Raw genomic sequence first — 128,160 nt, 5'->3', positions numbered from 1 at the left:
AGGGCCGTTTCTACCATTAGGCAAGACTAGGCGGCCGCCTAGGGCGGAAAAAGGGCTAGGGCGGAAAAAGGGGGAAACATTTTATAGCACCTTTTACAAATCAACATCACGTGAGGCCACATTTGGTGCCTTGTTTTACTCATATCTGATGTCTCAACCGACAGGCAAATGCGCAGGTTTTATTGCAAGAAAGATGTACTCTATAAAACGTTTTCTTTCAGCGAAATTATTTTCTGTGGCTGAGTTTCAGCCTCCTGAAATAACTGTAAAATGACACAAAGTGTGTTAGAAACTCGCGAGTAAACACATAGCAGGTATACATATATCATTAAGATGGTAACTATGCCACATACATAACTCAGTGGCTATGATATTTGTAAATATATTAAATATAGAAAGAACCTACACTGGCCCAATTACTGTGACAGTGCCCACCAATAAGGGCAGAGTGTAGATGTATGATTGCTCGTGCTGTAAGAAAAGGCAGGCACCTACTCTATCTAAGCAAATGAGGACGACTGTACTGCATTTTCAATTTTATGGGCAGAGTGCAATTGCCGTTCATTTTCTTCCAGTGTCTAATATTATCAGGATGAGGAAATGCTACTAGTCTGATTTAGTCTAACATGAGATGCGTGGCTGTTTTTTCTGTGTACGCGAGGTGTGTGTAGCGCCTCGCGTGCATCAGCTACATCAAGTAGAAACAAAACTTTTGTACAGGTGAACTGGAATTTACGCAGGTTGCAAATCTGTGTGCGCAACGCTAACCTTCATCTTGTGTGGCAGGTGCTTCCGAATTTGCGAGTCTTACTTCGGTATGTATATGTTATGATCCTATCTGGACATTGTGTGATGAGAAGGGAGGTGGGGGTACCAAAGGGGGGGAGATGGGAAGTATTTGTGTTTGCACCCCTTATGCCGTTGAAACCTCCTTTCTCAAACCTGGCTTAGCAAAGTTGTCATGGACTCTAATGCAAGCAAAGATACTCGTCCTCATTCCGTTGTTAAAAAAAAATCACAGCTATTTTTGGGGTGTATTGGGCTCGTCTCGGTGCTGACCCTGCACCTGCCATACTACAGATTGCTACGTCGCCTGCTCTCACAGGCGTATGCAGTCTAGAGTCTAGACCATTTAGAACCTTGGCCCTTATTTATGAGGCCTTGCGTCAGTTTTGCGCCGCCGGTGCGTCACTTTTTGTGACGCACCAGCGGCGTACAAAAGGCGCCTCGTTGCGCCATATTTAAAAAGTGACGCATCTAGGTAGATGCGTCACTTTTTAAACCCCTGCGCCACATTATACCTGCGTCAGGTATAATGTATGCAAAGGGGGTGTTCCCCCGCAAAAAGCCTCGTAATAGTGACGCAGTGAAATCTATGAGATTTCACTGCGTCACTTTTAGGCTGCTGTTGCGTCAAAATCTTACGCCTGCCTCACAGCAGGCGTAAGACTGACGCAAGCCCTTTCACATGGGGCTTTCCCCATGTGAAAGGACGCATTGCTGGAGTTGCGTCACAAAGCAATGCGTCACTTTTGCGCTTACAGATACGTCAGAAATACTGAGGTATCTGTAAGTCCTTGCGACATGATGCGTCATACTTTAAATATGACGCATCATTGGTGTCGCAAGGAGTGCGCAGTGAAAAGTGACGCATCGCTGTTTTCACGCAGCGATGCGTCACTTTTCATAAATGAGGCCCCTTGCTTTTAATGCTGCTGGCAAGTCCAGGGTCTTATTTTGCCTCCCAGAGCACTGAAACTTCTCCTCCTCTGTGTGTATCACACGAGGGACAGGAGGGGCGGCTGACACAGACCCCTAGCTCTCTGCCAAGCATGTTCACCCAACTCTTCATCCTCCCTGCCAGTCCTGTGCACCCCCGTGGAGCGGAGTCCAGCATGGGCTGATAACACGCACCTTGTAGATCGTTCACTTGGCACTCTCCTGGGCAGTTTCCCTTCTCTGTCATTGGTTTTTCAAAGCGCTTGTCCTGCGGGTGGTGGGTGCCTGGGACGCTGTTGTTGGAAAAGGCCCTTCATAAAACTTCAGAAATCGACCCCTAAAGAAAAGGGCCTGGGTTTGTGTAACGTGCATATGGAATGTGTGTCCATCTTGTACATGCACTCTCGAGCTGTCACATCCCCTAGTGTTACTAAATGTACATGCGTCCCGCGTGTCCACTCTGAAGAGGAAAAGGTCAAGAGGGTCCTCCGGGGATGCACAGCTGTGATTCGCAAGCCAAGCCTCTCAGAATCTATCTGGGGCTGAACAGGTACCCTGTCTTGCAGGGTAGCCAAGATCTTACTGTAGGTGGGGAGATGTGACCTGCAGATTTCATCTCAGGAATTTGCAATACCCTTAAAATGTTTTTTCTTGGAGTTGAATATGTCACCAAGTCTCTGCAGCACGTGCATGCTCCCTTGTACCGATCTCACTGGCACAGATCTCTGCAGCAGGTACAATAACCCGACGCACTATACAACTCCAGATTATGCATGTCTGCAGCTGGTGCATTGGCCAGACAAGCAATATAACTGATCTTGAAACATATGAAGGGCTAATTAAGATTTCCTCAGCGGAGACCCAGCCCTATGTGGTATCCCCGTGAGACCTTTAAGTGGCTTTGAAACTTATAACCTGCATTTTATCGCCTTTAAACTACTTTTTAACCTTCATTTCTTAAACTTACAGGAAAAATGAGTTAAGACTCAATGTGTGCAGCCCATTGAAAGCAGATTACATTGGTGCAGTTATTAGCATTTTGTTTAGCCTATTACTCTGTTGAAAAAAGCTAATGTTGTTGATTGGAAGGATACAAAAACCTAGTTGGGGCCCCGGAGATTGGAAACTGAGTGTGCAGGTTCAGCCCTCGGACGTGTTAACTGGACTAACTATGCGACCACAAAGAGGGGCTCCCCTGTGCAATCTGTGCGGGAGGGTATTACGCGAATCGGGGTTAAGTGGCTCTGTGGATGGCTCAGTGCCGTTGTAGAGACTCCTCCTTGAGCCGGAGTTGAGGCGCTTTCCAACAGCGCCGGGTGCTTTGGTTCTTGTAGAGTTGGGTGAAATAATTAGCATCAGTGGTGGATCCCTGTCCCAGGCACATGTGACGCGCCCAGTCTCTGTGGTCACTGGTACCTTGATGACTACACCCTTTTAATAGATTTGCTTTGTACCTATAGGACAGTACCAAAGAACTAGTGCATACACACAGCTAAGAGAATACTGAAATATAATACATATGAAACTGTATAACAATACTAATTAGCTATATGTCACATCATTGTGTATCATCACCTACAGAACTGTATGAGTGAGTAGCTATGGTAACTATGGATCTTTGCTGTGTAACAATACTGTCTATGTACATTATAATTAACTGTATATTGATACAAACTATGCCACTACACTCATCATACTCTATGTAACTGTGTGACAACACAAACGATGTAACTATATTAGCTGTGTAACAACACTAAAAAAAAGATCTTGACATTGCTAGAGTAACTGTGTAAGGTAAATTACAAAGGGCAAGCTGGCTTCAGTTATGGCAGTTGATGACCACTATCATGACTGAAGTGTACTGGAATATTGCTTGGGACTGCTGATGTGGTTTTTTGGGGTTTTCTTTAATTCTCGCCTAGGGCGGCAAAACACCTAGAAACGGCCCTGGCCTTACGCCAGCTTCCAGCAGGCGCAGGGTTTTGACGCAGCATCTGCTCAAAAGTGACTGAGTGAAATCTTGTAGATTTCACTCAGCCACGTTTGGGAGGCGTTCCTGCACAGGAACGCCCCCCTTGCGATGGAACGCCTCCTTCTGGTGCAGGGCTTTACAACGTGACGCATCTGGGAGATCTAGGTAATGCACCTAAAAGTTGTGAGTGAGTATGAGAGAATGAGTGTGAGTGAGAAACAGTGAGTGTGAGAGAATGAGTGTGAGTGAGAAACAGTGATGATGAGAGAATGAGTGTGAGCGAGAAGCAGTGAGGTTGAGAGAATGAGTGTGAGTGAGTGAAAGTGAGGATGAGAGAATGAGTGTGAGTGAGAAACAGTGAGGTTGAGAGAATGAGTGTGAGTGAGAAGCAGTGATGATGAGAGAATGAGTGTGAGTGAGAAACAGTGAGGTTTAGAGAATGAGTGTGAGTGAAAGTGAGGATGAGAGAATGAGTGTGAGTGAGAAGCAGTGAGTATGAGAGAATGAGTGTGAGTGAGAAGCAGTGAGTGTGAGAGAATGAGTGTGAGTGAGAAGCAGTATGAGAGAATGAGTGTGAGTGAGAAGCAGTGAGTATGAGAGAATGAGTGTGAGTGAGAAGCAGTGAGTGTGAGAGAATGAGTGTGAGTGAGAAGCAGTATGAGAGAATGAGTGTGAGTGAGAAACAGTGAGTGTGAGAGAATGAGTATGAGTGAGAAGCAGTGAGTATTAGAGAATGAGTGTGAGTGAGTGAAAGTGAGTAAGAGAGAATGAGTGTGAGTGAGAAGCAGTGAGTATGAGAGAATGAGTGTGAGTGAGAAACAGTGAGTGTGAGAGAATGAGTGTGAGTGAGAAGCAGTATGAGAGAATGAGTGTGAGTGAGAAGCAGTGAGTGTGAGAGAATGAGTGTGAGAGAATGAGTATGAGTGAGAAGCAGTGAGTATTAGAGAATGAGTGTGAGTGAGTGAAAGTGAGTATGAGAGAATGAGTGTGAGTGAGAAGCAGTGAGTATGAGAGAATGAGTGTGAGTGAGTGAAAGTGAGTATGAGAGAATGAGTGTGAGTGAGAAGCAGTGAGTATGAGAGAATGAGTGTGAGTGAGAAACAGTGAGTGTGCGAGAATGAGTGTGAGTGAGAAACAGTGAGTGTGAGAGAATGAGTGTGAGTGAGAAGCAGTATGAGAGAATGAGTGTGAGTGAGAAGCAGTGAGTGTGAGAGAATGAGTGTGAGTGAGAAGCAGTGAGTGTGAGAGAATGAGTGTGAGTGAGAAACAGTGAGTGTGAGAGAATGAGTGTGAGTGAGAAGCAGTATGAGAGAATGAGTGTGAGTGAGAAGCAGTGAGTGTGAGAGAATGAGTGTGAGTGCGAAGCAGTGAGTGTGAGAGAATGAGTGTGAGCTTGTCCAAGCAGTGCATTCACATTTCAGTCCCTATTTAAGTATGAATCCTCCGCAGTGTCATCATTAGTGGGCGTGGTTACGGAAATGACCAGAATCGTGGTCTGACCACAAATGGCCTAAAAATCTTTTGAAAAAGTCTGATGAGCCTTTCTGTGTATCTGTGCTCTGTTATCACAGAACAGACATGAGCTCGAGAAGGATGCACGCTGGCTCAAAATTAAAGATGGACAACGTTGAACAAATTGAGAGACGTGTGAAAGTTGTTTAACTTCCAGTCAAAAGAAACTGCACAACAATGTCAAGCAGCCCCCGCCGGCCACCAGAGAGGTGCAAGGTGCACCCCAGAGGCGGTTTGTCTGTGGAGTCAGCTGAAATTATTCAGTGGCGTTCTCATATGTGAATGCGAAAAATGCAATGGATCCTGAAAACAAGTGCCAAATTCACTATAAGCCGAAATAAACAAGCATTGGCAAAGGCAAGACCTATTGGCTGTGCCAATGCTTGTTTTTCATTGCTGGAAGGCGTGTTTGCAACTGTGCAGCCTCGCCCTCTCAGCATTGTGTTGTCAGTCTGTCCCTGATGCTCAGACGCACTTTATGACACACAGTAGCAAACGGAGGCTCGAGGGTGTCAACGCAGACAGCAGAGGGCGGCTGTGAAACCCCTGCAGAGCTGAAAGGCTGCATCATATGTGCACGGGTCCACAGACCCAGTGAGACCGGATATGACACATACATGGAGCTGTGCTACACTCTCCTGAGCTACCTGTTGTCCTCACAAAAGAATCTGTTGGAAGGATATGAAGGCATTCCTCAGGCCAGAGAGAAGGAGGGGGGGGGGGGCACAGAATGAGGGGTGCACTAAAAAGAGATTAAGAGGGTTCGATCGATCGCTGCAAAGTTGTAATAAGCATCGCCCGAATTTGAAATGCTGGTCCACCGGAAACACATTCCTGCCAGGCACTGCCAGCCTCACAGCAGGGCAGCAGGGGCCACAGTGCAAGCATGAAAGAGGCCTCCGGCCCCAGCTGCTGCTCCGGGAGCAAAATATGGCAAGAACCTCGGTTCGGTGCAACTGCACCTGCTGCACATTGATAGCAACGCTCCTGAGGCCTGGCCTTGGCGAATATTCTGGGGAGAGAGGAGAAGCATGCGAATGATTTGACAACATTAATTACGATAGAATGGTGAGGGGGGGAGCCCAGTGTGGTGGGGGCCCGTGGAGGAGAGCGTGGAGATATTCATACTAGGATTTGGGGGGCTTGAAAGAGGGGGGGGGGCCTCGAAGCACAACTGGAGATGAAGGTAGGTGGTGTACCCGGAAACCATGGTGGCTGACCTCAAGGCAGGCTGCAGCGATAAAGTGACACGCATAACACATGATAATAATACTCGTCTTCACACTTCAAACCATGAAATGTCCCACAAGCAGCATGAAAACCTTGCAGCCCTGAAAGGGGCGTGGTGCCGGGAGGAGGGGGGGGGGGCAGATGTGGTCCTGGAGCAGAGACGCTGCTTCAGAGCTCAGACCTTCTGAGCCTCTCTGCAGCGCCTGTCTCTGGCACTTAATAGTCAACACTAGCACTTATGAGAGTCTGCCACACGGCGGCGCTGTTTCTCTAACTGAGAGATGAACCCAGGGGTTGTTAATGCAATATGCATTAAAATTACTAAAGCCATTCTTGCAGATCTGGGGCCTCGAACTGTCTGAAGTGTCACACCTGTAGGGTGTGAGGGTTTGCAGTGGTGTTGGTGCTGTCATTGCAGCGATGGCAGGGGCAAGGGGCGGTGCCAGCTGCAGTGACCGCCTGGCGAGACCCTGGCACTTTATCATTTCTACAAATAAAGCACGGGGTTATCTCGCCATTCACCACTGTTGACCAATGTCCTGCTCTGCTTGTGTTTACAGGGGGAGCTGCTCTGGACACAGGAGATCACAGGGACACCACACTGAGCCAGAGACTGAAGACATGGTGAGTGGATTCCAGCCATGAGACCCTCATGCCAGACAGGCCCAGGGGGTCTTCATGATCCGCTGTCAATGGCACTGTCTACAGATCCCTCAAACTGTGACTGAACCCCTCTTTTATGAGTGTGGTCCCTCCCTCTTGGCCCCTCCCTCTGACTCTGTGTCACCCTCCCAGTCATAGTTCAACCCTCCTGTGTGTCCCTCCCTCTTGGCCCCTCCCTCTGACACTGTGTCACCTGCCTGTCATAGTCCAACCCTCCTGTGTGTCCCTCCCTCTGGGCCCCTCCCTCTGACACTGGGTCACCTCCTGTCATAGTTCAAACCTCCTGTGTGTCCCTCCCTCCTCATGACTGCATCAAAGTCCATCCCTGTGTCACTCTCTCTGAGCCCCTGCTCGTCTATTGATTGGGAATCAGTCTCCATCAGCGTGATTGGTTCTCCCTGACTGAGTCCCTCCTCCTGACTGGTCCTCACTCCCCTGCCTGCCTCGTGTGGGGGCCGCTTTAAACCGCTTTTAAAAAGTCCCTCCTACTGGTAACAGTAGGCAGGAGTTGTGCAGGTTAGGCACCTGTTAAAGGCACTCAGAGGTACAATAACGGGCATTTATTCTTGGCCCATGGCTCATGTTAAACATGCAGGCCTCCGAGCCAAGGGGAATAATGTCTACTAGAATGTTGGAACACACTCAATAAATGACTGACACTTTCCAATCTATACTGGGTTCAAAAAAACCTTTATCTATACAAATTCTGCCTGAGTAAGAAAGGTAAATCATTATCCAAACTTTGAGTAATGTGATTTTGACCTACGTGGCCACCGCATATAGTCTGCGCGCTTCTCTACAACAGGGGTGCTCGACAGCACCACATATCATGGTACGTGACTATGTGACCCTGCTACTCCACTGGCCTCTCTATGACAAAGGAGCTTGACGGCGCCACGCACATCATGGTTTGTGCCCACAAAGATTCGCAATGTAACCCTCAATGCCGCTTGACTCCCTACAACAAAGGCACTTGACAGCCCCACACACCATGGTTTATGAAGGCTCATAATGTAACAGTAATACTCTGCGCCACTCTGCATGACGGATGTGCTTGACAGCCGCCCCCACACTTTATGGTATGTGCCCACCAAGGTCGCAGTTTGACCCTCTACTCCACTGACTCTCTACAACATGGGCCCTGGGCAGCATCACACGCCATGGTTTATGTGCCTATGAAGGCATATAGTTAGGCTATCTGGTTTTAGGTTTACACCTATAATAACTGATTAAACCCCACCGAAAGGAAAATAGCCATCACCTGTGTAAACATATAAACACTGAAAAAACACATTTGCAACCACAAGCCAATTGCCATTCAAAGAAAGGAAAAGATGAGTGAAAGAGTCGTTTTTATTTCTTCCTGTAAGGGCCAATGCAATGTAACTTTTTTTTACAAGGTAGCATCAAGAAAGACTAGGCTAACATTATTCTGCTTGAGTTTTGTTGTTTAGGGATGTCACTAAAACATTGTCTCTTCTTCCTTCTGCTTTTTTCAGTTTTGTGGTGTTTGGTCTAAAGATGCAGTGTTTAGAAGCATGTTTTGGTTCTTATTTAGTTATTTTATAAACTCTAGAGAATCGGGAAATATCAAAATTCTATTTGATATTTTAGCTACGTTTGATTTCACTGATAGGTAAAATTGCTGGTTTCATAAGAATCTTTCCTAATTTGTACCATCACATTTACCCACATCAGCCCCCTTTTCTAGCGAGTCAGTATTGATAGTAGGCGAATTGCCAAACACCCCAGGCTTTAAACAATCAATGCAAGATGAAGTGACAAGTATATGTGAAAAGAGTGCAGTCTCCAAGCAGCTGAGATAGTGATGAAAACATGACACCAGACGTTTGGTAAACATGGAACGCAGTGTCACTTGGAATGCTGCTGAAAAAAGTTCCACCCAAGTTCAATAAACATTGGAGTGATATTGCTTGTAGTTGCAGTAAATCAGCTACGTTTGTGAAAAAGTTTTATGATGATCTGTCATAATCGATACCTGAGCTGACATGCTTCCCTGTAAGAGATCCTTGTCACTTGCTAGATGGTATGCTGAAAGCATCTTTACAATCTTCAGAGTTAATGAAAAATGCTATTGACTTTGTAGTCCATTCTGGTACAGTAAAATGTATTTGGACCTCTTATACCCTGTGAACACGCTATCTAGTCACATGCACTATCAGTGCAGAAAGCAAGCAATAATTAAAATTAAATTAAAATTCCATAAACACCGGAAAAACAATGTTTCTGTTGTTTTTAATGGCGCGAAAATGTGTAACCACTGAAAACCACTGTTTTTTTAAGGTATTGAAAAAACTGAAAAAAACACCAGAATTTACCAAAAATAGAAATTGAAAACAAGAATGCCTACATATAGTGTAACACTGCTACTCCCGCCACTCTCTACGACAAAGGTGCTTGACAGCAGCCCTCATACATCATGGTATGTGGTTACGAAGATTTACAGTGTGACCGCCTATTCTGTGTGACTCTCTACAACAAAGGCACTTGACAGCGCAACACACCATGGTTTATGTATCTGTGAAGGCTCACAGTGTAACACTAACACTCTGCGTCACTCTCTATGACAAAGGAGCTTGAGAGCTGTCTAGATCCCACGGGGATCCATGCGTTCTGTCTGCTCGACAGGATCAAGAACAGAAGGTTGTTGACAGTGTGTCGAAGGCAGAAAGATGCTGTCAGGGTGTAAAAGGCACGGGGTTGCTATCAGGGTGTGGAAGGAAAAAGGTTGCCACTGTCAGGGTGCTGGAGGCAGACGGTTGTTGTTAGAGTGTTGAAGGCAGAAGGTTGTTGATAGGGTGTTGAAGGGGGAAGGTTGTTGTCATGGTGTTGAAGGCGGAAGGCTTTTGTCAGGGTGTTGAAGGCAGAAGGCTGGTGTCAGGGTGCTGAAGGGAGAAGGTTGTTGAAGGGGGAAGGTTGTTGTCAGGGTGTTGAAGGCAGAAGGCTGGTGTCAGGGTGCTGAAGGGAGAAGGTTGTTGAAGGGGAAAGGTTGTTGTCATGGTTTTGAAGGCAGAAGGCTATAGTCAGGGTGTTGAAGGCAGAAGGCTGGTGTCAAGGTGCTGAAGGGAGAAGGTTGTTGATAGGGTGTTGAAGGGGGAGGTTGTTGTCATGGTGTTGAAGGCTGAAAGCTATTGTCAGGGTGCTGATGGCAAAAGGCTGTTGTCATGGTGTTGAAGGTAGAAGGCACTTGTCACAGTGTTGAAGGCAGAAATCTTTTATTCGGGTGCTGAAGGCAGAAGGCTGTTGTCACGGTGTTGAAGGCAGAAGGCTGTTGTCATGGTGATGAAGGAAGAAGGGTGTTGATAGGGTGTTGAAGGGGGAAGGTTGTTGTCAGGGTGTTGAAGGCAGAAGGCTGGTGTCATGGTGATGAAGGAAGAAGGCTGTTATCATGGTGTTGAAGGCATAAAAGGCTGTTGTCAGAGTGTTGAAGGCAGAAGGCACTTGTCACAGTATTGAAGGCAGAAATCTTTTATCTGGGTGTTGAAGGCAGAAGGCTGTTGTCAGGGTATTGAAGGCAGAAGGCTGTTATCAAGGTGCTGATGGCAAAAGGCTGTTGTCCTGGTGTTGAAGGCAGAAGGCACTTTTCACAGTGTTGAAGGCAGAAATCCTTTATGCGGGGGCTGAAGGCAGAAGGCTATTGTCAGGGTGATCTAGGAGGAAGGCTGTTATCAGGGTATTGAAGGCATAAAAGGCTGTTGTCACAGTGTTGAAGGCACTTGTCACGGTGTTGAAGGCAGAAGTCTGTTGTCACAGTGTTGAAGGCAGAAGGCACTTGTCACAGTGTTGAAGGCAGAAATCTTTTATCTGGGTGCTGAAGGCAGAAGGCTGTTGTCACAGTGTTGAAGGAGGAAGGCTGTTATCAGGGTGCTGAAGGCCGAAGGCTGTTGTCACGGTGTTGAAGGAGGAAGGCTGTTATCAGGGTATTGAAGGCAGAAGGCTGTTGTCACAGTGTTGAAGGGAGAAGGCTGTTATCAGGGTGCTGACGGTAAAAGGCTGTTGTCCTGGTGTTGAAGGCAGAAGGCACTTGTCACAGTATTGATGGCAGAAGGCTGTTATCAGGGTTCTGATGGCAAAATTCTGTTGTCCTGGTGTTGAAGGCAGAAGGCTGTTGTTACAGTGTTGAAGGCAGAAGGCTATTATCAGGGTGCTGATGGCAAAAGGATGTTGTCCTGGTGTTGAAGGCAGAAGGCACTTGTCACTGTGTTGAAGGCAGAAGGCTGTTATCAGGGTGCTGATGGCAAAAGGCTGTTGTCCTGGTGTTGAAAGCAGAAGGCACTTGTCACGGTGTTGAAGGCAGAAGGCTGTTATCAGGGTGTTGAAGGCAGAAGGCACTTGTCACGGTGTTGAAGGCGGAAGGCTGTTATCAGGGTGCTGATGGCAAAAGGCTGTTGTCCTGGTGTTGAAAGCAGAAGGCACTTGTCACGGTGTTGAAGGCAGAAGGCTGTTATCAGGGTGTTGAAGGCAGAAGGCACTTGTCACGGTGTTGAAGGCAGAAGGCTGTTATCAGGGTGCTGATGGCAAAAGGCTGTTGTGCTGGTGTTGAAGGCAGAAGGCACTTGTCACAGTTTTGAAGGCAGAAGGCTATTATCAGGGTATTGCAGGCAGAAAGGTGTGTCAGGGCGTAGAAGGCAAAATGTTGCTGTCAGGGTGTTGAAGGAGGAAGGTTGCTGCTGTCAGGGTGCTGAAAACAGAAGGTTGATGCCAGTGTGTTAAAGACCGAAGGCTATTGTCACTGTGGTCTCTCTCCCTCTCCCTCTCTCTGTCTCTGTCTCTGTCTCCCTCTCCCTCTCCCTGTCTCTGTCTCTGTCTCTGCCTTTATCTCTCTCTTTCTCTCTATCTGTTTCTCTCTCTCTCCCTGTCTCTCTCTCATTCTCTCTCTCCCCCTCCCCGCCTCTCTCTCTCTCTCTCTCTCTCCCTCTCTCGCTCTCTCATGTGCCATCTCTATGTTGTGTGACCTTTCTTTTGTGCCTGCTCGCTCAAATTCTTTCACTCTACTTTGGCGGCACCTCTTTATTTTTTGACCTTTGTTCTGTGCCTTCTCACTCCCACTTGTGTTCACTTGTACCATCCTTTGTTTTTTTACCTTTGCTTTCTGACTCTTTGCCCCATACTTCTCTGTGTTTTGTACCATTCTCTATAGTGGCCTTTGCTTTCTGCTTAGGTCCCAATGTTTCACACTGTTTTGTGTCGTTCTCTCTGACCTTTACCTTCTGCCTCTTTGCTCTGTATGTCGGTCTGCCTAGTGCCATTCTCTCTGTTTTGTTACATTTCTCCTCTTCTGTACCCACCTTCTCTTGAGCTCCCCCGCCCTCTCCAGACCTTATAAATGCCCGCCTATCATTGACGCGCAGCGGGTGCTTCACTGGACCGTGCCCAGTACCAGGAACCTGGTCCTAATCCCATCCTCCACTACTCGCCCACTACCCTCCTCGCTCTCAACTCCGGCAATCACTCATCCTTCTTCAAATACTCAAGAAAACTCCCACACCAACCCCAGTCCTTCCTGCACTAACAGAATCTCCCTTGGCACCCTCGCAGAGACCAGACACCACCCACACAGCACCCCACTCTCTCGCGCATGCTCCTCAACAACCGCTTGCTCAATAGATACACCACAGGGATCTGGGATCTGCTGCATGTTCACCTGTAAATCCTTCTGTTGCTCATGGACACATACCAACTGGAAACAAGATTGCGAGGTAGGACCAGCATCACAAGCCAGGAGGTGGAGCCGCACTCATATTCAAAGACACCAGGAGCTGCACCGCAACCAGAGACACACTCAGCTGCTAGATGGAACACCGCATGCTAAAAATACACATCACAGCAGACGTCAGCCTGCACGCAACCCTGACTACAGGTCACCGGGACCTCGCACCAAATCACCAGCAGCATCACAGATTTCTTCTAGACCTATTCAATGACTACATCCTCCTTGGAACCTGAACTTTCACCTGGAAGACCAAACCCACCTGAACTCGATCACCTTTCTAGAAGACTTAAGAAACCTCTGTGTCACCCAGCTAGTGACTAGACCCAACGATGCCACCATACACATCCTGGATAAAATTTCCACCTCTTTCAGCAACATCGCCATTGACAAGTCTTCATTAATCACCTGGACGGATCATGTTTCTGCATATCCGTCCCGGGCACCAGAGACCACCACAACTAGACCTGCATGGCAGATATGTAAAAACATACCAGTTAAGGTCTGGATTTCTGCTCTCTCTGTCCACCAGCTCAACCATACCACCAACCTGCTGCAAGACATCAAGAACTTTGACAGCTGAATCACAGCATGTGCCAATGCCCTGACTCACCTCAAATGCAACACGAAGCCTATAGTCGGACCTTGAGCAAGCTGGTAGAGAGAGAAACCTTGGCTGATGAAAAGGCACTGCAAGCAACTGGAGCTCAAGTGGAGAGTGACTTAAGACGCCACAGACAAAGATATCTTTAAATCAGCCCTAAAATTCTACCACCAACAGATCAAGAACACCAGGCGCAGCACACTCAGACCACATAGACACCAGCACCAACATCAGCAAAGAAATACTCACCATTGTTAAAGACTTTACCTGGCACACACAGCCTCCTACAGCAATATCACAGCCTCACAAGACGTATGCAACAATCTCTCAGAATTCGTCTGAGACAAGATCACCTATTTATACTGCAATTTTGACCCTCAACCAGATCTCATCTCCCTCGCAACTCGCCTTCCCATCACCCCCAAAGAATGGACCCTGATCTCGTGGCTCACATCAAGACAAATGAAACCACCACCGCCATTAATTCCATTTTTGGGAGCCCCACTGGACTCATGGCCCCGCCACGGCATCATCAAGTGACTCCTACCAATCAGCACTGCTCTAACACACATTCTCAACACCTCCATCAACTCACCTACTTTCCCAAATGCTTGAAAATACACCACGGTCATGCCCCTGTTCAAGAAGTCCTCTGTGGACCCTGTCATGCTTGCCAACTCCTGACCAATTTTCCTTCTACCTTACCCGGCCAAGTCCTAGAGAACATCATCAACAAACACCTCAGCAATAACCTCATCAACCACAATCTCCTCTATGCCATGTGGTCTGGCTTCATAGCCGACCACAGTACGGAAACAGCACTCAGTATCACCGCAGGCTACATCTACATGATCCTGGACATAGGAGATACTGGGACCCTCATCCTCCCAGACCTCACAGCAGTATTGGACATGGTTTCATACCCTGTTCTTAACAGTCTCTCCCCAAGATTGGAATCTAAGGGCCCACTTTTTTCTGGGTCCGCTCCTTCTTGATGGACAGAACTCAAACTGTCAGCCTGGCACCCTTCTCTCAGATGAGAGTGCTTCAGGATGTATCCCTTAGGCCAACCTTCTTCAACACATATATGACCCCTCTAGCAAATGTCAACCATTCACAGATCATCAACATCCTCTTCTACGCAGACTGCACTCAACTCATGCTCTCCCTCTCGGGCATGACCTCCAACACAATAAGCAAGCTTGATAGAGCGCGCGGGTCACCCGACTCTGAGTTTACCAGATTTATCACGCACTCGGGCCCATGACGTGATTGAAATTCAATTTTGTGAGTCGAGTGAGTTTACGCACCACTATCAGTACTTTATATGTGTTTCCTGTAATACTATTTCCATGGTACCTGACTTACCACAGGTACTTACTCTTCCTGATGGATCAGGAGCTATCAGTGGGTAGGTGACAAGATAATTCTCAACATTTGCTCTGTTCATTTATTAACATCTCAAAGTCTTCAATGACCACAGACACCTGAGGCGGTTTAAGGATTTTTATGTAAGAATGTAAAAATTCAAAGTGACAAAAGTATAAGGCATATGCTGATCAGAACATTGATAAACAGAATTACAAAAATGATGTAACTATGAATAAGGGTAAACACCATTGGGGGCAAATTAGGACTCTATTGGGTAAGGGTAACAGGGAGCACGCTATTCAGTTTCAGGCTTAAACTAGGGACGGGAAGTTTAAAACACATTAGTCAGTGAATTTCTAAAGCCTATAAGTGATTCAAACCCTAATCTTAGTCTATCTAGCTTAAATCCTACACATCAATAATATTCATCACACTTTATTTAAGCACAACCAGTTTCAATATGCCCTACAGGAAAGGGAAAAAATGGAACATACTAATAAACAATTTGCATATGCATCAATAGAGAGAACAGAGAGAATATCATGGGCATAGAGGCTTTATTGAAGAGCAGGAAGGAAAGGATAGTAGACGGACACCCACAGGTATATTTACCTAGAACAGGAATGAGGTCTAACCCAGGCCACGGGTCAGCTTCGGGAAAAGACGAGGACAAGGAGCCTCAAGGATTTGGGATGCCAGTAGATGAGCAGGTACAGCTCACCGGAAAACCAGGACAGGATACCCCTCAGGATTTGGGTCAGGACTTGGCTCACCAAAGGGCACGACCAACACCTGCAGCTTCGGATGCAACGCCTGCGCTACCCCCTCACTGCACGAAATCCGCCAGTAACCCCGATTGGGTTCTCGAATTCCCCCAGCAAAGTGCTCCGCCAGCACTTAAGACTATTTCCACCTCTTGGAGTTTGTGGAAATTCGGACAGAGCGCTCCGCAGCTCTCTGTATCAATCACCTATAGAGTCGTGGGGTCGGTGACAGGTCAGCTATTCAGACAAGTCGGACAATTTTCCCTAACTAAACTAGGCTAGTTATACTCCTTTTTGGGTCTCCAGACCACCCACAAATGTTGCAAGGGACAGGGTCCCAACTTACGATTGGTCAGGAGAGGTGGTTAGGTCATAGTCACCACCTAAAATTCTGGGTTCCCATGATTAATATGTATTTTCAAGTACCCACCCCTTACTTTCCTGTTCCCAGGCATACGTGTAGAAGAAGACAATGGCGCACACAGTATTGTATCAATATTGTTTCAAATTCAGGTACAGCTCGGCTCCCCTGGTCAGGTCACAGTTCATTTCTCATGAGCATCCCAGTCTTGGCAGCCAGCTGGCGGGGTATTGCTTCTGCGCAGTTTGACTTCTCCCTCATCACATGACGGGGTTGTGATTGGTTTCAAAGATGGCGCCGCTCCCCACTCCCAGGCCCCAGATACACGGTACATGAAAAGTAAGCGAAAACAAATTAATAACACAGAAAAATAGAATACACTGTACACCATGATAATCTACACTGCACCCCTTACTTCAGAATAACTGCAGCGGTTAGAGGTTAAGCGGAAATAGATAGAAATGCAAAGCAGCATGGGCAAGCAGAATGCATGGTTACGGATAAGCGGCCATATTAGCTACAATGCGCATGAGCGAACTCTCCCTCCAAATCTGCAAGTGCGTCACATCACATGGGTATGACCGACGCATGCGCAGACTGAATTTCTGCGAAGTGGCCATTCTGTAGTATGCAAGCGGAGTTAGGATTAATAGATACATAGGCAAGCGTCGCTTGGACACCCGCGTGTACTGTAAAAGTGTAATATCAATAACAAACAGGGTTGGTTAATACTATTACAAGTTAACGAGGTTCATGAATGTGAGCAAGTCGTTTTACGTGCGAATCCTTACTCCATCAATCCCCTCTTTGATGATATTTACTATCATCACTATTAATGGAAACAGATGCCAACTTCATTTTTCTCACATCTCACTTATTTCTATTTCAACAAATTTGTTGTTAAGCCTCTTTTCAGCATCCTTATTAGGATGGAAACTCTTGGCTTTCTTATATATCTGGTTTCTTAACTCTTCTAACTCAAGTTCGTCAATATTTCTCTTGACTCCTTTCTTATTTACCGTATACTTCTTTCTACACTTTTGACATTTACAGCAGATTGTTATTATTAACACAATCAGACTTATTCCAGCTATTGGCATCAGTATTTTCCCTACAAGGCTGCGACCTATGTTAGTAAACCAAGTACCTACAGAAGAGAGACCATCAGTTAGTCTCTTCCAGGCACTATGAACCTCCAGTGGTTTGAGTTCTTTTTCCAAATTAGTTATGTTTTGTACATATTTCTTAATTTCTACACTCTTATCAGGAATGTAAGTGCAACAATGTTGCGCCTTCAGCATTCTGCAGACTCCGCCCTCTTTTGCCAATAAGGTATCAAGAGCAAGGTGATTCTGTAAAACCATTGATCTGATCGCAACCATTTCAGTATTGACCAGCAGGAATCCAGCAGCAGTGTCAGTTGACAACCGATCCACTACCGTAGATAATTTGCAGATACGGTGAGTATTCAGAACCACTCCCACTCCAGGTATCAGTGCACTAAAAATATCACCTATAATTTCTCCTACACTTTCACGTCTACTACGCACTAGACCATTAGTATTTTCATTGCTTCCAGCAGCGTTGTTCACATGGTATATTTTCGGGAAGACAATGCCAAAATAGCAGCTTCCATACCAGTGATCCAGCAATTTGAAATAAGCCTTGTTTCCATATATAATAAATTCCAGGAAACACAGGTTCTGACCCATTTTTGAAACCCCAACCTCCAATTACCTTGTAATTATGTTCACATTCACTGGAACTGATGAATACATTGTTATAATAAGTAGTCTTTTCTCTTTGAAGACAGAGTTTCCCTTTTCGTTCAAAATCCAACAACAGTGCAGGATTTGCTTCGCCATTTGAGGTGCCCTCCATGTTTTCAGCCCATTTAGGAGTTTTCTGTCTCTTATCATTGGCCTTTCTTTGGAAACTCTCCCTTCTCTTTTCTGCCATTTTCAAAAACATTTTCTCTTGCTCATGTAATGAACAAGTCAAATTATCTCTTCGAGCTTCATTTAAATCCATGTCAACTATAGTCAGAAAGTATTCTCCCATGTAACGAGTCACTTCGCTTCTGACATGCACAATATTCAGGTGTCCCCGAATAGGCAGTTCAGAAAAAATCACGTCAGTGTTTGAATAGTAGTACTGCAAAGTACTTCTATACATTAAGCTTGCTAATATACTACAGGAAATTCCATAGGTCAGGGGTAAATGATGATAGGTCACACCTTCAGCTACTGAAGTAGGTAGCCTTATACAAACATAACAATCTTCTATTTCCATCGCTTCTACGTAATGCACTAAAAGATTTGCAAAGACATTTAAATGTGATCTGTTTCTCATTTTGTGAAAATGTAGTCCTTCCTCATCTGGTGCTTCTACGTCAGGTCGTGTTTTTCTCAGGCTGACTGAATTGTCACGTCTTTCTACACTTCGTGGTGTTTCTTCAGTATGTACAACTTCTAAGTCTGGGGTCATCGGTTTAGTAGGGTACAGGTTAGTACCTTTACTTATCATGAAAGGTATAAAGACTGTTAGTCCTATCCATACTACTATAACTATGGCTACGCTGCATAAGCATATTTTACAGCAAGTTTTACAACAATTCCCTCTAGGTCCTCCATTTACATTTGAATCAGACATATTAGCTTACAGGTGGCTTTCCAACCCCTCTTTGTTTCTTAACACAAGAGGCTTACACAGTTTCACTTTCAAGGTGGATCTTCTACCTCAGAACTCTGATCCTCGATTGAACCTTGATCGCTTCTGTCGCTCTCTTCAGGGTCATGAATCTCTTCCAACACCAAATAGGTCCATTCAGGACTCCGATAGTTTTTAATAAGTCTTTTCACTCTGGTACTGCGTCTATTTTGCTGAGCTCCTGCTCTCTGTCTTTCACTAGCAGCTCTTTTTCGATCTTCTATTTTCTCCTCTACTGTTTTCAATCTTAGTTTCAGTCTCTTTATATATCGGGGTTCATTTTTCTTCTTGAGCCTCTTAGTGGTCGAGGAAACTTGACCCTCTTCGTGAACTCTTTTATTTTCGTTCTGTTGTGGCACTATTGTTTTGACAGTGTCCTTTTCCCTTCCTGTCTGACTAGTTCCAGGTCTTTCATCAGCTTCTTCTGCCTGGTTTCTAAGCTGGCCTTGTTCAGGTATATTTTGTTTTTGGTTTTCAACTGGTTTGGACTCTGCTTCCTGAACACGTTCGTCTATTTCTATCTGTTTCTGTTCATGCACTTCGAACCCTTGATTTTCTTCCGCATGAACTTCAGCTTTAATTACTATCTGTCCCTTTTCAGTCTCCGGAGTCTCTGGAGGAGTGTCGATGACTTGGTCTGTCCCTACTTGACCTATTCCCTGATCAGGTCTGACGTGAATCTCGATAACCTGACCTTCTTCTTCTAGCCCTGTCTCGTCCTCACTATCCAACTCTCTATCTAGGTAGGAATATTTTCTGGTTCTTATTGGATCAAGAATCAGGTCATCTGCTGGGAACCACTCGTCTTGACTGGTGCTCGGTAGTATTACATCAGCTAGATCCGGACCCTCGTCTGGAGTCTCCTCAGCTGCACCACCTTCAGCCTCAGCCGCCTCTTCTTCGGTTACCTTCTTGGTATGGCTGGCATGAATCCACTTCGTTACGCCAGCACACTTTACAGCAGTGGTAGTTACAAGGATCACTTGCCTCGGTTTTCCCCACTTTGGTCCAAGGCAACTCTTCCGGGTAGGCTTCTTCAACACCACCCAATCCCCAGGTTTCAGTTTATGGGCTGGAGTGGTTGGCCATTCGACAGCAGTCTCTCCAATCTGGTGAGAGATAGAACGCACTTGGTCACCCAGCTGCCTGCAGTATTCTAGCACCAAATCATCAGAAATACTCAGCAGTTTGTGTCCAGGTACCCATGCCTGTCGCATCACTCTTCCCATTAGTACTTCATGGGGGCTCAGGCCTGTCTTTCGGTTTGGAATACTTCTCAATCCCATCAAGACAAGGGGTAAAGCTTCTATCCAATTTAATTTTGTAGAATTGCACATCTTGGCCAATCTTGATTTTATAGTGCCATTCACTTGTTCGACTATTCCAGAAGCCTCTGGACGATATGCACAGTGTAACTTAGGCTCAATCTTGAATGCTGTATAGAGCTCCTTTAAGATTTCGTTGGCAAAGTGCCCACCTCTGTCTGTTTCAATTGTCTCTGGAAATCCATACCTAGGTATTAGCTCCCTGAGTAACAACTTGGCTACAGTAATGGCATCATTTTTCTTTGCTGGGTAGGCTTCCACCCACCTTGAGAATAGGCAAACTATTACCAGGACATATCTGTATCCATTACACATAGGCAACTGTATAAAATCTGCCTGTAGTCTGACAAAAGGACCTTCTGCCTTTCCAATTGTACTTTGCTCTACCACAGTCCTCTTTCCTGCGTTGAACTGCTGACACACCAGGCACCTCTGGCAAAGCCCATCCGCAATGTTCCTGAACTTTGAGTTGTAGAACACTTGGTGAAACATTCGGCACATTGCATCCCTCCCAATATGGGTATCTCCATGAATCATCCTGGCCATTGGGGCAGCCATACTATCTGGTAACACAGGCACACCCGTCTTATCAACCACAACACCATCTCTTTCCCTGAGCTGACATTCCTCAGTCTCCCATCTTTGTTTTTCCTCCTCCTCTGCTGCTTGCTGCAACTCCTTTAGTTCCCTCCAGGTAGATACATTCTCAAACACCATAAGTTGGCAGCTGTTTCCGCCCCCCCATAATTTGATTTTTAGGGACATTTTGTATCGGGCACAATACTGGGCAATTTGGTCAGCATATCTATTTCCGGCTGTCACATCGTCATTACCAGACTTGTGAGCAGCACATTTGACTACTGCCAATTCTTTGGGCAACTGGATTGCTTCCAGCAGGGTTTGCACCACTTTTCCATTTCTGATAGGGGTACCTGAGGAAGTCATGAATTCTCTTTGCAACTATAACTGGCCGAAGTCATGAACAACCCCGTAACCATATTGACTGTTAGTGTATACGGTTACTCGTTTATTTTTCCCTTGCTTGCAAGCTCTGGCCAATGCGATTAGCTCGGCCACTTGGGCAGATTTTATTTCACTTAAATAGGATGCTTCTAGGGTCGTTTCCAGTGTGACTACAGCATAGGCAGCACTCAACCCGCCATCCTCATGTCTCAAACAGGAGCCATCCACAAACATCACAAGATCCTCTATGGGAAGGGCCGTTTCTTTTATATCAGGCCGTGGCTTGGTGCTGAACTCAGTCAGGTCAATGCAATTATGCTCAATTTCGCCCTCCACTTCTGCATTTTGGGTGAGAGGCAACAAGGTTGCAGGGTTTAAAATATTGCATCGGGAAATTATCACATTTTCTGCACCAATAAGAATTCTCTCATACTTAGTCAGTCGACTAGGAGTGAGATACTGGGTCTTGGTTCGGGTTAATAGAATCACAACTGAATGTGGAACATAAACCGTTACAGGATGTCCCATGACAATGTTCTCACTCTGTTCCAGACTCGTGCAAGTAGCAGCTACTGCCTTCAGACACCCGGGAAGCCCAGCAGCCACTGGGTCCAGAGTGGCTGAAAAGTAGGCCACTGGACGTCTAGTCAGACCATGTTCTTGTGTTAGGACTGAGAGTGCACAATTGTCTCGTGTGTCACAGAATAATTCAAAGTTCTTGGAGTAATCAGGCATTCCTAGTGCAGGAGCAGAGCACAGACAGTTTCGTAATTTTATCCAGGCTGTCATGCTTTCATCATCCCAACTAACTGGATCATCTGCCCCTTTCTTGGTCATCTTTATCAGTGGTTTGGCTAGAACAGCAAATCCCACAATCCACTGTCTGCAGTAGCCCACAACTCCCAAGAACATCCTGACTTCCTTCTGGGTTCTGGGCAATTCCATATCTCGAATTATTCTAATTCTTTCTGAAGTGACCCTCCTGATACCTTTTTTTCTATCTGGTGTCCCAGATACTTCACTGAATTTTTACAAAACTGCAATTTGTCCGGGGACACTTTATGTCCTCCTTTGCCCAAATGATTCAGCAGAGCAATGGTATCAGTAACACAGTCGCTTTGGCTTTTAGACGCTACTATAAGGTCGTCTATGTACTGAACCAAGACAGACTCTTTTGGTAGAACTAGAGATTCAAGGCATCTTTTTAGGATCTGATTAAATATTGAGGGGCTTTTTGTGTACCCCTAAGGGACACGATTCCAGACGTAGACATGACTGTCAAATTCAAACGAGAAAATAAATTTGCTGTCTGGATGCAATGGGATGGAAAAAAACGCATGGCACAAATCTATGACAGTGAACCATTCTGCATTCCAAGGGATCTGATATAGGATTACTGCAGGGTTTGGCACAATGGGACAACAAGGTACAACAATCTGGTTTACCTTTCGCAGGTCCTGCACTACCCTGTACTTTCCACTAGGCTTCTTGATTCCAATTATGGGTGAGTTACAAGGACTGCTCATTACTTCCTGTATTATGTTTGCCTCCATTAATCTGTTTATTTCGAGTGCGACTCCAGCTTTCACTTCTGCACTCATTTTATACTGTCTAGTTTTCGGGTAGGTAGCATTTGGTTTAATGGCTATTTTAACTGGGTCCACATTTGCCATTAATCCCACATCTCTCCCGGTGAAATCCCACACCTCTGGTATCACCCTTTGTTGGAGTTCTTCAGGCAAGTCATAGATGGTCAGAGCCTTAACTGCTGCATCGGGCCTTAGCAACATTAGTTTGTACAGGCCATCTTATTTATTTATTTATTTATTTATTTATTTTTTGCACTTATAATGCGCGCAGATACCCACAAAGGGTTTCCCGGCGCAAAGAGATGAAAGCTGAGAACACTGAAAGCGCAGAAAAACAACCCATTAGAAGCCCGCAATTATTTATCAAAGAGCCAGGTTTTTACGCCTTTCTTAAAACTGGCGAGATTTACCTCCTTACGCAGGGCTAAAGGCAGAGAGTTCCAAAGAACTGGTCCCAAATGGGAAAAAGACTTTCCCCCCATACGGGCCAGTTTAAATCTGGGAACCACAAAGTTAGCTCCATTTGAAGAGCGGAGGTTTCGTTCAGGAACGTAGGGCCTAACCAGATTCTGCAGGTACTTTGGTGCGGTCCCTGCCTTGATCTTAAACATGTAGGTCAATGCTTTGAACCGGACCCGGTTCTCAACTCTAAGCCAGTGCAGGTCCTTTAGGTGCTTTGAGATCCTAGCTGTCCTAGGGATCTTACATAGCAGCCTGGCAGCGGAATTTTGGACCAGTTGGAGCCGCCTAATCACAGCTAAGTTGGAGCCCAGATATAAGATGTTACCGTAGTCAAGCCTAGATGTAATCAGTGCATTGACTACGGTCTTCTGGGTATCCATAGGCAGCATCCAGATGATCTTCCGTAACCATTTAAGGATGGTGAAGCACGTACCAGCTACTTTGTTTACCTGCTGTTTCATCGATAAAGAGTCATCGATGCATACCCCTAAGTTTCTGACTTGAGTGGCCGGGCAGGGGAAAGCACCCAGGGAAGGCGGCCAATGGGTATCCTGCCATAGATCTCTCTTTTTTCCTAGGAGAAGAATCTCCGTCTTCTCCCCGTTGAGCTTCAGCTGATTAGTTGACATCCAGCTGAAGACTTCCTGAAGGCCTGTTTTCAACGCAGAGGGGGATGAAGGCTTTGAGTTGGTGAGAGAAAAAATAATCTGCGAATCATCCGCATATGTCATGAGTTCTAGGCCTACTCGCTCAGCTAAATCGGCGAGAGGGCGGAGATACAGATTAAAAAATAACGGGCTCAAGATTGAGCCCTGAGGCACGCCATGTGGAGACCGAAAGGTGTCTGACTGAGCTTGCGCGGACGAGATCTGAGGTCTGGGGTCTGAATTTCGACACCCTTTGGGGTGCAAAAGATGGTACAGTTCATTTTGCACAACAAATCACGTCCTAGTAGATTTACTGGACTTTAATCGCAGACCACAAATCTGTGCATTTCTTTGAAGTTTCCTATAGAAATCTCCATGGGTTCAGTTACAGGAGTGCTAATTATCTCATTTGATACGCCCACTACTTGGATTGCTTCTCCCGAGAGGGGTAGGTTAGGAACGTCCGCTGTTCTCACAGTCGAACGGGTAGCACCAGTGTCCAACAGAAAGGTGACATCATTTCCTTCAACCTTTCCTTCAATGTATGGCCCTGTCTGGTCTACCGGTAGGGAGGCGCCAAGCACGCACTCCCCTTCCTCCCCCCTCAGGCCCCGTCAGTATGGCTCATCACAGAGGAATGTATCATTTAGCAGGAATTGTGAAGTTGCTGCATTTCTTTCATTCTGTCCTTCCCACACTTCAACCCTCTCATTCTGTTGAGCCTGATTCTTATAATTAGGTCTAGGTGCTCGAGGCAATGGAGGTGGATTTACCTGTTGCTGATTCTTTCGTGGCCCCTCTTTCTGCACCTGCGGATTTAAACCATTTATGGGGGCATTACCAGCCTGCAAATGTGGACACTCGTCTCTCCAGTGCCCTATCTGCCCGCACCCGTGACAGGGGAATTTTTTCTTGGCCTCTTCTTTACTCATTTTTACTCGAGGTTTCCCTCCCCCCCCAGAGTTAGTGTTTGGAGCCTTACTATTTAATTTGCTTAACTGTTTCTCTTGTTGCTCAGCCAATTTTACTTGTGCCCACATGACCTTCTCCTTCAGGGCCTTCTTTTTGTTCTCCATTTCATCCTCGCAGTACTTAGCGTACTTGAGGACATCATCTATGGGCTTTCCCTGCCAACAGATTTTATTATCTCTAATCCACTGGGATATTTCCGGTCTCAAACCCAACACAAATCGATAAATGAAATGAGTCATATCCTTCATTTCAATATTATCGATTCCACTGTAGGTCTTGAATACCTGTAGCAGCCTTTCATAATAGGAGTGCACTGTTTCATCACGATTTTGGGTAGTTCTATCTATTCGAGTCCAATCGGTTTCTTTTGCTGGCACCTTTTCTTTTAGGTATTGTATCACCCTATCATATTTTCTCATTACTTCTGGCGAGGGAGCTCCCGTTTTGGAGTCTCTCTCATATTCGTCACTGGGCCTATCGATGGCAATTTTGCACTCGGTCCATAAGTCTACAGGTACTACAATGTCAAAGAACCCATCCTGGTCCTTCCAGAGACACTTTTGGACCTTCACAAAACGCTCAACCTGTCTGTACCACTCAACTGGTTTCTCTCTTAATTTTGAAAAATCATTGGTAAAAGACACAATGTCTTGTCGGGACCACGGGACATGTACATACTTCCCACCTGGCACTTCACTCATGGGATACAGTTTTTCTGCTTGACCTACTTCTTTTAACACGTATTCAGACGCTTTTGGTTTCACCCTACTATCTTCCTTTTTCTTTGCCCACCTGGCTTTCCATTTATCTAGATCTCCCCATTTCTGCAGTATGTTCAGCAATTCCTTTATCTGAGTTTTCTTTCCTGACACATTCATGTTCTCTAAATCTTTGTCTGAGAATTCTGCTCTATAGGGTTTCTGCAAGACTTTGGATCGACTTACATCAATTCCCATGTCAGCAGCAGTGTCCATTAGTTTCTCGTGGAGCACTCTGGTATTCCGGGTAAGGCTCTTGCTGATAAACAGCAACTCTTCTTCATTAAGAATATTTAATCTGTCTAATCCCACATTTCCGGCCATTAGTTCCTCCATTTCTATCCTTAGCCTGTAAATGTCCAAAGGTTTGGGCGGTGAAGTTCCTTGGTCCATTTCTTTAGTCCATCTATCTAGTTCCTCTGGAGTCACCACTGTGGCACTCCGGATCCCTGATGTTGTTTCGATTAGGACTTCCCTGGCCTTAGCCTGACTCCCTGACCGAGATTCACTGTTCCCAGGCTCTCTTATGGGCAGATCCATTAGGGAGATTACAGACTCACATTCGCTTGCCTGGTCATCAACGACGAGCGGCTCTTTTCTGGGGGGTGCTGGAATGGGAGTAATGACTGGAGTTTTAGGACTAGCCTGCCTATCCCCGTAAAGGGGTATAGCAGGTCCAATAGTTACAGGGATTGTCAGGGCATCAGGACTGGGATGTATCTGAGCTATAGTCTGAATTAGATCATTTCGCTGCTTAATCAGGGCATCTCTTTCTCGTTCTTGTAAAACTCTTTCTGACGAGTTATCATGCATTATTTGGGGCACCAAAGGAGGGTATATATTCGGGGCAGTGGGGATGGCTGACCCTGGTCTATCCTCACCAAAAGGTCGGTAATTTGGGACTGCTGTACTAGGTCTGCAAAAGTCATCACTATTACTGGGCCTGCTACTCGTACCAGTTACATCTGTCTCGCTGGCCCTCCTACTTCTGGGATGGTGGAGAAAAGGATTTTTCGAACTTAGAGTTCCTGAAGCTTCAGCATAAGGAGGTGGATTTTTCATCAACAAATCCTCCAGATATTCATCCTCCGAATCCCCCATGGCCATTAGATGTCGAGTTTTCTCTGTCTTTTTCCCTTCTGCTTGTTCGGTTACCCCAAACATCGGAAACAGTCCCTCAACCATCATATTCTGTCTCCACTGCTTCATCTTCTGCTCTTTTGTTTCTCGCTGTAATTTTGGATACCATTTGCTCACTCCCTTATCCATACGGGGTCTGTCTCGCTCTAGAGCCTCAATCTCTACTATTGGCCTGCGCGCTTTTTGCTGCTGCAATACTTTTAACTGCGCTTATTGTATTTTAAATTACCTGCGCTGCTGGTCATCGCGCCTAGAGCTTCTAGAGCTCGCTTTTATTGCGCTGTCTTCCTGGTGTCGGCTCCGTAGGCCGGGGAATTTCGACAGGCTTACCTGCACTTTAAAAATTGCTTTTCACCCGTATTTGGCGGGATATAGTTAGTTTACTGGGTCCGTCCACCATCTTAGGTGGGGGTGAAGCTTGTGAGCACTCCGGGCGCCATCTTGAGAAGGTCAAGGGACGCAGGAGGCGGACTTCCGCACTTGGTGTGCTTATTTAAGCCACCGAGTGCATTGACAGGTCAGAACTATTGGCCTGCGCGCTTTTTGCTGCTGCAATACTTTTAACTGCGCTTATTGTATTTTAAATTACCTGCGCTGCTGGTCATCGTGCCTAGAGCTTCTAGAGCTCGCTTTTATTGCGTTGTCTTCCTGGTGTCGGCTCCGTAGGCCGGGGAATTTCGACAGGCTTACCTGCACTTTAAAAATTGCTTTTCACCCGTATTTGGCGGGATATAGTTAGTTTACCGGGTCCGTCCGCCATCTTGGGTGGGGGTGAAGCTTGTGAGCACTCCGGGCGCCATCTTGAGAGGGTCAAGGGACACAGGAGGCGGACTTCCGCTCGGTCCAATACCATAAAGGAATGGTGGACCAAGCGCGCAGCGGTCACGCGCAGCGGGCGCGTCGTAGGCGCGCCAGAGGTAAGCCCGTTTGCGCCCGTTCGCGCAACGGGCACGCATAGGGCCGCTTCCTCTGGACTTTTGCAATCTCCCCGCCTAGTTTATTCTCGGGCTGCCCTTCTGGAACTAAGACCGATTCAGGCGTCTCGGACTCAGAAGGCTACTGTTTCTCTCCCGTCTCAATCCCTGTCCTGCGGTCTGCTTAATGTGCGGTCGCTTTGCAAGAACCAAACAGAGATTGCCTTCCTGATTGAATCCTCAGAGTTGGATGTGTTGTTTCTAACCGAAACTTGGACTCAGGAGGACTGCCTAGTTGAATTGGGACTTGCTTGCCCCCCAGGCTTTAAAATCATTCACACCCCTCGGCCGAAGAACAGAGGTGGTGGAATTGGCATCATCTACAGAGAAAAGCTGGGTCTTTTTCAGCTTAAAATTGGTGAGGTTTCGGGTTTTGAACTGATGGGGTTCTCTATTAAAGATCTGGAGAGAACACTGCTTACAGGTGTGCTTTGCTATCGTCCACCGGGCTCGGCACCCTCCCTATCAGATTTCCTTGACCTAATATATGATTTATCCAACACTCACTCTAAGCTGTTGGTCCTGGGGGACTTCAACTTATGGCAGGGGGTCCACTGGATGGGGCGTTTACGACACTTTGCCAAGCCTTTGGGGACATTCAGTTTCAGCAATTGGTCTGTTCAGCGACTCACAGGGGAGGTCATGTCTTGGACTTGATTTTCGCTGACGCTCAATCAGTAGTGGTCAACGATATCTTACGCCAATGCTGGACCGACCATGCACTTGTGGCTTTCTCCCTCTGCATAGGGGATTATTCCTCTGAGGCAGTCGGGGTAGGACTGTCGAAACTGGGCAGACCTTGGTCTCGACTACTCAGTTTATCTCCTTTGCCTTCTTTACTATCAGACAATTTTTGTCTGAGTAATTCAGTGGAGGAAAGCTATTTGACTCTGTGCCGGTCTATTACCGACACGCTAGACAAGGTTGCTCCCCTTCGTAAGTCTCGAGGGAGAGTGAACCGGGCCTCTCCCTGGTACACGGAAGAGCTTCGACAGTTGAAGTTGAGCTGTAAACGTGCTGAGAGAGCTTGGAGGAAGCAGTATTTACCATCAGCAAAGGCCTCGTTCAGGCTCGCACTGCAGGGCTACAAGGTGCAGATTAAGTTGGCTAAGGCGGCTTTTTTGGAATCCACCTTGAATCAGGCGCCTAATAAATCTCAAGCCCTGTTTAAAATTGTCAGGGACATGTCCCACCCTGTGTGTGTGGCTAACAGGGTCCCCGCGTCGCAGGCCCTGTGCGACTCCCTGACGGGTGCTTTTGAAGAGAAGACTGCTAAGATCTTAGAGGGCCTAAAACACCCTCTGCCCGCTGCTCTCGGCTTGGGAGCTCCGGTTAGCCCGCTCAGTCGACCCCGGCCAGTTGGTTTTAACCCTGGCTTGGGAGCTCCGAACGGGTTATCCAGTCGACCCCAGCCGACCGACTCTGCTCTCCTATTAGGAGCCCTCGATTTGGGTGCTCCGGTTGGCCTGCCCAGTCGACCCCAGTCAGGTGCCCCTGGCCCTGGTCTGGGAGCTCCGGACAGTTCACCCAGTCGACCCCAGTCGAGTATCCCAGTTTCTAGCTTGGGAGCTCCGGACATTCTTTCCAGTCGACCCCAACTAAAACTTTTCCCCCGTCCCTCCTTTGAGGAATTCTGCAGTTTGGCAAATACGGTGTCCTCTGGCTCTCCGCTTGACCCACTGCCTCCCAAATTTTGGAAGGCTTTTCAGGTGGAACTTTTCCAACCTTTGTATTCCATCTGCCTCCAGTCTCTGGAGTTGGCATCTGTCCCCGAGTGCTGGAAGCTAGCAGTAGTGTCACCTCTGCTCAAGAAACCAACGCTGGACCCGACCTGTCTTTCCAACTATAGGCCAATTTCCCTGCTCCCTTTTCCTATTAAGATCATGGAAAAATGGGTGACCCGCTCGCTCTCAGGTTTCCTGGAGAACATCGGATGGTTCGATGAGGCACAGTTTGGCTTCCGCCCCGGGCACGGGACAGAGTCCGTGCTGGTAACTGTATTGGACAACCTTTGTTCGCGTGTCGACAGTGGTCGGGCAGCCTTTTTAGTGCTGCTCGACATGTCGGCCGCGTTCGATACGGTCTGCCACCGGACCCTTATCAGGAGACTGGAGGAGTGTGGGGTCACAGAGGATGCAAGAGACTGGCTTATATCCTATCTTGATTCAGAAAAGGGGGTGGTGATGAACAGAGTGTCTGAATTAAGCAGACCACTCTTACCCAGTCCAAAGATCAGGGCTTGATCCATCACCGTTATTTATCTCACTGCCCCATCCCAGCTCAGAAACTGGCTATATGCAAATCAGTCTGTCCCTGGCCCAGTGCATCATGGGAACAGGGCAGACTAAACTACAAAGCCAATTCTTCACCAGAAAGGAGACAGGCTACCGGGGACCGGTTTCTGGCATTTCAGCCGTCTTCGGCCCGGCTTGCTTGAATCCTGATGGAGCAGTGAGAAAGGGACTCATGTCTGAGTATACCCTGCCACACCTATAGTGGCCAAAAACGATTCAGAAAAGGGGGTGGTGATGAACAGAGTGTCTGAATTAAGCAGACCACTCTTACCCAGTCCAAAGATCAGGGCTTGATCCATCACCGTTATTTATCTCACTGCCCCATCCCAGCTCAGAACCTGGCTATATGCAAATCAGTCTGTCCCTGGCCCAGTGCATCATGGGAACAGGGCAGACTAAAGTACAAAGTCAATTCTTCACCAGAAAGGAGACAAGCTACCGGGGACCGGTTTCTGGCATTTCAGCCATCTTCGGCCCGGCTTGCTTGAATCCTGATGGAGCAGTGAGAAAGGGACTTGAGGGCGGTCCTGTTGTCTGTGGTCTGGTCGAGCCACCAGGCTTTCTCGAGGGTGCGGCAGTTCTTCTTGGATTCCTTGAGTTTGTCGGTGAACCAGGGGGTTTTCTTGCTGCCGGGTCTGTTGGGAGGGTTCTTTACTGGTGCGAGGTCATCGGCGCAGGCGGTAAGCCACTATATCCTATCTTGGCAGTCGGCAACAGTTGGTCTCGCTCCCTCCATTTCGCTCTGAGCCAAGGAAAGTAGGGCAGGGGGTACCACAGGGCTCGGCCATCAGCCCAATACTTTTTAATCTGTACCTCCGCCCCTTGGTCAAGCTTATAAAATCTTTTGGTGTCTCGGCTTTTAACTACGCCGATGACACCCAGCTGTTTTTTTCCCTGGAGGGTAATAATGCGGTCTCGCTGGAGACATTCCATCGCTGCATGGCAGCCACAGCGGACTGGCTACGGGCCAACTCCTTACAATTTAACAGCGCAAAGACGGAGGTGCTCTATTGTTCCACAGAGCGGATCTCGCGGGCACTTCCAGAGAATGTCTGGCCTGCCACCTTTCCCGAGCCAGTGTCGGCGGCGGAATCTGCTCGCAACTTGGGGGTGATCTTCGGCCCAAATTTACAGCTTGACATGCACGTCAACAAAACCACTTCTACGTGCATGATGCTGTTACGCATGCTGCGTAAAGTTCTGCCCCTTCTCCCCGCCCAAGCTAGGCCGGATGTAGTTCGCGGTACCATACTAAGTCGTTTAGACTATTGTAATGCGCTACTTCTAGAGGCCCCAAAAAATCTGGTGGGGAAGTTACAATGGGTGCAGAATATGGCCGCCAAGTTGGCTCTCTCACGCCCTAGGTCTAGCTCTTCTACCCTAGCTTTGAGAGAGCTACACTGGCTCCCGGTACATCTGAGAGTGCTGTATAAAGCCGCGTGTTTGGTGTTTAAGGCAGTACATCAACTGGGTCCGATACCTCTGCAGAATATGTTCACCTGGTACTCTGCCCCGCGACTTCTCCGCTCCTCTTCGGCGCATTTGCTGGTAGTCCCGAGGTTTCAGAGAGTCAGGATGGGCGGCCGCTCATTTAGTGTTGCAGCGGCCAAACTTTGGAACTCCCTGCCACTCTCTCTGAGAAGCCACAGGGACTACCTCCCATTCAGGAAAGCGTTAAAAACGCATCTGTTTCCTAAAATTGTTGAGTAAGCGAATTGTGCAACCGCTCAAGTTCAAAGCGCCAGGATGCCCTATGGGTGACAGGACTGCGCTCTACAAGTACACAAAATAAATAAATAAATAAATAAATAAATCTCCCATTCCTCCAAAGCTTCGTACTGCGTTAGTCTGGGTCGGGGGTGTAATTCATTCATTCGGGTTCTCAAGTTAAACAGGATTCTACCATTAAAAGTACCATCAAGGGTAAATGATAGGACTCCGTCATCTTCAGTGCACTTTACCCAATTTTCTAACCACACACAAGTATGGTACCCCTTGTCAAACATCATAAAGGATGCGGGAGTATTAGGAGGTGGAATGATCACACCCTCCCTAGTTCTAATGGGCTTGTCTTTCTTGAAATAATTCTTGATTTTTTCGGCAAGGGTCAATTTTCTCTTGCCTGCGTACATATTGTAAGGTCTACCTCTTAGCATCTGCTCCTTATGAAAACCTAGGTTTTGCGGATTAGGTAAGAATTCGGGATACCACATACACCTCTCCAAACTATCCTCAAGCTCGGATTGATTAATTTTGTTTACTTAATGAACTTCCAATGCTAGCGCGTCTTTTAATTTACAGCAACCAATCAGCACTGAGGTTGCAAAATCTGTCAACCAATGGGTGCGCGGCCCCTTTGTGAGACGCGGTCTCACTCTTCGGCACTCACCCCTCCCTTACAATTCTGGCTTCGCTACACACCCGCTGGCTCAACCAATACCAGCGCGGCACGGAGTGACGTCAGTGCAGCCTTGCGACCGACTCCCTCCTTCACAAGGTAACGGAAACTTTGAATTTTCCTTAAAGTGCAAATGCGAATTTTAGTTAACAACGTATAATGTTCGCCGCTGTGCTTGAGGGTTTTAAAAAGAAAGAGAGTTTTTCTTTTACTGCAAGTAAACCACTTTTATCTACTTTTCATTCACTACGGATAGATCCCTTCCGCCTATCCTTTTCACACAAGCAATAGAGAACCTGCTACTCTTTTGACTAATCCACTTCTTTCCGGGATATATACTAAGTCAATTTTCCCCACTGTCCTCCCTTGCTGTTATTCAAGCTCCAAGAACCTATTACTCCTGCCGTCTGTGACCCTTACTAGGTGATATCACAACGGGAGTTTCACCATGGTATTGGTACCTAACATTTACACCTTAATGAAAAACGTCCTAATTAGCGCTTCCAGTTCTGCCTAACCATGCACTAATCTCCCTCCTAGCCAGTGACCTCGCAGCCAAGTGGATTCTACTCACCACTTGCTATTTCTTTTCCCCGGGGATCCCCACAACATGAAAACAATCACTCACAATTGGTTAGTAATATACTCAATATTTCATGAAATATAATAAACTTATTCTATGACATTTAAATGAAATTTCAATAGCAGCAAAAAATGTATTCAGCAGCACATTTTATTTTTCACGGTTCAATGGTAACTATCTTATCTACCTATCTTAACTAGTCCTAACCATGCCTCTGCTACAGGAAAAATACTGATAGAGCGCGCGGGTCACCCGACTCTGAGTTTACCAGATTTATCACGCACTCGGGCCCATGACGTGATTGAAATTCAATTTTGTGAGTCGAGTGAGTTTACGCACCACTATCAGTACTTTATATGTGTTTCCTGTAATACTATTTCCATGGTACCTGACTTACCACAGGTACTTACTCTTCCTGATGGATCAGGAGCTATCAGTGGGTAGGTGACAAGATAATTCTCAACATTTGCTCTGTTCATTTATTAACATCTCAAAGTCTTCAATGACCACAGACACCTGAGGCGGTTTAAGGATTTTTATGTAAGAATGTAAAAATTCAAAGTGACAAAAGTATAAGGCATATGCTGATCAGAACATCGATAAACAGAATTACAAAAATGATGTAACTATGAATAAGGGTAAACACCATTGGGTGCAAATTAGGACTCTATTGGGTAAGGGTAACAGGGAGCACGCTATTCAGTTTCAGGCTTAAACTAGGGACGGGAAGTTTAAAACACATTAGTCAGTGAATTTCTAAAGCCTATAAGTGATTCAAACCCTAATCTTAGTCTATCTAACTTAGATCCTACACATCAATAATATTCATCAGACTTTATTTAAGCACAACCAGTTTCAATATGCCCTACAGGAAAGGGAAAAAATGGAACATACTAATAAACAATTTGCATATGCATCAATAGAGAGAACAGAGAGAATATCATGGGCATAGAGGCTTTATTAAAGAGCAGGAAGGAAAGGATAGTTGACGGACACCCACAGGTATATTTACCTAGAACAGGAATGAGGTCTAACCCAGGCCACGGGTCAGCTTCGGGAAAAGACGAGGACAAGGACCCTCAAGGATTTGGGATGCCAGTAGATGAGCAGGTACAGCTCACCGGAAAACCAGGACAGGATACCCCTCAGGATTTGGGTCAGAACTGGGCTCACCAAAGGGCACGACCAACACCTGCAGCTTCGGATGCAACGCCTGCGCTACCCCCTCACTGCACGAAATCCGCCAGTGTAGGAGAGTAGGGTCTGCTATCCTATGGTCACCCCAATTTTTGCTTTTTGCTTCACTGGTTTTCGACTTACTGAGGCTGTGGGCCTGCTAATCAGACCCCCAGCCTGCTGTTCTCTCTCTAAATTTATAATACATGTGCTATAGGTACATACCACAATTGGAAATGGACTCCTTGTCAGCCCCTGTACCATGCACTATAGGTGCTCAGGGCATAGGTGCCACCAAGGCCTACCAGGGGCTGAAGCATAGCTTTTGCCACCCCTGGCTGGTTCTTAAATTGACACAACTGGCTGATCACTCAGCTGGGGCAAGTGGGTGTAATCACCCCTTGCTTAGATATAGTATACCTATATCTAAACCTATATCTGGACACATATATAGCCTGTGAGCCACTCCTATGGAAGGCCTCATCAATCCTGGAGGCAGAGTGCGTGGGTTTATGTGAGATGGAGCTCTGGCATGAGCTGAGCCTGTCTGCAGCTGTCGGGAACAACTCCCTAAGCTGATCCGGGATAATTCCATACCATATACTCTTAAGCGCCTTATAATCCTCGCGGTTATATAGCAACTTTGGTTTGGCTTTATCAAAACATGTCGTGTAAGGTGTCATACGAATTGGAATACTACCCCCTCGCCAGTTCTGGCGACGGGGGTAGCATTCCACCCTTCTAGAGGGAGAAGACATGTTACTTTACTGAAACGCGGTTGATTTAAAATGAGCCTCAGATCCACAAAATGGATGCCCCTGCCACAGACACGGGTCTGGCCTCCTGCTGCTGACCGAAACCCGGCAGAGGAGGCCTGGACAAAGAGTTTCCTGTCACAGGGCGGTGTCAAACCACCCCAGACAGGAGATAGTGGATTGGAGTAGGGAGGTTTCAAAGAAACCAGACACTGCCTGGGGAGCACAAGGCTGCCCCTTGCAGGATCCGGCCAAACCGGTTCTGGGGCCTCCCAGCCCCTGTCCCAGCGCGGCCAGGATCAAAGGAGAGGGGTGTAACCACCCCCTTCCTGGGTCCCACCCATAGGAGGGGACCTAGCAGGATGTCCAACCCCCCAGATTCGAATAAGAGGGGGAGCAGTCCCAACGGACCTCAGATCATCCTGAAGAAACATAAGAAACGAAATCTGGACCCTTCGACTTTCTACACGACGTGAGAAGACTGAAGAATCTCCCTTGTGGTCAAGGAGTGACCACCCTGTGCAAACAGGCACCATCCAGCCCTCGACCCTTGCTTTGTTGCAGTTCCCGCCGGAACTCGAGCGACAGAGATCGACGAGATCAAGCTTGCCTGCCTTCTACCTGCCCGATCCACAGTCCCTGCAGAGCTGAGACCCGTGGAGGCGACCGGAAGCGTGGGGCACGCCATCTTGAAAAGGCCACGAGACGCTGACCGTGCAGCCCACGAGTGATCCTCGAAGCTGTACACCGGGGTTTGAGAAGCCCCAGCCCCGAGCTCCACTTGCACCAAAGCTCACCCCTCCACACTCGACGAGTGCTGCGTGGGGCCCTTCTGCCTGTGTGTGCTCGACGCGTTGGCCCGGTCACTTGCCAGCTGGCTTGTGGCCCCTGTGCCGACGAAAACTGAAATACGACTTGCTTTTCTGGTTGCTCCAGATCTGCACCAGCTCCTGTGAAAAGGAGCACCCACTCTGACCCTCCTGGTTCGAGTGATAAGCAATCTCCCGGTTCCGCGTGGATTGCTTTTGCCAAGTGCTGTTTGCTGCAATCTTGAAGCCGACGGTGCTGACGGCGAGAGCCTACGTGGGACAGATCGTGACCTGCTCCTGGACGTCGCAGATGCCCCAGAGCCCACGTGACAGCGGAGAGAAGCCTATCGACAACCGCCTGATTGCGCCCGACATTGCCTGGTTCCGTCCTGGTTCCACCCTGGTCACTGCTGAGTGACCCAGACTCTGTCCCCTCTGCTTTCAGGTACTTTTCTACTTCGATCCACCCTTGGATCGCACCGGACACTTCTGCTTCACAGCGCCTGCAGCTGCAACAGCTTCAAGCACCAAGAACCTGCGTGACAGAACCCGACGCCACTTCGACCCTGTGCACCCACGGCCTGTGGGTGAGGTAACTTTGCAACGCCGGTGTCCTTACACTGGTACACACCTCTAGGGTCTGTGTCTAAAGTTTTGTGTTCCTAGGTTCAGCGGAAGTATCATTTAATTCACTTTATCCAACTTTTACGCACCATTGACTTTGCATTGGTGCGCGCCGCACTTTCCGTGCTGCACCCGTCTCCTGTGGGCTACTCCCGACTTCATCATTGCTAGTCCTGACTGCTCCCAGCGAATCTCTAGGCCCTAGGCCTAACCATTGTTCGATAAGTGTTCCTTATACCACTTTTTTAGTATATGGTCTGAGTGGCCACCCGCCCTCATCCATAATTGTGCAACTTTATATGTTTTACTGTGCTTTTGATTTAACGCTTGTGCCCCTTTCCTCATAAAGAGTACTGGGGAGTAATTTAGAAATAAATACATATATTTTTACAATATATACTTGTGTGGTGTCCTTTCATTTGATTACAGGATTGTATGTGGTAAAACAGCTCGCTTAACACGACCTCTTAAGTTAAGCCTTTAAGGCTGCTTAGTCCATGCTACCACTAGGATAGCTTGTCTAACAAGGTTGACTTACAACCTGACATCTTTGGGGTTTGTTTGGACTGATACCCAGTGGTTCCAGAATTGGAAACACTACATATCAGGCCAACTTCTCACAGCCAGTAACCCCGATTGGGTTTTCGATTTCCCCCAGCAAAGTGCTCCGCCAGCACTTAAGACTATTTCCACCCCTTGGAGTTTGTGGAAATTCGGACAGAGCGCTCCGCAGCTCTCTGTATCAATCACCTATAGAGTCGTGGGGTCGGTGACAGGTCAGCTATTCAGACAAGTCGGACAATTTTCCCTAACTAAACTAGGCTAGTTATACTCCTTTTTGGGTCCCCAGACCACCCACAAATGTTGCAAGTGACAGGGTCCCAACTTACGATTGGTCAGGAGAGGTGGTTAGGTCATAGTCACCACCTATAATTCTGGGTTCCCATGATTAATATGTATTTTCAAGTACCCACCCCTTACTTTCCTGTTCCCAGGCATACGTGTAGAAGAAGACAATGGCGCACACAGTATTGTATCAATATTGTTTCAAATTCAGGTACAGCTCGGCTCCCCTGGTCAGGTCACAGTTCATTTCTCATGAGCATCCCAGTCTTGGCAGCCAGCTGGCGGGGTATTGCTTCTGCGCAGTTTGACTTCTCCCTCATCACATGACGGGGTCGTGATGGGTTTCAAAGATGGCGCCGCTCCCCACTCCCAGGCCCCAGATACACGGTACATGAAAAGTAAGCGAAAACAAATTAATAACACAGAAAAATAGAATACACTGTACACCATGATAATCTACACTGCACCCCTTACTTCAGAATAACTACAGCGGTTAGAGGTTAAGCGGAAATAGATAGAAATGCATAGCAGCATGGGCAAGCAGAACGCATGGTTACGGATAAGCGGCCATATTAGCTACAATGCGCATGAGCGAACTCTCCCTCCAAATCTGCGAGTGCGTCACATCACATGGGTATGACCGACGCATGCGCAGACTGAATTTCTGCGAACCGGCCATTCTGTAGTATGTACTGTAAAAGTGTAATATCAATAACAAACAGGGTTGGTTAATACTATTACAAGTTAACGAGGTTCATGAATGTGAGCAAGTCGCTTTACGTGCGAATCCTTACTCCATCAAGCTGACCTCCTGCATGATTGAAGCCGCTAACTGGATGAAAGCCAGCTGGCTCAAGCTCAACACTGAGAAGACAGAAAAACGGATCTTCGGCAAAAATACCTCACCCCCAAAACAAGAACCTAGCGATCATTGTTTACAGCAAATGGCATATAACGGAATAAGTCAACACCGTCACCACATCCTGCTTCCACACCCTGAAGATGTTGAGGAAGATCTTCAAATGGCTTCCTAATAACACTAGAAAAAAGTCACTTATGCCCTCATCACCCTCAACCTGGACTACGGTAACAGCTTCTTTGCTTGAATTACCAAGCGACTCACCAGAAGACGGAAAGCAATACAGAACTTGGCAGCCAGAATCACCCTCCATCTCCTACGTCAAACACACATTACGTCACACCTCAGCGAGCTCCACTGACCTCTGATACACAAACACGCTCAGTTCAAACTCCTCACACACACACACTCAAGGCAAGATACAACTTAGGTCCTACCTACCTGAACAGTCACATCTCCTTCCACCAACCACAAAGATGCCACTGCTTTGCCCGACTCCTACTCGCACACATCCAACTCATACACAAAACAGATACAGAGGTTCCGCTTTCTTGTACGTGGCTCTTAAAGCATGGAACAACCTTCCACTACACATCAGAGCTTCCTCCTCTCTTGAGGTCCACGCGAGGCTGAAGACTTGGCTATTTGAATAACAACCACTTTGGCTACACACATACTTAGCAACCGAACCTAGGATGCTTGTTTCCACTCCAGGGAGGAACTGGCCTGGCAGTTCGGGCTGGACTGTTCCCATTGGGCGCAGGGTCAAGACTGATTTGCATATGGCTGGGTCTAAATTGAAATGGCTTGGGGAACAAAAACATGATGGATTTAGGCCCAGATCTCTGTACTGAGGTGAATGTATGACATTGTTCTGCATTCTGTCCATTAATTGTTCTTTTTGCATTTGTCACCTTGAGTGGGACGGGTATGCCCAGACGGATGTATGACGTTACAACGCATACTTTTACAACGCCTACCTTTACAACACATTTTTTACACCGCAACATCCATTACAACGCATACCATTACAACGCATGCCATTACAACGAATTCTTTGAAACTACCTTTACAACGCATTCCACTACAACGCATACTACATTTACAACGCTTTACAACGCATAACATTACATTGCATGTAGGGTAAGTATTGGATAGTGTAGGGGTAAAAATTACTATTCTAACTCCAGGGGGTGCAACAGTAGGGTAAGTGTTGGATAGTGTAGGGGTTAAAATTACTATTCTAACTCCAGGGGGTGCAACAGTAGGGTAAGTGTTGGATAGTGTAAGGGTACTATGTGTTGTAATGCTATGCGTTGTAATGGTATGCGTTGTAATGACTGCATTGTAATGACATGCGTTGTAGTGGTGTGCGTTGTAGTGTCATGCGTTGTAATGGTTGTGTTGTAAATGCATGCATTGTAATGGATGTTGCGTTGTAAAAGTTTTGTTGTAATGGTAGTGCGTTGTAAAAGTTGCGTTGTAAAGGTTGTTTCCCTGCCCAGACGTGAGTCCCGTGCTCTCCATGCCACTGGAGTCAAGCTATCCTTGCTGATGAGGGCTGAAAGCCCGAAACCGGTATTAGGATGCTTGTTTCCAGTCAAGGGAGGACCTGGCCTGGCAGTTCGGGCTGGACTGTTCCCATTGGGCGTAGGGTCGAGACTAATTTGCATATGGCTGGGTCCAAACTGGAATGACACGGTGAGCAAACAAACAATTGATTTAGGCCCAGATCTCTGTACTTGGGAGAATGTATGACATTGTTCTGCATTCTGTCCATCAATTGTTTTTTTTGCTTAAAGAAAGGATTGGCACAGCAGTGAGAGCTGCTGACTGGGGAGCTTGGGATCTGTGTTGTGGGAGGGGTGAGGGCGAAGCATGGGCAAGCGGTGTCGTGAGCAAAACAGCAGTGTCCTCGGAGGGGCACTGGGGGCCTGGAGCAGTGTTGTAAGATGGTTGAGAGGGAGGTACTGGGAGATCAAGAGACCAAGGAAATGAAGCGACGGGACCACAAGCAAATGAAGCGTGGTAAGTTTCATTGCACAAGTAAACAGAACACTTAAGGAGCAAAGACACAGCTCAACCAAAAGAAAGAGTTCTCGTTTAGTATAAATAACCTGAATAGTAAGAACACATGTAAGGGGTCAGTCCTCATGGGAGGATACAAAATTCCAAAAGGAGGGACTACTACGTGTATTCACCAATGAAAAGCCAGCATTTCTAAAGGACAACATGGGAGAGGAGTTGGCCTAACGGCTAGAGCACTTGACCTCGGACCTGGGGAACTGGATTTGAGTCTCGGTAATGACTCTGAAACATCCTGTGATTCTGGGCAAATCACTCAATCTCCCCGTGCCTAACAACAATGAATGTGTATCCTCATGTATCGTAACTGGTGCTATGTAAAGCACTCTGATACCTGATTCAGATTTGGGTCAAGTTCGCGCTATATAAAACTCTGCAAAAAAACCCCAGAAAGATAGGCATTTGTTCAAGCTCATATCCTAGATAGCACAAGCGCTACCTAGGCAAAATCTAAAAATGGCTGTACAAGGTGAGTGGGTACCCGAAAAAGGTAAAGAAAGTATGGGAACCTGGTTGCAGAACCACAGTCTGGAACAACTGTCACAGAGGGGCCCTGGCGTGTAAGGGCCCGATTCACAGAACTAACTTAAGACAAAGTCCTAAATTTACTACCCTTTACTCATTTTGGTATTCACAGAAGGTGCTTACTCATCAATGAGTAAGTGCCTTCTGTGAATACCAAAATGAGTAAGTGCCTTCTGTGAATACCAAAATGGTAGTAAGTTTAGAATTTTGTCTAAAGTTAGTTCTGTGAATCGGGCCCTAAGAGTGGAAGGGGTATTCTTGGTGGAAACATGTGTAAGTCATCTAGTAGACAAACCATGGTTCGAAACTATTTATGTCATATTAATATTTCTTTCATTACATCTTTGTTTTCCCACAAAACTCTAATAAAAATATTATAAAAAAAGAATAAAATGTTAAGCTACCTGCAGACATATTTCTAAAGAGGGTTATTAATGTGGCACCACAATCATACATAAAGTGAAAGTTCATTCATCCCCAAAAGGTTTAATAAATAGCTGAGTAATGAATAGAAAAGATTGAAAAAGAGAACTAATGATTCCTCGGAAGATGACTGTTCTTATAATGGTTTTTAGAAATTCAGCTATTCATTCACATAAGATAGGATTAAGCATGGGCTGAAAATTCGTTCCGCTCGCGAAATTTGCGGATTTTCCGCGATTTCGCGATCCACGAATCTTGCGAAGTCGCAGTAAAATCCGCAAATCAGCAGGGACGAATTTTAAGCCAAGCACTTACAGGGTTACCGCAGCAGGTGCAAAAGTTGAAGCTAATTTTTTGTAACCTTTTACAAAAGGGTTACAAAGAAATTAACAGAGATAGTTCGGCACACCACAGAATATTCAATGAACAATATCAAAAGATATCAATAAGCCATTATATGTTCTTTTCTTTCTTTATTTTCAGTCTTCATAAAATAGCCAAAGTAGCCAACGCGTTTCGTCCAGAGGACTTCTTCAGGGCGAATAGATGGAATATGGTGTGATGTACAGGATTTTGTCAATTGGAACAGTTTTCTCCAGTAATGCAAATTAGACCTGTCTCCAGATGCTTTGTTGGCAGCTATCCTTTTATTTTGATGGTTGCAGGTTTTAGAGAGAAGAGTATGTTCCAGCGCGGAGGAATATCAAATGCGCATGCGTACTGGTGATGAAAGTGTTCACCTTCGCCAGGTTGGTCTTTAGTGTTGTCTCCTCGGTGTCGTCTCGTAACCACTTTACGAGACGACACCGAGGAGACAACACTAAAGACCAACCTGGCGAAGGTGAACACTTTCATCACCAGTACGCATGCGCATTTGATATTCCTCCGCGCTGGAACATACTCTTCTCTCTAAAACCTGCAACCATCAAAATAAAAGGATAGCTGCCAACAAAGCATCTGGAGACAGGTCTAATTTGCATTACTGGAGAAAACTGTTCCAATTGACAAAATCCTGTACATCACACCATATTCCATCTATTCGCCCTGAAGAAGTCCTCTGGACGAAACGCGTTGGCTACTTTGGCTATTTTATGAAGACTGAAAATAAAGAAAGAAAAGAACATATAATGGCTTATTGATATCTTTTGATATTGTTCATTGAATATTCTGTGGTGTGCCGAACTATCTCTGTGAATTGTATACAGTGCCTTGGCACTAATTTTGGAGGCCTAGGGGTATATGGCCTCAGGTTCTTGGCACCCCTAGTTATAACGTGACCAAGACTCATTAGACTGAGTGCAGTTAAGTGTCCCACCCTATACCCTGTTCTAGTGCTATAAATTACAAAGAAATTAACTTCAACTTGGGCACCTGCTGCTGTAAGCCTGTAAGTGCTTCCTGGCGCCTCATTGCCTACTGGCAACTATTCTCTGACCCTGCTCTGACCCTTGAAGCAGGGTCAGAGAATAGTTACAAGTAGGCAATGAGGCACCTGTCACGAAAATTAAACCTCAACAGGAAGCACTGACAGATATAAAAACAAGCATTTGCAATGCAATAGGTCTCGCATTAGGAAAGTTTGAGCTATTGGTCTTGTAAATGACAATTTTTTTATTTATGTGTTGGTTTTGAAAATAGCTAAATTAATAGCTTTGTCATTTACTATGCCAATAGTTATAACTTTCGCAAATGTGACACCTATAGCATTTGTAATGCAACATGTTTTGTATTTACGTGACTTAGATGTATTGATATTACAAATTACAATGGCTTTTAATTTTTTTAAATAATTAATACTTAAATAAAAGTGATTTTAATTTAAAATGGCAATAGCTTAAACTTTTGTAAGTAACTTTTGTGAAGATTATGTTCAGTGTATTTTATTGTGACGAAAATCCAAGAATAGAAGTGAAATATTAACATCTTACTCACTAACGTAGTGAGGCACACATTACATTACAGGCACACGTGGTTACTGGAGACACATCTTCTGGCCCTTTACGCAGCTGCAGTGTAGTAAAAGCACTATACATTTACCCAATGAGGGAACACTTACTGGATTAGCCAGTAGAAAGTACTCCAGGGCAAATCGCAAACAAATCTGCATTTTCGCGACAAAATTTGCGAATTCGTGGATTTTTTTTGCGATTTCGCAGGGAAATCCGCGAATTTGCGGAACGCGAATTCGCAATTTTCGCCCATGCTTAGATAGGATCTCACTTGTGATGGCCCATCTGAAAACACAGAGTCTGGGACCAGATTTATAAATTTGTTTTGAGTTTACCACTGTTAAAATGCTTTTTAGAAAGTGCCAAATCCATTTTACGGGTTGTTAAGCTTTTACTGACTCCTAAAATGGCATTGTAAATGGAAAACGATTTGTAATTTGGATGGGGAGTGTTCTATGTGTCCTTTTTAAAATATCAATCTGTATGCGGGTTATCAATATTTTGTGATTGACATCTGGGTGCAAAACATTGAAAAATTACAGAATACAGGGCTGCTGTTGTAACACATTTACTGAAAGAACACCTCCTGTATACGAGTCTTAAAACCAGGTGTTGTGTGTCTAGGTGTTGTGTGCCCAGCTGTTGTGTGTCCAGGTGTTGTGTGCCCAGTTGTTGTGTGCCCAGTTGTTGTGTGCCCAGTTGTTGTGTGTCCAGGTGTTGTGTGTCCTGGTGGTGTGTGTCCGGGTGTTGTGTGTCCAGGTGTTGTGTGTCCAGGTGTTGTGTGTCCAGGTGTTGTGTGTCCAGGTGTTGTGTCTAGGTGTTGTGTGCCCAGGTGTTGTGTGTCCAGGTGTTGTGTGCCAAGGTGTTTTGTGTCCATGTGTTGTGTGTCCTGGTGTTGTGTGTCCAGGTGTTGTGTGCCCAGGTGTTGTGTGTCCAGGTGTTGTGTGTCCAGGTGTTGTGTGTTCTGGTGTTGTGTGTCCTGGTGTTGTGTGTCCAAGTGTTGTGTGTCCAGTTGTTGTGTCTAGGTGTTGTGTGCCCAGGTGTTGTGTGTCCAGGTGTTATGTGCCCAAGTGTTGTGTGTCCAGGTGTTGTGTGTCCAGGTGATGTGTGTCCTGGTGTTGTGTGTCCAGGTGTTGTGTGTCCAGGTGTTGTGTGCCCAGGTGTTGTGTGTCCAGGTGTTCTGTGTCCTGGTGTTGTGTGTCCAGGTGTTGTGTGTCCAGGTGTTGTGTGTCCAGGTGTTGTGTGCCCTGGTGTTGTGTGCCCAGGTGTTGTGTGTCCAGGTGTTGTGTGCCCAGGTGTTGTGTGCCAGGTGATGTGTGTACTGGTGTTGTGTGTCCAGGTGTTGTGTGTCCAGGTGTTGTGTGTCCTGGTGTTATGTGTCCAGGTGTTGTGTATCCAGGTGTTGTGTGTCCAGGTGTTGTGTGTCCAGGTATTGTGTGCCCAGGTGTTGCGTGTCCAGGCGTTGTGTGTCCTTGTGTTGTGTGTAGGCAATAAGACATGGAACCACTGCCAATTAAACCAGCTTTAAAATAATGAACACCATTTTGTAATGCAGTTCTATTTCCTTTAAGTAAAAAAAGGCTGCAATTAAAAAAGTACAAGTATTCTTTAGTAAGAGGCAAGCACAGAAATGATGGTCTGCTATCCCAAGAAGGTCATCATCCCTGTGTAGGCCTCCAATTGTAAAGTAACTTACCTCATAAATATGAATGAGAAAGGGCGGAGTTGGGCCCACTCCGAATCCTTTTTTTGCGAACCAACCTTTTTGTGCATAGGTCAGTTTGTAAAAAAAAAACTTTCTGGTCACAAAACCACTGGTTTGTTGCAAATTGTAACAAGTATTTACCACCACAAATTACAATCATTTGGCCTGCTGGTGCACAAGCAGAGTCCAGTGGGAGATGGTTACTGTGCACATGAGGCATGATGTGCTAATGTCGGAGCAATCGGTGCAGTGAACTTCACAAAATGGAAGACTGGAAACAAAAAGTTGGTGCAATCAATCGATCGATCAATCAATCAATCAATCGATCAATCAATCAATCAATCAATCAATCAATCAATCAGTACTTGTGATCATTAATTGCAAACATAGCTGACTAATCAGTGCAAACAATGATATTGACAGAAACTATTTGTTTATTATATGTAGAACCGATGCAACTTGATAAAATATATGTTACAAGAACATATTAACAGAAAATCCTACATACATAAAAAAAACAATAATTGGCGAGTACTCTCATATGTATTTATTTGAATTACTATTACTACCTCTATCAGCACACCTTTCTGGATTATTGCTTCTGTACTTACACTGAACTTTCTTAAATAATACATTAAAAAGTTAGTGGTGCAGAGTTGGAGTACACAGCAGCTTTCTGGCGAGGGTGCGCAGCCTGGAGTATCACTGCCGTCTGCCAGGGCACCCTTCATGCCCACAGCGCGCTCTCTGTCGGTGCTGCTCCTACCCATGCCACCCCAACGCGGCTGCAAGAACTGATAGAGCGGGCTCTGTCGGTGCTGCTCCTACCCATGCCACCCCAACGCGGCTGCAAGACCTGATAGAGCGGGCTCTGTCGGTGCTGCTCCTACCCATGCCACCCATAGGTGGCTGCAAGACCTGATAGAGCAGGCTCTGTCGCTGCTGCTCCTACCCATGCCACCCAAGGCGGCTGCAAGACCTGATAGAGCGAGCTCTGTCGGTGCTGCTCCTACCCATGCCACCCAAAGGTGGCTGCAAGACCTGATAGAGCGGGCTCTGTCGGTGCTGCTCCTACCCATGCCACCCAAGGCGGCTGCAAGACCTGATAGAGCGGGCTCTGTCGGTGCTGCTCCTACCCATGACACCCAAAGGCGGCTGCAAGACCTGATAGAGCGGGCTCTGTCGGTGCTGCTCCTACCCATGCCACCCAAAGGTGGCTGCAAGACCTTGTGAGAAGGTGGCCTGATATGCAGTGGTCACTATTCTAGTGCCCACTATGTATCAGTCCAGCAACCCTTATTGATGATTGGTTGTAAGTCAACCTTATAGACCAGCTATCCTAGTAGCATGGATACGAGCAGTCTAAGGCTAAAGACTCGAGAGGGCGTGTTAAGCCAGCTGTTTACCACACATATACCCCTTGAATACCCAGTGAAAGGACACCACACAAGTGTTATGAAAATAAACAGTTATTTATTAAAGATCACAACAGCCCTGTACTCTTTATGAGGACAGGGTACTAAGCACAAACCAAAACTCTTACAAAAATACTTAAGTTAGCACAGTATATACAAATGCCCGAGGGGCACGGAAAACCATATACTCTAAAAGTGGAATGTGAAATTCCTAGCAGGTAAGTACAGTACTAATAGCTTTTGGAATCGCTAGGACTTGACTAGGGAATCGTTAGATTACGACTAGGAGGCCTAGGGGACTCGGGTGCAGTGTGTGCACTCTCACGCGAGATGCGGACAAAAGTCTATGGTAGCTAGGAAATAGAAAGTTAGTGTTCTCGGGCGAACCCGACCTGGTAGGGAGAAAACGAAAGTAGATTCTGACCCTTGGATAGTGAGGCTATGCTGGGGCACCGAAATGCCGAAGTTACCTAGCCCAGGGGCTGCAGCTGCATAGGTCTGAAAAGACGTCGGGAATCCTCGTAGACGGACCAGGAGCCGGAAGAAAAGATGCTGGCCGGTGACCAGTGAAGAAAGTTCAGTTGGATCCAAGCCTGGATCTCGAAGATAGATGACACCTGAAAGCAGAGGGGACCAAGTTCGAGACTACTAGCCAGTAGTCAGTGGGCACCAGGAGGGCACCGGATGGTAGCCACCTCGACAAGGTGAGTGGGTGACGCTGGACTCGAAGATCTCACGGACCAGGAGGCGTTGTCGGCGACCAGGATGGAGGATCGAGCTGTCCCACGAAGATAGAAGCTGTCGGCGTCGCTGGACCCAGGATTGGGCAACAAAGCCTTGGCAAATTCAAGCCCACGCGGTGGACCTAAAATGGCGTCTGGAGTGGACCAGGAGGGTCCGGGGTGCCTCTCTTGAAAAAGGAAGCAAGGGCCAGCCTGGAGCAACCAGACCAGCAGAAGAGTTGTCGTTGGGCGTCGTTCGGAAGGCCACAAGCCAGCCGGCTAGTAGCCAAACAACGCGGTGCACAGCAAACAGCAGAAGGGCCCCACGCAGATCGTGAAGATGCAGGGAGGCTGACCTTGGGTGCTGGAGCTGCGCAGGGTCGGGGCTTCTCGGACCCCAAAGCACTCACCAGTGGAGGACACGGTGGGCTTGCAGTAAAGATGTCGTGCAGTCTTGGCGATCGTCGGTCCCTCGAGGTCTCGTCGCACTCACGGTTCTCAGCTTTGCTGTAGAGGTGAGTAGAGGTCAGAGGTGCCAGGGAAGCCGGGTCTCGTCGAGCTGGGTCGTCGGATTCGTGATGAAGGACTTGCAGCAGACCGCAGTGTTCTTTAGGATGGTGCCTGCGGATGCAGGGTGACTACTCCTTAGCCACAAGGGAGAATCTTGAAGAAGAAATCGTGAAGTCCTTTCGAAGAAAGTGGTATCTTGATTCCAAAGATGATCTAATTTGAACAGGGGGCCCGCTCCTATCTTTATACTAAAAAAGGGGGCTGACCCGGTGACTAGGTCCTGCCTATGGGTGGGACCAGGAGGGGGGTGGTTACACCCCTCTCCCCTGCCGGACTTCCCCAGGCCAGGGGCTGGTGTGCCCCTGGAACTGGTTCTGACTGGCCTATGCGTAGTGAGCACCGGGGTGCCACTCAGCAGTCACCTTCCTGAAAAGCCCTGCCTACCCAGGATACACAAAACCATGTCTGGGACGGTGCTAGCACCGCCCCTGACAGGAAACCCTTTGTCCAGGCTCCCCTCACTGGGAGGACTCCCAGCTGCAGGGGGTCAGACTCGTGTCTGTGGTGGCAGCATCCATTTTGTGGAGCTGAGGCTTTGCTTAACTTTAACCGGGGTTCACAGTTACATACATGTCGTGTCCCTCTAGAAGGGTGGAATGCTAACCCCGTCGCCAGAATTGGCGAGGGGTTAGTATTCCAATTCGTATGACACCTTACTCGACATGTTTTGATAAAGCAATACCAAAGATAGCATTTAACCGCGAGGATTATAATGCACTTAAGAGTATATGGTATGCGATATCATGGAACAGCTATTAGGACTTGGTTCCGCAAGCTGCAGACAGGCTCAGCTCATGCCAGAGCACCATCTCACACGATTCCAAGCACTCTGCCTTCAGGATTGTTAAGGCCTGCCATAGGAGTGACTGATAGGAATCTGTGTGTCCATTTTAGGGTTAGATATAGGTATACTATATCTACAGCAAAGGGTGATTACACGACTTTGCCCCAGCTGTCAAGCAGCCAGTTGTGTCAAATTTAGGAGGCCAGCCAGGGGTGGCATAATACATGCTGCAGCCCCTGGCAGCCCTGGGTACACCCATGCCCTGAGTTACAGGGTCTGATAGGGTGGCCCAGTACCAATTGGAAATGTACCTAGGGTACATGGAATCCATTTTAAAGAGAGAGCAGTAGGCCTGGGGTCCTGATTGGCAGGGTCCCAGGTCGACTATGTCCAAAACCAGCTAAAACACAGGGCAAAAAGTTGGGGGCAACCATAGTCAGGATGTACCTTCCTACACAACCCCCCCCCAAACGAAAGGAGATAAGGCTATCCTTGTCCAGGTAAGCCTCTATTACCTAAGTGGCCATATAAGGAAGGACCAGCTCTGGCTTGGTTTCCCCCTGTGTCATGGTCCACTAGGCAACCCCTCACCCTAAGGGTATCTGAGGGTCTCCACCATAGGGAATCTCTGTCTCTGGTGTGTCTTGGGAAAGAAGAAGGCTGATGCTGGGATGGAGTACTGAAGTGAGGCTCCTCTACCTTTGGGCTCAACTTCCTCCAATCACCATTCATCATGTGTGCCTTTCTTTCTCTAGCTGAGATGCACTGAGCTCTCAGGGTCAGCCTCTGGCTACCTAAAGCTGGAGGCTGAGTCCCTCTGCTTGGCTTACTGGAGGGACAGGTCAGGTCTGGGGTTTTTAGGCCCCATGTTTGGCTGTGCCCAACAGTGTCCAGCTGTGGGAGTTCCCTAACTACTTTTAAGGGGGATCCCTCAGGAGTCTGTTCTATTTTCACTTGGCTAGGTTTACCAGCTTCAGTGATCCTAATCTGCTGATTAAGGGGTTCTTTTGGACAGGGGGCCCTCTTGGGTCCACCACTGGCCTCCCTGATCTCTTCAGCCCTGGGCGGACTGAGGCAGGGTAGAGAGGTGCAGGTTACCTGCTCCAGACTGGGTCCCACCTGAGAAGGTTCCACTGCCATCAGGGGCTCTGCCAGGCTAGGCCTGACTACCTCTGGGGCAGTTCCTTCAACAGGGGTAGAGTCAGTTCCCTGAGGAGGCTGGCTCTCACCTAGTGTCTGGGAGGGGGAAGACTCTTCTTCCTCCTCAATGCTCTCTGTTTGAGTGGAGTGATCCATTGTTTCAGGCTTCACAACCTCACTATCTGTTTGAGTAGAGGCTGAGACCATTTCAACCTTGCCAACCTTTTCAGGAGGGCACTCGGTCTGTGTTTGGGCTGTGACTGTCACAGCCCTCCTATCCTGTTCTGGAAAGTCTGTCTGAGCCTGGGCAGTGGCTACCACTGCCCTTCCAACCTTTTCAGGGAGGACTGGTGCTTGGACTGGGGCTGTAGCTATTACTGCCCCACTAACCTGTCTGGATAGGCCTATCATTCTGGAATGAGTTTCTTGTTCCACCTCAGCCCAGGCTGAGAGTTCCAGGTCATTCCCCAGTAAGCAATCTACAGGTAGGTTATCTGTCACTGCCACTCTCATGGGCCCTGTGACATTACCCCAGCTGAGTTTGACTACTGCCATGGGATGCCTTCTCTTCACTCCATGAATGTCTGTCACCTGATAAGTAAAACCAGGGGTCAGTTGAGCAGAGGGGACCAGATGGTCACTCACCATGGTGAGACTGGCCCCTGTGTCTCTGAATGCCTCAACTTTCTGACCATTCACTAAAACTTCTTGTCTATACTTTCCCAAAATGTGGGGTCCAGTAGTGAAGTTGGCAAACCCCATGCCAGTCTCACAGACAAGAGTGTGGTCAGGGAACCTGGCTAGGCCATAGTCCTCCTGATTGCCCAAAGTAATGCCCACCACATTCTTGGGGGCACTCCCACCACCTGGGGGATTACCACTAGTGGTAACAGGAGGTTTAGGAGTATTACCTGGGGGTATGTTTCCCTTATTACCATTTTTAGGGCAACTGACATCACTTTTGTAATGACCCACCTGTTTACAGGTATGGCAATAAGGTTTCTTTTGTTCTGAAGGAGTGTTCTGGGACCCACCACCCTTGTTGGAGTTTTGGGGCCCTTGGGAAGTCTTCTCTGTGGATTTATCCCCCCCCTTCTCTTGAGGCTTGGTTGATTCCTTTTTCTGGTCACCACCCTGGTTTTTAGGCCTAACCCTGGTTCTGACCCATTTGTCTGCCCTCTTACCCAATTCCTGTGGAGAGGTCAACTCAGAGTCTACCAGGTGCTGATGTAATAGCTGGTTCTGACAATTATTTACGATTTGCTCCCTCATAATTAGATTATACAATCCTTTAAAATCAGTAACCTTACTACCCAGTAGCCAGCCTTCAAAAGCCTTAGTGGCACAATCAACAAAGTCAGTCCAATCTTGAGACTGAGTTTTCTGGGTGTCTCTGAACAGCATCCTGTATTGTTCAGTGGTTAAACCAAACCCATCAACCAGTACATTCTTCAAGATTTTGTAATTGTTAGCATCCTCCACCCTTGTGGTGAGGAGCTTATCTCTACCTTTACCATCAAAGGAGAGCCACAAGATAGCTGCCCACTGACTTTGGGGAACACCCTGCACAGTGCAGGCTCTCTCCAAAGCAGTAATCCATTTGTGGATGTCATCCCCTTCTTTAAAGGGGGGCACTATCTTATTCAGGTGCTTTGTATCAAAACTCCTTTCCCTATTGCTAGGTATATTGCTGCCACCAGTGGGCTGTAGCCCACATAACTCTTGCTCTCTAGCAAGGGCAAGTCTCTCTTTGGCCAGGGCAAGTTCTTCCCTTTCAATCCTCAGTTTGATTGCCCTTTCTTCAGCTTCATACACTCTCCTCTTAGGGGAAGACATTCCTCTGTGAGAAGAGTTGAGAGAGCCATTGGTTCGAAAGGATCTGTTAGAGCCTCTTGATAGAGACCTAACTCGTCCATTCCCAATGTTAAGCTGACCTGAGAGTGGGCCCAGGGGTTCCCCAGTACCAATCTCATGTCTGCTTAAGTTGGACCTGGTTAGTCTTCTGACTTCTACCTGTCCCTTATCTGCCTCATCCCCAGACAACTCATCCTCCTCCTCAGCATCATCTGTCTCATGGAGGGGATGGATATCAAAGGGACCCTGTAAGGAGGGCAAACTTCCTTCTGGATTAGAAGGGTCTGGGTTACCAGCCCTACTGGCATCATAAGCCTCTAAGAGACCAATCAGAAAGGAAGTGGTGGGGTTAGACCCCTGTTTTAGTTTCCTGAGAGTACACACTTGTCTCATCTCATGGAAGCTAAGAGCAGCATATTTTGAAGTAAGGACCTGTGGAGGGTCCACTGACACAAGGGGATACTCAGAGTTTCCTCCTTTGTCTGACATGCTGATTCTAGTGTGGTGTAAGTGATGCACCTACCTACACTATGTGTTACCTACTGATCCCTTGCTAGAGTTGCAGCCAAGGTGTGCTAAGCCTTGAGGAGCTACAACAGCTGGTTCAGTAGAACTCAGAGTATTCTAAGCTTTAGTTATATGTACCTAACAGTACTTATGTGATCTTTCAACAAGATATTCTTAGGATACGTGTGGTAAAACAACAGCAAGCTCAAATCCCAACCGCTGCTCACCAATGTGAGAAGGTGGCCTGATATGCAGTGGTCACTATTCTAGTGCCCACTATGTATCAGTCCAGCAACCCTTATTGATGATTGGTTGTAAGTCAACCTTATAGACCAGCTATCCTAGTAGCATGGATACGAGCAGTCTAAGGCTAAAGACTCGAGAGGGCGTGTTAAGCCAGCTGTTTACCACACATATACCCCTTGAATACCCAGTGAAAGGACACCACACAAGTGTTATGAAAATAAACAGTTATTTATTAAAGATCACAACAGCCCTGTACTCTTTATGAGGACAGGGTACTAAGCACAAACCAAAACTCTTACAAAAATACTTAAGTTAGCACAGTATATACAAATGCCCGAGGGGCACGGAAAACCATATACTCTAAAAGTGGAATGTGAAATTCCTAGCAGGTAAGTACAGTACTAATAGCTTTTGGAATCGCTAGGACTTGACTAGGGAATCGTTAGATTACGACTAGGAGGCCTAGGGGACTCGGGTGCAGTGTGTGCACTCTCACGCGAGATGCGGACAAAAGTCTATGGTAGCTAGGAAATAGAAAGTTAGTGTTCTCGGGCGAACCCGACCTGGTAGGGAGAAAACGAAAGTAGATTCTGACCCTTGGATAGTGAGGCTATGCTGGGGCACCGAAATGCCGAAGTTACCTAGCCCAGGGGCTGCAGCTGCATAGGTCTGAAAAGACGTCGGGAATCCTCGTAGACGGACCAGGAGCCGGAAGAAAAGATGCTGGCCGGTGACCAGTGAAGAAAGTTCAGTTGGATCCAAGCCTGGATCTCGAAGATAGATGACACCTGAAAGCAGAGGGGACCAAGTTCGAGACTACTAGCCAGTAGTCAGTGGGCACCAGGAGGGCACCGGATGGTAGCCACCTCGACAAGGTGAGTGGGTGACGCTGGACTCGAAGATCTCACGGACCAGGAGGCGTTGTCGGCGACCAGGATGGAGGATCGAGCTGTCCCACGAAGATAGAAGCTGTCGGCGTCGCTGGACCCAGGATTGGGCAACAAAGCCTTGGCAAATTCAAGCCCACGCGGTGGACCTAAAATGGCGTCTGGAGTGGACCAGGAGGGTCCGGGGTGCCTCTCTTGAAAAAGGAAGCAAGGGCCAGCCTGGAGCAACCAGACCAGCAGAAGAGTTGTCGTTGGGCGTCGTTCGGAAGGCCACAAGCCAGCCGGCTAGTAGCCAAACAACGCGGTGCACAGCAAACAGCAGAAGGGCCCCACGCAGATCGTGAAGATGCAGGGAGGCTGACCTTGGGTGCTGGAGCTGCGCAGGGTCGGGGCTTCTCGGACCCCAAAGCACTCACCAGTGGAGGACACGGTGGGCTTGCAGTAAAGATGTCGTGCAGTCTTGGCGATCGTCGGTCCCTCGAGGTCTCGTCGCACTCACGGTTCTCAGCTTTGCTGTAGAGGTGAGTAGAGGTCAGAGGTGCCAGGGAAGCCGGGTCTCGTCGAGCTGGGTCGTCGGATTCGTGATGAAGGACTTGCAGCAGACCGCAGTGTTCTTTAGGATGGTGCCTGCGGATGCAGGGTGACTACTCCTTAGCCACAAGGGAGAATCTTGAAGAAGAAATCGTGAAGTCCTTTCGAAGAAAGTGGTATCTTGATTCCAAAGATGATCTAATTTGAACAGGGGGCCCGCTCCTATCTTTATACTAAAAAAGGGGGCTGACCCGGTGACTAGGTCCTGCCTATGGGTGGGACCAGGAGGGGGGTGGTTACACCCCTCTCCCCTGCCGGACTTCCCCAGGCCAGGGGCTGGTGTGCCCCTGGAACTGGTTCTGACTGGCCTATGCGTAGTGAGCACCGGGGTGCCACTCAGCAGTCACCTTCCTGAAAAGCCCTGCCTACCCAGGATACACAAAACCATGTCTGGGACGGTGCTAGCACCGCCCCTGACAGGAAACCCTTTGTCCAGGCTCCCCTCACTGGGAGGACTCCCAGCTGCAGGGGGTCAGACTCGTGTCTGTGGTGGCAGCATCCATTTTGTGGAGCTGAGGCTTTGCTTAACTTTAACCGGGGTTCACAGTTACATACATGTCGTGTCCCTCTAGAAGGGTGGAATGCTAACCCAGTCGCCAGAATTGGCGAGGGGTTAGTATTCCAATTCGTATGACACCTTACTCGACATGTTTTGATAAAGCAATACCAAAGATAGCATTTAACCGCGAGGATTATAATGCACTTAAGAGTATATGGTATGCGATATCATGGAACAGCTATTAGGACTTGGTTCCGCAAGCTGCAGACAGGCTCAGCTCATGCCAGAGCACCATCTCACACGATTCCAAGCACTCTGCCTTCAGGATTGTTAAGGCCTGCCATAGGAGTGACTGATAGGAATCTGTGTGTCCATTTTAGGGTTAGATATAGGTATACTATATCTACAGCAAAGGGTGATTACACGACTTTGCCCCAGCTGTCAAGCAGCCAGTTGTGTCAAATTTAGGAGGCCAGCCAGGGGTGGCATAATACATGCTGCAGCCCCTGGCAGCCCTGGGTACACCCATGCCCTGAGTTACAGGGTCTGATAGGGTGGCCCAGTACCAATTGGAAATGTACCTAGGGTACATGGAATCCATTTTAAAGAGAGAGCAGTAGGCCTGGGGTCCTGATTGGCAGGGTCCCAGGTCGACTATGTCCAAAACCAGCTAAAACACAGGGCAAAAAGTTGGGGGCAACCATAGTCAGGATGTACCTTCCTACAGACCTGATAGAGCGGGCTCTGTCGGTGCTGCTCCTACCCATGCCACCCAAAGGTGGCTGCAAGACCTGATAGAGCGGGCTCTGTCGGTGCTGCTCCTACCCATGCAACCCAAAGGCGGCTGCAAGACCTGATAGAGCGGGCTCTGTCGGTGCTGCTCCTACCCATGCCACCCAAAGGTGGCTGCAAGACCTGATAGAGCGGGCTCTGTCGGTGCTGCTCCTACCCATGCCACCCAAAGGTGGCTGCAAGACCTGATAGAGCGGGCTCTGTCGGTGCTGCTCCTACCCATGCAACCCAAAGGCGGCTGCAAGACCTGATAGAGCGGGCTCTGTCGGTGCTGCTCCTACCCATGCCACCCAAAGGTGGCTGCAAGACCTGATAGAGCGGGCTCTGTCGGTGCTGCTCCTACCCATGCCACCCAAAGGCGGCTGCAAGACCTGATAGAGCGGGCTCTGTCGGTGCTGCTCCTACCCATGCCACCCAAAGGTGGCTGCAAGACCTGATAGAGCGGGCTCTGTCGGTGCTGCTCCTACCCATGCCACCCAAAGGCGGCTGCAAGACCTGATAGAGCGGGCTCTGTCGGTGCTGCTCCTACCCATGCCACCCAAAGGTGGCTGCAAGACCTGATAGAGCGGGCTCTGTCGGTGCTGCTCCTACCCATGCCACCCAAAGGTGGCTGCAAGACCTGATAGAGCGGGCTCTGTCGGTGCTGCTCCTACCCATGCCACCCAAGGCGGCTGCAAGACCTGATAGAGCAGGATCTGTCGGTGCTGCTCCTACCCATGCCACCCAAGGCGGCTGCAAGACCTGATAGAGCGGGCTCTGTCGGTGCTGCTCCTACCCATGCCACCCAAAGGCGGCTGCAAGACCTGATAGAGCGGTCTCTGTCGGTGCTGCTCCTACCCATGCCGCCCCAAGGCGGCTGCAAGACCTGATAGAGCGGGCTCTGTCGGTGCTGCTCCTACCCATGCCGCCCAAGGCGGCTGCAAGACCTGATAGAGCAGGCTCTGTCTGTGCTGCTCCTACCCATGCCAACAAAAGGCGGCTGCAAGACCTGATAGAGCGGGTTCTGTCGGTGCTGCTCCTACCCATGCCACCCAAGGCGCCTGCAAGACCTGATAGAGTGGGCTCTGTCGGTGCTGCTCCTACCCATGCCAACCAAAGGCGGCTGCAAGACCTGATAGAGCGGGCTCTGTCGGTGCTGCTCCTACCCATGCCACCCAAGGCGGCTGCAAGACCTGATAGAGCGGGCTCTGTCGGTGCTGCTCCTACCCATGCCACCCAAGGCGGCTGCAAGACCTGATAGAGCGGGCTCTGTCGGTGCTGCTCCTACCCATGCCAACCAAAGGCGGCTGCAAGACCTGATAGAGCAGGCTCTGTCGGTGCTGCTCCTACCCATGCCAACCAAAGGCGGCTGCAAGACCTGATAGAGCGGGCTCTGTCGGTGCTGCGCCTACCCATGCCACCCAAAGGCGGCTGCAAGACCTGATAGAGCGGGCTCTGTCAGTGCTGCTCCTACCCATGCCACCCAAAGGCGGCTGCAAGACCTGATAGAGCGGGCTCTGTCGGTGCTGCTCCTACCCATGCCAACCAAAGGCGGCTGCAAGACCTGATAGAGCGGGCTCTGTCGGTGCTGCTCCTACCCATACCACCCAAAGGCGGCTGCAAGACCTGATAGAGCGGGCTCTGTCGGTGCTGCTCCTACCCATGCCAACCAAAGGCGGCTGCAAGACCTGATAGAGCGGGCTCTGTCGGTGCTGCTCCTACCCATGCCACCCAAAGGCGGCTGCAAGACCTGATAGAGCGGGCTCTGTTGGTGCTGCTCCTACCCATGCCACCCAAAGGCGGCTGCAAGACCTGATAGAGCGGGCTCTGTCGGTGCTGCTCCTACCCATGCCACCCAAGTCGGCAGCAAGACCTGATAGAGCGGGCTCTGTCGGTGCTGCTCCTAGCCATGCCACCCAAGGCAGCTGCAAGACCTGATAGAGCGGGCTCTGTCGGTGCTGCTCCTACCCATGCCACCCAAAGGTGGCTGCAAGACCTGATAGAGCGGGCTCTGTCGGTGCTGCTCCTACCCATGCCAACCAAAGGCGGCTGCAAGACCTGATAGAGCGGGCTCTGTCGGTGCTGCTCCTACCCATGCCACCCAAGGCGGCTGCAAGACCTGATAGAGCGGGCTCTGTCGCTGCTGCTCCTACCCATGCCACCCCAAGGCGGCTGCAAGATCTGATAGAGCGGGCTCTGTCGGTGCTGCTCCTACCCATGCCACCCCAAAGCGGCTGCAAGACCTGATAGAGCGGGCTCTGTCGGTGCTGCTCCTACCCATGCCAACCAAAGGCGGCTGCAAGACCTGATAGAGCGGGCTCTGTCGGTGCTGCTCCTACCCATGCCAACCAAAGGCGGCTGCAAGACCTGATAGAGCGGGCTCTGTCGGTGCTGCTCCTACCCATGCCACCCAAGGCGCCTGCAAGACCTGATAGAGCGGGCTCTGTCGGTGCTGCTCCTACCCATGCCAACCAAAGGCGGCTGCAAGAGCTGATAGAGCGGGCTCTGTCGGTGCTGCTCCTACCCATGCCACCCAAGGCGGCTGCAAGACCTGATAGAGCGGGCTCTGTCGGTGCTGCTCCTACCCATGCCAACCAAAGGCGGCTGCAAGACCTGATAGAGCGGGCTCTGTCGGTGGTGCTCCTACCCATGCCACCCCAAGGCGGCTGCAAGACCTGATAGAGCGGGCTCTGTCGCTGCTGCTCCTACCCATGCCACCCCAACGCGGCTGCAAGACCTGATAGAGCGGGCTCTGTCGGTGCTGCTCCTACCCATGCCACCCAAGGCGGCTGCAAGACCTGATAGAGCGGGCTCTGTCGGTGCTGCTCCTACCCATGCCACCCAAAGGCGGCTGCAAGACCTGATAGAGCGGGCTCTGTCGGTGCTGCTCCTACCCATGCCACCCAAAGGCGGCTGCAAGACCTGATAGAGCGGGCTCTGTCGGTGCTGCTCCTACCCATGCCACCCAAAGGCGGCTGCAAGACCTGATAGAGCGGGTTCTGTCGGTGCTGCTCCTACCCATGCCAACCAAAGGCGGCTGCAAGACCTGATAGAGCGGGCTCTGTCGGTGCTGCTCCTACCCATGCCACCCAAGGCGGCTGCAAGACCTGATAGAGCGGGCTCTGTCGGTGCTGCGCCTACCCATGCCACCCAAAGGCGGCTGCAAGACCTGATAGAGCGGGCTCTGTCGGTGCTGCTCCTACCCATGCCACCCAAAGGCGGCTACAAGACCTGATAGAGCGGGCTCTGTCGGTGCTGCTCCTACCAATGCCACCCCAAGGCGGCTGCAAGACCTGATAGAGCCGGCTCTGTCGGTGCTGCTCCTACCCATGCCACCCAAAGGTGGCTGCAAGACCTGATAGAGCGGGCTCTGTCGGTGCTGCTCCTACCCATGCCAACCAAAGATGGCTGCAAGACTCGATAGAGCGGGCTCTGTCGGTGCTGCGCCTACCCATGCCACCCAAAGGCAGCTGCAAGACCAGATAGAGCGGGCTCTGTCGGTGCTGCTCCTACCCATGCCACCCCAAGGCGGCTGCAAGACCTGATAGAGCGGGCTCTGTCGGTGCTGCTCCTACCCATGCCACCCAAAGGCGGCTGCAAGACCTGATAGAGCGGGCTCTGTCAGTGCTGCTCCTACCCATGCCACCCAAAGGCGGCTGCAAGACCTGATAGAGCGGGCTCTGTCGGTGCTGCTCCTACCAATGCCACCCAAGGCGGCTGCAAGACCTGATAGAGCGGGCTCTGTCGCTGCTGCTCCTACCCATGCCACCCAAAGGCGGCTGCAAGAGCTGATAGAGCGGGCTCTGTCGGTGGTGCTCCTACCCATGCCACCCCAAGGCGGCTGCAAGACCTGATAGAGCGGGCTCTGTCGCTGCTGCTCCTACCCATGCCACCCCAACGCGGCTGCAAGACCTGATAGAGCGGGCTCTGTCGGTGCTGCTCCTACCCATGCCACCCAAGGCGCCTGCAAGACCTGATAGAGCGGGCTCTGTCGGTGTTGCTCCTACCCATGCCACCCAAGGCGGCTGCAAGACCTGATAGAGCGGGCTCTGTCGGTGCTGCTCCTACCCATGCCACCCAAAGGCGGCTGCAAGACCTGATAGAGCGGGCTTTGTCGGTGCTGCTCCTACCCATGCCACCCAAAGGCGGCTGCAAGACCTGATAGAGTGGGCTCTGTCGGTGCTGCTCCTACCCATGCCACCCAAAGGCGGCTGCAAGACCTGATAGAGCGGGTTCTGTCGGTGCTGCTCCTACCCATGCCAACCAAAGGCGGCTGCAAGACCTGATAGAGCGGGCTCTGTCGGTGCTGCTCCTACCCATGCCACCCAAGGCGGCTGCAAGACCTGATAGAGCGGGCTCTGTCGGTGCTGCGCCTACCCATGCCACCCAAAGGCGGCTGCAAGACCTGATAGAGCGGGCTCTGTCGGTGCTGCTCCTACCCATGCCACCCAAAGGCGGCTGCAAGACCTGATAGAGCGGGCTCTGTCAGTGCTGCTCCTACCAATGCCACCCCAAGGCGGCTGCAAGACCTGATAGAGCGGGCTCTGTCGGTGCTGCTCCTACCCATGCCACCCAAAGGTGGCTGCAAGACCTGATAGAGCGGGCTCTGTCGGTGCTGCTCCTACCCATGCCAACCAAAGGTGGCTGCAAGACCCGATAAAGCGGGCTCTGTCGGTGCTGCGCCTACCCATGCCACCCAAAGGCAGCTGCAAGACCAGATAGAGCGGGCTCTGTCGGTGCTGCTCCTACCCATGCCACCCCAAGGCGGCTGCAAGACCTGATAGAGCGGGCTCTGTCGGTGCTGCTCCTACCCATGCCACCCAAAGGCGGCTGCAAGACCTGATAGAGCGGGCTCTGTCCGTGCTGCTCCTACCCATGCCACCCAAAGGCGGCTGCAAGACCTGATAGAGCGGGCTCTGTCGGTGCTGCTCCTACCCATGCCACCCAAGGCGGCTGCAAGACCTGATAGAGCGGGCTCTGTCGCTGCTGCTCCTACCCATGCCACCCAAAGGCGGCTGCAAGACCTGATAGAGCGGGCTCTGTCGCTGCTGCTCCTACCCATGCCACCCCAATGCGGCTGCAAGACCTGATAGAGCGGGCTCTGTCGGTGCTGCTCCTACCCATGCCAACCAAAGGCGGCTGCAAGACCTGATAGAGCAGGCTCTGTCGGTGCTGCTCCTACCCATGCCACCCAAGGCGGCTGCAAGACCTGATAGAGCGGGCTCTGTCGCTGCTGCTCCTACCCATGCCACCCAAAGGCGGCTGCAAGACCTGATAGAGCGGGCTCTGTCGGTGCTGCTCCTACCCATGCCACCCAAAGGCGGCTGCAAGACCTGATAGAGCGGGCTCTGTCGGTGCTGCTCCTACCCATGCCAACCAAAGGCGGCTGCAAGACCTGATAGAGCGGGCTCTGTCGGTGCTGCTCCTACCCATGCCACCCAAAGGCGGCTGCAAGACCTGATAGAGCGGGCTCTGTCGGTGCTGCTCCTACCCATGCCACCCAAAGGCGGCTGCAAGACCTGATAGAGCGGGCTCTGTCGCTGCTGCTCCTACCCATGCCACCCCAACTCGGCTGCAAGACCTGATAGAGCGGACTCTGTCGGTGCTGCTCCTACCCATGCCACACCAAGGCGGCTGCAAGACCTGATAGAGCGGGTTCTGTCGGTGCTGCTCCTACCCATGCCACCCAAAGGCGGCTGCAAGACCTGATAGAGCGGGCTCTGTCGGTGCTGCTCCTACCCATGCCACCCAAGGCGGCTGCAAGACCTGATAGAGCGGGCTCTGTCGGTGCTGCTCCTACCCATGCCACCCAAAGGCGGCTGCAAGACCTGATAGAGCGGGCTCTGTCGGTGCTGCGCCTACCCATGCCACCCAAAGGCGGCTGCAAGACCTGATAGAGCGGGCTCTGTCGGTGCTGCTCCTACCCATGCCACCCAAAGGCGGCTGCAAGACCTGATAGAGCGGGCTCTGTCGGTGCTGCTCCTACCCATGCCAACCAAAGGCGGCTGCAAGACCTGATAGAGCAGGCTCTGTTGGTGCTGCTCCTACCCATGCCACCCAAAGGCGGCTGCAAGACCTGATAGAGCGGGCTCTGTCCGTGCTGCTCCTACCCATGCCACCCAAGGCGGCTGCAAGACCTGATAGAGCAGGCTCTGTCGGTGCTGCTCCTACCCATGCCACCCAAAGGCGGCTGCAAGACCTGATAGAGCGGGCTCTGTCGGTGCTGCTCCTACCCATGCCACCCAAAGGCGGCTGCAAGACCTGATAGAGCGGGCTCTGTCGGTGCTGCTCCTACCCATGCCACCCAAAGGCGGCTGCAAGACCTGATAGAGCGGGCTCTGTCGGTGCTGCTCCTACCCATGCCACCCAAAGGCGGCTGCAAGACCTGATAGAGCGGGCTCTGTCGGTGCTGCTCCTACCCATGCCAACCAAAGGCGGCTGCAAGACCTGATAGAGCGGGCTCTGTCGGTGCTGCTCCTACCCATGCCACCCAAAGGTGGCTGCAAGACCTGATAGAGCGGGCTCTGTCGGTGCTGCTCCTACCCATGCCACCCAAAGGCGGCTGCAAGACCTGATAGAGCGGGCTCTGTCGCTGCTGCTCCTACCCATGCCACCCCAACGCGGCTGCAAGACCTGATAGAGCGGACTCTGTCGGTGCTGCTCCTACCCATGCCACACCAAGGCGGCTGCAAGACCTGATAGAGCGGGTTCTGTCGGTGCTGCTCCTACCCATGCCACCCAAAGGCGGCTGCAAGACCTGATAGAGCGGGCTCTGTCGGTGCTGCGCCTACCCATGCCACCCAAAGGCGGCTGCAAGACCTGATAGAGCGGGCTCTGTCGGTGCTGCTCCTACCCATGCCACCCAAAGGCGGCTGCAAGACCTGATAGAGCGGGCTCTGTCGGTGCTGCTCCTACCCATGCCAACCAAAGGCGGCTGCAAGACCTGATAGAGCAGGCTCTGTTGGTGCTGCTCCTACCCATGCCACCCAAAGGCGGCTGCAAGACCTGATAGAGCGGGCTCTGTCCGTGCTGCTCCTACCCATGCCACCCAAGGCGGCTGCAAGACCTGATAGAGCAGGCTCTGTCGGTGCTGCTCCTACCCATGCCACCCAAAGGCGGCTGCAAGACCTGATAGAGCGGGCTCTGTCGGTGCTGCTCCTACCCATGCCACCCAAAGGCGGCTGCAAGACCTGATAGAGCGGGCTCTGTCGGTGCTGCTCCTACCCATGCCACCCAAAGGCGGCTGCAAGACCTGATAGAGCGGGCTCTGTCGGTGCTGCTCCTACCCATGCCAACCAAAGGCTGCTGCAAGACCTGATAGAGCGGGCTCTGTCGGTGCTGCTCCTACCCATGCCACCCAAAGGCGGCTGCAAGACCTGATAGAGCGGGCTCTGTCGGTGCTGCTCCTACCCATGCCACCCAAAGGCGGCTGCAAGACCTGATAGAGCGGGCTCTGTCGGTGCTGCTCCTACCCATGCCACCCCAAGGCGGCTGCAAGACCTGATAGAGCGGGCTCTGTCGGTGCTGCTCCTACCCATGCCACCCAAGGCAGCTGCAAGACCTGATAGAGCGGGCTCTGTCGGTGCTGCTCCTACCCATGCCACCCAAGGCAGCTGCAAGACCTGATAGAGCGGGCTCTGTCGGTGCTGCTCCTACCCATGCCACCCAAGGCAGCTGCAAGACCTGATAGAGCGGGCTCTGTCGGTGCTGCTCCTACCCATGCCACCCAAAGGCGGCTGCAAGACCTGATAGAGCGGGCTCTGTCGGTGCTGCTCCTACCCATGCCACCCAAGGCAGCTGCAAGACCTGATAGAGCGGGCTCTGTCGGTGCTGCTCCTACCCATGCCACCCAAAGGCGGCTGCAAGACCTGATAGAGCGGGCTCTGTCGGTGCTGCTCCTACCCATGCCACCCAAGGTGGCTGCAAGACCTGATAGAGCGGGCTCTGTCGGTGCTGCTCCTAGCCATGCCACCCAAGGCAGCTGCAAGACCTGATAGAGCGGGCTCTGTCGGTGCTGCTCCTACCCATGCCACCCAAAGGCGGCTGCAAGACCTGATAGAGCGGGCTCTGTCGGTGCTGCTCCTACCCATGCCAACCAAAGGCGGCTGCAAGACCTGATAGAGCGGGCTCTGTCGGTGCTGCTCCTACCCATGCCACCCAAGGCGGCTGCAAGACCTGATAGAGCGGGCTCTGCCGCTGCTGCTCCTACCCATGCCACCCCAAGGCGGCTGCAAGACCTGATAGAGCGGGCTCTGTCGGTGCTGCTCCTACCCATGCCGCCCCAAAGCGGCTGCAAGACCTGATAGAGCGGGCTCTGTCGGTGCTGCTCCTACCCATGCCAACCAAAGGCGGCTGCAAGACCTGATAGAGCGGGCTCTGTCGCTGCTGCTCCTACCCATGCCACCCAAAGGCGGCTGCAAGACCTGATAGAGCGGGCTCTGTTGGTGCTGCTCCTACCCATGCCACCCAAGGCGGCTGCAAGACCTGATAGAGCAGGCTCTGTCGGTGCTGCTCCTACCCATGCCACCCAAGGCGCCTGCAAGACCTGATAGAGCGGGCTCTGTCGGTGCTGCTCCTACCCATGCCAACCAAAGGCGGCTGCAAGACCTGATAGAGCGGGCTCTGTCGGTGCTGCTCCTACCCATGCCACCCAAGGCGCCTGCAAGACCTGATAGAGCGGGCACTGTCGGTGCTGCTCCTACCCATGCCAACCAAAGGCGGCTGCAAGAGCTGATAGAGCGGGCTCTGTCGGTGCTGCTCCTACCCATGCCACCCAAGGCGGCTGCAAGACCTGATAGAGCGGGCTCTGTCGGTGCTGCTCCTACCCATGCCAACCAAAGGCTGCTGCAAGACCTGATAGAGCGGGCTCTGTCGGTGGTGCTCCTACCCATGCCACCCCAAGGCGGCTGCAAGACCTGATAGAGCGGGCTCTGTCGCTGCTGCTCCTACCCATGCCACCCCAACGCGGCTGCAAGACCTGATAGAGCGGGCTCTGTCGGTGCTGCTCCTACCCATGCCACCCAAGGCGCCTGCAAGACCTGATAGAGCGGGCTCTGTCGGTGTTGCTCCTACCCATGCCACCCAAGGCGGCTGCAAGACCTGATAGAGCGGGCTCTGTCGGTGCTGCTCCTACCCATGCCACCCAAAGGCGGCTGCAAGACCTGATAGAGCGGGCTCTGTCGGTGCTGCTCCTACCCATGCCACCCAAAGGCGGCTGCAAGACCTGATAGAGTGGGCTCTGTCGGTGCTGCTCCTACCCATGCCACCCAAAGGCGGCTGCAAGACCTGATAGAGCGGGTTCTGTCGGTGCTGCTCCTACCCATGCCAACCAAAGGCGGCTGCAAGACCTGATAGAGCGGGCTCTGTCGGTGCTGCTCCTACCCATGCCACCCAAGGCGGCTGCAAGACCTGATAGAGCGGGCTCTGTCGGTGCTGCGCCTACCCATGCCACCCAAAGGCGGCTGCAAGACCTGATAGAGCGGGCTCTGTCGGTGCTGCTCCTACCCATGCCACCCAAAGGCGGCTGCAAGACCTGATAGAGCGGGCTCTGTCGGTGCTGCTCCTACCAATGCCACCCCAAGGCGGCTGCAAGACCTGATAGAGCGGGCTCTGTCGGTGCTGCTCCTACCCATGCCACCCAAGGCGGCTGCAAGACCTGATAGAGCGGGCTCTGTCGGTGCTGCTCCTACCCATGCCACCCAAAGGCGGCTGCAAGACCTGATAGAGCGGGCTCTGTCGCTGCTGCTCCTACCCATGCCACCCCAATGCGGCTGCAAGACCTGATAGAGCGGGCTCTGTCGGTGCTGCTCCTACCCATGCCAACCAAAGGCGGCTGCAAGACCTGATAGAGCAGGCTCTGTCGGTGCTGCTCCTACCCATGCCACCCAAGGCGGCTGCAAGACCTGATAGAGCGGGCTCTGTCGCTGCTGCTCCTACCCATGCCACCCAAAGGCGGCTGCAAGACCTGATAGAGCAGGCTCTGTCGGTGCTGCTCCTACCCATGCCACCCAAAGGCGGCTGCAAGACCTGATAGAGCGGGCTCTGTCGGTGCTGCTCCTACCCATGCCAACCAAAGGCGGCTGCAAGACCTGATAGAGCGGGCTCTGTCGGTGCTGCTCCTACCCATGCCACCCAAAGGTGGCTGCAAGACCTGATAGAGCGGGCTCTGTCGGTGCTGCTCCTACCCATGCCACCCAAAGGTGGCTGCAAGACCTGATAGAGCGGGCTCCGTCGGTGCTGCTCCTACCCATGCCACCCAAGGCGGCTGCAAGACCTGATAGAGCGGGCTCTGTGGCTCAGCACGTTTCAACCCGCTTTCATGATCTGAGATGCAGGGGTTAATTCCACCTCACCACGCTGGAGTTACCATCATGGGAGGGTTGACAGGGCAGCGTTTATCCAGAGAACCCATTTCAAAGGGACCGGCGGCGTTTATCCGCATTGCATCGTTTGCAATAGGATTTCTATGGGAACGCGGGGTCCGGCAGCCAGAGCATTACCCGTCACTGGGCGCGTGTCTGGGAGTTTCTGCTGTTCAGTACTACAGACAGCCCTCATTCTGTAAACATGCCCAGGCGCGGCTCATATGACACTGAAGCCAAGAAGAAAATGCAGTAGGTCTCGCATTTGCTGGAGTTGTGAGATTTGCTGCGGAGTCATCTACGGGGCACTGTTTTGAACACATGTTGAGGACGCAGCTATTGATGTTTTTCTTGTGATTATTGATTTGTTGTTATTATTTGTGTGCAAAAACGTTCCATATATTATTTTTTTGCACTATGTAAATGTTGTATATAGTTCGATTTCAAACGTTTTTGAATGTTGCGATATACTAATGTGGTGTTTCTGCGAAAAGACATGCTCTATTGATTTATGAATGTCTTTGTTGAAATATTCAAAATAATCGAAATAAAGCTTGAAAACTTTGGAATTAATGGTCTAAGGTTTATCACAACTCTAATCAAAATAAACCCCCCAGATATCCTGTTTGCTTATTTCAATATTGAGGTGGTCCTGTCTGGGGAGTTACGGACCCAAGCCTTGCTTGATCACACTAAAATACAAAGTATGGCAACTGTGCCATGGTGATATAAAAAAACAAAAAACAACAGGAGGCAGGAAACAATTAAAATAAAATGGGCGGGCCCTGTGCTAAAACATAAAGCGTGGCGCCCGTGCATATTAAATTTTATGCACGGCGGCCCGTGAAACAGGTGCCATGGTGATAACAAAAACACTAAACCGGGTGCTGTGCTAGGTGCCGTGGTGGCACAATACAACATAAAATAAGTAATCCCTGAGGGGAACAAATTAATACTTACAGCATAACAAAACTGTACTTGGTCGGTGCTCCTTGCCATACAATGGAAGTGATGTATCAGAAGCACCAACCAATAAGGGGCCTGCAAAGAAGACTGATGCAGGAGTCAGACTATGGTAAGCAGCAGGTGGGATTACACGCTGTATACTGACTACAACAGGTTTTGCATACAGAACATGAGCGCTGATGCTCGTCCTAAAAAGATCCCTCAAGATGTATCCATTTTTTGAGCTGATGTGCTGGTAAACTACTGAAGAAATTATGCAAACAGCTTTTTGTATTACCAGTATGTTTTCAATTTTTTTCAACTAATTAAAAATTCAGTTAACACTGAAAGGGCCCGTTCTAGTTGTTCTGGAACTTTTCTATAGACACACTCAATGGGTCTTCTAAGCAGCATGAAAGTGCGAAGGGAAGAGAATCATTAATTCATAGTCAATTTATCAACACGGTTTCCTAACACATAATAACCCAAGGATAATTGAGGAAAGTTATTTAAATGTATTACAAAGCGAAAAATAACTGAACATGAACACACCTCAACACAAGGGTATAGAAATACAAAGGAAACAGCATAAGCCAAATGTATGCACGTCATTCAGACGGTGCAACATGAAGAGAACTATTAATGAGAGTGGGAGGATACAAGCAGTGAAGAAGCAAGAGTCCAAATTTCCCTGCATCGAGGTTTAGTAGATAAGAGCATTTAAATCTGTCCGACTCTTTTCTTAAGATTACATCCCTACGTTGGTGAGTAAGCATTTCGGATAAAGAGTAAAAGGTGTCAGTTGTGGAGTCTTCCTAAGAAGTCTCTCCCCCGTGGGGATGAGTCAAGCAGCATGAAGCCACTATCGCACAAGAAGGAGCTCAGTATGAGATGCTACTTCTCCTGAGGCAAGAAAGATGTGGCCACTATCCCTCATTCCAACAACCAGTTATTCACAGGTCTGATTCCCAGAGTGCACTTCTCGCCGAGTACTTCGCAATGGGCACAGCCATGAGCGTACTTTTCAATGGTGTTATCCACATACATCCTTTGCCACAGTTCGTCATTGGTTCTCATTCCTTCTCCCGTGTGAAACTGACTCTTTTCTTTATGGCAATTCCAAGCCATGTAATTGTAAATCCTTCTCTCGTTGCCTAGCTACTAAAACAAAGACATTACTTTGACTAAAAGAATGCTCTTGTACCTGCAATGCAAACCGTGCGAAAGAACAGCTTCCACAGTGCACATGGAATTGTCAGGGTATTGCATTTCAGGCCTACAGCTTTAGCTAACATTAGAACATATCATTTAAACTTTACAAGTCGCATAATTACATTTAATTTCAACTAACACATTTACCAAATTATAGAAACTTTTATTATAATTAAACATATTTAGCACATGAGTAGTGTCAAACTTCACAACACAGTTTCTTCATATTGCATTTTCTGCTAGTTGCGTTTAATTCCTACGTTAACTCTTCGTACTACTGGTCAGTAAACTAAAATATGTCACAGAGATACGTTAACACGGTTCACAGTCCTAACACTCACAGTTACACAAGACAGAATTATATGCGGGTGCGCTCTACACATGATGATGATGCCCCCCTACAAATGAGCAAAATGCAAATACGGAATTTCCACTCCATCACACTTATAACTTAAAGTCTAGAAAAGGAAGAGAAAGATACCATTTTAAGTTTAACTCCGAGATCAAATGCTGCACTCAGCTGCATTTCTTCCGACTGGGCACTTACTTACTTTGAATCAGCCCTAGATTCCGAGTTAGATGATTCTTGGCAAGTTTATGAAAAAAGCAAGTGCTCAATAAATCACCTGGTAGTGAAAGTACCACTAAAAGTACATACGAAAAAGGTGCACAACATAGTTTCAAAGTGAGAGCTTACTGACCCTTAGTGAGACAAAAAATATTGAACCATCATTTATGAGAAACCAATGTTAACTTGAGAAAGTGCGATTTATGTCACCGTTCAAGACACACAAAGATCCGTCTCTGTCAAGTAAGCGCCCTTCTATTGACAATCATGACGATGGTCTACGTAAGAGCCCTTCTATTGACAATAGTCTACGTAAGAGCCCTTCTATTGACAATCATGACGATAGTCTAGGTAAGAGCCCTTCTATTGACAATCATGATGATGGTCTACGTAAGAGCCCTTCTATTGACAATCATGACGATGGTCTAGGTAAGAGCCCTTCTATTGACAATCATGACGATGGTCTACGTAAGAACTCTTCTATTGACAATAATGACGATGGTCTAGGTAAGAGCCCTTCTATTGACAATCATGACGATGGTCTACGTAAGAACCCTTCTATTGACAATCATGACGATGGTCTACGTAAGAGCCCTTCTATTGACAATCATGACGATGGTCTACGTAAGAGCCCTTCTATTGACAATCATGATGTTGTGCTCCTGATCTTGTGACTAGAGCGTTGCATATCACCCTGCACTTATTTCATCCCCTTAGCCTCGGCATTTCACACAACAGTCCTCGCTCTTGGAGCAGATCTGACATCTTCAACTGCTTTTTAAAAAACAAACTCATCACACATTAGCACCTTTGCTGCGGTGCGTATTCCGCCACAGTGCTGAGGCATTCCAGTCTCGGGCATGGCTCGGACGGCCCCCGGCCGTTGTGCGCACACGCCCACCGTGACTCATTTTGTTTAATTTACTTTCTAGCGCACAACTTGGTTTGCAATGGAAAGTACCCTAAAAGTAGCGCAAAGCATCACAAAGCACTGCTTTGCGTTACTTAGCGCCAAGGGGGTGTTACATGGGTGGTACACGGGCATTCCCATTCAACCATCCATGTAAGGGTGGGCGTAAAATCCGTTTCGCGGGCGAATTTGCGGATTTTCCGCGATTTCACGATCCGCTAATCTCGCAAAATCGCGGTAAAATCCGCGAATCAGCGGGGTCGAATTTTCAGCCAAGCAAGGGTTACAGCAGCAGGTGCAAAAGTTGAACCTAATTTCTTTGTAAACTTTTACAAAAGGGTTACAAACAAATTAACTTCAACTTGGACACCTGCTGCTAATTGCTTCCTGGCGCCTCATTGCCTACTTGCAACTATTCTCTGACCCTGCTCTGACCCTTGAAGCAGGTTCAGAGAATAGTTACAAGTAGGCAACGAGGCACCTGTCCAAGGAATTAAACCTCATCAGGAAGCACTTACAGATATAAAAGACAGGAAGAAGGGAGAGGATGGCAAATACACCCATTTTGAGTTGTCAGGAGGGGTTAAACTAAAAGAGACCTTTACAGCACAATTTTCATATGCATTTTGCTAAAAATAAAAAGCTGTATGTTCTGTAGGGGCAACTCAGGAATCTGGCCCTTCAGAGATCCGGCCTCTCTTTCTTTCTCTCGTTCTCTCTCTCCCTCTCTCTCTCCCTCTCTTTCTCTCTCTTTCTATCTATCTATCTATCTATCTATCTATCTATCTATCTATCTTTCTATCTATCTATCTATCTATCTATCTATCTATCTATCTCTCTCTCCCTCTCCCATAAACGACTGCATGGGTAACTTCGCTATGCAAGTGGCTCGCGAAGACGCAAAAATCCCCGCGAACACGCAAAAAACCCCGCGAACACGCAAAAACCCTGCGAACACGCAAAAAAACAAAAATCCGCAAATTCGCACAAATTACCGAATTTTGCGGATCGCGAATTCGCAAATTCGCGGATTGCGAATTCGCAAAATTCGCCCATGCCTTTTGACGCAAAACCTTATTTACAAAGAATTTTTGACAGGGTTTAGCGCCCAGTTATTTCCACTTCAAAGGAGATGCTAACAGGTGATTTTTTTTTATTTCTCCTTTCTTTTCCAACTTTGCATGCAAGTGGGAAAAACTTTCAAAGTTATTTAGGCACGGTATTTTGTACAGGAAGGATACTCTTCTCGTACAAGACCTATGCTAGACTTATGCACACACCCTAGCGCTTTGGTGCCAAGGTGTCAGCGTAGCGCTCAGCAGCTGAAATCAGTGCCGGTTCTTGGGAAAGGGGAGGAGAGGGCCATATCTCTGTAGATATGTCTCTCTCCTGCTCCCTCCCTGCCATGCAGCGCAGCCTCTCTGGGTGCTGCGTTGTGTGTATATCTTTAACCCCTTGGCCGCGGCGGTAATCTCGCCGAAGCGCTGGGGGGTGGGCGGAGGGTCACGGGTGCCGCAATGCTGGTGATGAAACCACTCCATCATGAGCCACGGGCACGCTGTGCTTTTGACAGAGTGGTTCCGTCACGGCCCCGCCCGCTCATTAATTCACACGTGCAGGCAGGGAATTGATGCTGCGTGGGCAGCACAGCCGCGGCGTGACGGAACCACGCCGTCATGAGCACAGTGCGCCCGTGGCTCGCGACAGAGTAGTTCCGTCACAAGCACGGAACGGGTAAAAATGTAGCCCCTCATTTTAATAACCAAATGCTAGAGTGGTTAGAAAGCAATATTCAAGGACATGTGCGAAGTGGGTTTGGCTCTCCCAAGGCTCACCGGGGTTGTCACACCCCCTCCCTTATAAATAGATGAACAAAAGTGTTTCCTGCAGCTGGTTGTGAAGATGGTACAGGCTGGCCAGGCTAGCCAATGGAGTCCCATCAGGATGGAGGTGTCACGATCCTAACTCTTCTGGCCCGGGTGAGACGTCCTGCAGGATGTGGCAAGCCTTAAACGGGGCAGAGTGGAGTCTGGGAGACTGTGGAGTCGGGCTTTAGCCCCATCCACCATGAAAGCTTAAATACAGATTTTGAGCTCTCTTTCTGAGTGGAATGGATTCACTGTCTTTAGCAGGGAGACCTGATTCCTGCCCCCTTGATGTGCTTGGGGATGTCTTCCTTGATGTGAGTTCAATGCCCATGGTGAATGTTATTGGCTTGGCACTGGGTGAAAGTGCGGTTGGACCCTTCCACTTTGGTTTTGTTAAACCAGGTGTGGACCAGTTGTTTTTAATTTTTGTGAATAGTGTGCATGCTGTTACAGTGACATTCATTAAAAAGCCAAGATTGTTTGCATAATAAACTGGAATAAATAGACTCATCTGAGGCCTACAGAAGGCGGCCCACCCATTAACAAAACCCCTCATCTTTGAGCTGCACTTGAGAGAGTTTCCTGCTATCCAATCAGAGAAGGGGAGCACATTTAAGAGTTAAAGAGGGTGGACTCAAAGAAGCGCCTGGAGGTCCAGCGCTTGACAAAGGGCAACATTTAGATTGGAAAGAATCAGAGAAACTGCTTGAACCCTGTTAGTCAAAAAGGATGCAATCCATTTTAAAGCTTTTAAGGTACTTGTCTGTTGAAAGATTGACAGGGCAAAGAAAAGACACTACATCCCCTACAGATTGGAAGGGACTGTGTGAGACAGAGTGTGGACATGAGGATGTTGTGAGGTTTTTTTGCCTGGACCGAAGGTACCCTTGAGACGCCCTCAAAGGGGCGGCCCTAAAAAGACTATTCCTTCTGCTAAAATGCACCCTGGTCCAGGGGATCGGTGGGAATTCAATTTAACTTCTTGGTATCTTATGGCTGGGATCTGTTTTCTTAGGTTTTTAAGCCAACACAATCAGAGGGGTCAGCCTTACGCAATGTCGGGTTGAGTTGGGAAGAGATCCTTGTAAGTGAAAGGGAATGGGACTGATTCGTTATTAATAGGTTTATTGACTCAGGTTTAATGACAAAGGTTCAATGAGTTTAACGTGTTGTTTACTTTTGTTAGCAAAAGAGCACGCCTCATAGTTCAGGACCAAGAGAAGCAAAAAACTCTTCTGTCTAGATAAAGTTGGGCCTACTCTAGCAGTGAACTTGAAATTCAAACATATTAATGCTCTTATAACGACCATAAGAGACCAACAAGGCTCTACCATGTCTGGGACCTACAACATCTTGGAAGTTTTAAACACTTTCGACCCCTCAATATATACCCCTAATATCGCAGCATCGAAAGAATCATGTGCTGGCTCCGCCTATGCATTCTCGTGGACTGGAAGACGTTACATATCGTGTCATTTCACACCTGCTGGGCATTGGGCAGGGGTGACGTATCTTAGAAGGACACATACGAGTGCACCTACCTCTACGGGGAACCCTGCTGCAGCTCCGCCCATTTGGCAGACACCTGGCGGCCTTGTGGCCATCGCTGACGCCCCCTGGGTCCACTCTGGGTCCACTCTGGGTCCGCTCTGGGTCCACTCTGGCTCCACTCTGGGTCCACTCTGGGTCCACTCTGGGTCCACTCTGGGTCCACTCTGGGTCCACTCTGGGTCCGCTCTGGGTCCACTCTGGGTCCACTCTGGGTCCCCCTGGGTCCACTCTGGGTCCGCTCTGGGTCCGCTCTGGGTCCGCTCTGGGTCCGCTCTGGGTCCACTCTGGCTCCACTCTGGGTCCACTCTGGGTCCACTCTGGGTCCGCTCTGGGTCCACTCTGGGTCCACTCTGGGTCCCCCTGGGTCCACTCTGGGTCCACTCTGCTTCTCCAGGACAGAGCTGCCAGTCTCACCCTCCTCTTACTGTCTGTCACCCCCAAAGCTGCTGCCCCCCCTCCTTCTATCCCTCCCCCTCTTACCTCTTCATAGTCCTAGTTTCTATTTCAACTGGTTCCCCGTCAACAAGAGGATCACGTTCAGGCTCCTCACCCACGCACACAAGTCTCTCCACGACCTTGGCCCCAAGTACCTCAACGACCGCCTGACCTTCCACACGCCCACCCACCAGCTACGATTAGCTAGCCTCGCCCTCGCCGCCGTACCACGCATCCGAAGAGCCACCGCCGGAGGCAGATCCTTTTACCTGGCGGCCAAGACATGGAACTCCCTCCCCATTCACCTTCGGCTGACCCAGGACCACCTCGCCTTCAGGAGACAACTCAAGACCTGGCTGTTCGAGCAGTAGCGGACCCCTTCCTCCAAGCGCCTTGAGACCCTTCCGGGTGAGTAACGCGCTATACAAGTGTTTTGATTGATTGATTGATTATTTGGTGTGCCGATCGTAACCCTCCTCACATCCGTGCTTGTTGGGGCCAAGCTTCACTGTTTTTAAACCCCCTATGAACCAAGCGCAGTGTTGCCCTGGTGATGCTTCACCTTCTGCCATAGTTTCCATTACGTGCATTTGTCAAGCCCATGTTCACCCAAGGGCCTCTTGGCCCTGAATAACAGATGCGTGTTGTTATCCAACGGTAGTCATTCTATCGACCTGACAAGGATGAAAGGCTGAGTTGACCCGCCGGGACTTGAACCTGTGACCATGAGGTCGCACACAGGCCCCTACAGTAGACATATCTGTCCACTGCGCCACCAGACGCAGCTTCAACGGGCTTCATCCAGCTTTCCACAACTGTTGATGTCCACTACCTCTCAAAGATGTCTTTTATTGATATTACATATACATCTGTAGGGCGTGCGGATCTTTATATGTATATATTGAGTCTGCCTGATCAGAGTTTGACAGGGTCTAATCCTGTATGTTCTAATCAACAGTGGTGGAAAAGGTGGCACTTTCATAATGGGGGGGGGGGGAGTGCCTACGGGGCCTAAAGAGAGGGGCGCCATGTGTCATATTTTGGAAGATTGTTTTTCGTTTAAATCAGTGGGAATGATGTATTTAAAAACCTCCTTTATCAAATATGAGACATTGTCTAGCTTAGAAGAGATCGCACTTCTTTGAAGATGAACTTCTTTGACCTAACTCTAGGTCTTGCACGTTTTTTATCCTACACTTAATATTAGGAACGGATTTCTCATGATAATTTTGTTGTATTTTATTATGAAATTATAAGGTGTGGCTTCATAGGGTTGAGGATATTATCAATTTGCTTGGTTTGAATTGGGTTGTATGTATGTCTATGTTTTAAGGACACGTGTCCCAATAAACTTTGGGGCATATTATCAAGGGGGTTTATCTCCGCTTTTTTGGCTTTAAAAGCCAAGAAAGCGGAGATAAAATTATCTCCCTATTACCAAGCTGTCGCTAACACCAGTTAGTGACAGCTAAAAGGAGATAGCGACCATCTTGGGCCCGCTTTGCATGTCAGTGATATTTATCACTAATGACATGCAAAGTGGGCGTGCCAAGATGTTAGAGACTGGAAACAGTCCCTAACATCGCTATCTCCTATTACCAACTTTTGGAGATATTCGCGCTAAGCGCGAATATCTCCAAAAGCTAACACCTGCCCTGAGCAGTTCTTAGCCATGTTATCCAATGGGAGGTGGATAACATGGCTAAGAGCATTTGCTCGATAATGCATGAATATCGCTGACTTTTCAGCGATATTCATGCATTGCGGCCGTTTTTTATCGCATTTGCGATAAACCTTGCTAATAGCAAGGTTTATCTGCGATAAAAATCGCTGATGTGCGGCGATAATTTTTGTCTCCAAACAAGTTAGAGACAAAAATTATCGCTAGTTGTTGGTAATATGCCCCCTTATTTTACTACTACTAATAGTGTTGACTTTACTATTAGTTACTAAACTATTTCTTTTTACTACTGTGATTACTACTAAACTACTTCGTTTTACTACTGCTACTGCTTTATTTTACTACTACTACTACTACTAATAATAATAATAATAATTGATGTCACTATTACTGCTAGTACTACTTTATTTTACTAGTATCACCACTACTGCTGATAATAATAATATATTTTACTATTACTACTTTACTTTACTACTACTTCCACTACATTTTGCTACTGCTACATTTTACTACTGCCACTACTTCTTTATTTTACTACTACAGCCTTGGTGCATTTTCAGTTCTACTGCTTTGCAGCAGTGTCTTCAGTTCGGCTCTTGCATTGGGCGTTGGGGACACTGCTACAACAGCGTGTTGCCGTCATGCGAATGAAGAAGTGTGGGGGGTCGAAGCAGGACTCTTCCCTTGCCGTGTGATGGCAGCTCACGGCCTGCCGCGTGATGTTTGTTATCTGTGGTGTTTTTATTTTATGGCACCGTCGTCATCCTGAAGGATTTTTTGAGGGCACCTGACAGACGAGAGGAACCGCATCCCTTTGCACTCAAGCCTGGATATACAGACATGTTTGTGTGGTGTGGGAGCTCGCCAGTATTGTCTTATTGTGAGAAGGGGAGATGTTGTGTCAGTGATCTCATGTTGTTGATGTGGGGCGGGCGAGTTGTGGGGCTTCAGATCCAACTGAGGTCATTGACCAGTAGATAGTTCATCAGGTGGGTCTTGAAGGAGGCCAAGGGTGGCTCCTGTCTTATTTCCAGGGGTAGCTGGTTCCACATGTCTGCAGCAGAGGCTGAGAAGGAATGTGGCAAAGATGGTTTCTTCTGGTAGAGATGGGCTTGCATTGGATGGATGCTGTTTCTCAATTAGATAGTGGGGTGTGTTTAGTTGAAGGGTTTTGAAAAGAATGCCAGATTCTCTGAAGATACATCAGGGGTGCACCGGGAGCCTTTCAAGATGGAAGTCAGTGGCCGTGACGTGGTCAGATGTCTTTGCCTGTGGCTCATGGAGTCCAATGAGAAGGGGTGTTCCATATTTAAGACAGGTGGCAACAGGGCTTAAACAACATGAGTGTCACAGCTACTGTGCAGAAAGGGGCTGAACCCCACTCAGTTTGTTTCCTAAATGCGTGTGTTTTGAGAGTGTGTGTGTGTGTGTGTGTGTGTGTGTGTGTGTTTGGGAGTGTGTGTGGTTCTGTGCCTTTACATTGGCATTTCAGAGCAGTTTTCAGTGTATGGATCTGTTCTACTTTCACACTCTGTGCTTCTGCTCACAACCTGATCTAAACACAAAACCAGCATTACAAATCACAGACCATCATATCCTATATTTGTGCTGTTATCAGGATTACCAAATGTTATATATTGGTCCCTGACAAATTTGCAGGCTACATAGTGGCCACTGTTACAGCAAGCACATGGCAGTTTCTAAAATGATTGGATGTGGGTGTATTGTAGGTTTCTGAAATGATTGGGCGTGGGTGTATTGTAGGTTTCTGAAATGACTGGGCGTGGTTGTATTGTAGGTTTCTGAAATGATTGGGCGTGGGTGTATTGTAGGTTTCTGAAATGACTGGGCGTGGTTGTATTTGTAGGTTTCTGAAAAGATTGGGCGTGGGTGTATTTGTAGGTTTCTGAAATGATTGGGCGTGGGTGTATTGTGGGTTTCTTCAATGATTGGGTGTGGGTGTATTGTAGGTTTCTGAAATGATTGGGCGTGGGTGTATTGTAGGTTTCTTCAATGATTGGGCGTGGGTGTATTGTGGGTTTCTTCAATGATTGGGTGTGGGTGTATTGTAGGTTTCTGAAATGATTGGGCGTGGGTGTATTGTGGGTTTCTTCAATGATTGGGTGTGGGTGTATTGTAGGTTTCTGAAATGACTGGGCGTGGGTGTATTTGTAGGTTTCTGAAATGATTGGGCGTGGGTGTATTGTAGGTTTCTGAAATGATTGGGCGTGGGTGTATTGTAAGTTTCTGAAATGATTGGGCGTGGGTGTCTTGTAGGTTTCTGAAATGATTGGTCGTGGGTGTATTTGTAGGTTTCTGAAATGATTGGGCGTGGGTGTCTTATAGGTTTCTGAAATGATTGGGCGTGGGTGTATTGTAGGTTTCTGAAATGATTGGGCGTGGGTGTATTTGTAGGTTTCTGAAATGATTGGGCGTGGGTGTCTTGTAGGTTTCTGGAATGATTGGGCGTGGGTGTATTTTAGGTTTCTGAAAAGATTGGGCGTGGGTGTATTTGTAGGTTTCTGAAATGATTGGGCGTGGGTGTATTGTGGGTTTCTTCAATGATTGGGTGTGGGTGTATTGTAGGTTTCTGAAATGACTGGGCGTGGGTGTATTTGTAGGTTTCTGAAATGATTGGGCGTGGGTGTATTGTAGGTTTCTGAAATGATTGGGCGTGGGTGTATTTATTGTAAGTTTCTGAAATGATTGGGCGTGGGTGTCTTGTAGGTTTCTGAAATGATTGGTCGTGGGTGTATTTGTAGGTTTCTGAAATGATTGGGCCTGGGTGTCTTATAGGTTTCTGAAATGATTGGGCGTGGGTGTATTGTAGGTTTCTGAAATGATTGGGCGTGGGTGTATTTGTAGGTTTCTGAAATGATTGGGCGTGGGTGTCTTGTAGGTTTCTGGAATGATTGGGCGTGGGTGTCTTGTAGGTTTCTGAAATGATTGGGCGTGGGTGTATTTGTAGGTTTCTGAAATGATTGGTCGTGGGTGTATTTGTAAGTTTCTGAAATGATTGGTGGTGGGTGTCTTGTAGGTTTCTGAAATGATTGGGCGTGGTTGTCTTGTAGGTTTCTGAAATGATTGGACGTGGGTGTATGTAGGTTTCTGAAATGATTGGGCGTGGGTGTATTGTAGGTTTCTGAAATGATTGGGCGTGGGTGTATTGTAAGTTTCTGAAATGATTGGGCGTGGGTGTCTTGTAGGTTTCTGAAATGATTGGGCGTGGGTGTATTGTAGGTTTCTGAAATGATTGCTTGTGGGTGTATTTGTAGGTTTCTGAAATGATTGGGCGTGGGTGTATTGTAGGTTTCTGAAATAATTGGGCCTGGGTGTATTTGTAGGTTTCTGAAATGATTGGGCGTGGGTGTATTGTAGGTTTCTGAAATGATTCGTCGTGGGTGTATTTGTAGGTTTCTGAAATGATTGGGCGTGGGTGTCTTGTAGGTTTCTGAAATGATTGGGCGTGGGTGTATTGTAGGTTTCTGAAATGATTGGGCGTGGGTGTATTTGTAGGTTTCTGAAATGATTGGGCGTGGGTGTCTTGTAGGTTTCTGAAATGATTGGGCGTGGGTGTATTTGTAGGTTTCTGAAATGATTGGTCGTGGGTGTATTTGTAAGTTTCTGAAATGATTGGTGGTGGGTGTCTTGTAGGTTTCTGAAATGATTGGGCGTGGTTGTCTTGTAGGTTTCTGAAATGATTGGGCATGGGTGTATTGTAGGTTTCTGAAATGATTGGGCGTGGGTGTCTTGTAGGTTTCTGAAATGATTGGTCGTGGGTGTATTTGTAGGTTTCTGAAATGATTGGTCGTGGGTGTATTTGTAAGTTTCTGAAATGATTGGTCGTGGGTGTATTTGTAAGTTTCTGAAATGATTGGGCGTGGGTGTATTGTAGGTTTCTGAAATGATTGGGCGTGCGTGTATTGTAGGTTTCTGAAATGATTGGGTGTGGGTGTATTGTAGGTTTCTGAAATGATTGAGTGTGGGTGTATTATAAGTTTCTGAAATGATTGGGCGTGGGTGTATTTGTAGGTTTCTGAAATGATTGGGCGTGGGTGTATTGTAGGTTTCTGAAATGATTGGGCATGGGTGTATTGTAGGTTTCTGAAATGATTGGGCATGGGTGTATTGTAGGTTTCTGAAATGATTGGGCGTGGGTGTATTGTAGGTTTCTGAAATGATTGGGTGTGGGTGTATTGTAGGTTTCTGAAATGATTGGGCATGGGTGTATTGTAGGTTTCTGAAATGATTGGGTGTGGGTGTATTGTAGGTTTCTGAAATGATTGGGCGTGGGTGTATTGTAAGTTTCTGAAATGATTGGGCGTGGGTGTATTTGTAGGTTTCTGAAATGATTGGGCGTGGGTGTATTGTAGGTTTCTGAAATGATTGGGCGTGGGTGTATGTAGGTTTCTGAAATGATTGGGCATGGGTGTATTGTAGGTTTCTGAAATGATTGGATGTGGGTGTATTGTAGGTTTCTGAAATGATTGGCCGTGGGTGTATTGTAAGTTTCTGAAATGATTGGGCGTGGGTGTATTTGTAGGTTTCTGAAATGATTGGGCGTGGGTGTATTGTAGGTTTCTGAAATGATTGGGCGTGGGTGTATTGTAAGTTTCTGAAATGATTGGGCGTGGGTGTCTTGTAGGTTTCTGAAATGATTGGGCGTGGGTGTATTGTAGGTTTATGAAATGATTGGGCGTGGGTGTATTTGTAGGTTTCTGAAATGATTGGGTGTGGGTGTATTGTAGTTTTCTGAAATGACTGGGCGTGGGTGTATTGTAGGTTTATGAAATGATTGGGTGTGGGTGTATTGTAGGTTTCTGAAATGATTGGGCGTGGGTGTATTGTAAGTTTCTGAAATGATTGGGCGTGGGTGTATTGTAGGTTTCTGAAATGATTGGGCGTGGGTGTATTGTAGGTTTCTGAAATGATTGGGCGTAGGTGTATTATAGGTTTCTGAAATGATTGGGCGTGGGTGTATTGTAGATTTCTGAAATGATTGGGCGTGGGTGTCTTGTAGGTTTCTGAAATGATTGGGCGTGGGTGTATTGTAGGTTTCTGAAATGATTGCTCGTGGGTGTATTTTTAGGTTTCTGAAATGATTGGGCGTGGGTGTATTGTAGGTTTCTGAAATGATTGGGTGTGGGTGTATTGTAGTTTTCTGAAATTACTGGGCGTGGGTGTATGTGTAGGTTTCTGAAATGATTGGGCATGGGTGTATTTGTAGGTTTCTGAAATGATTGGGCGTGGGTGTCTTGTAGGTTTCTGAAATGATTGGGCGTGGGTGTATTGTAGGTTTATGGAATGATTGGGCATGGGTGTATTTGTAGTTTTCTGAAATGACTGGGCGTGGGTGTCTTGTAGGTTTCTGAAATGATTGGGCGTGGGTGTATTTGTAGTTTTCTGAAATGACTGGGCGTGGGTGTATTGTAGGTTTCTGAAATGATTGGGTGTGGTTGTATTGTAGGTTTCTGAAATGACTGGGCGTGGGTGTATTTGTAGGTTTCTGAAATGATTGGGTGTGGTTGTATTGTAGGTTTCTGAAATGATTGGGCGTGGGTGTATTGTCGGTTTCTGAAATGATTGGGCATGGGTGTATTGTAGGTTTCTGAAATGATTGGGTGTGGGTGTATTGTAGGTTTCTGAAATGATTGGGCGTGGGTGTATTGTAAGTTTCTGAAATGATTGGGCGTGGGTGTATTTGTAGGTTTCTGAAATGATTGGGCGTGGGTGTATTGTAGGTTTCTGAAATGATTGGGCGTGGGTGTATTGTAAGTTTCTGAAATGATTGGGCGTGGGTGTCTTTTAGGTTTCTGAAATGATTGGGCGTGGGTGTATTGTAGGTTTATGAAATGATTGGGCGTGGGTGTATTTGTAGGTTTCTGAAATGATTGGGTGTGGGTGTATTGTAGTTTTCTGAAATGACTGGGCGTGGGTGTATGTAGGTTTCTGAAATGATTGGGCATGGGTGTATTGTAGGTTTCTGAAATGATTGGGTGTGGGTGTATTGTAGGTTTCTGAAATGATTGGGCGTGGGTGTATTGTAAGTTTCTGAAATGATTGGGCGTGGGTGTATTTGTAGGTTTCTGAAATGATTGGGCGTGGGTGTATTGTAGGTTTATGAAATGATTGGGCGTGGGTGTATTTGTAGGTTTCTGAAATGATTGGGCGTGGGTGTATTGTAGGTTTCTGAAATGATTGGGCGTGGGTGTATTGTAAGTTTCTGAAATGATTGGGCGTGGGTGTCTTGTAGGTTTCTGAAATGATTGGGCGTGGGTGTATTGTAGGTTTATGAAATGATTGGGCGTGGGTGTATTTGTAGGTTTCTGAAATGATTGGGCGTGGGTGTATTGTAGGTTTCTGAAATGATTGGGCGTGGGTGTATGTAGGTTTCTGAAATGATTGGGCATGGGTGTATTGTAGGTTTCTGAAATGATTGGGTGTGGGTGTATTGTAGGTTTCTGAAATGATTGGGCGTGGGTGTATTGTAAGTTTCTGAAATGATTGGGCGTGGGTGTATTGTAAGTTTCCGAAATGATTGGGCGTGGGTGTATTGTAAGTTTCTGAAATGATTGGGCGTGGGTGTATTGTAAGTTTCTGAAATGATTGGGCGTGGGTGTATTGTAAGTTTCTGAAATGATTGGGCGTGGGTGTATTTGTAGGTTTCTGAAATGATTGGGCGTGGGTGTATTGTAGGTTTATGAAATGATTGGGCGTGGGTGTATTTGTAGGTTTCTGAAATGATTGGGTGTGGGACGGGTGTATTGTAGGTTTCTGAAATGATTGGGCGTGGGTGTATTGTAAGTTTCTGAAATGATTGGGCGTGGGTGTCTTGTAGGTTTCTGAAATGATTGGGCGTGGGTGTATTGTAGGTTTATGAAATGATTGGGCGTGGGTGTATTTGTAGGTTTCTGAAATGATTGGGCGTGGGTGTATTGTAGGTTTCTGAAATGATTGGGCGTGGGTCTATGTAGGTTTCTGAAATGATTGGGCATGGGTGTATTGTAGGTTTCTGAAATGATTGGGTGTGGGTGTATTGTAGGTTTCTGAAATGATTGGGCGTGGGTGTATTGTAAGTTTCTGAAATGATTGGGCGTGGGTGTATTTGTAGGTTTCTGAAATGATTGGGCGTGGGTGTATTGTAGGTTTCTGAAATGATTGGGCGTGGGTGTATTGTAAGTTTCTGAAATGATTGGGCGTGGGTGTCTTGTAGGTTTCTGAAATGATTGGGCGTGGGTGTATTGTAGGTTTATGAAATGATTGGGCGTGGGTGTATTTGTAGGTTTCTGAAATGATTGGGTGTGGGTGTATTGTAGTTTTCTGAAATGACTGGGCGTGGGTGTATTGTAGGTTTATAAAAGGATTGGGCGTGGGTGTATTTGTAGGTTTCTGAAATGATTGGGTGTGGGTGTATTGTAGTTTTCTGAAATGATTGGGCGTGGGTGTATTGTAGGTTTCTGAAATGATTGGGCGTGGGTGTATTGTAGGTTTCTGAAATGATTGGGCGTGGGTGTATTATAGGTTTCTGAAATGATTGGGCGTGGGTGTATTGTAGGTTTCTGAAATGATTGGGCGTGGGTGTCTTGTAGGTTTCTGAAATGATTGGGCGTGGGTGTATTGTAGGTTTCTGAAATGATTGCTCGTGGGTGTATTTTTAGGTTTCTGAAATGATTGGGCGTGGGTGTATTGTAGGTTTCTGAAATGATTGGGTGTGGGTGTATTGTAGTATTCTGAAATGACTGGGCGTGGGTGTATGTGTAGGTTTCTGAAATGATTGGGCATGGGTGTATTTGTAGGTTTCTGAAATGATTGGGCGTGGGTGTCTTGTAGGTTTCTGAAATGATTGGGCGTGGGTGTATTGTAGGTTTATGGAATGATTGGGCGTGGGTGTATTTGTAGTTTTCTGAAATGACTGGGCGTGGGTGTCTTGTAGGTTTCTGAAATGATTGGGCGTGGGTGTATTTGTAGTTTTCTGAAATGACTGGGCGTGGGTGTATTGTAGGTTTCTGAAATGATTGGGTGTGGTTGTATTGTAGGTTTCTGAAATGACTGGGCGTGGGTGTATTTGTAGGTTTCTGAAATGACTGGGCGTGGGTGTATTGTCGGTTTCTGAAATGACTGGGCGTGGGTGTATTGTAGGTTTCTGAAGTGATTGGGCGTGGGTGTATTGTAGGTTTCTGAAATGATTGGGCGTGGGTGTATTGTAGGTTTCTGAAATGATTGGGCGTGGGTGTATTTGTAGGGATGTCTTGGCCTTAGACTCTTATCTAAAGTCTCAGCTCTTTGAAAATGGACAATATGTGACTTTGTCATTGTGACTTGAAAGGCTTAGCGGGATTGTAAAGCATTCCAATGCAGGGGAACTGTTCAGTTTTGGTGATGAATTAGATAATAAACTTCACTTTCTTCTCACATGAAGCTAGCTGTGTGCTTTACTGTATCTTGAAGAAGGCCACCTGTGCTGGTCCTTTCAGATCCCACAGCCACGCCTGAGCGCAGAGCCCCTTTCTTGGAAACATCCTAATGTCTGATGGACAGACCCTCTTTAAACTAAACATACCAATAATTATGACTTGTTCTAACATTTCATTGTACCTTAATGTGTGTACTGATCAGCTCAGCGAGAGTTAGTGAGTTCACACAGAATGCTGCGTGGTAATGTGTGTATTTGCATGCAGACACTACTCAGCTCATCAGGGTTGGTGAGTTCACACAGGATGTTATGTGGTAATGTGTGTATTTGCATGCAGACACTACTCAGCTCATCAGGGTTGGTGAGTTCACACAGGATGTTATGTGGTTATGTGTGTATTTGCATGCAGACGCTCATCAGCTCAGTAAGGGTTGGTGAGTTCACACAGGATGTTATGTGGTCGCGCCTATTCATGAATACAGACACGACTTGTCTTAGGTTAGTCAGTTCACTCAGAAGGGTATGTGTAATGTGTGAATTTGAATGTGGACACTTTTCTACCAAGCCAGGGCTGGCTAAGCCAGGTAGAGGCTTAGGGAGAGGTGTGTACATCTGAATGTAGTCACTGCTCTGCTAGGGTTGGTGAGGTCACAGACACAAGTCAAGTCAAGTCAAGAGATTTATATAGCGCGCTACATACCCATAGGGTCTCAAGGCGCTTGAGGAAGGGTGGGGAATTACTTGTCGAATATCCAAGTTTTAAGTTGCTTTCTGAATGCAAGGTGGTTCTGAGTAAGGCGAAGGTGAGTGGGAAGAGAGTTCCAGGTTTTAGCTGCCAGGTAGGAGAAGGATCTGCCTCCCATGGTGGTTTTGTTGATGCGAGGTACAGCGGCAAGGGCTTGGTTGGAGGATCGTAGCTGACGGGAGGGGGTGTAGAAGGACAGTCGTGTGTTGAGGCATTCGGGTCCAAGTTCGTAAAGTGCTTTGTGTGCGTGGGTTAGGAGGCGGAAAGAAATCCTCTTATTTACGGGGAGCCAGTGGAGGTTTTTCAGGTGACCGGAGATGTGTTCTTTACGCGGGATGTCTAGTATGAGCCTGGCTGAAGCGTTCTGGATGCGTTGGAGTTTTTTCTGGAGTTTTGCGGTGGTACCGGCGTATAGGGTGTTTCCGTAGTCTAGGCGGCTCGTGACCAGTGCCTGGGTGACCGTTTTTCTAGTTTCGGTGGGGATCCAGCGAAATGTTTTTTTGAGCATGCGAAGAATGTTGAAGCAGGATGATGAAACGGCATTGATTTGTCTGTTCATTGAGAGTGAGGAGTCCAGGATGACGCCCAGGTTCCGTGCGTGGTCCGTCGGGATGGGTGCTTTTCCAAGGGCCTCTGGCCACCAAGAGTCATCCCAGGCGGAGGGGGAGGTGCCTAAGATGAGGACTTCTGTTTTGTCTGAGTTCAGTTTTAGACGGCTGTGCTTCATCCACTCGGCTACTTCTTTCATTCCTTCATGTAGGTTGGTTTTGGCGGTGTTAGGGTCTTTGGTGAGTGAGAGGATCAGTTGAGTGTTGTCAGCGTAGGAGATGATGTTGAGATTGTGTTGGCGAGCGATGGCCGCGAGGGGGCTCATGTATACGTTGAAGAGGGTGGGGCTGAGTGACGATCCTTGTGGCACGCCGCAGATGACTTCAGAGGCCTCTGACTTGAATGGTGGGAGGCGGACTCTCTGGGTTCTTCCGGTGAGGAACGAGGTGATCCATTCTAGTGCTTTTCCTTGGATTCCGACGTTTCTGAGGCGCTGTAGAAGGGTGCTATGACAGACTGTGTCGAAGGCAGCGGAGAGGTCGAGGAGGATGAGGGCGAATGTGTCTCCGTTGTCCAGTAGAGTTCGAATGTCGTCTGTTGTGGTTAAGCCTACACCTGAATGTAGACTCTTCTCTGCTCAGCCGGGGCTGGTGAGGGGAGACTGAGTGCCAGGTAGAGATGTGTACATCTGAATGTAAGCATTGCACTGCTCAGCTGTGCTTGGCAAGGTGGCGCTGCATGTTAGGCAGCAACAGGTACACCTGGATGTAGACACTGCTTTCCTTAACTAGGGTTGTTGAGGTCACTCAGAATATTATGCGGTAATGTGCATATGTGAATGTAGACTCCCCTCTGCTCAGCCAGCTCTGGTGAGGCTAGGTAGGTTCTCAGGTGGAGCGGTATACACCTGAACGGATAAACAGCTCTGCTGAGCTAAGAGTGTTAAATTCACACTGAATGTTGTGGTAGTGTGCACACTTGAATGTAGCCGGTGCTCTGCTCCACACAGGCTGCATACAATGTTAGTTGTGTCACTATCTTGGGTATAAGGGATCAGTGGAGAAAACCTGTCGAAGCATGGGGGATACTCTTCCTGGCTAGCAATGCCCCTGCCCTACGAGTGATTGTTAAACAGATTGTATTTTAGGTACCTGGATGTGGCTGGACATCACCTTGACTAGGGGTCCATCTCTTTCCTGCATACATCTTGAGTTTATCACCACCTGTGCTGTGGTTTCTATGTCATGACTCTAGATATGAGCGCTATTTTGTGTACAGTTGTTGTTGAAGGTGATGCTCATGTACTACCATATTGGCTGCTGTCACTTTTTTCCCCTCCGTGACTGAGCCTCGAATGCGGAAGGCTCGATCGGGTGGACGTTCCTTTCGTTTAATGGCCGCCAAGCTCTGGAGCGCTTTGCCACTGTCCATTCCTGCCACTAACAACTACATGACCTTTCGGAGGGCCACTAAAACTCATCTTTTCCCTTCTCTCTAGTGCTTTTTCTGTTCTCCAGCCTTCATGTTCTGCTCAGCACTGTGGCACCTCTTTGCTGAGGCAGCTGTGCGCTATACAAAACATGCTAACATAACATAACATAACATGTGTAGCCAGATGTACCTCTCTATAATGTCACTAATGTGGGATACTCGTCGGTGAGGAGGTTGCTTCAGCGCACTGTGTGGTGTTATGTTATGTTATTAGTTTGTAAAAGCGCAACAGCTACCCCAGCAAAGATGCGTCCCGGCGCTAGCGATCAATGAGGGTGGAGTGGATGAAGCGGGCCAAACAGGGCAAAGCCTTAGGAGGAGGAAAACAAGAAGGTCTTCACAGCTTTACAAAAAGCAAGCAGATTCTCGATACCGCTGATGGCAACCGGAAGGGAATTCCAGAGCCTGGCTCCCAGCACCCGAAAAGAGCGTCCACCCATACGGCAGAGCCTGCTCTTAGGGATGATTGCAAGGTGCTGACCAAGGGAGCGTAAATTACGTTGTGGGACATAAGGAGTCAGAAGAGGGCGCAAAATGGCCGGGCTCTGATGTTTAAGAATTTTAAATGCCAGACAAAGTGCCTTAAATTTAATACGAGATTCCACTGGGAGCCAGTGCAGTTTTTTAATCGTAGTTCTGGCAGAGCATCTCCGGGGAAGACCAACCAGGGTCCTTGCAGCCGAGTTCTGAACTCTCTGAAAACGGGCTACTTCCGTTTTGTTGGCACCCAGCAGTAAGACACTAGCATAGTCTAAGCGTGACAGGATGATAGCTTGAACCACAAGCTGACGCATAGCGGGTTCAAAGAAGCCCAAGATGGGGCGGAGGCTCCTTAATAGGCCTACACAAGTCGCTGCCACTCTCTTGGTGTGGGTCCGGAGGCCCAATGAGGAATCCATCCAGACACCCAAGTTTTTCACTGAGGCCTTAGGAGCAGGCATCAGACCTAAGGAGGGAGGCCACCAGTGTTCGTTCCACAAGGCCGTATTCTTCCCCAACAGCAGAATCTCCATTTTACCGGCATTCAGCTAGAGACAGTTGTTGGTCATCCAGTGAGCAACTGCAGCTATTCCGTCCCTAAATCTTGTAGCATCGACAGATGGACTCTCAGAGAGTGTGACGACCAGCTGAGTATCATCAGCATATGATACCAGCGTCAAGACCCACTCTCTGGCGATCGCTGCAAGCGGCTGCACATAAAGATTAAAAAGGGACGGACTAAGCGCTGAGCCCTGTGGGACACCCTGACCAATATGGTGAAACTTGGATAGGAAAGGAGGGGCGGAAACCCGAAATGATCTGTCCTGAAGGAATGACCGGAACCATTCCAGGGCACACTCCCTAATGCCAGGTCCTCCAGGTGGCAGAGCAGGATCCCGTGCAACACCGTGTCAAAGGCAGCGCTGAGATCAAGCAAGATCAGCGCTGCACCCTGACCCGCGTCGAGGATCTCTCGGAGGTATTCAGTAGTAGCCAACAATGCAGACTCTGTGCTATGGCTCGGTCTGAACCCATTTTGGGATGGGTCCAGGATGTCATTTTGGTGCACAAATTGTTCAAGCACAGAGTTGGCATGGGCCTCAGCGAGTTTAGCCACCCAGGGGAGAAGGGATATTGGCCTGAAATTCTCCGGTCTGTATGGATCCAGAGTCGGCTTTTTTATAATCGGAGAGATCCAGGCCTATTTTCAAGCATCAGGAACTTTTGCCGTGGAAAAGGACAGGTTAAGAAGAGATCTGAGGGGTAACAGAAAAAAATTTCAGGGAATCAACAAATTGGGCAGGCCACATAGGGTCTGCCGGGCTCCCAGATTTAACTTTTTTACAGATTATAACCAATTCATCGGCAGTGATCTTGGGGATACAGGCCAGGACCGCCCTCTTAGAACTAGGGCAAGTGTAAGTACAGGACTCAGAAGGGTGCTGCGGAAAGGAGCTATATATCGTATTGTAGTGTTCTAATCTAGGACCCTGATCTATACTGTGACCTTATGCCCCTTTTCGGCTATAAATCCATTTATTCCCTATATTGGCATAACCGATCAAATGCAATATTCAGAAGCTCGTCTCTGGCCTCACACGAACAGAGCCACATTTCAGAATCGCTTACTCTGCCACTTCCTTTGCAGCCAATTAGTGCAATGACATAGCAGAAGTTACTATCTGAGATTCCTAGATTAACACTCCGAGTTCTTCAACAAGATAAAAACTCAGCAATCTGGGAAAGCCCCGCTTGCTATGTTTTGATTAGTAATAGTACTCTAATGAGCACTGATAAACGATCACTTCCTAGTGACATCTTTATTGACGTCTTATGTCCAAAAACTTACGTCAAACAAGGCACCTTTCAGGTATAAATATTACCAACGTTGCCTTAAGCTGCTGCTGTTTTCGCTGCTGCTGTTATGCTGATGATACCATAGCTGCTATCGCTACTGCTATCGCTGCTAACTAGCGAACGATGGTGTGGTGAACTTAGGAGCTGAACAGCCGTCCCCTGCAAGAGCCCAGCAGATGCAAGCTGCCCACGGACGCTGCCCCTCCTCCTCCTCCTCGACGCGCTGAGAGAGACGCTGTCTTTTCCCCTGCAGAGAAATCCAGCTCTGGCGTTTCCGGCCTACCCTTTCGGGTGACTGGGATATCGACCCCCTGAAGGAGATACCAGACCTCCATCATTCTATTCCAGAGGTATGGTGTTGACTAAACCCTTAGAGAGAATTCTTGAAGCAAACCTTGGCAAAACCAACTTAACTTAAAGCTACTTACTTACTCCCCTCCCAAGTATTAGGCTTAGGTCAGGTACACTGGGGTAGGCGTAGTTAGAAGCACCAGTTGAGTATTTTAGCCTAATGTATATATGAATGTATATATGTTTTATTCATTTTAAACCATTGTATGGCTAAGAAACCATATCAATGCTTTTACAATATTATTTCGCAATACTCATCTTACTGTACGTACTTTATCTAATGACAAGTCTTGCTATCGTGGCAATTCATTTCTCTTGTATGAGAAGAAAGACTGTTCAATAAATGTTACCCTTTATTGAAAACGCCCGTCTCTCTATTCTCTACACATTGTGAAAGTAATCTGCACTAAAACTGACTGAGTAAAATAACTGTCTATTGTTTCACACGACTCTAGAGATTGACTCTTATCTGAGGAGCAAAGTTGTCATGCTGCACGGTTGTTGGAAAACTGAATCCCTTCTTGTCTGTGCCAAGGAAGCTGATCACTTCCTATTCAGTCAAGAAAGTTTCCAGTGACCTCTGAGCTAGTTGATAACAAACCCAATTAAGTTTAGCATAGTCAGTAGAGGCCTGGAAGATCCGCACTTCTACGTCGATACTACTATTTATGTTATTCCAATGCGCAGGGCCTATTGGGAAAATAGGAACTACACTACATGGCGCCCAACGTTTGGTAAGGCGATAAACTAAGGCAAGACGTTAGAGTAACTCAGTCGTGCATATTTCACACAGACCCCTTTCTCCCGTAAATACTCCAATAGACGTCTGGAGTGGGTGAAAGGTTAAAAATCCGCCCGACCTTAGTAGGAAGAGATACCTATGTAAAGCTCTGGTTTATTCAACGTTGAAGGATACAGTGTTCCAAAATATTGTGCACCTAATCTTTGTCTCCTTGGAGACCTGCTCTGCAAAACCTTTCTGGCAGTAAATGCTAGAAAGTGATGATGAATGGGATGCTACCATATTAGCAATACAACTAATGATGGACGACGCAAGCATCCTACACAATGAACCGAATGCAATTATCATTCCGGCACATTTAAGAAAATCTATAACGTTAAAACTTATAGAAAATGGACTGACCACACAGGGTGGCACAGTCGTCTTCGTGATAGAGGCTCACGAATATCGGCAGACAGAGGTATTCTATTCATGGATAAAATTTCCAGCGGCAAACGCTGCGACACACGAGTTCCACTATTATAAAATAGAGGATCCACCGGAAGAATACGCTCCTTTCGAGGAGACTGAAATCCCACTAAAATTCCAAGAGCACCTGCTCTGGTTTAATGGCGCCTTAAAACACAATGATCACATTACCAGGCTCGGTCCACTAGGTAGACCAGGAGCAACGTGGCCGGTTCTAGCCAGCTACACACCACATCCAGACATTGATAAAATGTCAAGTGAAGAACTCTTAGTTAACATAAGAGAATTAACAAAAGCATATAGAGAGTTAGTAAAATTATTTATTAAAAATAATTCAAACACTCCTAAAAAGAGCTGGGATGGAAATAAACAGTCCAGTCCCAAAGAAAAAGTTTTCCAGACCAGAGGAAGGTCTCCTCGATGGAGGGAAAGAACTCCGACTCGAGAACACCAGTCTCCCCAGCGGGAGCCCTCTGAGAAAAGATATAACCTTAGAAATAGGGATAATTTGAAAAAACCTGATAGATATCAAAGTATTGATACACGTCCCTCTCGATCTTTTTCGCAGAAATCGGAAAGAAGATGATGGTCAGACCCAGGAGAGCACACCAAGTCCAAAGACAAGGAACCTGCTCAGAGTAAAAAATCTCAATTTCCGAAAAAGAAGATAGCTAGTATTAGAGTAATCAACCATGCCGAGAATACTGAGGACACAGTTGAAAAACAGGGAGTGGGCACAGACAATGCTAGACAGTGCAGCAGAAATCAGTATAAGCTGCAAGATCCTGATGAGTCATCTGGAGACAGTGGACACGAATGAATACATTCAAGTGGAAACTGCCGATACCAGACTTAGCGAGCCCCATAAGATATACGAAATAACATTGTGTATAGAGGGTGATAAGACTAGGAAAATTAGGGGTCTATTTTGGGATAAACTCTCAAAAGGCTATGATATTCTGTTAGCTGAAAAAGATTGGCCCCCAGAGTTTGTCAGGGAGTGCCCTCATGGCGAAGAAATGATTATGCCTGCCTTCTCGAATCACATTCCGATTCACAAAAAATATACTTATGCAAGGAAATGGGCAGTAGCCCAGGCACCGGCATTATATAAAAATCATGTAGGATGGGATGAGGACTCACCTCCTCACAAAATCCAGTTAAAAAGTGAACCAACTGCCCAACGGCAGTATCCCATTAAGCAAGAAGCTAAAAAACAAGTCAGAGAGATCTTAGATCAACTTGAATACCAGGGGGTGATTGAAACATGCACCTCTCAAATGAACAATCCTTTGTTTCCTGTCTCCAAGCCAGACAATTCATATCGTCTAGTTTTGGACTACAGACACCTTAATGCATGTTGCAAAACATTTGCAGTACAAAATTCGCATAGTGCAGCCCTAATGAATAATATAGTTAGGAAAAAATATAATACGACATTAGATATATCTAATGGTTTCTTTTGTCAAAACATTGCACCAGAAAGCAGGTATTTGACCGCTTTCTCCGTAATGGGGTCTCAGAAAAATTTTTGTAGGCTCCCACAGGGATTCAAGAACAGCCCAGGACTATTCTCAGCTAGAGTAACAGAGTTACTACAAATGTATGATGATGAGGCATTATCTTACGTAGATGATATCTATCTCACAGACGACGACTGGGATACTCACTTGAAAAGAGTGAACACCATTATACTTGGGTTCGCTGCAGAGGGTTACAAATTCAACTTTAAAAAGTCTTGAATTGCCCATCTGACAGTACTATTTTTAGGATACAAATTATCAAGTGAAGGGAAAAGCCTAGCGGACAACTTCTTAGAGAAGTGCGCTGTACTCCAAGCTCCAAAAACGCTGAAGAACTTACAATCAATCCTAGGTTTTCTGAATTTCTGAAGAACTTACATTCTAAATTATGCGGAGAGGGTTAAACCTCTCTACGAATTAATTAAACCTGATTTTAAACAAATCAACTGGACTCAAAAACACACAGAAATTTTGAGATCACTGCAAACAGACATGTTAGCAAAAACAAAATTAGATACACGTAACAATACACGCAATCTTGTAATCCGAATCATCCCAGGGAGATGCGGATTCACGTACCTGACCACTAATGAGGGAGAAACGGTACCAATAGCATACAAATCTCACTTGTACACACAAGCGGAAAAAACATTCAGTCTCACAGAAAATACTGTGAAAGCAGTGCAAATTGCTACAGCTAAAGAAAGAGAACTAGCAAAAGGCAGAAGTATCACTGTTGTTACAGCGGAATCCGCCTTCGAGGCGCTATTCAGCCCAGTAAACATGCCTACAGAGTCACTGGATCCGAAATGGATACAGTACATAGATTCTCTTGCTGCGGAGGACGTGAAATTCTATCACGGCCCGCTCTTGAACGAACTGAATGATTTGGCTTATGAAGAAGAATATCCTCTGCCAATCGAACTTCTGCCTCTCCCACAGTACGCCTGTATAATCTATACAGATAGATTTGTACAGCATTTCAACGTAGAGAGCAAATCCTACGATGCAGCATACGCGATTGTTAAGGGTCGCTGGCTGAGCGGTAAATTCAGACCGAAAATAACAAAAACTGAATCAGTAAAGTACTGTTCGGCTCAGAGAGCTGAAATCAGATCTTTAAAGATGGCGCTTGAAAATGCTGAACGTGAATTCCCCACACTAATCGTGTGCGATTCTCATTTTTGCGTCAACTCTTACAATAATAAGCTGCAGAGCTGGATTGAAAATGATTACAAAGATGACACAGGTGCCACAATAAAGCATAAATTGCTCTGGAACCAGGTAGCTCTTTTACAGAAAGAACTACAAAAGACTCACGTGGTACACGCACAGAGTCTTCAACGTGATGGCGTTCACGTTGCAGGGAATTCATTGGCTGAAACAGCCACAGCGGAAGCAACTAAACCGGCTTCCGTAGCCACAAAAAAGCGTACAGAAAAATACATTGACGGTGAAACTATGCTGGCAGTAAAAACGTCCTTAAAAGGCGACTGTGCAGCATTAGCCGTGAACTATCCACTCAATTATGCATAAGTAATCGATGCAAACTCCGTTCCTTTTGCTCGAATCCCTGGAGTGGGGGATAGAGTGATTCCAAACAGGATCAGGAGGGGCTTCCTCTTATTGGAAGCACACATGGGGTTGGGTCTGAGACACCAAAAAATCAAGGACTCTCTGAAAGAATTACAATCAGAGTACTGGTGGCCGGGAATGAGCATAGATATTCAATGCTTTGCTAAAAATTGTGAAGACTGCAACAGAGATCGCAGTGATGAACCGGCCAGTGTAGTTTCAGGATCCCTGATAGACAGCATAAGGCGATCTATCTGCGCAATCAAAGAAGAGAAGCGCGTCCCATTGTACACCATTAAGACAAAATGCACTTAAAAAATGTGGCCCCAGCGCTCGGCTGACGCCAGAACGGTTATAAAAGATCTGCGAGTCTTTATCGGCACAAAAGCAATTGCCATGTTCCATTCTGACCAGGGTCCTGCTTTTAGCTCTCGAGCCTATAAGGAGGCCATGGCTAGCATGGGAATTGGGTTGCGGTATTCTTGTCCGTCAAACCCCGAAGGGAATAATGTGGTAGAAAGAAAAAACCGGTACATAAAGCGATCTATAACAGCGAAGGTATTAGGTTCAGGCGCTGGGTGGGTCAAACATTTAATAAGTGTCCAAACGAGTCTTAATAATTTGCCAAGAAATTCTCTAAAAGGTTTCAGCCCATACGAACTATTGTTCGGAATTAGAATGAGAATTCAGGACTTAGATAGTCAAGTATCAGTGGTACAAGATAAGCAAACAGACTTTGACATCAAAGATCGTTTGGCTGTTTTACAGGACTTAAATGAAACAAGAAAATCCTTAAGCAACATAAAGTTAAAGCAACAGCCAGATACCACTGACGAGGCACCACAAGCAACAGCCCCAGCAAGGCCTGTCTGGATTCCAAAGATTGGGGATCTAGTCAGAGAAAAAATAGCGGTGAAGAAGGAATTTGGGCCTTCTTACAGAAAATCAGTACCTGTCTTAGCAGTCACCGGAACAAGATCAGTAGTACTACCGCCCCTTGCTGGTAAAAAGGAGAACAGAGTTGTATCTATCGACCTGGTAAAACCACAAGCATGTGGCCTATAATCAACAGTAGGCCCAGTGGACTCACAAGAAAAAACAGAATACCCAAACTTGCAAAAATCCAAGAGGTTCAAACTGAAAGACTAATCACATTCGATCAGCCTGCAGTGCACAGAGAAGGACTATGCAATAATGCCATGGAACTCGTGCCTCTTGAGACACAGATTGAAACAGTTTGTCAAGAAACACCAGTCTACAATGATGTGGCATCAGAAAGTGCTACCGAAAGACAAATTGAAAGAACAATTCCAACAATTGACAGAACTGCCTCTGGTTATTTCATCAACTTCGACAACTTCTCTGAAGATTTAAGCAACCCCGATGTGATGCCAGAAATAAAAAAGACTTTTAAAGAAAAAGCAACTGAACTCTTTCATGAACTGAAGGAAATCTACCTTGTTTCCCCTTGGTTAGAGTTCTGGTTCGGTCTAGGTGTATTTTTCCTCCTGCTTTGGCTCATCATGGTACTTTGTTTGGGAAAATTCATTGAGGGAAAATATAGTACAATGGACACAGCAAGTCAGAACATCAACTTAGTCCTCAAACCACACAGATCATCCCACGTGAAGAAAAGAGAACTGTCAACAGTAAATGTCACAGCCATTCCAATACCTGGTGGGGTAGTATGGGAGAAAACTGACTCTGAAATTTATGGTCCGGTCGAGATCCTGAAGTATCCTCATCAACTGAAGGTTTCCTTAAGTGACTTTGTAAAACCTAGTACATTCTCTGATGATTGGGACTTTAACAGTATTAATGACATGATGTCTGATTTAGTAATGTCAGCTAGATTCACAGAACATGATTATTTACAAGGTTCGTCTAGTTATGAACAGTTGTTCTGTTTTACTCATTATGGTGATCATTATTTGCATAAATCTGCACAGCCTAGAAATGTTTTTAAGTATAATCAATGGGAACATTGTGCTACACCACCTAAAAGTAGTTCTAAAACATTCTTTGAGAAATTCAAATACTTCTCAGGGTTTAACACCAGTGATGCAGAAACGTTTTATTACAAACTGTTCGATAAAACAGGAATGAAAACAATGCTGACAAACACTAAATTGATATATTCAGAAGCATTTTATGAAAAAATGTTGACATTTGGTTTTGATTATTGGAAAAATAACATTGAAACAAAAACAATTTGGGGTACGAAAGAGTGGCAGGTACAAGGCCTAGAAGCACTATTCAGAACCTGCATGATACCAGAACAAATGATGTTTTTAAATGACACAATTCACCAAACATCCTGTCTTGGCCTAGCTAAGATTAAAGACCTTAACAAACCGTCTATTCCAAAGCCAATACCTGAAAATGCAACTGCAGATATTGAGATAGACGTAACTAAAATTTTACCTTTTAACAGAACACATCCTGACTGGAAAAAGTGGTTAATCTGGCCTACTGACACAAACAACTGTCAAGATAGATTCCTGAACAAAACACAGGGGTTAAAAATGACCAGACAAGACCCTAGATACTCCCAGAGACAACATCCAGGGATAGTAACAACATACAGTGTAGGGAAACTCTGCCTTGAATGGCTAACATCATCCACACTGGCTGAAATTAAGCAACACTTGTCTTTACTTAAAGAGGGTGCTGATTTGCGCTATTTTCTGATGGGACCACACAAACAGCAAAACACAAACAATTGAAGGAGGGTCTGAGGGAAATTTAAAGACCTGCCCAGTTCGTATCCCCCTAACTGTAATCCTAACAACAAAAGAACCGGGGGTCTATAACGGAGCTTCAAGTACTCCGAGCTGCTGCAAAACTTCTACATAAGTGAGCTAGGCGCTAATAGAGCTACATAAGTCTCTATATCAGAATGTGTGCCAGGACAAACCTGTCGATGGACCTACTGAGATTGTTGGTAAGACCCGTACAGAGATGTGTTGGATTCCCATCAAATAGGTATGTAGATCAAGTGTTCTCATTTGGTCATCCAAAAATGGGGTGGTATGTCTCTTGATCAATGAGTCCCATCCATCGCCCTTACTCAATTGGGTCGCACCATCAATCGCTAAGGTACCCATGAACAAATGATAAAGATGGGATCGAGTGCAGTGCAAAAATCAAAAGATGTGTGAGTTAAAAACAAGGGGTAAAAGGATCAATAGGCGGAAAACTCTAATGTAATTTGTCCTTTCCCTCAAACAAACAAGAACAATGCAGAGGAAGCAGTCTAAACATATAACTGCATTTACAAGGCCAACATGTTTCAGCCGGTAGGGACAAGATCCCATGGCTTTCTTCAGGGCCAGAGTTCTAAGCATTAGCTACTGCATACATAAAGTGAACGTAGCGACAATCTGTAAAGGATATACATAAATAGTCCAAAATCGTGTTCCTCTGTACCAAACGGTGTCTCTTACATCTGTTAACAAGAAACAAGAAATAAATTGTAGTAAGTCCTATCAAAACAGGAAAGACCTGGCACTGGCTTCTACTAATTAAGCCAATTTATTTTACTAATGTTACTCACCTGAATAGTACAGGGAGTGTACCTCACCTTTCCTGGAACCCAGCTCAGGAAAAAGGAGGCCCCGCTCTGTGAAGGCAAGGAAGGGGTAATGAACGGAAGGGTGGACAGTACTACTCTATCTCTCCCTCCAATACATAATATAGCCCCTATAACAGTCAAGCTTCACAGAGCCACAAAAAATCCTAAGGGTGGAATAAGTCACAGAGCCCATAAAAGTCCCAGGTTCCCAAGATCCATCACTTAATGTAAAAAGCTTTCCTCTAAACATGAGTGTCCTAAATAGGATGGAGCTAAACTGTAGCAGGTTTAGATCTGGGCTAGCAAAAGTTTGACAGACCAAGCCTAGTCTCATATCCCAGAAACATAGGTGAACCAGTCTATGCCACCCCAAAAGAAAAAAGGCCAAACATAAATCCTAATGAGCCACTAACCTGTCCGGCGTTGTCTCATCGCAGGACCCAAGCTTCGTGGAAGGCAAAAATGGCTGCCCACAGGAAGCTTATAAAGGAGATAGGGGCGGAGTATCACGTACTCTCGCGGGATTCGATTGAACTACAGAGTGATGTCACAATCCACTGTGTTATAGTTCATACTCATCTTACTGTACGTACTTTATCTAATGACAAGTCTTGCTATCGGGGCAATTCATTTCTCTTGTATGAGAAGAAAGACTGTTCAATAAATGTTTTCCTTTATTGAAAACGCCCGTCTCTCTATTCTCTACACATTGTGAAAGTAATCTGCACTATAACTGACTGAGTAAAATAACTGTCTATTGTTTCACACGACTCTAGAGATTGACTCTTATCTGAGGAGCAAAGTTGTCATGTTGCACGGTTGTTGGAAAACTGAATCCCTTCTTGTCTGTGCCAAGGAAGCTGATCACTTCCTATTCAGTCAAGAAAGTTTCCAGTGACCTCTGAGCTAGTTGGTAACAAACCCAATTAAGTTTAGCATAGTCAGTAGAGGCCTGGAAGATCCGCACTTCTACGTCGATACTGCTGTCTATGTTATTCCAATGTGCAGGGCCTATTGGGAAAATAGGAACTACACTACAGTATTTACCTTCTCAACAAAGAAAGTGGCCAGATCCTCACACTGCTGTGCCGAGGTGATATTGGAGGATGGAGCTCTACTATTTTGAAGCTCTTGTACAAGTTTGAACAAACATTTGGTGGTGTTGGGGCTGACCTTAATTTCTTCAGCGTAAAAAGCGGCACGCACGGAACAAATGGCTTTATGGTAAACTTTCAACTTGGCCAAGTACAGCCGTTTATGCTCATCCCTATATTCACGCCTCCATAGGCGTTCAGCTCTCTTACACTCTTTCCTCCAGGCTCTAAGGGAATCATTATACCAAGGGTGGGATGGTGACCTACGCCCTTTAGTCCATTTGGCAGGGACGAGGTCATTGAGTCCCTTCACAATCCAATCCTGGAAGATGGAATATGCGGCGTTAACATCTGGCTCCTCTCCACCGGGAAACATCCCCAATGTTGACTGGAGATCGTCAGATTTAAGTTTGTGCCACGGTCTTTTGAGGACCCGGTTCAACCCCATAGTTTTGAAAGGTTCCCTGACCTGCATGGTAGCTTTAATCAGAAAGTGATCCGTCCATTCCAATTGCAGGGCCGCTAACTCACTTAAAAGATTCCTGATAGTACCGTCATGATTCTGGTCAAAATGGAGATTTAAGTCACCTAGGACAGTAAAATTGGGCGGTCCTATTACTAGGGCGCTCACTACCTCTAGTAAAGATTGAATAAACTTTGAGGCAGGTCCCGGGGGCCGGTAAATATAAAGTCCAGAGAACGTGAACTGCGGACAAAAAGCTATCTGGAATCTGGCGCATTCGCAGTCACAGATGTCAGCTCTAATAAAGGAGCATGTATATTGCTTCTTGAAAATAACAGCGATCCCGCCACCTCGTGTCTCTCTGTTAATTTGTTTGATCAAATAGCCATCAGGGAGAGTGAGATTGGGCAGGCTAGTATCCGCGTCATGTAACCAGGTCTCACAATCAAAAAGAGCATCAGGAGTTTCCTCAAGCAGGAGTGCCTGTATATCTAAATAATGCTTGGCAAGGGATCTCACATTCAGCTTATTGGACAATCGCTGAGTAAGCTTATCCGCCCCCGCTTTCTGTCCGACCAAGCCGGGCCGAGGTAGGGTTAAACAGCATGAATCACAGGCAAAGTTCGAATCCCCAACACAAGTTATTACAAACCTGGCCGTTATTCAGTGAGCGTAGTGTCAGCGCATCATACACTCGGACCCCCATAGGGTCAGGACCAGGGATTCTGGCGAGAGGCGATGGCTTGGCGACGACGGGCGCAGACGGGCTTGCCTTTGGCGCGCCTTCGGCGCGCTGCCGGCGCGCCCGCTGTGACCGTCCGCTGAGCTTCCGGGGTAATAGCTCCATTTTGTAATGACGAGGGCAGGAGGGGCCTAGCACTAGTCTGCTCGCCCTGTTCCTGCTCCTCACCCAAGATGGCGGGCCCCTCGGCAGCACCTACTCGGCTGCAGTGGGGGAGGTCTGGGAGCGATTCCGATTCAGGGCAGCCAACTCAACTCTGCAGCGGTCCACAGCGCGATGAAGCACACCGCTGTGGCCCCGTGACAATTGGGTGGCGCGGTAAGTGATACAGGGTAATATCTGTTGACTTGTTAAAATCAGTAAACAGTAAAAAAAAAAGCGGCGATTAAAAATGTTTAAAAGCACCAGAACAATGAGCAATAATATCAACTTACAGGTCCCGGCTTTCCGCCTCAGGATGCTACATACAAACACACCACACGCATTAGCAATCAATGAGGGTGTGAGGAAATGGGCTTTTGTAGTGACGAGGGCAGGAGGGGCCGAGCACTAGTCTGCTCGCCCTGTTCCTGCTCCTCACCCAAGATGGCGGGCCCCTCGGCAGCACCTACTCGGCTGCAGTGGGAGAGGTCTGGGAGCGATTCCGATTCAGGGCAGCCAACTCAACTCTGCAGCGGTCCACAGCGCGATGAAGCACACCGTTGTGGCCCCGTGACAATTGGGTGGCGCGGTAAGTGATACAGGGTAATATCTGTTGACTCGTTAAAATCAGTAAACAGTATTAAAAAGCGGCGATTAAAATTTTTTAAAAGCACCAGAACAATGAGCAATAATATCAACTTACAGGTCCCGGCTTTCCGCCTCAGGACGCTACATACAAACACACCACACGCATTAGCATGTGCGACGGAGTCCAACACTGTGGATTGTATTCTTTCAATCTTCGTATTTGTGTTGCATCCTACATCTTAGCATTCAGACTTTTGGAATCCTGTTCTACCGTCTCTCCTAGACTACTTCTTTTTCTGCGCTCTCACTCTTTTATGCCTGTTTACTGTGATCTTCTCTCTGTGGTTGACTTGTCCACTTCTGTATGTTTTGGGTAATTTAGATGTTTTCTTCTTTGGGGAAATGTATTGTGTGTGCCTGTAGACCTCCCCCCCCCCTCTCCGTTTGACTCTCTGTTGTCAATACAAAGTAGAATTCCTGTGAGGAGGTGACTTCACAACCAGCATGATAGGCGCATGCCATGGTTATCCATCACAATGTTGTCCTTTCTCTACAGGTTAATGGAGCACATCAGAAACATTAGCTTAACTGCTGGCCATGATGCGTATATGAAGAACATAGCAAAAACGAAGTCAAAGAAACAGCAGGTAAGAGGTGCTTCCATCCCTGACAATACTGTATGACCTGATGTTAAGTCTAATCACATACAACGATGAATGTTGAGCCAGAGGTTACATACACTCTGACTCTACGGTCAGAGATTAAGTACAATACGACTGTGGGGCGAGAGGTTGTGCACACTGCTGCATGTAGGAAATTAAGGGTAAACACAGTGGCGTCTGTAGGGCCAGTGGTTGGGCCAGGCTCTGATTGAAGGACCAGAGTTGAATTTCTTTACTTTATATTTGTATATAAACAAACCAACATCATATATTGCTGTCCGTGACATGAAACACATGCGGCGGAAGAACAGTAGTGTGCAGTTAGTGACTGATAGTGGTAAGTGACATAGTGTTGTGCAAAGGTGACATAAATAACATATATAAAGCGTACAAAAGTTTTTAAAGGCAAGTCCAAGAATCAAAACATAGATCCCAACAATAGTTATAATTTCCTTTTGAAGTCAGGGAAATTGCAAGGACTAATTACGACAATAACGCCGACGTTTTAACCTTAGACTGTTGTGCTCCTAATTCGTCATCAGAGGTGGGTCTTCATCAGGACGGTGGGGGGAAGGTATGACAGCCAAATGTTTAGTTCAGTCAGTTGTGAACAGTGATCGGTGAGGTGTCAGCCGACACCTCCGACTCACATCAGTTGATTGTGGTCCGTTAGAAAAATGGATGCTTGTCTTCACCAGCCGGTGGAAGTACTTTGTCAAGTATAGTCACAGCGATCAATGAATTATAATAGATTCACTTGGGGCGTCATCATACGTCCGTAGTCAGCTTACTAATGCACTGTTCACAACTGACTGAATCAAACCTTTGGCTGTCATACCTTCCCCCCAACGTCCTGATGAAGACCCGCCTCTGATGCAGAGTTAGGAGCACAAAAGTCTGGGGTCAAAACGTCGACGTTATTGTCATAATTAGATGCAGTATTGTACACACCTCTCTCCTGTAAAGCTGCAGTATTGCACACACTTCTCTCCTGCAAAGCTGCAGTGTTGCACACACCTCTCTCCTGCAAATCTGCAGTGTTGCACACACTTCTCTCCTGCAAAGCTGCAGTATTACAGGCACCTCTCTCCTGCAAAGCTGCAGTATTACAGGCACCTCTCTCCTGCAAAGCTGCAGTATTACAGACGCCTCTCTCCTGCAAATCTGCAGTATTACAGGCACCTCTCTCCTGCAAAGCTGCAGTATTGCACACACTTCTCTCCTGCAAAGCTGCAGTATTGCACACACTTCTCTCCTGCAAAGCTGCAGTATTACAGGCACCTCTCTCCTGCAAAGCTGCAGTATTACAGACGCCTCTCTCCTGCAAAGCTGCAGTATTACAGGCACCTCTCTCCTGCAAAGCTGCAGTATTGCACACACCTCCCTCCTGCAAAGCTGCAGTATTGCACACACTTCTCTCCTGCAAAGCTGCAGTGTTGCACACACCTCTCTCCTGCAAATCTGCAGTGTTGCACACACTTCTCTCCTGCAAAGCTGCTGAATTGCACACACCTCTCTCCTGCAAAGCTGCAGTATTACAGGCACCTCTCTCCTGCAAAGCTGCAGTATTACAGACGCCTCTCTCCTGCAAAGCTGCAGTATTAAAGGCACCTCTCTCCTGCAAAGCTGCAGTATTACAGACGCCTCTCTCCTGCAAAGCTGCAGTATTACAGGCACCTCTCTCCTGCAAAGCTGCAGTATTACAGGCACCTCTCTCCTGCAAAGCTGCAGTATTGCACACACCTCCCTCCTGCAAAGCTGCAGTATTACAGGCACCTCTCTCCTGCAAAGCTGCAGTATTGCACACACTTCTCTCCTGCAAAGCTGCTGAATTGCACACACCTCTCTCCTGCAAAGCTGCAGTATTACAGGCACCTCTCTCCTGCAAAGCTGCAGTATTACAGACGCCTCTCTCCTGCAAAGCTGCCGAATTACAGGCACCTCTCTCCTGCAAAGCTGCAGTATTACAGACGCCTCTCTCCTGCAAAGCTGCAGTATTACAGGCACCTCTCTCCTGCAAAGCTGCAGTATTACAGGCACCTCTCTCCTGCAAAGCTGCAGTATTACAGGCACCTCTCTCCTGCAAAGCTGCAGTATTACAGGCACCTCTCTCCTGCAAAGCTGCAGTATTGCACACACCTCCCTCCTGCAAAGCTGCAGTATTACAGGCACCTCTCTCCCGCAAAGCTGCAGTATTACAGGCACCTCTCTCCTGCAAAGCTGCAGTATTGCACACACCTCCCTCCTGCAAAGCTGCAGTATTACAGGCACCTCTCTCCTGCAAAGCTGCAGTATTACAGGCACCTCTCTCCTGCAAAGCTGCAGTATTGCACACACTTCTCTCCTGCAAAGCAGCAGTATTGCACACACCTCCCTCCTGCAAAGCTGCTGAATTGCACACACCTCTCTCCTGCAAAGCTGCAGTATTACAGGCACCTCTCTCCTGCAAAGCTGCAGTGTTGCACACACCTCCCTCCTGCAAAGCTGCAGTATTGCACACACTTCTCTCCTGCAAAGCTGCAGTATTACAGGCACCTCTCTCCTGCAAAGCTGCAGTATTACAGGCACCTCTCTCCTGCAAAGCTGCAGTATTACAGACGCCTCTCTCCTGCAAAGCTGCAGTATTACAGGCACCTCTCTCATGCAAAGCTGCAGTATTACAGACGCCTCTCTCCTGCAAAGCTGCAGTATTACAGATGCCTCCCTCCTGCAAAGCTGCAGTATTGCACACACTTCTCTCCTGCAAAGCTGCAGTATTGCACACACTTCTCTCCTGCAAAGCTGCAGTATTACAGGCACCTCTCTCCTGCAAAGCTGCAGTATTACAGGCACCTCTCTCCTGCAAAGCTGCAGTATTGCACACACCTCCCTCCTGCAAAGCTGCAGTATTGCACACACTTCTCTCCTGCAAAGCTGCTGAATTGCACACACCTCTCTCCTGCAAAGCTGCAGTATTACAGGCACCTCTCTCCTGCAAAGCTGCAGTATTACAGATGCCTCTCTCCTGCAAAGCTGCAGTATTACAGGCACCTCTCTCCTGCAAAGCTGCAGTATTACAGACGCCTCTCTCCTGCAAAGCTGCAGTATTACAGACGCCTCTCTCCTGCAAAGCTGCAGTATTACAGACGCCTCTCTCCTGCAAAGCTGCAGTATTACAGACGCCTCTCTCCTGCAAAGCTGCAGTATTACAGGCACCTCTCTCCTGCAAAGCTGTAGTATTACAGACGCCTCTCTCCTGCAAAGCTGCAGTATTACAGACGCCTCTCTCCTGCAAAGCTGCAGTATTACAGGCACCTCTCTCCTGCAAAGCTGCAGTATTACAGACACCTCTCTCCTGCAAAGCTGCAGTATTACAGGCACCTCTCTCCTGCAAAGCTGCAGTATTACAGACGCCTCTCTCCTGCAAAGCTGCAGTATTACAGGCACCTCTCTCCTGCAAAGCTGCAGTGTTGCACACACCTCTCTCCTGCAAAGCTGCAGTATTACACACGCACCTCTCTTGCAAAGCTGCAGTATTACAGGCACCTCTCTCCTGCAAAGCTGCAGTATTACAGACGCCTCTCTCCTGCAAAGCTGCAGTATTACAGGCACCTCTCTCCTGCAAAGCTGTATTATTACAGGCACCTCTCTCCTGCAAAGCTGTAGTATTACAGGCACCTCTCTCCTGCAAAGCTGCAGTATTACAGACGCCTCTCTCCTGCAAAGCTGCAGTATTACAGGCACCTCTCTCCTGCAAAGCTGCAGTATTACAGGCACCTCTCTCCTGCAAAGCTGCAGTATTACAGGCACCTCTCTCCTGCAAAGCTGCAGTATTACAGGCACCTCTCTCCTGCAAAGCTGCAGTATTACAGGCACCTCTCTCCTGCAAAGCTGCAGTATTACAGGCACCTCTCTCCTGCAAAGCTGCAGTATTACAGACGCCTCTCTCCTGCAAAGCTGCAGTATTACAGACGCCTCTCTCCTGCAAAGCTGCAGTATTACAGGCACCTCTCTCCTGCAAAGCTGCAGTATTACAGGCACCTCTCTCCTGCAAAGCTGCAGTATTACAGGCACCTCTCTCCTGCAAAGCTGCAGTATTACAGGCACCTCTCTCCTGCAAAGCTGCAGTATTACAGACGCCTCTCTCCTGCAAAGCTGCAGTATTACAGACGCCTCTCTCCTGCAAAGCTGCAGTATTGCACACACCTCCCTCCTGCAAAGCTGCTGAATTGCACACACGCCTCTCTTGCAAACCTGCAGTACTGCACACACCTTCCTCCAGCAGTGCGGCAGTATTGCACACACCTCCCTCCTGCAAAGCTGCTGAATTGCACACACCTCTCTCCTGCAAAGCTGCAGTATTACAGGCACCTCTCTCCTGCAAAGCTGCAGTATTGCACACACCTCCCTCCTGCAAAGCTGCTGAATTGCACACACGCCTCTCTTGCAAACCTGCAGTACTGCACACACCTTCCTCCAGCAGTGCGGCAGTATTGCACATACCTCCCTCCTGCAAAGCTGCAGTATTACACACGCACCTCTCTTGCAAAGCTGCAGTATTGCACACACTTCTCTCCTGCAAAGCTGCAGTATTACAGGCACCTCTCTCCTGCAAAGCTGCAGTATTACAGGCACCTCTCTCTTGCAAAGCTGCAGTATTGCACACACCTCCCTCCTGCAAAGCTGCAGTATTGCACACACTTCTCTCCTGCAAAGCTGCAGTATTACAGACGCCTCTCTCCTGCAAAGCTGCAGTATTACAGACGCCTCTCTCCTGCAAAGCTGCAGTATTACAGGCACCTCTCTCCTGCAAAGCTGCAGTATTGCACACACTTCTCTCCTGCAAAGCTGCAGTATTGCACACACCTCCCTCCTGCAAAGCTGCTGAATTGCACACACCTCTCTCCTGCAAAGCTGCAGTGTTGCACACACTTCTCTCCTGCAAAGCTGCAGTATTGCACACACGCCTCTCTTGCAAACCTGCAGTACTGCACACACCTTCCTCCAGCAGTGCGGCAGTATTGCACATACCTCCCTCCTGCAAAGCTGCAGTATTACACACGCACCTCTCTTGCAAAGCTGCAGTATTGCACACACCTCCCTTGCAAAGCTGCAGTGTTACACACGCACCTCTCTTGCAAAGCTGCAGTATTGCACACACCTCCCTTGCAAAGCTGCAGTGTTGCACACACCTCCCTCCTGCAAAGCTGTAGTGTTACACACGCACCTCTCTTGCAAAGCTGCAGTATTGCACACACCTCCCTTGCAAAGCTGCAGTGTTGCACACACCTCCCTCCTGCAAAGCTGCAGTGTTACACACGCACCTCTCTTGCAAAGCTGCAGTATTGCACACACCTCCCTTGCAAAGCTGCAGTGTTGCACACACCTCCCTCCTGCAAAGCTGCAGTGTTACACACCCTTCCCTCCTGCAGTGCGGCAGTATTGCTCACACCTCTCTCCTGCAAAGCTGCAGTAGTGCTCACACTTCTCTCCTGCAGTGATGCAGTGTTGCACACACCTCTCTCCTGCAAAGCTGCAGTAGTGCTCACACTTCTCTCCTGCAGTGATGCAGTGTTGCACACACCTGTCGTGCAAAGCTGCAGTGTTGCACACACATCTTTTCTACGCAGTTCACTACTGAATACACAGCTCTCTCGCACTTGATATAACATTACAGAGGCCTGCCTACTGCAAACCTCACAGATCCCTCTTAGGAACAGACCAATAACCTTATTTTGTCTCTCTTTCATTTGCAGGTATTGTGAAGAGCTTCTCCATGGACGCCCTTCAAGACCAGATGAATCGTGCTTAAAAAATCCCCATTCTTACTTTTCTGTTCTGTAAGCAAGATAAAAATAAAAATAAATTATTTCAGATGCTACAGTATAATGCTCTGATTTCTCATATCGTTATCATATCTTATGCGCTACTCTTATGAAATTTAAGACAGCGACACAAATATCAAAGCAAAAATAATGATTGTTTTGTAAATCACGTAGACTGTGGTCAGAGTCCCCGGTAAAAAAAGAACCAACAAAACATTTTCCATAAATTGAGGTTTCATTAAGCATAACAACAACTGTAAATTATTACATGATACATTTCAAATGCCTTCTTTTAATCTGGTGGGTTAAAAAATGGTTTGCTATAAATTTAAGTCGATGGCGTTTCGATCCAAGGGACATTGGGCCATATTATCAAGAACGGCGATAACATTATCGCTGCTTTAGTGGCAGGAAACTACAGCTAAAGCGGCTATAATGGGCTTGAAGGACATCAAACCTGGGCTTCTATGGGAATTCACAGGAGCATATTGTCTAGCCGCTAATCGCCGCTTAGCTGCAGTTTCCTGCCGATAAAGCAGCGATAATGTTATTGCCATTCTTGATAATATGGCCCTATATGTGGTCTCATCAGGACCAAAGATATGAGGGACACCTGATGAACTGACGAAAAAATAAAAAAAATCGAATTGCCAGGGTTGAGGTGCACCGGACAGGTGAAAAGGGAGTTAATGCTCACATAGGACGCAGCCGGGTACCTAGTAAGGGAAGGTAGCTTGCGCTAAACTGAGGCGAGGAATCAGAAAAATGTACCGAGAGCAGAAGGTTCCTGTACTACTAAACATGTGGATACGTGTAGGCAGCAGACCGGTCTGCCTGGATGGAGTGTCCTGTCAGTGGCAGACAAGCCGCAATAGGCACAACTCAAGGAGACCCAACAATCTGTGCACCCGGTCTGCGCGTGGCCGCTAAAGTCAGCCTCGCCAAGAGGAAAATTGCTGAATGAAATTTACAAAGGCATCTAAAGCTCTCCGGAGGCTCACAGACGTCCTTGCAAGAGGGACAGCATCATCTTCGTAGAGTAATGTTGTGACTATATGAAGTAAACAAGGACCCCCTGAGAAGGATATGTTTCCTGGGTCAGGGCAAACACTATGTGACAAATAAACAAACCCAGGCAAGACAAAATAAACTGGCACCGTTCAATTAAAAGAAGGTAATAGGACACTAAAATAGCATGAAAGATTCAATTTAATACATTTGATAAAAAATCATGAAAGCATTCATTGATATAATCAAAAAGATTTTTTTTTTTAAAACAGTAAAAGAATTACTTCAATAAATATACACAATATCTAATAATGATAATATTCCCAGTGGTACATAGAAGAGATTAATTTCGGCCGTCTACGTGTTTCTACACTATGAGAGTGTCTTCATCAGGACAGTATCTTCTTGTAACTACAAATAGATAAATTGTGTCAAAATAATGTCTATATATTTAGACAATACATAACATTCTATACTTTTTTCTTGAACATGTGAAGCCAGTGATCTGATAAATGATCATGATATACCACTTATGAGTTTTAGCCTTACAATTTTTGAAACAGCAATGTACATTTAGATAATGCATTTTGCGTTTAATTATACAACATACAATATATCAAGAAATAAAAATATTTGAAGAAAACAGGAGAAAGAGTGAAGTAGTGCAAAATGCTAAAGAATGGATACTGGTGCTGCTATACGGGGCGTCTGTCAATGTGGGTATCTGCTATAGCGTTTCAGGGTTTATGTTTTAGTCTATTTGCATGCAGTATAATAGGTCATAGAGAACACTGATACATATTGGAGAAGAGAAAAGAAAAAGTGGTTAGCTCCTACTGGGCAGGCTATTTTTATACAACCGATGTTTCCATTAATTATAAGGGCTTACCTTAAGCTCATAAAGAAAAAACAGACTTGATCCTAGGTCCATCCAGAGATTATCAAAAGAATTTCTAACCTGGCTCAATCTTACCGACATCAACCTCCGCTTTACTGCCCACACTAATACATCACAAGTAGAATTTTTAGATATCTACATTAGACACAATGCCAACGCATTAGAGGTAGATTTATACACCAAACCGACGGCCAGAAATACCCTCCTCCACTTTAAAAGTTATCATCCGAGGAGCCAAAAGGACAGCATTCCGTTCTCCCAGTTCCTCAGGGTTAGACGGAATTGCACAAATCTGAAGGACTATGACACCCAATCAACCATCATGAAGAAAAAATTCCTTGAACGAGGCTATCCCCATCGCCTTGTCAGGGAAGCATACAAAAGGCCACGTTTCTATGATCGAGACGCACTCCTACATACAGCCATGGCGGACCCCCTCGGTCCCCCTCGGTCGAAACAATTGAGTTTGTTCTCTCGCTTTCATTACCATAGCATATTGTGACCGCAGTGTTCGAATGTAGCCTATGCAGCAGGACAGCCAGGGGTTCCTGCACCCCCATGTCTCCACCAATCTGTTCTCATTGGCTGTGTGGAACGAGCGAGGTGGAAAAGGCACTTCTAGGACTTTGTGTATTTACCGCCAACCAGTGACAGATTCAAGCCCTGTTCAGTCTTATCCATTCCCCTCCTAAAACCGGGAAACAACGTTTAAAACGCATTCATTATATCGCACTACCTCTACATAGCAGTCGTTAAATCGCAACATCCTTTATATCGCATGTCATTACAACACAGTCATTACATTGCATGTCACTACAATGCATGTCATTACAATACATGTCACTCCAACGCAGGCATTACATCACAAGTCATTACAACGCATACCATTACAACGCATAGTAACCTTACACTATTCAACACTTACCCTACTGTAGCACTCACTGGAGTTAGAATAGTTCCTTTTTCATTTCATAATCTTTATTTCGGCAATACTTGCCCTAAAAGATGTACATACAATCATAAAAACACAGTTCTCATTTTAAAAGACATTGAATGAAGAAACAAATTCATACTGATACGAGTCTGTGTGGTTGATAATTCAAATCAGTCAATAACCTCTACACATCAGCTGGAGAATTTTTCTTTGGAAAGTGCATGTGCATTAACCAAGTTGTAGAGTGTTCAGCACACCCCTGCGTTTATGCCATATCGCCGTGAGAAATTTTGCACCAGAAAAAACCACTATAGGTGACAAGTCGGTTTTAAGAATGCGATAGGCTTGCATGCACTGTGTAATTTGCATGTTTTTGCATAAGGGCACCAGCCAGTGCCTCCTCATTGTTCGATAGGCATGATATGTGTTTCAGTTTCCAGGTCACAGCTGCAATTAGGACAATTTTTCAAAGCCGCTGAAGACCATTTATATGTAAAAGCTCTGATTGGTGATGTACCATACCTCCACTGCAAGTACAACTTCCTCGTAAAAACAGGGAAAACATCATCCATTACAATTTCAAAATGATAAAAATCATTTTCCTTTAAAAAACAATCTGTTAGAGTGCCGCTGTGTACATTGCGTATAGAGGCAGTCAATTTGCTTTCATAAAAAAGTTTGGACAAGCTTTTTCTTGAGGTCCTAGGGCAAGCAATTTCAGGGTTGTGCCACATTTGAGGAATCCCTAGCTTGAAAAATTCATTTTTAATATATACAAGCCACGGGATTTTCAACACATTGGGTAGCCTTAGGATTTCCAATAATTCCTGTCTATAGGGAGAGAGCTCTGGGGTGCTCCATAATCTCCGCCAAAACGCTAGAGGCTTCATGCCCACGACCTCGTCTATTGGCCGAAGTCCCATGTCAAGTCTGATAGGGAACAGGGGAGTGCTAGTGGGCAGCGACAACAGTTGCCTGAGAAATTTATTTTCTATGCCCACGATCTCAGGCCTAAAGGCCTGCCCCCACAGTTCACCCCCATAAGTAACAGCCCCTCTCACTTGTGTTTTGTAAATCTCCACAACTGGTCAGATAGGTTTTATTGTAGAGGTATTGGATAGTTTTAAAATACCCCCTGTAAGTTAAGACTGCCTGAGTTGAGACTAAATTTGATGCGGGGCCCACGTCATATTTTCATTAAGGGTTACCCCTAGATATTCAAAAGTCTGCACTCTTTCCAGTCTAGTTGTTCTAGTTCTAGTTGTTGGGTCTCGTGTGTGCCGGGGGATTGAAAATCATGAATTTTGTTTTCAGGGCGTTGATTTCCAAACCCTTTTCCTCACAAAATCCCACAAAACCATCCAAAACCTTCTGTATACCCATTGGGGATTTTGAGAGCAGCAGGGTGTTGTCTGCGAACATTATCGCAGGCACCCTGCTGCCAGCTAGTTTGGGGCATCAATATATTGTATCCCATTTAAATGGGAAATTACCCTGTTGACATAAAGGCAAAACAGGGTAGACGCCAAAACGCAACCCTGTCTCACCCCCCTGCCAACGGGGAATTTTGCTGATAGGAGGCCATTTCTTCCACACCTGACCCGTGCGAAGTTATCCCGGTGGAGGCGTATTAAAATGTGCAGGATTTGATGGGGAATGCCCAATTCATTAAGTACAGCCCATAACTTTCATCTTGGGACCAAGTCGAAGGCTGCTCACAGGTCCACAAAGACCGTGTAAAGGCTTCCCCCTCGATCGTGACAGACTTCCAGAACAACATGTTCAGCCGGAGAATTTGGTCCGTTGTAGATATATTATTTCTAAAGCCTGCCTGGTAGGGGCTCAGTATGGAGTTTTCCTCTTAGAATAGTAATTATTACCCTAATACTACCCACACTTACTTTAAATGCAATGTAATGGCATGCAATGTAAAATAATGCGTTATAAAGGATGTTGCAATGTAAAAACTGCGTTGTAAAGGCATGCATTGTAAATGTATGCGTTGTAACATCATACATTCCCTAAAGCCATATTGTGTTTTAGAAAACACATTGTTTGCAGAGGGCTGCCCTTCTAACCGGAGCAAGAGGACCCTACCCAAGGCTTTTGCTGTTGCCTCAATTAGGGATATTGACTTGTAGCAGGCGGGGTCATTCCTGTCTCCTTTATTGAAGATAGGGACCACGGTGGCGTCTTTCCATGATGCGAGCAGGGGCCCGAAATATATGGCGCTCAAAGACCGGGGTTATCCTTGTATATGTCAAGAGGAGCCCCGCCCCGGTGCATCGAGGTGGAGGCCCGGAGCTCTGCCTCCACATCCGTGGCAGAGATTGATTGGCTAAGCTGCAACGCTTGGTCCAGGCCTTCGATCATATGGACATCCCTGCTCATCTCAGACATCGACTCTGTTTAAGGGATTAAAAATGTGTGAATAATGTGACATCCAAGCATCCGCTGATATCAGAGATTCCATTTTTGTGTGGGGGCTTCTGAGAACACCGGGCGGGTAATGACTTCCCAGAACTTTTTCATGTCCTTCAAACCCTGGAGGCTAATAGGTCCGAACAGGCCCCTCTCCTAAGCCCCGCCTTCCCCCGGGCTATCACCGCCTTGTAATTCTTTCTGGATGCCCTAACTACCTGTTTGGTGTGGAGAAGGGTCTTTAAGGCTCCTCTCAGGTCTGTGCGCTTTCCTGAAGTCACTGTTGAACCGTCGTTCAGGTGGTGCAGCCTCGGTGGAACATCTAACTGGTAAAGCTGAGGAGATGGCGGAACAAAGTGCCTCAAAATCCTGAACCGCGGCGGCGGGCGAGGACCCAAAAGTGAAGCACCTTCCATGAGGGCAGTGTTCTCACTCACAATTTTAAGATTCTCCCAATCCCATTTCAGCCTTAAGCCTTTATTCTAATTATAGTGGATAAGGGGGTTGGTAGGTGTCATGGTCCCTGACCGCAAATTTTGTTTAAAATGTGCTAATGAAGGGTTGTGGTCTCTAGCACAGTTTGGCCAAATTGTGAAGGCTAGTATGGTTACTGGATAGAAACATAAATTAATTTGTGCTTTCATTTCCTCCTCCCACAAAGGATGGGTGAAAAGGGTCATTGGCTGCTCATCCTTGTTTTTGACCCCACAAACACTTGAACAACTAAAATCACCGATTCTGCAATTAAAATCACCAGCCTACAGAATACATACCAGCTGTCTAGAGAGGGTTACCTTGCTAATTCCCTCATTTAACTTGCCAGCGACTCAAGAGTTATGTGTTTTGAAACTATAATGAAAAAAATTAACAGTTAAAAAATCTACAGTGCTAAGACCAGAAAATAAAAACAATTGGTACCAGGGAGAGCAACATAGAAAATGAACCTTCAGCGCACCTCATTAAACTGACATGAGCACTGTCAAGCCACCCTTTGCCCTCCCTGAAATAGCAGAGATAGCAGGGGCCTTATTTATGAAGGCCTTGCGCCGCCGGTGCGTCACTTTTTCCCATTTTAAAAGTGGCGCACCGGCGGCGCAAGTGCTTCATAAATAAGGCCCCGGGTGGGCAATTGGAACGAAAACCATTCAGGTGAAAATCGTTATCGGCCCAAGTCTCTTGCAAAAGAATGATATCATAGCCAGGCACAAAGCCCACCCAATGCTCATTTTCAACTTCGTTCAAATTGCTGCAACATTCCAGGACAGGATTGCGAATGGGGAATCAGATTTTGGCAGCTTCTGAACCACTTAGGGCCAGATGTAGGTAATCCAAATTTACCGATTCTAAAATACAGAATTTTACCGATTCGGTATTTTAGAGTCGGTAAATGCTATGTAGCAAAAAATTTGGTAAAAATTACCGAATCGGTATTTACCGATTCGGTAATTCCCATTCATTCCTATGGGCCTGGAGGCTCATAGGAATGAATGGGAATTACCGAATCGGTAAATACCGATTCGGTAAAAGAAGGAACACATTCAAGGGTGGCAGGGTGTCACTTTGACACCCTGTTGTACACCTGAATAGTGCATGGGTGCACCTGTGACACACATACATGCCCTAGGGCATGTATGTCTGCCACATAGCACTGTTATAAATTGCCAAAAATAGCTTTTTCTAGGGTTTTCGATATTTACCACCAACTTATAGTTGGTGCTAAATAACGAATCCTGAAATGGGAAAAGCACTCATTTGAGTGCTCCCTACATTGCAAATTCGGTAATTTACCGATTCGGTATTTTAAGAATTCAGGCCCACATGCATCATTGTGTCATTTTGCATTTCTTAATTTGCGAAAAATAAGGAATCGCAAATTAAGAAGTGCAAAATGCTATGCATCATTTTTTTCGGTATTTCTTTGTGATTCGGTAAAAATCGCAATTTTTACCGAATCCCAAAGAAATACCGAATTCTTAAGTTAATTTTCGCAATTCCCATTGATTCCTATGGGCCAAAAGGCCCATAGGAGTCAATGCAAATTGCGAGTGGCACTTAGAAAATTTCATGGGTGCAGGGGGGGGTCCAAAGGACCCCCCCATGCACCCCTGAAATGTATTTTTCGCATCATGTTGCACACACACATGTCCTAAGGACATGTGTGTCCGTAACATGAATGTTGAAAAAAAAGCATTTATAACATTTGAAACACTTTTTCCAAATTTACCGAGTGGTTCAACCACTCGGTAAATTTGGCACCCTATTTGCGAATTTTCACTTTTTAAGATAATGATGCATTGCTTTTAAGAAATCGCACATCTGCGACTTCTTAAAAGCACCCGCAATTTTAGAATTCGCAAACATGTTACGAATTCTAAAATTGCTTCATGCATCCCAAAAAGCACTTTTGCATTCGCAAACGGCCGATTTTAAGGAATCGCACCGTTTGCGAATGAAAAAGTGCTTGATGCATGTGGGCCTCAGTAATTTACGGATTCCTTAAATTACTGATTCAGTAAATGACCAAATCCTTCAATTTGGCCTCCTACATCTGAAAAGCCTAATACCGGTCGTTAGCTGCCGAAATTCGGTAATTTTGGCTGTTACCGACCCGTATTAGGCTACCTATATCTGGCCCTTACTTGGGAATTTGACTCATTATAGGGGCCGTAGATGGCAGTGCGCGCTGATCTTTGGTAAGAGGACCAAGAGCACTTATCAGCTGACCGGCAGGCAGTGTTGACATTTGGAACAGCAGATGAATTTATTTACAACAAAAGATTGATTCTTTCATGTAAGAGAGGGGACGCTACTTTGGATTTAGGCGCCATTCAGACGCATAGGACTCAGGGTTGCTATATACATGACCCTTAGAGCATCTCATGAACATTGCTCCTTGGTCCTGAGGAGGTCGAGAAGATTCCAAAGGCTGAAACGTGTCCGCGTCTACGACATTCACTTTGGAGGAGTCCTCATTAAATTTATAATGAGTGATTTATAAAAAAAAAATTGTGACACAAGAGAGCTATATAAAGGATACTTTTGGCTCTGTGCACATTTTTTTACTATCTCTGAGTGGACCGCCCAAAATAAATCCAGATGCTAGCTGTTACAACCCCCACTCACCACTCACCCGACCAACAGGTACCGCAGGAACGAAGAGAGCCTCCCCTCTCACCTCTGGACCAGTCCCCCACACTGATGATGACAGTATGGGTGATTGGTCCCACAGAGAAAAGGGAAGAGGAATACACCACCCCTGGTGTGCTGGGACACGAAGGAGAAGTAGCAGGAGGGATGTCAGATAGGACGGGAGCAGACAAGAGGAATACAGACAGCATCTGCAGGGTAACCTTGAAGACGGAAGAATTGAGTGGGTGGTCTGCAAGAGAAATGGGAGGGGATAAGAGGGGAAGGAATGATGCAGGAACTAGACTCTACTTAAAGTCATTATCAGATGTGGTAAAGGGAGAAAAGGAAAAAGGTACACACACTCACCATGAACGACTCAGCATGGTGGTACATAGTACAATCACATGAGACGTCCAGAGAAACTTTCTTGAAGTTGCTCCGAAGGAATGGATCAGGGGTATCGGTATGTACAGTATAAACAAAAGCGCTGGCTTCTCCAGAATGAGCTTTTTCCAGAAGGGGTGCAATGAAAACAAGAGGGAAAGCCAAATTTGTGTTCGCGTTAGAGGCGGTGAAGCCAGCTCCTGCCATGCGCCTCAAAGATAGGAGTGTAGTGTTGTGCGGGGCCCCTGGAAATAAGCACACTCACACTAGGGTATTTATCAATGGTGGCCAGCAACTAATTGACTCACGCCCAGAGCCCTGGGCTATTTATTTACTCGGCTGCGTGCCGGCCCGCGCGAATGCAGGGTCAGCCCACATGAGCCAAGTTCGGAGGGGGGTGTGGCTCAGCATCCCCACAGGCAGGCTTAACATGGGTTAGCCCGAGCACGGGCAACACTACATTCCCCCTTTACCCAGAAATGCAAAACATTACAAAAACTATGGAACGATGAGCAAACACTGCATAACATTTTAAAGTCTTTGTAGATGTAATTGAACAATTGGAACAGTCTTACTTGGTTTTCAACTGGTGCACAGGTTTGCCCATCTTCCTCGGCTGGCAGCGGGCAACAAAGTCTCGATACCTCTGTGATGGTCTTGGATGGGGGCGCAGGTGATACTTGCTCTGGTTACCCTGGTCTGGCGGGGTTTGGAACATGTCTTCAGAACAGTCCATCTCAGACGTGTCTCGGCTGCTCTGCGCCCCTTGCGACGGGAGACCTTCAGGGTCCTGGGTGGCTCGGTCACTCTTTCCGCTCGAGGCTAGTGGAGGAGTGCGCTCTTCTGCGGCTTCCACCGAGTCTCGAGATACGTCGGGGTCGGGCTCTCTTAGTTCTTGAAATTCTTCCCAGTCATCCACCGGGGCTCTTTTGAAGAACGACACGTTCCTGGTAACTCTCTCTCCTCCTCGGGATGCGGTGACCATGGTACCCTTAACTCTTGTCACGGTCCAGGGGTCTAATTCAAAAGGTAGACGGAATTTTCCTCCTGGGTGGCGGTCCCGTGCCAGCACTCTGTCACCTACACCAATCAGGCTGTCTTTCTTCTTCGGGATGCGTCCATGCTTTTCTTTGCTCTCCATTCCATGGACTGGCTCGGAGGAGCCGGTGACGCTGCCCAAGTAGGGTGGTGTGGGATGGTGTCCGTTACTATCCTGCCAAAGCAAAGGCGGCTTGGTGGGACTCCTGTGGTGCAGTGGGGGGTCAGCCGATACTCTCGCAGAAACTGGTAGAGGGCTAGCTCTAGACCTTGGCCATCCGCCAAAGCTATCTGGACAGTTTTGTTCAGTGTCTGCATCAGCCGCTCTACCTCCCGTTTTCTTGGGGCCACCTCAGGGTTATTCGGCGGTGTTTGATTCGGTGGGACATCAGATATTCATCAAGTTCGGTGCCATTGAAAGGTGGGCCATTGTCGGTTCGCAGTTCGCCAATGAGCCCGTGGGTGGCGATTATCTTCTCTAGCTTTGGTATGACTTCTTAGGCTGCGGTGGAGGACAGTATCTCCACTTCCGGATATTGTGAAAAGTCATCCACTACTACAAACATGTACTTTCCGCCTGGGAGGCTTCCAAAATCAGCACTGGCCCGTTCCCACTGGGACGTCGGTCCATCCTCAGTGATCACTGGCACCGGGCTACTTGGCAGGCTGGTTGCCAGTGTTGGGATTTAGAGCGGGCTGTACCCAGTCCTCTCTCTGTGCACATGCTGAAGATTGCACCCCTCCCTCTTTACCCATGTGATCATTTTTAATGGAGAGGAACCGGGCAGTCTGTGCTTGGTTTTGTAACCGGTCACGCTGTCTTTTCAGGTGACCGAGCTGCATGGGGTTTTTCTGCTGAGTTAGTGTTTTGTGCTGAGAGACTATTTGTATTGCAGAGCGAGGCTTCGCTCTGAAAAGGAAATACCTTTCGGAATCTGGACCGGGATTAATGACATTGGAGCGCTGAGTATTGCAAGTGACTTCAAGGCTTGTACCTGATTCTGCATTGGAGTTTGTAGGCGGCTGCGTGCGGACATTGGAAGTACGCCGGTGCATTCATTTCCGGGTATTGGATTTCTCTCGATGTCCTTGTGTAAAATTAGGGTTCATTTACGAACCAGCTGTTAGTTGGCGTTTTTCTTTTCCTTTCATGGCCACTGATTTTTCGGGTTGTTTTGGGAAGCGGAACGTTTTATTTACACATAATCAAAAGAAGGGGTTTTTTGTGTCGGAAGACTTTTTCCCCTAATGTGTATTACGAGTAAAGGAAACTCCTATAGAGTGGTGTTCACTCTTGAAGATTTCAATTCAGGTCAAGAGGCACGGAGTCTCAGCTACAGCACTACTGAAGCCCTCTTCGGGTAAGAGGCTGAAGGGGTTGTTGTTTATCCTCAAAAACTGTATGTGCATAGAGAGAGAGTGTCTGGGTGTGATTTCTTATCTATGCTCTTTCTGTTTATCTCTCCTCTACAGGGTGTGAGTTTCTTTCTGTACCCCTTGAGATCATTAAGAGCTGGAGACGTACTGGGTCCTCTGAAGTCTTCTTCTTCCCCGGGTTTTGTTCTTTTTATCCTTCCCTCTCTCCTGGCTCGGGCTGTAGTGTGCAGTGGTATTTATATTGCGGACTGCAGTTTGGGTGGGGATAGAGTGAGAGGAATATCGTCGCTCCTGCAGCGTGGTTCCTAGTGGGAGACAATCTGACAAAAAACCAAGCCCACGAATAGTTGCGCTGCCCGAGCGAGGATGGACTATGATAAGGTTGAGGAAAATGGGCAGGAAGAGAGGGTCCCCACTATGCAGGAATTAATGGGTGCTATTACTGCTTTACAGACACAATTACAGGACCTAAAACAGGAGAACCAGGGGTTACGCCAGGAGTTAAATATGGCTAGGTCACGAGATCAGGGAAGTTGGGGAATGGGAAAGCCCTTGCTGCAACCCGCTACCTTTCAGTATGAAAGAGGAGCTGGAAGTAGTGCAGCTCCTATGACTGTTAATGTTACCACTCCTACTCCTGTTCCTCTCGCTGTTCCTGAACGTTTTACAGGGGATTCGAACAAATTCGCTGTCTTTACGAATCAGTGCCATCTCCATTTTTTGTGCAGAGCTACAGCCTTCCCAAATGACGCTGCCAAGGTGGCGTTTGTTATCTCATATTTACCGGGGACGGCTGCTACATGGGCTGTGCCGTTAGTGGAGAATGACGATTCGGTGTTGAACAATTATGACTTATTTAAAGAAATGATGCATGGTCTTTTCGCTAAACATGCGTTCATGTAAGCTAGTGATGCTGAGCTATTGAAGTTACGACAGGGCAAACAAGATCTGCTTACTTATGTGTCTACCTTCAATCGATTGGTGTCTGAAACGCACTGGCCATTGGACAAGAGAACCTCGTTATTTTATCAGGGGTTATGTGAGGAACTGAAGGATGTGGTCTCTCAGGTGGTTAATCCTCCTTCAGATTGTACAGAGTTTATTGATCTGGTTGTGAAGTTGAATCACAGGTTGTTGGAGCGGAAGGGAGAAAGATCTAGATACTTCGTGTCGCGACCCCTGCCTATTCGAAGTGAGTTACGGGGTTCTGGGGGGAACCTAAAACAGACACCTGAACCGATGGAGATTGGTGGAGTAAGGGGTCCCCTGAGTTCAGTAGAGAAGGAAAGGCGTCGGTCTAACAATCTGTGTTTATATTGTGGACATGGGGGTCATTACGCTAGGGATTGTCCTGTTAAACCTTCCAATGAGTCATCTCGTAAGGCTGTGGCCTGTGTGCACAGAGAAGCAGAGGTAAAGGACCCTAAGGTTCAATGTACCCCTTATCAGATACTCGGCATCGTTAAGAGGGTTCCCAGACACTTTACCATCACGGTTTGTTTGGTTATCTCAAATAACCATAGGGCTCCTGTTTCTGCATTGCTGGACTCCGGTGCTACGGGGAATTTCATGGATATCAAGTTGGCTGAAAGAATGAGAGTTCCCTGGGTTTACAAAGAACAGCCGGAGCCAGTGCGTGCCATAGACGGTACTGAATTGTCTTCTGGTACAATTACACGTCAGACTGAACCTTTGTGTATGGTCGGAGACAATGGCCATTCTGAAGAAATAGGATTTGATTTAATTGATGCCCCTTCTTTTGGATTGGTTTTGGGAGTACCGTGGTTGCAGACACATAATCCCAAAATAGATTGGATCAGGAGAACGGTGACCCTTGATTCCGTTCACTGTTTGCAAAGTTGTTATAAGGTAGCCACAGATTGGATAACCCCATTGACTTGTGCTGTGAGTACTGGAGAGAAGGGAGAAGAGGAGTTGGGGGTCCCTGAAACCTATTCAGTCTTCAGTGAGGTGTTTGATAAAGTAAAGGCTAGAGACCTTCCCCCTCAACGCCCTTTCGATTGTCGGATTGATTTGATGCCAGGGGCTACGCTACCTTGTAGTCGTGTCTATGCTTTGTCGGGCCCTGAGGAACAGCATTTGAAGGAGTATATCAAAGAGATGTTGGAGAAAGGGTTTATACGTCCTTCCTCTTCGCCTGTGTCATCGGCTATCTTCTTCATTCCGAAGAAGGAGGGTGGCCTTCGGGCATGTGTAGACTATAGAGCGCTCAACAAGGGTACGATTAAGAACAAGTACCCTCTTCCCTTGATACCTGTGTTACTTGATCAACTGAAGCATGCAACGGTTTTTACTAAGTTAGATCTTAGGGGTGCTTACCATCTCATCCGCGTCCGTGAAGGCGATGAATGGAAAACTGCCTTCCGGACCAAATTCGGCCTTTACGAGTATTGCGTTATGCCTTTTGGGCTATGTAACGCTCCGGCTGCTTTTCAGTTTTTCATTGACGAGGTGCTGAGGGAATATTTGGATTTGAGCGTCATAGTCTACATAGACGATATCCTTGTGTTCTCTAACACTGTTGAGGAACACGAAGTCCATGTTGGGCAGGTATTGCAGCGCTTGAAAGAACACCAGTTGTACGTACGACTAGAGAAGTGTAGCTTTCACACACCTAAGGTGGAGTTTTTGGCGTTTGTGATTTCAGCAGAGGGGATTATGATGGATCCCAAGAAAATAGAAGCTATCACTTCTTGGCCGTCGCCAACTTGTGTGAGAGATGTTCAGGTCCTACTTGGGTTCACCAATTTATATCGGCGGTTTATCTCGCATTTCTCAGAGATCATAGCCCCCATGACGGTGTTGTTAAGGAAGGGGGTGCCTTTTGTTTGGTCAGATCATGCTCAATCAGCTTTGAATCTATTGATTGAAAGGTTCACTTCGGCACCTGTTTTGGTTCACCCTGATCCTACATTGCCTATTTTTGTGGAGGCGGATGCTTCTTTGTGCGCAGTGGGAGGGGTGTTGTCCCAGAGAGATGTGGAGAATGGATACATGCATCCGATTGCTTTTTTCTCTAAAACCTTGCTGCCCACTGAAAGGAATTATACCGTGGCCGAGCGCGAATTGTTGGCCATTAAACTGTCTTTTGAAGAGTGGCGTCATCATCTGTGGGGTGCTCGGCATCCAATAACGATTTTCACTGACCACAAGAACTTGGAGTTCTTCCGTTCAGCGCGAGCTTTAACCCCTCGCCAGATGCGGTGGGTTTCATTTTTCAATGAGTATGATTTTATCATCACCTATAGGCCCGCAGTGCAGCAACTAAAATCGGATGCATTGTCCCGTATCCATGTGAAACACACTGACCTGATAGTTGAGAAAGAGAGGGGTTCATTCATTGCTCCGGAAAGGATAGTGGGCAGTATTTCCACTGAAGACTTTAAGGAGTTGGTTCAGTTTAGGATGGGAAAGATCGATCTTACACCTTGGCTGTCTCAACCTTTGTTTTCCTTAAAGAATGGGCTGTTGTATCATGAGGACAAACTGTTTATCCCCCCTGATCTTCGGGATATGGTCTTGGAATGGTGTCATTCTTCATCTCTAGCTGGGCACCCTGGTATGAACAAAACCATGGAGTTTTGTTTGCGGTGGTTTTGGTGGGAGTCAGTGGCTAGAGACGTACAGTCGTATGTAAAGGCTTGTCCTGTGTGCGCTGTAAATAAACCGACCCATAATAAACCCTCAGGGTTGTGGCATCCCCTCCCGGTTCCCAACGCTCCATGGCAAACAATAAGTATGGATTTTGTGACAGACTTACCATTGGAGTCTGGCTTCACTGCCATATTAGTTGTAGTGGATTCATTCACCAAGATGGCGCATTTTGTGCCCTTAGCTAAGTTACCCACTGCTGGGGAATCGGCGACGATCTGTGTGTCTTCCGTGGTACGCTTGCATGGATTGCCTTTGGCAATTATATCGGATAGGGGGGCTCAGTTTATTTCCCATTTCTGGACTGAGTTGTGTGCTGCTTTACGGATGAAACTGTGTCTGTCCTCCGCATATCATCCTCAATCGGATGGTCAGACGGAGCGCACCAATCAGACCATGGAACAATATTTGAGGTGTCTTGTAACATCATTGTCATGCAGTTGGGTTGTGGCTCTCCCTCTGGCTGAATTCGCATATAACAACAGTGTGCATTCAGCTGTGGGAATGACCCCTTTCTTTTGTTCCATGGGGTTTCACCCCCGAGCAATCCCTATTCAACCCTCAGGCCAGGTACCTGCTGTGACTACATTGGGGCTCTCATTGGTTCAGATTTGCAACACGGCATTGGAACATTTAGAGAGGGCCAAGGTTGACATGAAGAAGCAGGCAGACAAACATAGGGCCCCTGCTCCTTCCTACCGGGTGGGGGATAAGGTGTGGCTTTCCACCAAGAATTTGAGACTAGGGGGGTCACGTAAATTACAGCCTAGATTTGTGGGTCCTTTTCCTATCATTAAAGTGGTTAATCCCGTAGCAATGAAGTTGGGGTTACCAGATGAGTATGGGATTCATCCTGTCTTTCATACCTCCCTTTTGAAACCATACATAGCTACCACGCAGGTTTTGCCTCCCCCTCCTCCTGTGGTGGTAGGTGAGGATGAGGAGTTCGAAGTTAGTGCCATCTTGGATTCCAGAAGAAGGAATGGGAAACTCATGTATTTGATTGATTGGAAAGCATATCCCCCTGAAGATCGTACTTGGGAGGCAGCACGTGGGGTACACGCCCCTAGATTGGTGAGGCTTTTCCATTTACGCCACCCATCCAAGCCCCGTCCGGTAGGGAGGCCTTTGCGGGGAGGTACTGTTGGGATTTAGAGCGGGCTGTACCCAGTCCTCTCTCTGTGCACATGCTGAAGATTGCACCCCTCCCTCTTTACCCATGTGATCGTTTTTAATGGAGAGGAACCGGGCAGTCTGTGCTTGGTTTTGTAACCGGTCACGTTGTCTTTTCAGGTGACCGAGCTGCATGGGGTTTTTCTGCTGAGTTCGTGTTTTGTGCTGAGAGACTATTTGTATTGCAGAGCGAGGCTTCGCTCTGAAAAGGAAATACCTTTCGGAATCTGGACCGGGATTAATGACATTGGAGCACTGAGTATTGCAAGTGACTTCAAGGCTTGTACCTGATTCTGCATTGGAGTTTGTACGCGGCTGCGTGTGGACATTGGAAGTACGCCGGTGCATTCATTTCCGGGTATTGGATTTCTCTCGATGTCCTTGTGTAAAATTAGGGTTCATTTACGAACCAGCTGTTAGTTGGCGTTTTTCTTTTCCTTTCATGGCCACTGATTTTTCGGGTTGTTTTGGGAAGCGGAACGTTTTATTTACACATAATCAAAAGAAGGGGTTTTTGTGTCGGAAGACTTTTTCCCCTAATGTGTATTACGAGTAAAGGAAACTCCTATAGAGTGGTGTTCACTCTTGAAGATTTCAATTCAGGTCAAGAGGCACGGAGTCTCAGCTACAGCACTACTGAAGCCCTCTTCGGGTAAGAGGGTGAAGGGGTTGTTGTTTATCCTCAAAAACTGTATGTGCATAGAGAGAGAGTGTCTGGGTGTGATTTCTTATCTATGCTCTTTCTGTTTATCTCTCCTCTACAGGGTGTGAGTTTCTTTCTGTACCCCTTGAGATCATTAAGAGCTGGAGACGTACTGGGTCCTCTGAAGTCTTCTTCTTCCCCGGGTTTTGTTCTTTTTATCCTTCCCTCTCTCCTGGCTCAGGCTGTAGTGTGCAGTGGTATTTATATTGCGGACTGCAGTTTGGGTGGGGATAGAGTGAGAGGAATATGGTCGCTCCTGCAGCGTGGTTCCTAGTGGGAGACAATCTGACAGCCAGGCACAAGGGCCACCGTTGGATGGTGGCTTCTACGATCCGGTCTAGGCCTGGGAACCAGAGCTTGCTCCGAAGACGATTCTTCGACTTCACTATGCCTTGATGCGTGCCATGCTCAAGGAGAGATGCTTGTTGAGTGAGGCATTCAGGTAGCACAAGGCGAGGGCCTCTCAGGAGACAGCCTTCTGTAGAAACGGACGTGGTATAGTGCTCTTAACGTGGCTTGAGCTTCGGGAGTGCGGAACGAGGCCGGACTTTGCAGAGGCCTCCAGTTTCCTGATTCGAGGGCTTGAATAGCAATTTGAAGGCAGTCGTCGTCCTTGGTGGTTCTTGCTACTTCGTCCAAGGAAATCGGGAGTGTTCTGGATCTCTCAATGATCATTCGGACATATTCCTCCGTGGCGGCAGCTTCCGCCGCTTCCACCTCAGTGACTGGGCGGGCATGTCGCGACAGGTAGTCTGTGGGGTTACGGGTGCCTGGCCCATACTCAACGGTAAATTGGAATTCCTGGAGCTGGAGCACCCACTTTTCGATTCGGGGGGGAGGATGCGCGGAGGAGCCATGGAACAGAGGTAGTAGAGGTTTGTGGTCCGTTAACACTACAAACGGGTGACCATACAGGTAGATGTGGAAGTGCCTGCACCCCCACAGGATCGCGATGCCTCCTTTTCGATCTGCGAGTAGCACTGTTCTGTTAGTGTAAGGGTTCTGCTCGCGTAGGCAACGTGGGCCCATTCTCCACAGGCTTGCTGTTAAGCTAAGACGGCCCCAAGGCCTGTTGGGCTGGCGTCCACCACTAGTTGCAACTCATGCCGGGGGTCGAAGTAGGCCAGGGTCGTGCCTGCGGAGAGTGCAGCTTTGGTTTTCCAGAATGACTCTTGTTGTTCTGGGCCCTACTCCCAAGTGCTGGTAGATTTGGTGAGGTTACGAAGGGGGCCAGTGAGGTCTGACAGGTCTTTGATGAACCGCCCGCAGTAGGTGACCATTCCTAAGAAGCTGCGGATGGCGGTCACTGACGTTGGGGCGGGGCATCGTGGATGTCCCTTACCTTGTCCGGATCTGGGCATATCCATTGGTCAGAGAATCGATAGCCAAACAAGCTAATGTCCTTGTGCAGGAATTCGCATTTCTCCCGGTGGAGGGTGAGGCCTTGGTCTTGGAGTCGGGCAAACACCGCATGGAGGCGTCTGATGTGTTCGTCTAGTGTGGGCGTGTGAACTAGGATATTGTCACTGACGTTCAGGATGCCCTCCAGCCCCTGCAAGACATTCTGGATGATGTTCTGGAACTCCTCCGCAGTGCTCGATATTCCGAAATTGGGCCGGGTGTATCACCAGAGCCCGGCGTGAGTAGAGAAGGTGGTGATCGGGCGCGAATCCGGGTGGAGGGGGATTTGGTGGTACCCCGACCGTAGGTCCATCTTTGAGAACCACTTCGAGCCGGACAGCTCCCCAATGATATCATCAATAGTCGGCGTCAGGTGGCGTTCATGCTTAATTGCGAGATTGGGGATGCGCATGTCCACGCAGATTCGGACCGCGTCAGGTTGCTTTGGTTTCTTCACTACAACGATGGGCGACACCCACGGGGTGGAACCGCTTACTCTCTCGATGATCCCTGCTCGTTCTGGCAAACAGAGCACCGCTTCAACCTTGGGCAGTAGTTGGAACGCGATGCGCCGCTGCCGGAGGGCCACTGGGGCGACTGACTTGTCTATATGAAGGTGAATGGCCAGTCCCTTCAGGCGTCCGACACCGTCAAACAGGGTCGAGAACTCTTGAATCAGATGGTCGAGGCTGTGGGCTTGGACAGTGAGGGCAAAATGGATTAACCCCAGATCCTGCGCTGTTCTGCACCCGTAGATTTTGGTCTGTTGGCGGGCAGCATTGTGGGATAGGTCTGTCCGCAACATCCCGCACAGGCGAAGCGGGCGTCTGGTGCCGTAGGCGTACACTTGCACCCTGGTGGGATGGAGTGCGGGGGGTTTCACCAGTGTCCGGTACACGCTGGCCGCCATCAGGTTGATTGTCACCCCTGTGTCGATTAGGGCTGCTACTACCTGGTCCTGCACATTGATGGTGCACGTGAGCGCTGCAGACGTCTTGGCCGCCAGGGTGTTTAGCATCCGGACCACATGGACAGAGGCGGCGTCCGCTTCGTCGTCATCCATGTCACTGCTGGCAGGGCTGCCGGGAGGTGGTTCAACTGTTCTTACTCTCTGGGGTGGGCCACTCTGCTTCTTCCTCGGTGTTGACCGGCACACACTTGCGAAATGATTGACCTTTCCGCAGGCACCAAAGGTTTTACCCTGTGCCGGGCAGGCTCCATCGTGGGGCGTGGGGCCTCCGCACCACGCGCAGGCGTGGCCGCGCAATGATTGGGCAGGCTTGGGAGTCCCTTGCCGGGGAGGTCTTGGGCGGGTGTCTGGGGCGTCTGTCTGTAGAGCGCACACCGGCTCCGTTTTGACTGCGACGGCGGTTTTGGCTTCCATATGCGTGGCTCTGGCCTTAGACACTTCCTTCGAGCGCCCGAGCGTGAGGATGTCTCGCATGGGCATGTTGTCCTCTTGCAAGACTCTTTCACGCAGTTTCGAGGACGCGCAGCCCTGGATGAATTGGGCGCAGATTTAATTGTCTGCATCAGGGAGGGTGCACGTGCTCACTAGCCTTTTTAACCTCGCATAGAAAACATCGACGGACTCCTCTGGGAGTTGGCGGGCTTGGCGGAGTAGGAACCACACCACTCGTAGTCGGCGCTTGCGAAAGGTTCGAAGTATACGGTGATTGCGTTGCGTATAGTGGCGTAGTTTCTGGGCGGGCCGCCTTCCCTGATGTCTTTTGAGATTTCATGGATGTCTGCACCCCCTAGGTGTAGCAGCATGGCGTGCCGCTGTGGAGCCGCAATTTATGCTGCCTCAAAGAAATTCTCGAGCCACTCCACCCATTTCTTCCACCTTGCAGCCTGTGATGGAGGAGGGCCAGTGAGGGTGAAGGGCTCCAAAGGAGGCACAGTGGTCATGGCCGCAGAATCCGGGCGTGGGCAATATGGGTGATACCTCTCTCCACAGGCGGAGCGCACTGGCGTGGGGCGCAGCAGGTGGGGCATTCAGTATCTTCTACTGACAAAGGAGTCGTGAAAACAGCACCTAGGATTGTTTCCGGGCAGCCCAAGGCGGGGCACACAACCATGCGTGATGCATGAGAAACGTCAACTGCCTTTGGTACTGATGAGTTCACTTTGCCCCCGTGAGTGGTGTCCAATTAGAGGCTAGGCAGCTGGGGCTGATGTGGGGGCCACTGCCAGGCAGGGGGGGCCGGCTAGGATCGTTAGTGCGCGTAGCGCACTCACCTTGAGTGATGCGGCCCGTCCGCGGGCCGGGGTAGAGCGGGGCCGCAGCCGGGTGCACGCGCATGCGCGGCCGACGTAAGGGGATGCAGGCTGCCAAAGCGGGCAGAGTGTGGCCGAGAGCTGACGGTGGGAGAGCAGCACTCGGTACTGGGGCTCAGACGGAGCAGAGGTGTGCAGGGGCTTACGAGCCCGCGAAGCAGAGCCACAGCACCACGTGGAGAGTGCCGGGCAGACAAGGTAGGCCGCTCGGGGGACCACAGCGGGCCGCTCCTTTTGGTCGACGGCGTCGGGGCAAACGTGGGCGCGGCGGGATGGCGAGACCACCTCGTCGCCAGTGTAGTGTTGTGCGGGGCCCCTGGAAATAAGCACACTCACACTCGGGTATTTATCAATGGTGGCCAGCAACTAACTGAGTCATGCCCAGAGCCCTGGGCTATTTATTTACTCGGCTGCGTGCCGGCCCGCGCGGACGCAGGGTCAGCCCACATGAGCCACGTTCAGAGGGGGGTGTGGCTCAGCATCCCCACAGGCGGGCTTAACATGAGTTAGCCCGAGCACGGGCAACATTACAAGGAGAGAGGTCCGGTGTCCTCACTCGCGGTCAGCGTTGATTACAGCTCTTTGGTGACTCCTGCTGTTGTAGAACAAAAGACTTCACAGTCCATGACACATTGTTGTGTTCTATCTAGGACCCCGATCAATATTGTAACTCCATGCCCCTATACGGCTATAATCAATACATATCCCTATAATGGCATAAACGATCAGAGCCATATTTCAGTAACTCGTCTCTGCAGCTCATGACAGTCCATGACACAGCAGAAGCCACTTCCTTAGATTCCTAGATAACACACCGAGTTCTTTCGACAATCTCAAACCCCCCAGCAACCTGGGAAAGCCCCGCTTGCCTTGTTTTGATTAGTAATAGAACTCCTGCGAGCACTGTAAGAACGACCAGTTCTTAGTGACATCTTTATTGACGTCTTATGTCCAAAAACTTACGTCAAACTCGGCACCTTTCAGGTATAAATATACCAACGTTGCCTTAAGCAAGCAGACGGTGGTGGTGAATACTGCAGCAGAACAGCTGTCCCTTGCAAAGCCCAGCAGATGCGAGAAGCCCACGGACGCTGCCCCTCCTCGTCCTTGACGCGCTGAGAAAGACGCTGTCTTTTCTCCTGCCGAGAAAATCCAGCTCCGGCGTTTCCAGCCTACCCTTGCGGGTAACTGGGATATCGGGTCCTGAGAGGAGATACCAGACCACCTGCATTCTATTCCAGAGGTACGGTGCTGACTAAACCCTTAGAGAGAATTCTTGAAACAAACTCTTGGCAAAACCAACTTAACTTAAACTGCTACTTACTTACTCCCTCCCATGTATTAGGCTTAGGTCAGGTACACCGGGGTAGGCGTAGTTAGAAGCACCAGTTGAGGTCGTTAGCCAATGTATATATGAATGTATATATTTTATTCATTTTAACTATCTTATGGCTAAGAAACCATATCAATGCTTTTACAGTATTATTTCGTAATACTCCTTTTACTGTACGCACTTTTCATAATAACAAGTCTTGCAATTGTGGCAATTCATTTCTCTTGCATGAGAAGGAAGACTGCTCAATAAATAATATCTTTTATTGAAAACGCCCGTCTCTCTATTCTCTGCATCCTGGTGAAAGTAAAATCTGCACAACTGACTGAGTGAAGTAGCTGTCTATTGTTTCACACGACTCTAGAGATTGACTCTTATTCAGAGGAGCAAAGTTGTCATGTTAATGCGGTTGTCGGAAGCTGAATCCCTTCTTGTCTGAGCCAGGGAAGCTGATCACTTCCTATTCAGTCAAGAAAGTTTCCAGTGACCTCTGAGCTAGCTGGCGCAAACCTAAATTAAGTCTAACATAGTCAGTAGAGACCAAGAAGACAGCAGTTCTACGTCTACACTGCTGTTTATGTTATTCCAATGCGCAGGGCCTATAGGGAAAATAGGAACTACACTACATGGCGCCCAACGTTTGGTAAGGCGATAAAACTAACGCAAGACGTTAGAGTAACTCAGTTGTGCTTTTTCACACGGACCCTTTCTCCCGTAAATACTCCAATAGACGTCTGGAGTGGGTGAAAGGTTAAAATCTGCCGGAACTTAGTAGGAAGAGATTCCTATGTAAAGTTTCTGGTTTAGTCAACGTTGAAGGATACAGTGTTCCAGAATATTGTGCACCTAATCTTTGTTTCCTTGAAAACCTGATCTGCAACAAAAAACCTTTCTGAAAGTAGAATGAGTGATGAAGAAAGGGATGCTGCTATACTAGCAAATCAACTAATGGAGGAAGGCAGGAGTCTCCTACAGACTGACCAGAATCAAAATCAAAATCAAAATATCTTTATTCGGGTTCCATATATGAAAACCATAAAAGTACATAAAAACACAATAAATATTAAAAATCATTATTCATTCATTGTAGAAAAATTATTAAAACTATTACACATCATTACAGGTTCGTACGG

At 47.9% G+C, this 128,160-nt stretch overlaps 1 long non-coding RNA gene and 1 pseudogene across 1 annotated transcript; both read left to right on the top strand.

Annotated features, from left to right (window-relative positions):
* Nucleotides 1–6,989: 6,989 nt before the first annotated feature.
* On the top strand, nucleotides 6,990–106,914 carry LOC147666731 (uncharacterized). Its single transcript, XR_015304742.1, has 3 exons — nucleotides 6,990–7,057; nucleotides 99,367–99,457; nucleotides 105,208–106,914. It is a non-coding gene; the product is annotated as an uncharacterized LOC147666731 (long non-coding RNA).
* On the top strand, nucleotides 89,803–97,402 carry LOC147666732 (uncharacterized; annotated as a pseudogene).
* Nucleotides 106,915–128,160: the final 21,246 nt, after the last annotated feature.

Source organism: Lissotriton vulgaris, unplaced genomic scaffold (genome assembly GCF_964263255.1).
Source record: "Lissotriton vulgaris unplaced genomic scaffold, aLisVul1.2 SCAFFOLD_4768, whole genome shotgun sequence".
NCBI lineage: Eukaryota > Metazoa > Chordata > Amphibia > Caudata > Salamandridae > Lissotriton > Lissotriton vulgaris.
Note: the sequence above shows the minus strand (reverse complement) of the source record. Positions and strands in the feature narration are given on the sequence as shown.